Source organism: Megalops cyprinoides, chromosome 15, assembly GCF_013368585.1.
Source record: "Megalops cyprinoides isolate fMegCyp1 chromosome 15, fMegCyp1.pri, whole genome shotgun sequence".
NCBI lineage: Eukaryota > Metazoa > Chordata > Actinopteri > Elopiformes > Megalopidae > Megalops > Megalops cyprinoides.
Window position 1 is genome coordinate 19,266,974 of NC_050597.1, and position 121,896 is coordinate 19,388,869.

At 42.7% G+C, this 121,896-nt stretch overlaps 8 protein-coding genes across 11 annotated transcripts in view; 4 read left to right on the forward strand and 4 right to left on the reverse strand.

Annotated features, from left to right (window-relative positions):
- Positions 1 to 4,642, reverse strand: part of LOC118790375 (cytochrome P450 1B1) — a 5,435-nt gene extending 793 nt beyond the window's left edge. The window contains exons 1-3 of the mRNA XM_036547281.1: positions 4,034 to 4,642; positions 2,695 to 3,702; positions 1 to 23 (exon numbers count right to left, since the gene is read on the reverse strand). The exon at positions 1 to 23 is cut by the window's left edge and continues 793 nt beyond it. Coding sequence (XP_036403174.1) covers positions 1 to 23; positions 2,695 to 3,701 — 1,030 coding nt within the window. The 5' untranslated portion in view covers position 3,702; positions 4,034 to 4,642. The remainder of the gene's footprint in view (positions 24 to 2,694; positions 3,703 to 4,033) is intronic.
- Positions 4,643 to 51,587: 46,945 nt separating this feature from the next.
- LOC118790468 (N-acetylneuraminic acid phosphatase) lies at positions 51,588 to 53,595 on the forward strand. The gene is made up of 2 exons (XM_036547385.1): positions 51,588 to 51,773; positions 52,386 to 53,595. The coding sequence occupies exons 1-2, from the start codon at positions 51,684 to 51,686 to the stop codon at positions 53,022 to 53,024; spliced, it is 729 nt and encodes a 242-aa protein (XP_036403278.1). The 5' UTR covers positions 51,588 to 51,683; the 3' UTR covers positions 53,025 to 53,595.
- A 195-nt stretch (positions 53,596 to 53,790) lies between these two features.
- polr1b (RNA polymerase I subunit B) lies at positions 53,791 to 61,823 on the reverse strand. The gene is made up of 15 exons (XM_036546672.1): positions 61,623 to 61,823; positions 60,877 to 61,044; positions 60,573 to 60,719; positions 60,191 to 60,323; positions 59,945 to 60,081; positions 59,491 to 59,714; positions 59,220 to 59,391; positions 58,778 to 58,949; positions 57,758 to 58,039; positions 57,525 to 57,658; positions 56,801 to 56,971; positions 56,504 to 56,660; positions 55,945 to 56,141; positions 55,484 to 55,734; positions 53,791 to 55,198 (listed from the first exon to the last, which is right to left on the reverse strand). Exons 1-15 carry the CDS (start codon positions 61,797 to 61,799, stop codon positions 54,316 to 54,318), a joined length of 3,405 nt encoding a protein of 1,134 aa, XP_036402565.1. The 5' UTR covers positions 61,800 to 61,823; the 3' UTR covers positions 53,791 to 54,315.
- A 5,094-nt stretch (positions 61,824 to 66,917) lies between these two features.
- On the reverse strand, positions 66,918 to 75,909 carry ttl (tubulin tyrosine ligase). Its single transcript, XM_036546923.1, has 7 exons — positions 75,207 to 75,909; positions 74,286 to 74,364; positions 73,205 to 73,437; positions 72,252 to 72,387; positions 71,290 to 71,559; positions 70,103 to 70,246; positions 66,918 to 68,182 (listed from the first exon to the last, which is right to left on the reverse strand). Exons 1-7 carry the CDS (start codon positions 75,373 to 75,375, stop codon positions 68,026 to 68,028), a joined length of 1,188 nt encoding a protein of 395 aa, XP_036402816.1. The 5' UTR covers positions 75,376 to 75,909; the 3' UTR covers positions 66,918 to 68,025.
- A 1,319-nt stretch (positions 75,910 to 77,228) lies between these two features.
- On the forward strand, positions 77,229 to 79,310 carry LOC118790348 (catenin alpha-like). Its single transcript, XM_036547258.1, has 4 exons — positions 77,229 to 77,431; positions 78,212 to 78,395; positions 78,679 to 79,121; positions 79,277 to 79,310. Exons 1-4 carry the CDS (start codon positions 77,229 to 77,231, stop codon positions 79,308 to 79,310), a joined length of 864 nt encoding a protein of 287 aa, XP_036403151.1.
- Positions 79,311 to 80,585: 1,275 nt separating this feature from the next.
- On the forward strand, positions 80,586 to 86,230 carry LOC118790418. The gene is made up of 5 exons (XM_036547324.1): positions 80,586 to 81,972; positions 82,331 to 82,510; positions 82,771 to 82,943; positions 84,651 to 84,768; positions 85,361 to 86,230. Exons 1-5 carry the CDS (start codon positions 80,641 to 80,643, stop codon positions 85,559 to 85,561), a joined length of 2,004 nt encoding a protein of 667 aa, XP_036403217.1. The 5' UTR covers positions 80,586 to 80,640; the 3' UTR covers positions 85,562 to 86,230.
- Positions 86,231 to 86,447: 217 nt separating this feature from the next.
- Positions 86,448 to 101,992, reverse strand: LOC118790154 (zinc finger CCCH domain-containing protein 6). Of its 3 annotated transcripts, none has more exons than XM_036546999.1 (12): positions 101,565 to 101,992; positions 96,053 to 96,254; positions 95,408 to 95,530; positions 94,784 to 95,033; positions 94,301 to 94,440; positions 93,838 to 93,966; positions 93,294 to 93,408; positions 92,812 to 92,921; positions 92,125 to 92,339; positions 91,245 to 91,702; positions 89,633 to 89,836; positions 86,448 to 88,771 (listed from the first exon to the last, which is right to left on the reverse strand). In XM_036546999.1, exons 1-12 carry the CDS (start codon positions 101,648 to 101,650, stop codon positions 87,246 to 87,248), a joined length of 3,558 nt encoding a protein of 1,185 aa, XP_036402892.1. In that variant the 5' UTR covers positions 101,651 to 101,992; the 3' UTR covers positions 86,448 to 87,245. The 3 variants fall into 3 exon arrangements, with proteins under 3 accessions (XP_036402892.1, XP_036402891.1, XP_036402890.1); XM_036546998.1 differs by having other exon boundaries at positions 89,633 to 89,833; positions 92,767 to 92,921; XM_036546997.1 differs by having other exon boundaries at positions 92,767 to 92,921.
- Positions 101,993 to 106,235: 4,243 nt separating this feature from the next.
- On the forward strand, positions 106,236 to 121,600 carry LOC118790339 (fibulin-7). 2 transcript variants are annotated; one of them, XM_036547248.1, is made up of 8 exons: positions 106,236 to 106,513; positions 108,661 to 108,835; positions 114,244 to 114,420; positions 117,142 to 117,267; positions 117,495 to 117,632; positions 118,394 to 118,531; positions 119,129 to 119,267; positions 120,956 to 121,600. In XM_036547248.1, the coding sequence occupies exons 1-8, from the start codon at positions 106,436 to 106,438 to the stop codon at positions 121,326 to 121,328; spliced, it is 1,344 nt and encodes a 447-aa protein (XP_036403141.1). In that variant the 5' UTR covers positions 106,236 to 106,435; the 3' UTR covers positions 121,329 to 121,600. The 2 variants fall into 2 exon arrangements, with proteins under 2 accessions (XP_036403141.1, XP_036403142.1); XM_036547249.1 differs by having other exon boundaries at positions 108,673 to 108,835.
- Positions 121,601 to 121,896: the final 296 nt, after the last annotated feature.

The following is a 121,896-nucleotide window of genomic DNA, read 5'->3' on the forward strand; positions in this document are numbered from 1 at the left end:
GCTGTCTCTGAATGTCAGGAAACCTGGGGGCAGGGGGACAGAGGCAAAGTGTTGACGATCCTGCGATGTCATTTTTCAGGCCATGAAATAGGTTTGATGTCAAAGTGGAGGGCCACACTGTCACTTCTTGATTGAGGAGGGGGCTAAGGTGTCTAATGCCTCTCTTGCTCTAAAAGTGGGGGGAGTGTTCAAGGATAGATTCTCAACAGGGAAACTATGCCTATGCTCAGAGGTGAAGCGTTCTCAAGAGGGGATCGTCCACTGTCAGAATCAGAACAAGGTAAAACCATGAAGTTCTAGTTCAGGGTGCTTTTCCACTGTCTTCTGAAATAAAACCATGTGATATGGAATCATGAAACTTCAGCCCCATAACAGATATGGTGTTGGTTAACAGGAATAATGGGCGAAGTTGTCATGCCTACAGCCAGGTTACAGGTATCAGGTTAGAGTGTGAGGTTAGCCATCAAACTATCAAATAAATTCAGAAGCGCAAATAACTGCTTTTTGAAAAATGTCTGTCTTTGCTATCAAGTATTATACCTTTTGCTGATCTCCTAATTAGCCAGATCAAAAATATTTCCATAGCTTGTTAGAGTTGTACAGAGTATATTATTGTTTATCAAAGATAAGGGTTTTGTACTATTAGCAATTAAATAGCAGACATTGTTTTCTGTATAAGTAGGTTGTTCAGCATAGTGTATACTGAATTGGACACCTCTCAATCTCCCCTGCTTGGCTGGGGCGGGGAGTAGCCAAAGCAGCTCTGTGACAGAAAATTCAATTGAAACGGCCATGGGGACCCTGCTAGACTTTCAGTTTGTGTCCCAAGTTGTCCCTTTCCCGGGTTCTAAAAGTACGACAGTTGCTTAGGAGACCTCTGTCACCTCCCCACCCCCACCCATCACCACCCTCATCTTCTTCCAGCAGCAGAGATATCCAATACATAAACAAATGCACACACACACACACATGCTGTCACAAAATCTATAAAAGCTGATGATAGTTCTTCATTTGGGGAGAGTCACTGCAATTTGAGAGACTGTGAGAGAGTGAGACATGAAAGTGTGTGTGCGTGTGTGCGTGTGTGTGTGTGTGTGTGTCAGGGGTGCATTCATGTGTAGGCAGGGGGTGCCAACCTCATGACAACCATGAAAAGATATATAGCTCTCTGAATATAGAATCCGTGGCCGTGCTGTAATGCTACAGCAATGTGATGACATCATGCTGGCTTTCTCTTTCACTCTGACAGCTCCTTCCCATGGAGATCACTACCAGCTCACTTCGAGCTGTAATTCATCATGAAGAAGGTCAAAATCAGTAGATCTTGTCGATCACACGCACAGTGTTGTCTAACGAGCAAAACAACAACTTATAAATAACAGAAGTGGTGTCTTAAGTAAACAGCTCGAATTTGCTGTTAATCATAGAAAGCGAAAAAATCGCTGCACAGGTGACACCAGAGGCCACACCGGGGCTCAGCGCACTCCGTCTTACACGGAGATATTTCGATGGTTCAGCATGAGACCTATACAGAAATAGAACCTTTAACTAAACAATGCAGGGAAAGCAGTTTCAGCGTAAAGTACGGACAAGGACACAGTTTGTTATCTTGATTTAATATAGACCAACTTATACCGGCAAATTCCATGTATTACCCTATTGAAAAACTAAATAAACAAAGAAAAAACAGCGTGCTATGACTGAACCCGCTAGACAGACATATTTTCCCATTTATGGGCTACATATTTGGAAGTCCTCTCTGTCTGTGCAGCCCCGTACTTTGATAAACAGCTAGCCCTCATCTTGTCAGCCTGGCTTCCAGTATTTCAGAAGTGTTACGTAACATCCTCTTGCACGCTGTCATTCGCACTTACAAGCGGCTGCAGCCCCAGCGTGTGCTTGAAGTGAGTTTATGATTACGAAAAGCCTCTGCAAGTGGAACTTACTTCGGTATGGACGTACAACTTTAAGTCGCCTTTTGCTCACATCATGCCCGCCCCAACACCCACCCACATCCTGTTTTACACCTTTATTTAGAATATAGACGATGCCAGATCGCTAGTAGTCTCGCATACAAGGAGGGCTATTTTACACAATTATATGGTGTCCTAAAACTTTGGAAGTGTAATACTAACCTCACCAAAACGGCAAATACCTTCCCGAATGTGTACATGATAAATATATGAAGGAGAAAATTCTGAATACAATGGCGTGTTTAAATAAAATAGATTATGTTCAGCAAACGCTGCAGGTAACGATGAACCATTGTTGCTTCACTTTCACCTCACTTCAGTTGCGTCAGATTGAACACTCACTGAAAATGCATTGTATTTTATCTACACGCTTATCAAGAGCCCCTATCCGTCCTCTGTAACTCGGGGCGCTAACAATATTCCAGACTGCAGTCGCGGTTGGAGTTGGTTAGCTTCTTTCTGTGCAGAGTTCTGCTATGCGCACACTCAGGTAGAATATCAGAGTATTGCACGGGCGTCTTGTGGCAAAAATCAGTTCATGTCATAAGATTTGTGCTGGCCAATGTTTCGACCTCACCCTCCTTATTGGAAGATAAAGGTTTCCCTTGAGCGAAAACGATCACGCCGAATACTCCTACTTTGCTATTCAAATGAATACTGCGTATCGATACAGCTGTTAATACATTTCATTGTGCTGAAAATCATTTTGAAGAGATCTTACCTTACAAGTATCAGAATAATCCACTGCAGAGCAGTTGAGAGTGTGTCTTGGCTCGCCCCAAAGATGTCGCTGACCGTAGGTGGCACGTACTCTTTGCCCAGGAACACCCCGGATGAGCCGGTCATGCCCTGGTCAAGCGCTACAATGAACGCATCGGTCATGTCTCTAATGGTACGCGACTGAATTGTTTTTCGGTGCTCTAGGACTTTTTGACTAATAAATTCGTAGAAATCCTTGTTAAGAGCTTTAAAGTTCCCAAATATGGTTTTTATAGGATTGGGGAAGTACTGGAGCCAGGGCATCACGTCCACTATGCTTCCAGCTCCAACCGTTTTGGTGAACTGGTCGTTTCTTCCCACCACCTGCTGAAATTCCGCGTCGTTGTAGGAGTACCTCTTGCCGAAGCACACGGCGCTCATTATGTTTGCAGTGGACACTATCAGATATGTGTGCGGCTGGAAATATTTGCTCTCCTTGGTTTTTTTCATGAAGAGATGCAGCAGTTCTCTGGCTTCGCTCACCACGTGATTCTCGAACGCCTTTTTTGTCTGGACATTACTAGTGGAGAAGGTACGGACAGTGGTCTGTGCAACTTTTCGATGCACTTTCCACCAGTCGTTGTAGTTCCCGAAGGCCATGCTCTTGCCGTTGGAAATAAACCGAAAAGAGGTAAAATCTGGCCTGCCAGCGAAATCCGCTCCCTTTTTGATGAGAGCCGTTCTGATTGCTTCGCCATTAAGCACCACCACGACCCGGCTGCCAAGCTTGATTTGGAATACCTCGCCGTATTTCTTTGCCATGCGAGTGAAATAGATGTGGGGGGCGCTGCCAAGCTGGACGGCGTTCCCGATGACCGGCCAGGGGAAGGGGCCTGGTGGGCTGTCCGTGTTTCTGCATCGCTGGATCCACAGCCACAGGTGCACAGCCACCAGCAAAGACGCTGATGCCAGTAACAGGTTCCGCGGCGATGGCTTGGACATCTCCTCCAATGCCTCCTGAAGCTCCATCCTATGTAATGTGCAATACACATAAGAAAATAATACATTTTGCTACACACCTATTATTTGAAGTGATGCATTTTCGGAGGTGTCTTATAAACCATGGTGAAAGAAAGTAAAATTATTTCATAAATATTTGCCGGGGAAAGAAAGACTTCTCTCAGACTTCTTATGTGAGACGCGCTGGTGAACAATCGGTGAGTTTTCTGAGTGCCCTAAGGTGTAATTTTTTAGGACATGGGGTCCGAAATTATTTGTCAAAGCACGATAAAGATAAAAATTAAAAAAGGTAAAAATTCAATAGACAAGGGCTTATATGAATCACGGCGCGATTTAAGTACCTGTGGAGGAATCTGCACCAGGTTTTCCCCTCCTAAGGACGATTAAACGTTGTCCGAAAAGTCTTGAGAAAGGAGGACCGAAAAAGTTCTTCCAGGTTTGAATGCAGGCAGCGATCTAATGTCGCTTGTCCGGATGCGAAAATCTATATTTTCTCTCCCCACCGAACAGCTGCGGTCCCTCTACCAGCTAATGTAGGCAAGCAGTTACATTTCAGTGGGGTCGCGAGGGATCCAAAAACAGAAATGTGTTGGTGTTCTGTTTAGCGGATTCGATTACGAGAGATATAATGAGAGCTAATGTGAAATTAAAAGTTGTGTAGATATTTTGCGCAGATGTTCGCAAAATACATTTGTCGATACAACTCACTCAGGACAAAATAATAATTAGCCTACCCTTTCGGGTGATTTACATAGCCTGAGTTTATACTTGAGCTCTCCTGTCCGCCGCTTCTGCTTTTCTCAGACAACCTGAGACCCTCAGCATATATAGCTTTGTAAAATCCCAAGTCAAATGATTTATCATAAACCGTAAACTGACAAATAGCATCATAGCTCGTCAGCCGTCTGACTCGTGGTTTGTTGCATTGTTGTTTTTTTTTTTCCTTGCAAAGTGATCTTTCTTCTTGATCTCTCTCCCTCTCTCTCTCTCTCTCTCTCTCTCTCTCTCGCTCTCTCTCTCTCTCTCGGTGGCTCTCTCTCACTTTTTGCACGCTCTCTCTCTCTCTCACACACACACACACACGCACACACTCATTCACCCACTCTGTGTCACACAGACGCACACACAAACACACATACACACACGCACATGCGCGCAAGCGTCCGAAACGCACTTTCTGTCGATTTGCAAATTGAAGGAAAAGTTAGTCACTATCCCCGCCCGTACAGTGAGTTTGGAGTGAGCAGTGCGCGGGCTTGTGAACGGAGGCTGAATGTTCTTGAAATCGCTTACAACAACTTCATAATTAAACCACCTCAATTAACAGCGAGAGGATTAGATTTGGCACATGAAATCAGTAGATGTTAAGGTATAGGCCAAAATTACCGACCTCTCTTCCTATACGTAATTCGTCTGAAAGTATAAAGTACCAATTTACATGTTAGTATTTGCGAAGTTACATCATTGATATGTGTTTTCAGTATTCATCTGCAAATCTATCCGTCATTGTTTGGATGCAGAGACATATGTTGGTAAGCATTTTGACCAATTGTTCAAACTAATATTTACATGCGATTTTATTTATATGTAAAATTATATCCTCAAACACTTGTCCAGATGGTGTTATCGTTCACAGAATTAGAAACACGAGAAGAACACTTATTCGGTACAAAGAAACAAACTTCTTACAAATAAATCATTTGGATGACATGTTATAAAATGATAATAACAGGCATCAGATAATATCCGAGACCTAAAACTCACAAACGAGCACAAGGAAATGAGCAAAATTAATCAGCCAGGTTAAGAAAACAAAAGAATCACAGAGGGAGAATACGGATATTGGATTTTTTTTTTTTTTTTTTTTTTGTGAAAACACAGAGTAATCGATTGACATCAGGCATGTGTTGTTTGAAAGGTGCGCGGAAAGTAGTGTAACAGTTATATTGTTCCTGGATGTTCTGCTCCAAGGTGCAAGAGGGCGAAATATTAAGATCTGGACAAGGGGGTAAAAGCAGATATGATGAATATTGTCAAATAAAACAGGCAATCAATCAACAACTGAATAACTATATTCTTACATTTTTCTTTGGTTATGATTTTGTATGCATTCTGAACTTACCGCGTTTGGGCCTCAAATGTAACGTAGTAAGAAGAACTCTTTGTATTTTATCATTGCTAGACAAATGATTTTAGCACATCTCCACGTATATACTTAAACAGGATTTTCACTTACTTCAAAATGGAATGAATGTAATACTCGCAGTGTAGAATTTATCTTAGCCGCCTTTGCGTTCGCGCTTTTCATGGTGTACAGCCTGCTACTGTGATGAATCAACAATAATTTGGCATTGAAATATTGCCAATCGAATCGAATTTTTGTGCTGAACTCAAAAGTATACATCCCTAATTCCTGAGCTGCAAATATTATTGAAGATATGTTGCTACTCTGTGACATAGTTATCATGTAAGTTTATTACACGTTTACCTCTTTTTATTTGTGTTGACAATGTATTTTAACCCATTTACCGCAAAATGTGGAAGAATCATAATTATAAGGCACCTTGATATCAAATAATCCATCATTTTATTGCATTATCGCTTTTTCATTTTAGTGCAGAAGATGTAGGCTACTATTCTATTTAGCCTATATTAATTGACACTGTGCTTACATGTCTTTATTTTTATTTTAGTCTTTTCATCGGCAGGCAAGTTCCATCACACAAGAAAAAATGTTTACTTTAAGATATCAGATTTGAAACTGAAAATAAAAGATTGTGTGCACCATCTTACCAGAGAATAAGGAAGGCGAGAATATAAGAATATAATACAGAAATGTATTGTACTTTTGTTAATTTAGTTTGTTAATTTTGTTTGAAATAAGGCCTAACGCAAAATAGTTCAAACTGCGAAGTTCGTATATCGCTTACCATTTGAATTCAGGATAATGCATACTTCTGCAAGAGACACACGAAGAACGGGATGGCGTTTTTAGCTTGCAGTGTTGCACACTGCACAATTTCAGATCTCGAAAAATGACGTTTCATCGTCGACTTCTAACCAAATAAGAAGTAAATGCTTCATGTAGTGAATATAACGTGACTTGGTTCGGTGGATGGAAACTACAATGACCCGTCAATAAACGGGTCATTTTAGTTCTCAGTAATTCAATAACATTTTATCAAGTAAAATACCTGCATGTTTTTTTTTTTTTTCAAATTACGCTTCGAATGTCTCAGTAACTAAGTCTCAACGTAAGAAACGCAAAGCATGGAATGCCTTTGAAATATGAGAGTAAAACAATGGAATCGTTAAATTACAATCTGTATTTCTCTAGCCATTTTGTTATTTCATCTTATGGGGGTGGTACTAGCAACATAACATTACGATAAATAACATAGGCTTAATTAATGCGAGAAATCAATGATAACAATAATAATGTTGATATGCACGGTAGTGAAACGTATAGATTATACTGTTACTTGATCAAGCTTTATTTGAAGTTCAGACAGAAGCGCCAATGAAAGAGACGGGACCGGATATACCTGTTATCTTTGTACCATTGAAGTGAATGCTCAGTTGCTGTAAAGCTTAAAGTTATGGTTAAGTTGTCACGCGATGCCTCCTACGGCCCGCTCGAGGCGGATTGAGACAGATCCACGCCTCTGCGCGGGTCACGCCCCGCGCCAGACATCTCCGATTCCGGAATGCAGATTTCCACGAATACATTGGAGTGAATTAAGTTCATGTTTGATTTGATTTAAGTTCATGTTTGATTTATAAACAACGCAGATAAAAATGAGGAGTGCATCGGCCACGCACCAAGTAATGTCGGGAAAGGGACTTATCCATACATAGTCGCATCTGAATGCGTGAAATTAGGAGTCATAATCGAGTTTGTGATCGCCTACTTTTTCCACTTTTTAGAGAAGACATTTAGAATATACGAGGCAAAATACGTTACAAGGGTGGCAAGCACAGAGCGCAGAATCTGAAAATTATAAAACGAAAAATATTGTGCTAAAGAGAAATCATAGCGGCAAAAGAGAGCAGATAGGCGAGAGACAGGAGAGAAAATTACACGTGTACTTCTAATTTTCCCCACTAGGAGGAGACGATATCTGTTATTTTCTATTTCGATTGACTAGACCTGTTGCAGGATTTGTTTGGAATACGTTAATGCCCTTCAACATACACTTAAAGTTAAAGTTAGATACTTTTTAAAACCAAAACAAACAAAAATATAAAATGTCAGCTCGAAGAAAAAGCTATTTACGTTCATTAGTGAGTCCTTGCCTTTCTTGCGCTGGTAGCCCTTTATCTTCACCTACAGCTCGACGCAGCACCATAAGCAACGCCCGATCCTCGAGCGAAATGTGTCCTACTGAGTGGTGTATTCTTAGCTGTCTTAATTTGAACCCCCTTTTTAATAATGATTGGATCATAGACTAACTGGTTCTCAGTTGAGTACGAGATTAATGCAGTCATTGATCATCATGTATGATTTGTATTTGCATTGATTTGTAGGGCAGCGACCCACTTGCGCAAAATTCGACCTGCCACCTAGACGTTTTCCATCAATGAAAGAGCACGAGGAAGACCCTAATGTGTAGCTCAGAGATTTCAGTACCACGGACAGCTCACGAAAGATAGCCTCATGTTCGTTCCCCACCCTTTGTCTACATGAAATCGCAGTGTTAGAACTCTCGTACAAATGGGCTTGAAAAACTAGGAATTTTGAGAATTATGCAAGCATGCACTTACCCTTCGACGTGTCGCGTAGAATAATGCCAACAGATTTACAGTAATTTATGTATGTGCAAAGCCTTATGAGCAAAACCAATAACTCTGTTTAATGTTTGGTGAACTGTAGGCTACGTAGTAATGTATACGCATGTATTTCACTCTATCATATAAACTGTTGCTGTCATAATTATATACATGTTGTCGAGTTGAATAGATATAGGTGTAGCCTATGACTCCTTTCTGTCGCTTTAATATTGTACTGTGACAAAGTTGGCAAGCCTGGAAAGACTGGGACACCAAGCATTAGGGGATAATGGTATAAGCTCTATGTTACAAACCTGGACGTTATCTCTGTTATTGTTCTACTGGCAGTGGTAGCAGCGGTAACCGGCTTGAAGTGAATTGTACCTTTGATTTATTATTGCTCCAAGATGCAATAATCACTGACGTCATCTGTGTGCGATAGGTGTTCTAACTTCAAAGAGCTTTTCTTTTTTGCAGTTTAAGTCAACTTGATTTATTGGCATGACACATTACAATATAGTAATTACAATGTTTGTGCGTTAGATAAATAGTTAATTTATAATTTAGTGAATTAAAGTTTTGTAAATGCTTACCTTGAGCCGCTGGTTTATCTCTCACAAACATGAGATGCGTTTCTGCTTCAATTATCAGATTCTGTCACCAGCTACTCAACTATTTCATTTTGGTTGGCTGATCATTTTCATCAAAATTGTACTTGGTATTGTGTGAGTGATATTACATAATGCTGAGGATCACTGTGCTGATAGCAGCATCATTGAAGGGAATTATAACAAGGCAGCTAGATTCTAGGACGAACAAATTCTTCTGCAGATGTCTTTGGTTACTAAGCTTTTGACTGTATTCGGCAATTCATAGACTTATGCTCAAAATACAAAATGAAAGAAGCAGGCCAGCAAGGAAATTTGCACATCAGTAAAGCCTATAACTTTGGGGTTCTTGCTAATGACTAGATTACTATGTAGTTTAATAATTGTTCGAGGTCCCAAAGGTATAAGGAGTAAGCGAACGGCTCAAAAGACAACGCGGTTTTAGTCTGCTCTCGCGGAACACAAGCGCGTTTTGACATTTTTTCCTCCTGAGTCACGCGATGTCGTCACGCGAACCCATAAATCAGTGAATGCAAACTGTTTACAGTTAATGCTCCTGCTTGCAACTGTTTACAGAGCACAGACGATAGCTGTTGATCATGCAGACAAAATACATTTCATGAGTGCTTCATCTCCACCAACCAAAAACAAGATTATGCATAGGCATGTTTGTAAAGAGTAACTTATTAAAACCTATTACTGTAGAACGAGTGACATGACTTCCAGAAAACATCTTTTTACATTCACAGGAAATCAATTATGGTACACAAATATACCAAGTTTTGGTAAAAATGTCTGCAAGTTTGCTTCTTTAACTAAATTGACCGGAATTCACAGCGCTGAAAATTTCCGGCGTTAGGACCTAGCGGATCTCTTACTCGGGGATTCTGCAACACGAAGGTGATCGCGTGCGAGCTCACTCGACTCCTGCGGTAATGAGAGCCGAGGTGGCAGAGAGAGGGGGATTGAGTGCCGTCCAACCCCCCAACCCATCTCGCCTATCATCTACACAACCTGCACGCAAGTTTATTTAATAGTCCAACTACCGCTCCGCTCTTTCGCAGCTAAAGTGAACACACACCCCTACCCCCCTTTTCAAAAATACAACCATCACCGCAGAAATCCAGGACCCTTGGGGTTGGCGAAAGATGAAAGAGAGTGCTCATCCGCTCTGTTTAACTGTGGATTCCAGCGGCGTTTTCAACACACATTCCTTGCCCCTGTTCACCCCTGAAACGCCGCCTGATGAATTTGCATCTGAGCAATACAAGACTTATAAGAAGCTCAGTTAAACACATGTGGATTAATAAGTCAACTAATGTATGCTGTCCACACAAGAACATTTCTTTTAGTGTATATGGTGTATATTTCTAACAAGGAGAAACTAGGTATTTATGTACCATCATCTACTACAACAGATTAAGCAACAGATTAAGTTGGAAAAAACAGCAGAGGTTCCAGCTGTTTGTACAACAAATAAATGAATAAATAAAGGCACAAGCTATAACATGCTCCAGTGTTATTGTACTGCAGTGTCAAATTCACCAGCACATTTTACAAACCTGTAAATTAAACATAACACAGACACCTAGAGCCCATCCTGCCAAAATTAAACAAATGGACCTATTATAATCTTACATGACATTTATGCAATTACCTGATGGGACATCCTCCCCCTCAGAATTCTTGTATCTTAAATTGCAACAACACAATTTAAATATCTACCATCCTTATCATTATCATAGCTGGCATCGGCAGCAGGCTCTAGGATCAGCATCAGTGCGTCTAGTAGTAGTAGGATTAGCAGTGGTGATTGATGTTTTAGTAAACTAGTAAAATTAGTACTAATTGAAGAGGTAGTACAATTCACGTCCCCAGTATTTGTGTAGATGAAACTAGAACAGTAATAGGTATCATTTAATGTTGAAAAGCAACAGTGAAATTGTATTTGTCATACACACAGCAGCTTTATTCTGAAATAAAGACATTGATCCTTACAGAGTAAATAATGATTGAAATTCCTTTGAGGGGACCCTTCAACAGGTTTTAACATGAATAATGAAAGCATACGTGGGGTTTAACAGGTCACGTGAGACATCAACCTGCTTACTTCCCATGGCTTAAGTATGTGTAGAATGCAATATTCATGGGGACTGAAGAACAACGTCATTTATTCAGAACATATTAGCAAGGAAGTGTGAATTAATTATGAAAACACTATGCGTATGGCACATGATGCACAGGTAAAATGGATGTCAAACAGAGATTTCATAATTTATGACTTACACATTTTCTTATACATACATACATATACTGTATACATACATACGTGTGTGTGTGTGTGTGTGTGTGTGTGTGTGTATGTGTGTGTGTGCGTGCCTTAATATTGAAATACATGAGCAAATACATTTTATCATTAGTGAAGACAGTCCCAGTTTAGCACCTGTACTTTAAAACAGTTAAAATGTCTGTTAGAGTCATATTTATTATAATTTTGTATTTAACATAGATCAGATAATGTCACATTTGACACATCAGTAATTTAAAACCAGATGGGTAAAATTTGTCTGCATTACAGCATTTCATATATTTTTATGACAGAAGTGCTGAAGCTAATTGGATTCTGTTGGGATCAGCTTTCTCACTGTTGCAGCAAAGTTGTCCTGTACAGTTTGCTTGAACTTCCTATAGTGCTAATAAATGTCATGTTTTAAATAAAAACCAACAGTGTTTATTGACAGACATATATAACTGCTATGGCATTTAATTTGTTAGTTAAAAGAGTAAAAATTTAAAGTGTTACATATTTCACTACTTACACATCTGTACAACTTCCAAGGTTACTTAAGTTAATTTAAAATTTATGTCAGCAAATGTAAATGTAATACTAAATTTAAGGTAGTCATGCTGGTTATATTCAAATGGTGTGCAAAAGTACAGAGTTGTGTGTTAGGCAGACAACATTAGGCTACAGGTGTGTTGCTTGGTGCAGTTTTGAACACATTTGCTGTCTCTTATTGTTGTTTCCCCCCAGCAGTAGACATCAAAGCGAAAATGTAAAAAGCAGCCAGGAGAAGGTGTTCATCATCTTGAGCTGGCTAAGATCTGACAAACACATTCAGGAACCTCGGCAGAAATGTGTGGCTTAGTCAAGTTAATGGAGAAAAAAGAGGAAGAATAAGGAGGAGAGAAGTGTGTTGTTTGCAGTGGTGATAAGCTTGGGCATAGGGCCACACACTCTCCTGTGTGATAACGGACATGAACTTAAATGGCAGTGGATGGACCACACATCCTGAAAGTTCCCAGTTGTGAAAAATGAAAGTCAGTTTGGTCAGAGCTGAGGGAAAATATTACAGAGGTGCAGGGCAGACGTTCAGCAGCATGACCCCAGCAATCATGTGGATTGAAGAGAATGCTTCCTCTATTATGCTTCCTCTATTATTCATCTTGCCCTCATTTTTAAATTGCCAGGAGTACTGGAAAAAAATTCTAATATGTGTCATCTGTGAATCTGTGAGTATTATGCAAGCGTGTACTTATGTATGTGTGTGAATGTGTTTCTCCTAGGCATTCATATGTGGTGGTTTTAAGTCTCTTTCTGTGTGTGTGTGTGTGTGTGTGTGTATGTGTGTATGTGTGTGTGTGTGTGCGCGCACGCGTGCGTGCGTGCATACCTGTGTGTGCGTGGTGTGTGCAAGACTGTGCAGTAAATCTCTCAGCTTCTGTTGCACACATTTCCCTGGGTTAATTACACTTGTCTGACTAATACCTTGTCATAAACCACAGGAGATGGTCACCACATGTTTCAGGTAAAAGTACATTCCTAGCATTTCTTTTTCAGTATAAAAGAGAAAAACATAAATATATTAGAAGGCATTTTAAATGTGTTTCCTCCAATTACCTTTTCTCTAATGAAAAGGTGCTCGCATGGCCAGGAAAGAAAAGTGATCAGGTCAGTTTACAGGATTCAATGATACACCCTAACATATTTTGCTTTATTTTTCATTGCATTCATATGTCATCAATAACATTTTTGGATGTGTGAGGAGGAATTCCCCAAGCCGCAATCACTTTTCCACTCTGACCATAGATCCACACTGCTGTCCTTACCACTGCTCCACACTGCAGCTTTGACCACTGCTTCACTGCCTGTACCTCTGGAGAGATCTTGGGTATCTGTAACCACTAAGTGAGCCTTTTCAAACAGCGAACTGACGTTTGAGCAAAGCTGAAGGGTAAACACATAATCAGATCTCTCAAAAGTCAATACAATTTCAATCAGATATATCCTTTACAACTTACTTGTTCTTCACACAGCCACAAAGTATAAGGAAACTTTTCGGGAGAAAAAGACTGTGGCTGTAACTGTAGTATTTCAAAGACACAACAACATAAGTGGAGATGCAAAGAGGTTTAAATTTCACATGAAACATGTCTGAAAAATTATGCATATGCCAATAATTATGCAATAAGCCAATAGAGGAAAAATGGCAATTAAGAATATTTATAATATAACAGACTGATCGTAAGAGCTGAAGACATATAGTTCAGCCCTGTGTTAAGATTTACCACTGCTGAGTCTTCTCCTTGTTTATCTTACCTCTCTTTAATATGACAGCACAATGTTCATATTGTAATGTTTATTAACAAATACTGCTTTTTCACAAGGGCCAAGGCCCATCTACAGATCGCTCAAGAGACCACGGTGTAGGACAGAGTGAAGAAAAGAGTGGCAGGGAGGAAGGGAGAGAAAGGCAAGAGCCAGCATTGTTTGGGTGGGTGCTGTCTCTCGCATTGATTCCTATCCTCTTATGCACCAGAACATTCACCACACATCAGCTAGGGTAGAGACGGGGGGCACTATTCAGCCAATTAACCTGGGGGATTATTAGATGTTCAGAGTGAAGACCTAATTGTGAATTTGGCCAGGAGATCAGTGAATACCCAATATTTTACAATAAAGTCATGGGATGTTTAATGACCACAGTAAGTCAAGACCTTGGCTTAATTCCTTATCTGAAATTTGGCATCTCCTATATCATAGGATCCTCATCATTGTTCTGGGGCATCGGTCGCCTGGTTGGTCCTGAGGGAAGACCTAATATTAGTTTGCTTTGTTTCTTTCAAAATCTACCTGTACCAACCAGAGTGACTCTGACAGGGGCTCAGTTAGGTCTCCTTTCACACAGTTGGACTACCCATAACATCCTTTTCTCCTCACGCACACACATCCAGACCGGAACAGCGACTGAGCCAATGTTTAAACACATATAAAAAAAAAGATCTGGGGGGAGGGATGGTTGCGGTTTTCTCATTATTCATGTATTTAAAAATAATCTAGACTGTTTTAAATCCAAAGATGTTTTAAATCTGGTGTGACACCTGACCGATGAGGAGCGTCACTGTCTATTTTTGTAACTTTGTTCATTAATGTGACAAGGACTCATTCATTTCCACAGATTGAGGTAAAGAGAAATGTCTAATCGCTGTTTAGGTGATGTCTGTGATTGTTTACATAGCAGAAGATAAACTAAAATGACTTTGCTCTCTTATTTTTTTTCAAGTTGAGCATTTTTTTGGTCAACATAATCTGAAAGCCCTACCTATGTGTCACACTGACAAAACAAATACATTCAGATAAGCCATCAGAGATGAGGTGTCCAACCACAGGTTATCAGTGACACAGCTCTTCTGACGCAGGTAGAATACTAGCGTAGATTTATGAGGCAATTCAACTGATGGTAGGGCACATCAAAGCTGTAGCACTGCATTCATGCACATAATGTTGGCCACTCAAAGGTACAGTATGTTTCAGCTAAGTGGGAGTGTAAATACTACGACTTAGTGGTTTTGCAAACAGGAAGCTGCAGGTTCAAGTCCGATGTGGAACACTGTCCATCCTTGAGAAAGGTGCTTAAGATTAATTGCTTTAGAAAGTACCCCACTGCATCATGTTTAAAGTAAAACTGTCAGCTGTGTATGTCACCCCAAAAAGGATGTCTGATAAAATAAATAAATACTGAGCCTCAAATATGCCAACATGCTAAGCTATCATAGCTCTATATGACTCAAGCATGGACTGGCTAAAACCTGAGCTCGAAACAGGGCCTGGATGGTTCATTGACTCTGAGTTCATCCACATCTGAGTTCACACCACCCTCTTGCCCATCCCTCACAGGGCTATTAGCACCATCAGTATCTGAGTATATTTGTGATGCTGTAAATGGCAAGCAGAGGGAAAGGCAATGGATTCCATTTTGGTATGGAAAGATCCCTGCCAGGTTCACTCTAACAATTAGAAAGACAGAGCACAAACTGGATCACACCCTAAGAAATGAATGATTACTCCATGACTATGCGTTCATGAGTCATACACAGTACCGTCTGGGACAGAATCGGGGGGGGGGGGGGGGGGGGGGGGGGGTATGATAATAAGTGATTGCTGTCATTAATTGAACATTTGTTTGGCCTTTCCTCATCTCAGATGTTAAGTTCAGGATGAATTAATAAACTATAAACAAACACAGGGCAAGGGAGTTGAATTAGGTATGGTGCAACTCAGGGTACAACAAGAAAAAATACTCGCTGATTGCATAGCAATGCATTCTAATTAAATACAACCTCCCCTGTGTACGGAGGCAACAGGTTATGGAACTGGTGTCTCAACTCTGAGATGACCCCATCCCCCCAATCACCGTCACCTACCTCAGCTTCTCCTCTTGTGTTAGTGGCACATCTGAGAACGGATTTGTTTTGACATCTTTGAAGTGCAGTCGGCGATTACGGCCCAACTGGCTGCCCCCTTGGTCATGTTTACGGAGGGGGGAGAGGGGCGAGACAGGGGAACTTGCTCTGGGGCAGAGGATCGCGTGTGATCGCACGCTCAGTGCAGGTCAGGGTGAAGGAGGGGCACAGAGGATGGCGTGTGTGTGTGATGGTGATGACAAGTTCTTCGGCTGAACTGTTATTTTAAACATCTCATAATAGTTGTCTAGATGTATTAATAAATCTAAATGAAGCTAGGAGTCCTGTCTAAGGGTACAGTGTAAAAATGAATAAGCGGTATTTCATGTCTGTTTGATGTTCTAAGGAGGCCGACTTCTGATGTCGCCGACTTATCTGGTTATTTGATAAATGACGAGTCGTTTGAACCATACAGTTATGCCTTTAGACAACTGTTCAGAACTGGCTACAGAAACAGCAACAACTGCAGCATACTACTACCATCACTAGTCTGATAAAAGAATTTTAAGAATTTTAAGGAGAGTGATTATTATTATTGTTGTTATTATTATTATTATTATTATTATTATTATTATTATTATAAAACCAACAGTGCACCCATGTAACAACAGTATCTCGGTATTGCATCTAAGATTGTTACTCTAGCTTACACATTGCCACACACACAATAAATCAGGCAAAGAAAATGGTCATTACTTTGATTTATGCAGGTAATTAGTGGAAATACACTCACGTACTCAGAAGAAAAGGTGTGCACTTAGATCTGGCTTATCTTCTTTTCTCAGTCGATACTTGTGAACTTCTAGGGGAAACAGAAGAACAGAGGGAATAGCCGTGGGGCGTTCTTACCGCGCGGAGAAGTCACGCACAGGCACTTCATCATGGAGGTGACCTCACAGGGCAACACAGACAGCCAGAGAGACTGGAAGCTTACGTGTGGTTGGTAAGGACAAAATACAATAGCTCTCTTTCCCGGTTAACAGGGACAGAAAGCAGGATACAGGTTTTTTTTTTTTTTACACAAATAATGTTTTTGAGCTGTGCACAGTGAAAAAGCTATCCTTGTTGCTCCTGATGAGCATAATAATTAAATCATTGCTATTATTAGCTAAGCGTTTTAGAGATAAGAGTAACTATGTAAATATGAGGGAAAAAGCATTGACATTAAGCATTGAAGTTAAAATTTGTTGATAGTAGGTATTACAGATTGACTTAGTTAATTAAATGCACCAGATCTGTCCACATTATCATTGTTTAGTACTGTCCATTGTATGTTTTCTGAATTTCACTATTCTCTTGGAGACTTCTGCAGCAGAGAGAATAATAACTGCCTTATGACTTATGCTTGAATGGTTGAAATTTGTTTCTTAGACAAATATAAATAGTGAAGTTGATGCCTATGCATGAATTTCTTTCCAAAGAAAAAAATTTAATTTTAAAAAATATTTTTGGCTACTTTGAAGAATATAAGATAGTTTTGATTTGTTTAACTCTTTTTTAGTCAAAGCATAATTTCATTTGCTCTATTTCATAGTTTTGATGTCTTTACTATTATTCTAAAATGTGAAATGTTTACTTTTATTCTTTCTTAATATGCAAAGCCTAATTAGGTCACATTTTAACCCGTTGCAACAGAAATGGCTTACAGATATTTTGTTCAGCTGATCTGAAATTTCTCAGTTCTTGTCACATAAAAAGAAAATGTTATGGCACATTTTGGTACATTTGTATTTGCATTACAGTATTCATAGCTGATTTAAGATTATCTTCTGATCTGATGCACCTTGGAGTATCTTGGAGATTTTTGATGCTATTTGAATTTAATGTCTTACATCTAAACGCATAGGGTTTTCAAAAATATTTGGGGCAAAATACGGTTATGTACAGGAAACACTTATGTTAAGTAAGACTGAAGATACAGCAGTCAGATCTCACAGTCAGTAGCATCCTCACAATTTGTTTTGACAATGTTATTTTGGAACAACTAAATGGTAGACTGCAAGAATGTTGTGAGAGCATTCTGTGTCAGCTGTGAATGAATCCTTAACTGCTATGCAGAGTGAAATGGTAAAAATTTATAGCTTAAAAAACACATGTAGTTGACATTGTTGCACGTCTGGTTTGGCAATTATGGGAAACAGTAATACGATAAAAATTAATTTTTAATGAAATGACATACCACTGGCTCTGGACAGGTTGTATAAAATATTAGCATTTTTCATTTTTGCTTTTCAGGCAAATGCTAAAGCTCTAAAATATGCTTCTTTGTTTGCTTAGAAATGCTTTTGCTCCGTCAGAATCCTAGCTTGCAGGAATTTCCCAGCAGATCAGGAAAGGGTCACTATTTCCACTCATTGCTTAGTCGTAATCACCTTCTTTCTTGGAAAACGATTCATTGTAATTGCTAATGATGTGTGTATACACACACACACACACACACACACACACACACACACACACAGGCACACACAAACACATTTATCGAAAGAGCAACCAAATAGGATTTGTCTGTCTGGCTCCATCATGCTAATTGCTCCCCATTAGAAAGGATGAAACCTTGTGTGCCGACTACCACCAATGAGAGAAGCTTGGCCATGAGAAGTCAGAGAAAGTTTAGCACAGAATCGTAGGCTGTTGGCCCGTATGTCGAAAACGCAATCCCCCACTCCTCATTACGGTGGAGTGACCCTGAGACTCGAAATGTCACGCCACCCAACACAGCCGCCTCCCAAACCCACCCACCCCCAACCCCACCCCCACATTTCCCAGGAGGCAATAAATCCGTGTTTTTACAAAAGCTCAGAAAAAAACGTTAAATCGTATGAAAAGGGAGCCATGCTAATGAGCGTGGAGCGAATCGGTTTGAAGTATCCTAATGACCTCGCAGATTAACAGCGCAACGGAGGTACCTTCATCAACCCCGGCCTTTTCTTTCTTTGTTTCTTTTTTTTTGTCTGGCCAACTGTTGCAAAGCCCCTCGCCAAAGCGTAATCAGCAGTCCGTGAAGGCGTCTCCTATCCGTCCTAACACTGAATCCTGAGTAAGCATGCATGTCGGATTTTTGTACGGAGGGAGAACTTTTGTCATGAGACAACGGAGGCCAACACAATCGGACCTGAATCCTCTGGGCAGACTGGGAGCCCTGTACGTCTGTTGGTCTGTACGTGACCAATCGCACGACTGCGCTTTTTGAATATGTGGAACGCAGCCCTGAATTCACTTTTTTCGCCCGTCCTTTCTTTTAACTGTCTTGTGAATTCTTTTTGGACACTTCAATTAAATATATTTAAAAACAAACAAGGAAAAAAGAATGCTAAAATATAAATATACTTTATATGTATGTCTTTTGTCCAAAATTACGTTTGCTGTTAAAAATAGTGGTATGTGAAAATATTAACATCAAATACGTACGTTGATAATAAGTGGAAACAGTTCTGCTTTGATAGATTGCAAAGATTGATTAGAAATATGTATGGTTATTTTTCTCATTTTTAACAGCATGTCTGTTAACTGAATAATGCTTCACAAACTCTGTATAGTTGACTTCCATTGTTGTAAAGCTCTTTAAGACACAAACTTTTGCTGAGCATAACCATAGCTGCACCCTAAATTTCAAAGATTGTCATCTTTGAAACAACCCTAGTTGTACTTGGAGTTGATTTCTTAGAGGAGGAATATGGAATATAAGAGTGGAGTGGGACTGAGGTAATTTATTACAACAGTCATTTATTTATTCAAGGCAATCTATGAGGAATGTTAGCTCAGAGCTGGATGGGTTTTTTTTCTTTCAAATGATTGTTTCCTCAAGGAAGTACTTATGGGCCAAAAAAATTGATTGGCCTTTTTTGGAGAATACTTGGAGGCTAGTTGCATATAGAGGTGCACCTCCTGGAACATGCACATAAAGGTAACTCATTAAAACATTACCCATGTGACACCTTCTCATTCTGAAGGACAGACTCCCAAAAAGTACATCAAGCACACTCAGGGCATCTTCAGTACTAAGCTGTGGAATGAGTGACTTTAGAGAGAGGGCAGGGCCATGCCTGATGAGGCCTGGCCTGATCCGATCTCTGCATGATGACAGCACCGCTATTCTAACCCTAACAGACTCTGTCATTAAAAGTCACTGAAGCTTGCCTTCCTCTCCCTCTGTTTATCAGTCACCCCTGTGATAGGTCAAGGGTCACGCTGCCTCAGAAGGGAAGTTAAGCCCCCCTCCCATGGACCTGTCTCCAGTGTTTTTACAAGCAGGTAATGATGACGGATGCTCACGAGCAATTGGCTGTGACCTGTCATTCGGAAGTCACGCAGAGCCTCCATTTAACTTTTGCATGGTTGTGGGAGAATTTACCGTCTCACTATGTATCTTTCATTGCTGGCCTGAGGGAATCAATTGACATTTCCAGAATTACAGGTAGGTTTCCAGTCCAATCAAAGTAGGAAGAATCTGCCCCAAATCCTCAGAAGTGTGCTTCTCTTTAAATTCATAGGAGTTGGGTTGGTGAGGTGTGTAGAAACCCCAGAATTCCCAGTGGTATCATCTTCCTCTGGAAGGTGCTCTGTCAACATTTGAGCTGATTCACTGAAACTCTGGTTGGCTGAGTAGAAACTCTGTTTGTAAGGTGAAACCATTGATAAAATTCCTGTAGTGGTTATCACTTTATGGCATATGGTGATCCACTGGATACTGTGCATGGTAAAAGAAAAAAATGAAATAGATATATATTTCAAAGATATTATAAAATAGGTCAAAGTGAAGATAAAGTGCACCAGAGAAAGTGCTTGTGCCAAATGCTCATTAATTAAACTTCTAACAACCATTTATGTAATTGTTCCATTCAAACAAACACTTTGTCTGACTTGAAAGATGAAATATTTAGATGTATTTCTTCAGAGCATGAAACAAATATGTAAAAATGACAGCTTTTTGTAACATACCTCTTTCTGGTAATTTTTTGTCTCATGATCTCAAAGCAGATCTTTCACATACTTCTTGCACCCTTTCTCTTGATGAAATGTCTACAGATTTACTTACCAGACTATGAAAATGTCACAAGGACATGCTGACAGGGACAGCACTTGCCCGCTGGCACTTGAAAAGGAAACATTGGAATGGTTGATTTCACTGGAGGTTTTTATCATGGCTAATCATGTGAGAATAAGCACAGTATAAAAGGGCGAGCATGCCAACGCAAGACGGTTTGCATCTTGCGCCAACAGTTGTGACATAAACAACGTTCTTGTTTTTGTCAACATGAGAACTAGTACAAGTGAGAATGTTGTTATCTTCAAGTGGATATATCCATCTCCGGTTTTCACAGGACAACAAGCCCACAATGAACCCAAGGATAATGATCAAATATCAAAAATATGTTTTGGGCGGTTGAGTACCCATCGGAATACCCACAACTGTCTGATGGAATGCAGTCTGCCCTGCAGCTTGAAGGACAGACATGTTGCAGAAGAGATGGTGATGTTTTTAGTCATTGTGATCTGCCTCGTTAGTTACTTTATCTCAGTGCTATATACAGAGGTGACTAATAAGAAGATTGTGAAGGAACAAAAGCCATGCTGACATTGTTGTTGCCATACGGTTTGTCTGGGAACAATTACGAAAATGAATTATTCATCGGTTACAGTGGTTCAAAAATAGTCAAAGCGATCCATGCTTAAGGATGTCATTTTGGGCTTCATCAGAAATTGATCATCACTACTGTGGTACAAGATCTAAAGAGTTAATTTAATTCAGATTTCAGTCTTCAGTCTGTCTTCAGGGGCCAAGAGGAAGGTTAGTTGCTACCAATTTATAAAATGTATGAAAAAATGTTAAAAATGCAGTATAACATATGTTTAAATATACTGTATATTATGAAATATATCCAGACTTTTGGAGAAATGAAGAAATATATTGGCAAAGTAATGTCTTGAGTTGATGCTACTTTCTGAAAAGTGAAGTCAGAGCCATTATGCGGGTAAACTTTGAGATGCCAGTGATTGCATTTGCAAGAGACGTGTAATTTGTCTGTCAGTGTCTTGTATATGCTCAGTAAATAAAGTCTTAAGATCTATAAACTTCTATTGCTATCTTGGAGATAATTTTATCCACTTTTTCTCAGTGTCCCGTCCCCACTCACACACAGTGTTTTAACATCTTTCACGGAGGCCAAGGTTGGCCATGATAGACTGTACGCACTTGGCAGATTCTTTTTGAATGTTGTTGTGAGTGATCTTTGAATCCTCAGATTCACTGTGTTTCTGCATATTGCATTAGTGAAAGGGGGGAAAAGGGGAAGCGAGGCACACTGGAAGTGCAGTGCCGTGGAATTAACACTTTAATTGCTCTCTTTTCACCACAGTGTACCACAGTGCATGTGGGCAGTAGCGGCTTTTCTCTGTGATGCAGAGTGGCAGAGAGCAAAGAGGCAACAGCAAACAGCAAGGTCACAGCACAGTGCTAGTATTTGACATGGGACCTGGCTTGATTTCCTTCTGTCTCCTGTGGGTCAATGTGAACTATAATTAGAACAATCCTGTTCTTCTCGTGTCCAAGAGGAGTAAATGCTCTCAGGTGAGTCACCTGCCTCAGATGTGCCAGTCACTGGCATTGCTTTCGATTCGAGGTCATTGATTTAGCAATAACCTGCAGTAATGCGTGCTTGGGGAGAGGAAAAAATGAATGAATGCGTTACAGTGAATGAGGGAAAACAGCACGTCACTGAGTCACAGTGAAGCACTCTGCAGTGGATTGACATGTGGTAGTTTGTTGAGAAGGAGACGCTTCCTTTTGGCCCGAAACAGTGCTTTTTGATTGACAGGCACAGAGGAGGAGTTGGACTTGAGATGACAGAGTAGTCAGACCAGTGTCTTGGTGTTCTGTACTCTGAAAGGCAAACTGACATTGAGATCTGTCACAAACATCACAGAGAAATATCCAGTGGTTTATGATGGGACCAGAACACATATTAAAAGGTCGTTAAATCAAAGGACAAAGCCTTTTATCCATTTTTTTTTTTTTACAATTTTCACAACTTATTGCAGTGTTGCTTTGTTGTCATAATGTACACAAGATCATCATTGGATTTACCATTAATAACATTAGCAACAGTAATATGAACATCATCGAGACTGTTAGAGGTCACAGGAGAAAAGGAAGTGGAATTCCTGTCTCAACAAGTAAAAAATATCCCAGACGGTAATCTCTGTTAAGGGACTACACATTCATTATGTATTGTTTCAAAAAAAGAATTGTCGTAATTTCCTGTTGGCTTTCAATCTGTTTTAACAGGAGAATGCAGTGTTCAGCAGATAGAAGCCCCTGAAGAGGTTCATTAAGTCAGGCTCTTAAATATAGCCACACACCAAAGAGGCACACTTGAGTCTGTCATGGAGCAGAGGCTGTCAGGAGATGAGGACTCAGGGTAAAATGACCTCATGCAACTGAGTGGGATTGATCAGATATTGGTTGTTGGCGCCACTGGTGGCATTTTTTTGGTAATACTGACAGAGACCAGCAGAGGCAGCAGTGAGGCCTGCTTCAAACTGACTCAGCCTCAATATCAATATCCAATCTTTCCACCGAGAAAGGAAGCAACATGACCTTTGAGCGACGGCGAAAACAATGCCAGGCGATGAGTCCCCAAGAGGCAGGGGCTGAGAAGGAGCATGTTTCTATATCGGGCCAGCAGGCACACCGGCACGGCGCCCAAAACTCCCAGTGTTCGCAGCAAAAACAAGGCATTTCCCCTCCACCCATATCCCCAAGCATGGAGAAAAGGAACATAAGCTGGTCCCGGAGGAGATGAAAAAGGCCCCTAAACAGGGTAATAAACAAGAGAAGTGTGGACACCATGTCGGCAGAGCAGTTGGTGGGGGGGGGGCTTATTTGAGTGTGTATTTTTATAATCACATTCCATTAGTCATGTAAAAAGAACAACTATGTCCTATGTCATTGTCACAAAGAGAAGATTTTGGCCTCATTTGATAAATGTGTTTGTTGACCAGGATGTAGAAGGAGCTTCCATGCATAGTCGCTGAGTAAATATCATTTTAATGCAGATTCCAACCATGTATGGCATCTGAGTACGGTAATGGGTAAGAGTATGTTTCACTGAGGAAGTGCTGTATTTTACAATGTGTTTGAATCTGGAAGCAATTTGTCTAATTAACAGCAATCTGTGAAAGTCATAGTTTGGGTTTGCCTCCATCCACTGGGCACTGAGGTGTATTCATGTTGCTCCAAGGAGTCTATTTGCACTGCATTAATGGAGAAATTTCATCACTTTTAAAGGGTTACATTGTGGAATGAATCTGGGTTTTCTAGGTCACACATACTTTGATACTCTTGTGTTTGTTCTCATGGAGTTTAACATTAGAAGCTGAGATATTAGTCTGACTGGCTGTCATTCGCAGTGTGGTTTAGTGCATGGCTTGACCTGAAAGGTTGCCCGGGACAAACAAATTTCACCAATCATGAGGATTTGGCAACAATTTCATATTGCTTCATTGCCAATCCTGGCAAACAAAAAATATGAAAAAAACAACAAAACTTTTCCTCCCCTTCTCATTACCTTGCAATGACAGCCCACCTTTACAATATCATCTCTCACCATCGCAGAAAAACAGACAGTAAAAATGATCTCCTCTGGTCCTGATTAAATCCGGATAATGTGTATTTTCATCTGAAAGTCCAAAAACTGTGAATCCCATCTGCAATATCATTGTCATAACTACTCAATGAAGCGTGTTTGTAATTCATAGTTCTGCTGCTGCCATTCCATAGCTGAATACTTTGACTGAAGTAACAAGCATAATTCTGATCCTCCCGCTTCTGTGCTGTGTGGGCCTATCACTTGACTCACGCACACACTTGTGTGAGACGCCAGTACGCCGATCAAGTCACCGTTCTCAGCCATGTAATCAAGCTGCTCGATTTACTTTTTTCTGTATACCTTACCGTATCGAGTCTATTTCATCGGAACAGGAGTACTGTGTTGGTCGCATTGCGTTGAAGGTTTTGAGGTTGAGTTGTGCAAGCAAGTGTGCGTACAGTTTGCTGCCTCCCCAAGAGGACGCAGGCAGAAAATTGTGTAGTGCAGTGTTTCCCAGACCTCTCCTGGAGGACCCCTTGTCCTGCATGTATTAGATCTCTCCCTGCTCCAACACAGCTGATTCAAATGATCAACTCGTTATGAACTCCTGAAACTGCTTAATAACAAACTGATCATTTAAATCAGCTGTGTTTGTAGCAGGGAGAGATCTAAAACATGCAGGACAAGGGGTCCTCTGTTTTGTTTTGTTTTTTCTACTGATGTAGGCTAACAGCTAAATACCTAAATATCTAGCATCCCCCTTGTTAATGTAATAGGGAATTGCGACTTGATTTGTGTCGTTCATAACAGGTGATAAAACTACAACCTTCCAGTTTCCTTACCCCAAAACAGTCTCTAGACAATCGGATATTATTATTCTGTAGTTTCTAAAGTGTTATTAGCTCAAAGAGAAGAACCAAAAGGCAACCACACTGAAAAGTATGTGTTGATTACTTAAAGTTAGAGCACTGGACTCCAAGCATTTTGAGTTTATCCTGGTTTTCTTTTTTTTTTCCATTTTCATTGATACAGTGGGACAAGGGGAATGCTAAAAGTTAATATTCATCAGCTGTGAAGAGAAGTGTCTTTACAGTGTTTCCAAGTTCCGTAGGAAATCACATTGTAAAGCATTTAAATAATAAGGAGGGGAACTTTCTCACAAAACGTAGCTGAGCACTCCATGTGAATGGCATGTTTAAGCACTTGTGCCGGCCCTCTGCACTCTGCTGTCGGTCACGGGGGTTTGCGCCAACCCCTGGGTCAGCTAGAGGAGGGTCGCAGCGTGACTCACTCTGTTAAGTGCCTCTAATGAGGGCTCGGCTTCATTGACTCGTAAAGTGTTGTGGGTTAGCGGTCGTACTGCAATGAACTCCACAAAACTAGCCGCATGCACGGAAAGGTAGTCAATTAGCAAACCAACAGGAGCTCACAGCATTGTAAAAGCATCTCTGTAATGTCATGGCTGGGCTGTCCTAATGATACTGATTTGGTAAACATTTTCGGGGCAATACAGGAAACAGCAAAAGTCCCCTCGATTCACACACGGCCACAAGGTTCATGAATGTAAGGTGAATACTAATTGCTAATATGCTCAGAGAATAGCTCACTGAAAAGCATATTAGAATTTTTTTCCATATACATTTATGCATGGGTATTATGCTAAAAACAGATCCTACACCTAAAACACAAATTCATCTCAGCTGTCAGTTATTACCCTTTTCATTTACAAATAGAAAATTGTATCTGGATCGCTCTATTGTCGGCTGTTGAGAATATAGCTGAATGGCTGTAAATTTACTTTTCATGTGGTTGCGCAGTGATTGTAGTGATCTTGCGTGATTTGACAAAATTGTCTAGAATCTGTAGTAACGCTACAAGATGTTCACATGTTTTTTACTAGCGTGACAAGCTGCTGTCCAGAGCCATGACATCGTGTGCTAGCAGTCTTGCGTCGCTGTTATGATCTGTTAAGTAGTGGAATATCGAGGGAAGAAATTACGTTTGTGAGATAGAAGTGCAGCCTGTGAAATGTGGGAAGAAAGTGGTTTGGCAGCTCACGGCACTCTGGCAGGACGTGTTGTCTCCTGTGCACCTGGAATACAATTTATGTACAATTTATGTTATGTTTTTTCAATGTGCGTGATTTGGCATGGTGCAAGAAAAAGATCTTTGTAAAGACGTAGAATGTTTATGGTAATGAAGTACATTCTTTCCAGCACCAAAAGCGAGGCACAATATTTGCCTTTCAAAAAAAAAAAGTCCAAATTGCTAATATGTAGTGGTGTTACCGAGGAACATAATCGGATTGTATAGCTGAGCGTTATCCTTGACTGGGTCCTTAAATTGTAAAGCCTCAGAGAGGAAAAATATGCTCTAATGATTCTCATAGATCCCTGACAGATCTCTAATTAGATTTATAATTTGTTTTGGCACTACATGAATCGTTCCCCCACTTCCCAGTGGAAACAGTGGGGTTCTGAAAGGAAGAGGTGAGGGGAACATAAACACAGCTGCCCTCCGTTGACCCCCACCCCTCTGCAGCTGAGAGAGAACAGAAACACCCCCCCCCCCCCCCTTTAAAAAATACCCAATCAGAAACACACTCCCCTGTGTCAAAACATCCAATCTAGGACACCCACACCTCTCTTTCTAAATAAGCACTCAGCTACACCTCCTTCCCCTTCCTATCTCCTCGGAAACACTTTTATTCACAAAGAGTACAAAACTAGGCTACAGAATTGCACGAGACATCTAAATCATCTAAATGGATACATTTTGTAAGGGTTTGGCTGCACATTTTAAAGTCCTAGTCATGAAAAAACATCTTTTTTTTTTACCTCAGCTGCATTTTAATCCTTTGTTACTTTTGAATAAGGGTATATACATGTACATTTTATCATTTTTACATGTTAATCTACTGATTCTGCATTGTGCACCTCATGACATAAAGACTTGAAACAGTTGAAACAGCAGAATCCACTGCCTCCATGAATTTTAGATTTTGCAGTGAAGAACTCCAAGTGAATGACTTGATTGAAGGTGAAGACAGCAACTCATCATTTCCTGCCTGTAATTCCACACAGTGGAAATTCCCCGCTACAAAAGTGTCCTTGTCTTCCTTCCATCTGACACTAAAACCAATAATGACATAACTAAGTTTTCAAAGGTGCCAACACCTTGCAGTATAAGTATTCTCTTTATGCTGGATCATTATTCTTTTGTTTGATCCTTTGTTCCCAGCATGCTATTAGGGTATACAACTCCATGCTACAGAAAGAAGGCTTTTGTTTCTCTTAGTAGCTACTCTGGGTCATACTGTACTGTCCAACTGAAAGGTTTAGTTCATCAATTTGGATTATACATATCTCCCCTCTGTCTCTGGTGTGCAGAGACAGTGCAAGCCAGTATTAACTTGCCAAGGAACTCAGAATTCCTCACAGTGTTTGGCTTAGATTGTGACTGCAGGAGAGGGGTCAAAGGTCACAGTGGTCAGACGTAGGACAGGAAGTTGATTGGATTCAGGCTTAGTGATTTCTATGCCTGGTTAATAATGAGCTGGAGCTCAAAAGTTGGCCCTCCAGCTAATTACTGATGACAGACCTAGTGTCATTAGTAGATTTTTAACATAATAGCAAGCCGGATCATCAGCACACAGAGTGAAAACCTGTGCTCAGTACGAAGATCTGAAGTTTTTTGTAATGCTCTCTTCATGACAGGTGTAAAACAGCTGGGGTAAACTTCAGTTAATACACCTGTGTGGAACCAAAGCACTGAGGTGTGTCTAATGTCTGGCCTGTTCAATCAAACAGAAGCTTAATAATGAGGTCCATTCAATTCCAACAGTAAAAAACCTGCAAACCAATTGGTTAGTCAGTCAGTCATAGGTTATAGGTCATAGTCACTATTTGAGTGACATACTATGATCATGTTACTGTACATGTACAACAACATTCAGTTACAGATCGATTGTGCTGTCCATTTATTCATTTCAGAGTTGCAAACATGAGTCGAGAATGACTTCCCCTTTTAGGGTGCTCCGTAGTTCAGTAGTCCTTTTTAATTTTCAGCTTGCATTTGCAACTGTGGGTGTCCTTTTACAGTCTGTTTTATTTATTGAATGTACAGCTAAATTTAAAAGATTATTCTTTCCTGACAGACAAGCTTGTTTTAAATCTAACATTTTTATGCCGTCAGGAGTAACAATAGTGATTCACATTCAAAACTGAGCATTAGAGAATAAGGTGGTTCCTTGTGAAAAAAGCCAGTTGGTCCCACAGTAAGATGTAGGTTAAAGAGCACGTGACAAAACAGTTCTCTACATTCAGGTGGATTTATGAATGGTATGGTGGAGTGAGAGAGTGTGTGTTCTTTCCCATTGATAAAAGCTGTGTGTTCCTCTGAATGCCCCAGCGCATTTTTTTTCCACGAGGCACTGGCACATTCTTTGTGGTTTCTTTTCTCTTATATAAGCTGGTAATGGAATATGTGTCAGGCTTAATAGTACACGGCAAACCGGATTGGTAGGGTCTGAGAGGAAGAAACACGCAAAGATTCTGTAATCTCCACGCACTCGCACGCACACACACGTGCACAATCAAACACAGTCACAGGTGCATTTGCATGTGTGTGCGTGTGCAAGCATGTGGGTGTACATATGTGTGTGTTTGTGTGTGCGTGTATGTGTGTCTGCATGGGGGTGTGTGCATGTGTGTGTGCTTCCATGTGCTGCTGCTGTGTCACTACTCCATGGTCTCCTTGTCAGTCGGAGTAGTTATTGTTGCCATAGAGTCTTAGCATGCAGAGGCTCCGCCTTGGCCCTACCCCAGCTTTGCTGCACTGTCACGAAAGCCCCAGAGAGAAGGGGGGGTGAAGGGGTTGGTTGCAGAGAGAGGGCATCATATTATACATTATATTAACTTCATTAGCACTGGAAGAAAAAAACCTTGAACCTGGAGTTTAACTGATGTTGAACTGGCTTCATACTTTATCAGTTCAAAAGAACCCAAACAGAAACATATCCTAGTGGAATCTGTGATTCAGTCACCCCAGCCTGGCATTCCAGCATGCAGAGAAAGCTGAACAGACAGAAGAGGCTGTGGAAGTGTATATTGGGACAGGGCCAGACAAGGGGCTATTTCCTACAGCACTTTTCCCAATGCTCCCAGATAAGGGACAACCAACTGCCTAAGCTATTGAGGTAGGTGAGCCAATGGCGTGACAGACAGCTGGAATTCAATTAATCACCGGAGCTGTGTAAACAGCCATCTTGATGAGCAACAAGCTCTCTCTCTCTCTCTCTCTCTCTATCCCTCTCTCTCTCTCTCTCTCTCTCTCACTCTCTCTCTCTCTCGCTCTCTCTCTCTCTCACTCACTCTCTCCCTCTCACTGACTTACAGGGGCGTGGCCATGTCTCGCGTGCGAACGTCTGCAAACAAGTGCCGGGTGAACAGAGTGCATCTGAGGTAACTAACACACAATGTTCCCATAATGTTGCCGTATCATTGTCACATCGCTGCAGCAACAATTACGAGAGCATGGCCTGTTAGCCGTGCAGACCGTATCATAACCTGTGTCGTGTTCACTCTTACGCCAGTGGCTCAGTCCTCATTGAAAGCTTTACTCTCAAAATGCTAGGGTGGCATCTACTACTGGCTCAGCAGTTTCCAGGTAAATGGAGACAACAGTCATATAAACGTTCACATATGCATATACAAAGGATATATGGGAAGTTTTCTTTTCTTTCTTTGAGAAAAGGAACAGGACTATGTCGTAATAGTGCTGGGCATAAATCCAGTGAGACATGAACAGTGCTTCCAGTTTATCAGATTACAATATTAAAATAATTTACTGTGTGAACAGAGGTGAGAAGGAACATGTTTGTAATTTTAGGCAACATTCAGATAAAAATCTAAATGTTACAATAGAGCTCTAAATGTGGCTTCCTCATTAGTCTGCCAGTCATCACAGTTCAAAGTCCACTATCAGATGGAAACTTGTGTTGTTTTGTTGCTTGTTTGTTTCTTTAATTATGAAGCTAGCAAACAGTGACGGGAGAATGAGGCTTTGTAAACCTTGTAATTGGCCATTTGTGGTCAACCACTGACTTCTTTGTACGAATCCAAAGATTTTGCTCAGCACAGCAAGTATAAAACTGTTATCAGCGAGTCACTGATAAAACATTTTATCTACACTCATTTTAAGATTCATGAATTCTCAGTCTGCTGTCACTACCCACCACATGAAACAAAGGTAAGGTGATGCATGGTTTTGTCTCCTAGTGATACCACAGTGCCAGACTTGCACAGGCTTTTTTAGTGAAGCTAAAGACTATTTTACATGCATGCAATGATGGAATGCCTGAAGGGGTTGGGGGTGTCAATTAAATGTAGTTTAATTCTGATTAATTCTACATGATAAAAGTGAGATTAATTCTGATGGACTCCACCGGCCAAAATTTAAGAGCACATCTGAGCATTGCAGTTGCACTTGCAGTGGAGAATAACATTTTTCTTTTTTTTACGGGCAGTGTCATACTGTACAGAAGGGTGAGAAGGGTGATGTTAAGCATGCTTGTCAATTTTATTTTTAGACAGTGGCAAAATAATAAGCCATGATGGGCTGGATGGCCTATTTTTAATCATTTGAATGTTTTCAAATTCTTAATATGGGCATTGCTGTGCTAATTGCAAACAATGAGCAATGCTTACAAGGTTTAGTAGTGTTTTCTGTCATGTATTTGCAATACTAATTGCAATGCATGATGCGTGGTGTAGGTTTTCCCTATTCTACAGTTAAGAAGCGGAAACAATATCACAACACAGGTTGCATTAAAAACTACCTTTCCCTCTCAACATATGTTATTGAAAAAGACTTTACCATTCAAGACCAGCATTATACACCACGTTTCCCACAAATAATCAACTACCAGTTATGTAAACACAGGTCACACACTCCTCAGCATTGCAGGGAATGTCTTTACCTGTCATGCACTGTGGAAATAAAAATCTCCTCGCGTGACAAAGGCCTGTCTGCCGGTGCTGTTGCGTAACGTCACTTCAGGCATTGGCTATCGCCTGCAGAGGGATGGTGATTGGAAGGCTTGCATCTCTGCAGAGAGAAGAGTTCAAGAGAGTTTAAGGAAGAGAAAATATGCTGACAGACAAAGAATGACACAACACTGATGTTCAGCAAGCCAACACCGGTCCTCTGGGACGCACATACTGTAAGAAAGAATGAGTGCCAAGGATAAAAGATAAGAGATGTCAGACAATGTCTGCTAATTAAAAAGCAATCAGTTCTGTATCAGTTGTATTAATGTCAGAGAGCCATTCTCCTTTTCATCTTGTCTGTTAGTGCCATTATACAAGAGACCAGAGTACATTGTGATATTAAATCCTGTGTGGGTGAACCACATTGGTGGATGTGTATGACAGTTATCCCATCCTGCTGCTCTTCTGGCCAGTAAAATTCTTATTGTCTCAATGTTTCCCCTTCAGCAGACACAACACAGGCAAACAGGCAAACACAGGCTCAGGACAATTAGCAGTTCAAAGGTACGTCTGTATCCTCCCTGATTAAAGGTCTCAAGCCTCCGCTGTCCGTAAACGCCCTGTTTGAGAAAGCAGGGGAAGCAGTTGCACAAACTGTCACTACAGCACGGACCAGACCCACCTGTCTGTGGAGGTATCTGTTTTCCTTGAATAATTCTCTTAGCTGAATGGCCCATCAGCTGCAGACAGTGGCGACAAGGAACTCTCCACTGTTAATCAGCCCCAAGCTGTTTTGCATTGCTTTGCATGGTCAACATGTGTGACAATTTAAAATAAGGCTTTTGATAGCGTTGTTTTTGTGCAGTCCAGTTTGAAAAGGTCAGGGCTGATATCTGTAAAACTCTCCAAAGTCGATTAATGTAATCCAATCTCCTTGTCACAAATTATATGTGAAGTACATTTAAGTGCCTATGCTAAAGCATTGCATGCAATTAATTAATAGATAATGGGTGACCTGTACCTAAATGGTGGTATCCTCTTAATCATGTATATCAATCAAAAACAGATTGATTCTAAGCTCTCTGTCCCCTCTTTTTTTTTTTTTGCTCAGGCCCTGTCTTAGGTGTGGAATACATTTTTATGGACTAAGCATTGTTGACTTCTCTAATACCTGTGTGTTACTCATAAATGACCATAAATACCAGCATGCCTCACAGTAAAAATACTTGTTTTCTGTCCCTGTTGTAAGCTGTTACTGTTGTAATCTGTCAGATCAGGTTTTTCAGACAGTCTCAGTGTAGCTCTGGCCTCTGCACTCCACAGGAAACATGAGTGGAGCGTTCTGTAATTACCTGCTGGTAAATATTCCCTCTGACAGCCTGCCTTTGTAGTGCATGAGCCCTGCTAATCCATCCTCTCATTTGGAGACGCATGATGAATTTAACACTTTTGCAAGACAGACTTAGTGACGGACTTTTTGTTTGTGTTTTGTTTGTGCGTTGCTAATTGTCAATATTGCAAAGCCGCTGTGGCAGGGAGGGGGGTTGGTGTAGTTTTTTTTTTTTTTGGCACATTTGTGAAAGAATGTTATGGTTTTCAACAGGTTCAACCAGCAGGCAACAGACTCTTGACAGTGGAACAGACTTACAGACAGCAACTCCAGAAATAATTTTCAACTTAATGTTTTTATTTCATTTTGTACAAACTTCCGAGCACTGAGGTGTTTTGGCTTATGCTTTCATCAGAGGTGCTCTGTGATTTAAAAATATGAAAGCAAAACTGGACATTGCAAATCATTTTACAGCTGCTTTTTTCACTGTAAGTACATGTGACAATATTTAGCTTTTCCTACATGTGTACAATGGTACTCAAAGTATAGCCATCTTCTCTCACCTCTCTATTTGTGTTCCTGTTTCTATTTTTCAGATTTTTAAAGCTGTTCCTCATTATTCTAGAACATCTTTGAGTTCCCCATATTCTAGAACTAATCAAAATCTTAAATGTGGAGAAAAATACCATCCTGCTATTTCTAGTCACCATTGATGTTGTTTTCACCAATAGAGAACAATAATAACTCCTATTTATATGCATAAGAGCATGTCTTGCCCAGAAATCATCTAATACCATGAATTGTTATATGTCTCACTCATATACGCCCGATACAAACAAACTGATTCCCACGTCCATGAAACTGGAGCTTAACTTGAGCGTATCAGAAAGCCAAGCCATTTTCCACCTCTGTCCATAACCCTTTACCTCAACAAGCACCAAAATGGAACAGTAACTAAATAAAAGCCTACGAACCTCGCCCTATTCCAGCGTGGGATGTATCGGAATACATCTCACACCTGGATAAAAACGTCGGCTTTACAGTGGAAACTGTGAAGTCGCTTCAAATGCAAGAATATGATTCCTGGGCGGGGCAACACTGCTGTAGCCTGGAGCATGGCTCTATAGCTCAGCTGGCGCTCTGTAAAACCAGCTGCATGTCTAGATTACAGAAACATTTCTCAGCTCTTCTTCAAGAGATGTACTGTGCATGCTGGTTTTTCTTTCAGCTGAGTTCTCAGTTAGAGTTCAACAAACCATTTGTTGAACACTGGTGATTGTTTTACATCTTAACATTTAAATTGTTGGTGGAAAAAATACACTGTTGAAGGTGCAAAGCGTTTGTGGTACTAAAAAGGTGCAGATGAAGTTGTTCAATTCAATGTATCTTTCTTAATATTCACCCCTTGATGAAATCTGGCTATCTCAGTTAACCTCAATTAGTTGTTTGAACACTGGTCCCAGGCTAGATTGGTCAACTAATGATTAATTGATTAATTAACTGATTAACTTCTAAGGCTCACACAAATAGAAATAACATACAGAAAAGCATTAATTTATATCTATCTGTTAGGAAAAATATCTAACTAATTAGATCTATCTAACAACTAATTGGATGAAAGAATGTTTTAAATATTTATACATTCTGTGATATCATCTACCTGAATTTGTGTCTTCATTTGTGTTCTGTCGTTTCCTTCAACTTACCTGATGAGCCCCTTATCCACTGTCTCTATGTGAACTCAGAGGAGCTGCAAGATAATGTCTACTTTTTCATTGTCTTTTTCAGGGCATAGTGGGGCCATGAGCGAGGCTAACTGTGCAGGACAGCAGAATGGGGAGGCTCCCTCAGAATCATTTCCAGCCAATAGCGAGTTAGCTAGCTAATGAAATAAAAAAGTGCAAAAAACAAGGGAGCAAAACCAAACACACAGCTAGCTCCAGCTCAACTGTGCTGTCATTAAAGCAAGCTTCTCTATTCTGCTTCTGTTTAACAGAACTGTTTAACTGGGTTTAAGTTCCTGGCTATTGTTCCTGGCCAATAGTTATGGATGTGGAAAAGATGTGGTAAGTTAATCCTGGGAAATTAAAACAAGATGGCTGTAGGTTCACATTAAAAAAACTGCACCATGTTTCCATGGCCATATTTCATTGTGGAGAGGGCCTAGGATGATCTCCCTGGAAATCTACTGGAGTTCCACATGTAAGAAAAGTTTTTTTTATTCTTGTTTGCTTGGCACTTGGCTTGATGACCTTATCTTGAGTTCCAATTTATACAGACAAATTTTTCTATCATATGAAGCAGAGGGTACAAGGGCACCGACACCTCTGGGCTTCACATACAGCCCACAGCCACAAGTTCAAGTGCTCTGGCTATGACTAAACAGTGCTGACAGGAGGTTTACTTCACGTCCACATGTCGGTCGGCTTACTCCACAGGGGTTGGGATAAGCTCGCAAATTAAAATACCCACAACATTCCTCTCACTCTGTACTCACCATCCTGCTCTCGCTGCTGGATTGTGTAAACGTGCTTCAGGACCCCGGGGAACCGATTGGGCTATCCTTTCACCTGCCTGATCAGTTCTGTCCTGTAAGAAATGTTAAGACTTTTTTTTTCCAGAGAGCTTTTTCATGTGTTTATTTGCTTTTGTTGATTTTCTTTTTTATTGGATCAAAAAACGAGAAGAAAGTGCATGTTGGCTGGTGCAGAATACTGGTGCCATTGCGTCTGTCTCCATTCTGAGGGGATTTACTGCTTCCTGGTATTGGGCTGAAGTCAGCTACGTGAAGAGGAAAAGGAAGAAGACCTGTTCTGGTTTTGTTTTCAACGTCTCCAGTATCGTTTCCATCTGAGACATTTCTTCACACGCAAGGTTGATGCCTCTCATAGGTTCACCGAGCAGGGACGGTGGTGGTGGTGGTGGGGGGGGGGGGGGGGGGGTGGTTGCAGAGAAGGGGAAGCACAGACAGACCATGAGTGCAGAGAGACCAAAACAAAAAACATGTAAAGATTGTGTAAATGTGTCCACCATTTTTACATAATAAGGATTTATACTATATAATATTTTATTTTATTTTTGTTTTCCCCCCAAATCCTTTTACAGGCCCTATTGAAGATTTTCAGCTGGACCTCAGTCAGCCACATACCTATCTTTGAAATCCCCTCATGAATAGCTTAGCAAAATATAAATCATTTTATCAGCATGAGCTACTAAAGCATAATTTTATGAAAGGTGTGCCAGAATCGAACAATTATATCAAAAGTCTGATCAAAGTCCTCTAGTTTATCTTCAGAAACATTCGTAGTTTTATGTTTTGAAAATTCAAATATGATTGAGAGATAGGACGTTAATGAGACTCTGTGAACACCTCTTTACTGCTGACACTCATCCACAAATTTGCAATAAACAGGAAAGTTGGCTGCAGTTCAAATGAGGGGTTATTTCTTTGTCTTTGCTTCTTAAGCTGTGAGGTGGAAAACATGAGTGGCACTAAGAAGACAATTCCATGTTGAATAGCTTGTTCCCACTCACGAATTTAAGATTGGGAGTTTCACACTACACCATTGACCTTTCCAAAGTGTGGTTTTGTGATTTGTTGGCAAGGCTGCCCTTAATAAGCACTATCCCAACAAAGCCCCCACTGTTGCTATGCAACTGTTTCCCCCTTGTGTGATCGTCCAGCCCGATGCAATTTCTGTCCTGTGATTTGGCTATTTCCACTCAACTAGTACGGGAATCCATTCAGTAGCTGTGCAGACCAATTCTACATGATTCTGATGCAGAGGTACATTGCGGGAGCATGTACGGCTATCATAGGACATTACAATACATTATTGGCATTTAGCAGATGCTCCAGAACGACTTACATAGGTTACAATTTTTTCATGTTATTCATTTATATAGCTGGATATTTACTGAGGCAAGCGTGGGTTAAGTACCTTGCCCAAGGGTACAGCAGCAGTGCTCCAGTGGGGAATCGAAGTCCTGTTCCTTACCACTATACTATGCTGCTACCGCAGGAAGGGAACAGGTGAACTTTAGTTCGGAGGATATGTGATTTTATTAGTCACTATTCCTCTGAAAGGCAGTTTGTCTTTCTCTCCTTACCACTTCCTGCCACCCACTAACCGTCCCCTCATCCCTGGTGTGGAGACAGCCTGTGAATTAGACAAGTCTGTTGGCTGTGAGTTGATACGGTTGTGATTTTTGATGAAGAATTACTCTGACAGATTCCTTGAGTGTCATTCTGTTGCTGCTATTTTCTTTCTTTCTTGTGTACTACAGAACCTTTTATCTGTCAAATCATCACATCCAAATAAAAATATGTATAAAGCAATATGCCATTTTTCTCAACAGGAAAATCATCAAAACATATTTGTCTCTTTTTTAAATGCTTTATTTGGGTTTCTGAAATACAGCCAGGCCGGAGCTCAGACACACACAATAACAACCCAGACAGTAGTGAGCTATTTCAATACCACCCTGTTAAATAATGGAGTTCTGTATGATCTTATTAAATCACTAATATAAAAACATTTCATTAATCTCTCTTCTTGCTTTGAGCTGTATCTGTCTCATCTGCATACCTGTGGGTATAAGGTAACATGCCATTAATGACATGTTCACCTTAGTCATTATCGTTAGTCATGGAACAAATGCACCTCTGTGTGGACTGATTCACAGAAACACACTGCTCTGGACACTTTGGCTTGTTGTTTGAGATTACGTCATGCTGGCTATGCCACACCCTCTTCCCCAAGTCTCTGATTGGACCAGACGCTAATGTACGTGTCCGTAGGGCCATTACAACACAGATGTTGAGGTGTGAGGTAACCTGCAGTTGTTTTTTCTCACAGCAGTTCCTCAAGTAACAATAGCTCCAGAAACTATTTTTGGTTATTTCGTGATTTATGACATTGTGTTCTTAATTCAGCATCTTAATAGTCATCTGTGGTTCCCTTCCAATGTGCCAGTAACCATACCACCCTGTTGCCTTATCTATCAAAGCTGAACAATATGAGACCTCCCGGGAAATTCAGGTTGCCGGAGGACATGATGTCAGTGTGCCTACAGCAGGCAGTCTCCCCTCTGGATGAAAGAGACACTGATCCCCCTGTGCTGTGATGGGGTACTGAGCTTGCTGTAGGAGGTGTTGTCTCTTGTATGAGGTTCACTGTAGTCATAAAGACTTGTGATGTCCTGTGGTGTCTTTGGCATTTTCCCAGTCTGGCTCAGTTCGATCTGTCTAATCTTACTTGACTTTTTCTGGCTTGATACGGCTCTGCCTTTCCACTGCGGCAATGTAGAGCTGTGGCCTAAAACAGCTACCAGGTGTGGAATGGCTACAGACTGGTGATGAATGAGTGATACTCCTCCCTATGCAGCACTTTGAGATCTTTGAACAGTTTTGTGTGCCATGATTATGAACTACAGCCTCCACATGATCAATGTGCTGGCTGTCTTCATTCCTGAAGGTTCCCCATCCATCCTTGTGATAAAAGTCTGAAAAGCTGACATTTGCTGGATAAGAGACTTTTGTGCATCACTGGGAGGAGCTGACAGTCTAAATGTAGTGCACAACAAACCACAGCTGGAGACTTGTATCAGGTTTTTAGCTTTGATTTTTGTGGGAAGAGTGACTAAATAAAACTGTCTTGCAAAGGGCATGTCAGTAAGATTGATTTTACAATCTTTTATCTTTTTTTTCTTTAAAATGTGAATTGTAAAAGCTTTAAGTGAGCATAATTGCAATCATTTCAAAACTAAGAGGCACATTAAGCAAAATGTCACTGCACACAGCAGTAATCAGGGCTGTTTAGTAACTGGCTTTCCAGCATCGCTCTCATGCAGGGTGGTGTTCATCCATTCTTGACATTTGATTGTTCACTGTAGAGGATGGAAGCACCTCTCTGCAACAATCCATTCAAACGAGCACCCAACATAAATATGGATGCTTGACTGAGTGGAAAAAGCAACCGAACTGCATGGTGTGGTAGCCACACCTCGACCTCACCCTGATAATATCTCTTTCAAGTTCCAGTGAGTGCAGGTCACGTCACGCTAGTGGACACTTGTCAGCTACAAAAACTGGACACCAAATACATGCCTTTTTACTGCTAATTGTCCTGAATCTGTTTCTGTGTCACATGTTTAATAAGCCTAAATAAGGATTTACATACCTGCATTCTTGTGTGGGTATGTGTACGTGCGTCTGTGCATGCATGCATTATCTTGCTTGTATAATAGAAGTTCTGGTGCACTGGTGCTTCAGTAAATAGGTTTTTGCATGAACGTCACCTCAGTGCCAAGGGTGACACACTTAAATGGACGGTTTCTTTTTACTTCACTGCGGGAAATGTTTTTTCCTTATTGTTACTGTTATTAGGAAAATTATATGCAAAGCATTCCACAAATGTCACTGGCCTCTTTGCCAATGATGGAAACAAATTCTATTTTCAACAATGACAATGCCTGCTGATATCAATGAACACAACAAAATTCATCTGTATAGACCTGTTCAGAGCACATGCTCTTTGATTAGCTTGAATAGTCATTGATATCACATGGACTCTCATGGTATTGTCCTCCTCAACAAGATAAGAGGACATGTATTCTACCCTCAGGGCTCCATAGAGAGTTTCAGGTTCATTGCCTGTAGTCTCAGCATTGCAAAAAAAAAGCCTCTTTGTTCACTTGCCCTAGTGCCTCATCATGGGGAGAACAAAGGCTCTGTTGACTACCAGGGGTTGGAGGTCACTCTCCCATCACCCAGGTGAGATAGGAGAGTAGTTCTGACCCTCCTGAGTTCTGATGGATCTGTCGTCGGGCCTTATCAGCACCATGGGGCCCATTTAGGGGGGTTTCCATTTCTGCACCTGGACCCAGGGTCTCGAGGAGAGCTTGGAAAGATTAATGGAATGAGTCTTATTTAGATAAAGAGGCTCTCTCTCGTTCTGCCTCCCTCCCTCTCTTTCTCAAACAGTCTGCCTCTCTTTCTTTCCATTTGTATCTGTCTCTCTCTCTCTGTCTCTCTCCTTGCCGCGCTCTCTCTTTAAGATTCGTCATGCGTTACATGTGTCTGGTTGAAAGTGAAAAACTGAGCATGGGCTAGCCAGAGAGGTCAATGCACATTTTATTCACGTGGTGAGGTGTTTCGTGGAGAGATACAGGAATGCGCTCTCCCCTGAGCTCCTGTCGCAGGTCTTTGTGGGATAGCAGGTGCCAGAGCTATAGTATCAGGTTCCAGCAGTAATGAAAACCCATGGCATTTTGCTGAAAGCAGAAAATATCTTCTATGCTTACAATGGGGGGGAGTGAAAGAGCTCTATTTTAAAATTGGGCGAAAAAAATTTCTGTGTGTTAAATTTTTGGTAGTAAAAAGGTTGGCTTACTTAGTTCATACATACTAGAGGGCTCAGATAGCTGTTGAAGTGGAGGTTTTGCTACCCCGGAGGTTGTTTTATAAAAGCTACCTTCCTGACAGGTAGGTGATCTTCCATGGAGGATCCTTCATGAAATAGTTGCAACAAATAGTACTGCCACAAGGTTTAGCCCAAATAGTCAAAATACATGTGATTTTTGTAATGCGGAAAAATCTCATTTGTTGACTGTACAAGATTACTGAATATGACTGAGACAATAAAAAATGAATGATGAAAATACATTTTTAAAAATATATAAAATAATAAAATAAAAATAAAATAAAGAAAAAGCTTAATGAGTTAAATATGTGCTTTTCTCTTACTTGTTTAGGTTTTGGAATGAAATACAAAAAAAATTGTCTATGGTTACTAATTTAATTTTTATAAATGACAAAGCTGGCTATATAAATCAAACAAGGCATACAGAGATTGATATGGAGTCATGCTCATTGTTGCAGTATTGATGACAATAGTAATTAACCGATTGTTTCCGGAATGCACATTTTATAAAATGACCATAAACAATGTACTTTGCTTTATTGACAAGGAAAAAACTTCATCTATACATTTTTGCTATGATGTGTTTTTATTTATTTATTTTTTTAAATGTAGGTTTGTTAAGTGTTAGTTTTTTCCTAAAAATGTTAGAGCTTTGTAAAGGTCAAGTCTCTCTCTCTCTCTCTCTCAGAAAAAATATGTGCAGATGTGACCCTCTATATTTTAATATATTTTTTGTTTTATGTAATGTTTTAAATTTCTGTATTTATGTCTCTATTTATGTTCATATTGTTATGTATTATGTGTAATTGACCCTAAATAAGCCACAAGACAAATATCATTTTACACAGAGGTTACGGGACAGTAAATCATTATTGATTTGCACAGTAGCAGAAATGGCAGCAATCAGAGACAGTCAGGAACATTAAACTGTTTTTTTTTTGTGGGAGAAGGAGAGCTGTTTGTCAATCCTTCAACAGTAATTGTGGGAAGCCAGACGTGTGAGTAAGCTTTTCCCACTCAGAACGTGCCCGTGCTGCACCGAGGCGGACGCACGCACACAGAGCTCTGGAACTCCTCCGTCCCCATGACCTCACGCATGCTGGCAAACGGGCAGCTGTAGGAGTATTTCACAATTATCCTCCAGCAGATCTTTCCAGCAGTTTGATCCGATTTGCACGAGTGACAGTGACTCAGTGCTTCTATTTCAGTATTGTAGAAAGGCGTTGGTGCGGCGCAGCATCTAAAGAGCTGCGCTTGTAACCAGCGCAAGGTGGGTAAATGTATTCTCCGGTGGGGGCACTGCTGTGGCAGCCATGAGCTGGGTACTTACCCTGAACTACTTAAGCTAATATCCAACTGTATGGCTGGAAACATGGCAAGGAAATGTGTAAGGTAATTGCCCTGGATAAGGGGGCCTTCCAAGTAAATATGCCATATAAACTTGTGTTTCCAGAGCTCTTTCCAGTGAGAGGAGATGCATTCTCTGACATAAATGTGTTTGGCTTGGCTGAGTTGTGCAAAAATGGATTACACCCCGACTCCTATGTGGTGCTCAGCCCATAGAAGTAATGAGAAAGTCATTTTGGGCAGGACAATGTATGAGGATGTTTTAATAACATTTGTTTGCATGTCAGTTCTGAACAGCAGAGATCTGACGCACGGCTGGTATGGTGTCATGTCATGGCATGGCACGAAAGCCACCGAGGAAGCAGATGCTGAGTGACATTAGAAATGCGGTTTGGATTTTTTGATCACTGCCACCACACCTATGTAAACACTGAGTTCTATTTCTGTCGCTTGAAGCAGAGGTGGGTGTTTGCTGCTCTGTGTACTTCAGAGGAGGTATTGCAGCACCTCTTTCCATAATACACATACACACACTCACACGCACTAACTCTCTCTCACACATACCCACACACTCTCACTCTCTCACGCCCTCACAAACACACACACAGACACACACACACACATACAAACGATTGTGTGCGTGTGTGTGTGCGTACATGCGTGCATGTATGTGTGTGTGTGTGTGTGTGTATATATATCTTGTGTGTGTGTCTGTGTGTGTGTATTGTCCTTCTTCTGTTCCAAGGAAAGCTATGATCAGCCTAGCGTGACAAGATGTTCAAGGAGTATGTGTAAGCAGACAGGAAGTGGAAAAGACAGTCCAACCAGAAGTCACTAAGCTGAGGGGGAATCTCTGACGTCACAGCAGAACAGTAACGCTGGGTCGAGACGACAGGGAGTGAGAGTGACAGCAACTGTGTGGTGTCATGTCTGCTCCATGTCTTCTCCAGGTCAAGTTGTTATTCTCCCCCCACCAGGCAACACAACATCAGGCTTGCCCTGAAAATGTTCCCTTCCTTTCTTAATGAGGAAAAACCATTTCATGGGAAAGCAGAGGCATACCCTTTGACTGTCACACCTTCCTCAAAATCCCAGACCCTGCCCAGCTGAGCCCTGAAGCAACCGTCAACATCTTGAAGGAATCAGAGTGTAACTAATAGCGGCTTAACTTTGCATCATTTGTTTTCTCAAGTGTATTTGGTGTAACAAAAAAAAAAAAATCACAGATCTGTTTGACACCAACACATGTTGGCTAGCAACGCAGGGAACATCCGCCCCTCAGCCGCCTGGAAGAAAGAGGTGTCCGTTTCAGTGCCATCACACCTGTCCAAACACGTCCCGTCTCTGTGGTAATTCAGGCAAAGGTGTCTCATTAGGAAAATTGTCTTCCTCAGGTGTGGTGATGTAATCATTGCCCCTCCCCTCTCGGAGTGACCTCTGTAACTTGGCCCAGATCCATATTTGGAGTTCATTCAGAAGTGGGATTGAATAGGGTCTCTAAGTGTCCTCTCTGGATTTAAGGTGTCAGAGAATCAGTTTGCTTCTCATGGGCCATCTAATCCAAAGGGTGCCTGTTATGTGCTGACCAGGCACTTTCCCTGAACCTACTGTTCAAATACCTGTCAATATATCTCAAGACACCTCACAAAAATGGCAGAATATGATCTGTTTAGATTGTGTGTGTTATCGTAGGCCTCCCTTGAAGCTGGGGAAACAGAGTTGTTTATAGTGAGTGATCGTGGATGTCATGTCTCCTTTCTGAACCCTCAGAAAACAAGAGGGTCCCCTGTGTCTGCCTCTGACCTCAGAACTCTTCCACCAAGTCCCAAGGATACACACCACTGATCATAGGAATCTGCGGTCAGGAAAAGCTCACCTCTCCCAGAGACAGACTGCAGTTCAGCAGCCGGTCAACACAGCTGAGCTGGAACGGCCTGGTCAGCAAATGCGCTGTCAGCAGTTCTGGCCAGCTGCCATTCTACACCATAGGCCCCTGACCACCACCCTGTCCTGAAACTCACTGCAAAACACCTCTGCAGATGGGGGTCACAATGGCCTGTTTGTGGGGGGATGAGATGGGATTTTGAAATACATAATAAAGGAGTCACATGGCCAGCTGTCAATGAGACACTCACTCGGTGATGTAGGTTGCAAGTTCCGCTCATCAATAATGCATTCGGTCAAATTAACATGGAAGTTGTAGTATCTCAGATTCAGCTTCAACTAATTACTCTTATTTATTTCAACACTGTCATTCATGCACTTTATGTATAGAAAATGTGATTGGAAAGTACATTGGAAAGTTGTATCCTATTTTTATAAATGGGTAAGGGTTACATTCTGAGCTAATGCTTTGCTAGGTGACTAATATGCCATTATTGTTTCACCTTTGTGTGAAACTATAGAGAAACAGATAGTGAGAAGAAATACAACTCTGTGTGTGTAACACTGTGATTTCTATGTCTGCCATTGTTGAAGTTAAAAGTATTTCTCTGCTCATTAAAAAAAATTCAAGAAGGTGAGTGGTAGAAAACAGAAGATTCATTGCTAGGATGCTAGTGTAGACAGCACCAGAATCTCTCATCAAATGTGCTAAAGGACCGTGAATCTTAATGATTACAAATGTGGTTATGTTGTTTGCAAGTGTTGTAGCATACGTTATGTAACATACTGAGCTGGATAATGCAATCGGAGATGGTCTGTTTTGCAGTTGACCTTACTCTGCCTATTGCCAAGATGAACAATATCTGTCTAGATCATACATTCCTATGCGTTTGATAAAATCATACCTTGGTGTGTGTGTACGTGTGTGTGTGTGCGTGCGTGTGCGTGCGCGCGCGCGTGTGTGTGTGTGTGTGTGTGTGAGTGTGTAATGGAAAAGCTGCCAGGACAAAGCTTTGGCAATGAGAGTTCATGCATTTCACAAATGTTCTACACAACAGCTGATCGTTCATAGAACATACAGGGTGCAAATGGTGACTGCCTCGGCTCTGCACAGGACGGATTCACATCCTATAACTCACCGAGGACCTCTATCTGTCTATATGTCTGTCTGTCTCTGTCTGTGGTGGCAGAAAGTAATCTTTTACTGTTATTTCCCTCTCTGGAAAAGCAGAAATAAAAGAAAAATAATAATAAAAAAACAATCACAAAAAATAAGCAAGCACACTGATGTTCAAACACATGTACACACCTACATGCTGTACATACCAGTCAAAAGTCTGGACACACCTGATTAAGATCATGGGAAACATACATTCAAAGACATATTGATCTAAAGACTTCTTAGACAAATATAAATAGTGGAGTTGATGCCTATGTATGAATTTCTTTCCAAAAAAAAATTATTTTTTAAAAATATTTTTGCCTACTTTGAAGAATCTAAAATATATGATAGCTTTGATTTGTTTGACACTTTTTGGTCATTGCATCATTTCTTTATTATTATTCTAAAATGTGGAAAATAATAAAAATAAAGAAAAAAAAGTTGTGTCCAAAAAACTCTTGACTTGTACTGTATATATTCATGCACATGCAACAATATACACATATCTTGATATCTGATTCAGATTACAGCGGCATTCTCAGCTGCTGGGAGTACCATCTCTCTCGCCCACATTTGCAAATACATAATCAACACAGCACACACACAGAGGCACAAACAGAAACAGCCAAACACACAAGCTGTTGGGCAAGGAGTCAAATCGGTGGATGGGCAGAGGGGGGCTCTCTGAGAAGATGACAAGGAGGTGGGAAGACATTTTGCCCTATCCACAGGCCCTGAGGACACTCTCAGGGTAACTGATGTTACCTGATTGGCTGCTTGTTTTCTGACATGCCATGGCTGCCACCACTAGTCCAGCAGCCCAGTGCTTCTGGACTGCCCTACATCAGTTCCAAGCAGGATTCCCAGCTGCCATTGCAGGAGCGTACATTTACCTGTGCTCTCATGATGCAGCTACAAACCAGACCCATGCTTGACTGGGGACTTGAATTCTGAGACATGGTGCCATCATTAGGGGACTCAAATCAAAGACAGCAAAAACCTGGCGCTTTGTAATTTCTTTCTGGATGCACAGGGGGAAAGAGAGGGGTTATGCAATGTTGAAATGTTTTGGAGATAGCATGGGGGGAGCAGTGATGGCCACCTACAGAGATGAAAGGGGGTTTCACAGTTTCTGTCTGCAGCCTGGGGAAACATGAAAAACCGCCACCCCCTCATCCCTCCACTCACCCAAATCCCCGCACCTCCCCGCTCTCTCCCTGCCTGCTCCTTTCCTCACTCAACCCAAATCCCCTCCCCTACAGCTGAGGCTGGACCTTGTACTCAGCAAAAAGTCTTTGTATGTTTAAAAATTACATCCATGAAAATGATTTGGTTGGATGAATCAAAGTCCTACCTTGTCAACAGGCTTTTAAATGAAATAAGGGCTTGACCTTACCTAGATGGGTGTGTGTGTGTGCGTGCGTGCATGTGCACGCGTACATCTACACATGTGCATATGCGTGTGTGCTTTTAAACATGTACATTGATTTGGGGTGAGGGGAAATGTCATTTTTAATGATTCAGAGAAGAGCACCTGGAATTTTCCTCAGGATGTCAGTCACGTACAGGTGTGTTCATCCTCCATACGCAGCCCTCCTTGCGTAGTTGTTTGAGTTGGCAGATAAAGGCGGGTTAGCGTTTGCATACCATTTCCTGATTCTTAGTTTATATCGGAGAGATTTACCTGAAGGCATCCGATATGAGCAGAATTGTTTACACAGAGCCAGGCATTCTTGCTATGAGCAGTATTCCCATTCGTGAGAATGAGTGCTGTGATTACTGATTGGGCATAGGAGGAGAATAGCATGCATGGACATTTTTGCGTGTGAACCTTTGGCACCCGGCCCACTGTGAGAGCACGCAAGTCACTTACATAACGGCAGAGAAAACTATAAGAATGGGTAACAAAGGTAAAAGTGGGTTCTATTACATTAATTCTGAATTATCACTTCACACGTCACAAGCATCCACAATATTATTACATTTTCTATTTGATAAAACAATTTTCTTTTCAGATCATTTTACCGTCATTACATTTCTTTACATCTTACATAATCTGTGACTCATTCATAAATCTGTTAAGCTTATTGGTTTTACTGGAGTGGTTTAAGTCAAAAACGCTCAGCTGAACAGTATAGGGGTAGAAACAAGGACCCTCTGCTCTACACTGCTGCCCTGATCACTGCTCCACACTGCTGCTCTGACCATTGCTCCACTCTGCTGCTCTGACCACTGCTCCACACTGCTGCTCTGACCACTGCTCCACACTGCTGCTCTGACCACTGCTCCACACTGCTGCTCTGACCACTGCTCTACTCTTTTGCACATCTCCTCACTACATGACACACTCCACACTGGTAGTTTATCATTTTCACCCCAGTATACCTCACTAAGCAGTTATTAGTCCAAACAAAAAGGACCTCACTGTAATAAAAGGGAAACTTTACTGGTTTTGACTTGGTTGGACTTGAATGTGAATAAAGTAATAGAAGCAGGCAAGGAACATAAGATGTGGTCTTTCTGATTCTCATAATTACTGAACCCTTTGACATTTCCACATCACAACAACAGTATTTATCTGGCAGTGTGACACACTTTCACATGTTTGAATAGGAAGCACAAACTGCAAGCTGTTTCAGAGCCCTGCGACACATTGCAAGATTTACCTTTTACCCCTCTGCATCAAGGTCAGCTGTAATATGAGCTGTTGTTTGGACAACTGGAGGCACAGCTGGTTGGCGTATTAAAGTTACAAAGAAAAACACAAGTATACCAAAGTATCCATTAAGTATAGATGGTACATTACCACAGTAATATACAACAAAGTATCATTTCTCAGCTGGAATGACTTCAGCCCACTGTGTTCTGCTCTGACTCCTCCAGCTCAAACATCGGGGCATCCTAGCTTTACTGTTGTGGCTCTGGTACCCTAATCTACAGCAAAGGAAAAGACTACCCCCCCGCCCCCGTAATCGCTGCAATTCATTTGTGTCTGGCAGTAGCACGCCGTTCAAGGAATGATGCGTCAATTTTGAAGACTTTTACATGTAGGTGTTCAGGTTCAGACCCTTAAAGACTCAAATTCAGGGATCAGTTCCCACAAGTAAGGGGTTATCAATCAGATGAACTGACCACAACTCCACATGACTACCCCCTATCACACTCCCTGCTGGAGATGTGCAGGGGGAGCTCTGGACTTTGATAAATCTTTAACGTCAACACATTATTTCCAGCATTTTTTCTATGAACTTCAGGTGAAAGAGGGAGCCGTGTCATGGAAACTGCACAGTTATGCTCAGGGCTGAGTTGCTCCAGGGGAGAGAACACCACTTTGGCAGACACACCAACGCAGTTCAGGAGAACTAAAGTAAGCGCAACTCCGCTGTCTTTGCCAAAAGAAACATTGAAGTCACCAAAGAGGAAAGAGTCCTGAAGACTCAGGTTCACAAAGCAGCAACCGGCACTCTGCAGGGGTACCTCTGAGAACAGTGGGGGAAACCAACCAATGACAGAGCGGTCACACCAGATCTGTCTAACTGGGATCCAGCAGGATGTTAGGACTACTTGTTTGGATGGCAGACTCCCTTTTCCATAGTGACTTATATAGCTCAGATTTTACAAATTATCCATTTATACAGGTGCTGTGTTCCATTCTCCGTGACACATAGCCCAGGATTGCTGTTAGGGACCACATGATTTAAGCAGCCCCAATTAAGCAGTAGTTTCTCTGCAGACAGTCAGAGGGCATTTAGAAAGTTAATTTAAATTTATAGCATCACTCTCAAAACATTCTGCAACTCTGCCCTTCATTTATAGAAATCAAATTTATTTTTTAAAAAAATTCTGTCCTAGATCACTGCCTGAAATTTTTGTTTCCACAAATGAGACACAATAGCTCGCGGTTAGCTGTATTTGTAGATTTAATTTGTTATAATTCTAAACAATAGTTTTGAAAACATCGTTGATTGCACATTTGGCTCTCATTTGTTTGGTTATTCAATCGACGCACCTTTTCCCAATTGACCAGTACAAAGAAAATCGTTAGGACGCTCATGCCCTCTAGCGGCCACTGTTATAAAAAGCATTTTCAAGCATGAGAAGCTTGAAGCGCAATGAGGAAACAAGCTCATCTGACCTCCAGGCTGTGAAAATGACTGCACCCTCATGGTATTTCCATTAGTTACCCATTGTCAGTAAAATAAACAATGCTTTGTGCAATCAATAATAACTTTACCCTTAGTATTCTGCAATTATCCAAATGAGTCATTACAGTGAGTCTGTAACTAAAGATCATTTTTGTGCTGCTTGATGTTCTGAATTGATACCAGTGGGCAGCAGGAAACCAAAGTAAAGTTTAAAAATAAAATGTACTGTCTACATGTTTATTTGACAAACGTGGCCCTGCAGTATGTGATTTCCCTCTTTATTTCATCATATTGACTGCAGTCGGACTTTGGACTAGGATCATTATCGGCAACCTTTTATGTGACAAATATGTACAATGTCCTCATCTATATACTAAACTGGTGTGGGTGTCATATTAAATTTCAGGATTGTGGAGTTCCTGGACTGCAGCATTCCGACCGCATCTGAGTGTTGATCTATTTACTGCGATGGGGAACAATGTGCAGATCTATTTTTAGACCAGGTTTACGTCACCCAGTCTTTATAGGACACAAGAGTCTTTGATACGTTTCGGAAAAATATACCCTTTGATGTGCTGCTTTATTTTTTTAGTCTGCAGGGGTGATGAAGTGTTTAGAAAATTTGCATGAAATTCCCCTTCAAAGAAATTCTAAACCACTTCCTTGTTTGTGGTCGATGAAATGAGAAAATAAAATATTTTTTAAAAAATCCCTGCTTGGAGCAAAATAGGAAACATGAAAAATAGGAAACATATAACACTGGCTGGGCTTTTCTCTATTTGTTATCCCCAAAAATGATCAAACCTTGTACCTATGCCTTTCAATGCACATATAAGGGCAGGTTGTTTTCATAATATAATTATGAAAGAACTAAAGAACTAAAGAGCCTAGTTGACAGTCCATAGAGGTAAACCACAACACTGAAAACAATGACAAAGTGAAATAGGACTGAGGCACAAAGATTATGGTTGCCAAGCACCATTGAGCACCATTCTTCAAATACATCTTTTAAATGCCAATTATGAAGTTATGGCCAGGGGCAGAAAAGAATTTGATTTTGTAATCTTTAGTTTTGTAGGGATCACACCTGTCGGGCAGAGTGATGGCATTATGAAGAAATTTGCGGCAGGACATTTCAGCTTTCTCGCAATTTGGTCATGTTCTGGCAAGTAAGTTGCTGACAACCTTCCTGAAAATCCATGCAAACTGCAGTACAACCAATCTACGGTTTTAAACAAACCTTCTTCTGGTATTGGATTGGACAGCCGGATTAAAAAGCTAGAGTATAATATGCATATGATTGGAATGTTCTTCTCAGAGGCATCTCGGTGAGCTAGAAACAGGAGAGACAGGGATTTTACCTTTGTTTGTGAATTACCCTGAGTCTGTCTTCAACTTTTATATAATGCTAACCAGTCTACCTGTTTAAATAAGCCTCATTGATTAGCCACCAATTCCTTCATATGATTTTATGTGATAGCATCCAATCTCTGGTTTAATAGGAAGTGTTCAAAGGTACTGTCAGCAACATTAAACACAATATAGGCAAACAATAATCAAATCTAACTACACAAGCGAGAATGTTGTTCATAAAAAAGGTTCAGAATAATTATCAATTGAAAGGGAAGTACCCTTCTTCCCTCAGCTCTTTCCCACAGGAAACAAGTGACTGATACCCACATCCACCTTTACAATACAACAGAATGCAAAACTGTTGACCTAGGATTCTGAAAATCAGGAATCAGAACCTTTGACTGACCTTGACAAAGAGTTCCATTGGAAGGCAGTCTTTTACCTGAAAGAAGTACAATAACTGTGTCATTGCAAATATGAAGTACTGTATTTCTGAGGACATATATGGAACTGAGAAAATAACACCCCCATATGCAGTGCTATCTGAGCACAAAGAAAAGGAGTTGTTCCTACTGGGGTTGCAGTGAACCTGTTGACAACATCAGAGGTGACAGAGTTCATATGTTGTACTGCATTAACCTCAGGGGCAGCTGACTGGAAATACCCCTGTAAGATGCAGTGGTATGAGTGTTTTTTATTAATCAGAGACCATCTAATGTAGTCATGGGGGCAGGGTGTGACTCCCGTAGGCAACATGTATTGGAGATGCTGTTCTGAACACGTAGTCTACGCTATGCCAATTATTCAGATCAATATGCGGAATCTTTCAGGAACGTGCTTCATTTTAACTATATCACGTAGATTAGAAGGTCATGGGGGCTATCGTCGTGGTTACCGACACCGGTCTGACGTCAGTCCTCCTCGCCCGCATCCTAGCCTCTGTGACGGACGGACACTGAGGCGGACCTGACTGAGAGGATCGTTGCTGGTGCATGAACATGATGACACCATTTCAGGTGTCTCCAGGTGTTCCCCGTCTACCTTAAAACTTTGCCACACCTCAGCGTGCATGTCTATTCCTGCATTTTTACTAGAGAACAATCTGAACTGGGCACGACAGTTACAGTCTGCTGGTCAAATCCTTCAGTTGCAATCAGAGCCTTTTCAAGAAATCTCTTCTGCTGCAATGAGGTCATTGGCAGGGCAAATGTGAATCATTGGTGTTATTCAGGATTTCGGAAGCTTAAGCTTCTGCAATATAGCAGATGTACCTCTGTACTACAAGCAAACCAGGCTTTAATGCTTATGAAGAAAAAAAATATTTAAAATATATTAAAATACTTTGGCTCTTGGTAATTTGCAATGACATTGTCCTGGTACAAGGTTTTACGTTTTTAAATGATATGTACACATTATCTGACTGTAGGCTGCATTTAAAAATAAAATAAAGACTTACACAACAAATGCTGCTCATGGTATCATACGCAACAAAACTCGTCTTCCCAGAGTGCATCGCAAATCGTAACACGCCACTTCCGATCAGTTTCCGTGTTAGGTCTGTTCAATTTTCAAAGTTAGTCTTCAATGGGATTTGTAACGTTTATGTATTTGTAACGCTCCTACTTTTTGCAGTGCCTTAAAATCATGTGCAGTGACGGTGTAAAAGCGATATTCTTTGATTTGGACAACACACTAATAGACACAGCTGGTGCCAACAGAACAGCAATTCAAAAAGTAAGTATCAAAATGAATGAGTAGTGTGCTAGCCAGAAAGCTGCGGTTTGGATTTTTGACAGGCAGATTGCTTTACCTTCGCCTAGGACTTTGAAATTAAGCTTGCAAACCTGATACATAGTAAACGACAAAATAAACGCTATTTGCTAGTGAGTCGTTGTATAAGTAGGTGTACCAGTTTAAGGTTTTTTAGTTGGCAAACTGACAAAATGATTTCTTTTGAAAACCGGAGGTGAATTACCTGAATCACATGTCCGCAATATTCTTTAAGTAAAATCACATGCTTCCGTTCGTTTTCTGATATGCTGCATTTCCTAGACTGCGAAGGAGGCAGGGAGTAGCTTGTTGACGCAAAGCCTGTTGCGTACGCTTGTTTTGTGGTGAAACAGTGTACAGTAGTGCACAGATTTAAACATTGGAGCAACTTTGCTATGGAAGATGCACATGATTCTTTACCGCTTGCAGTCACCAGCCCTCCATATGCAAATACCACAAATATGAGGTCATTTCTCTGGCAGCTTTAGTCTATATGGACAAAACGTAAGCAACCTTTTCTGTTTACCTCCAAAACATGGTTGCCCAGATCAATGAAACTGTGCGAGCTGTTCACAGGTCCAGGAGTTGCTGGGGACCAGATTCGGCCAGGAAGATATTGGCTCAATCTGTGAAAGGTTCAGGGTGAAGCTCTTGCAGGAGTCATACGAGCCGTCAGAGGACGTAACGATCGATGACGTCAGGGTAACTCACTGGGAGGAGGCCATCCAAGAGGTGGCAGGCAAGGGACCCGACCGTACCCTGGCAGCAGAGTGCTACTCGATGTGGAAGAGCACACGCCTACAGCTCCTGGCCATACCGGGCCCAGTGCGGGCCCTGCTGGAGGACCTGAGGGAGACCCACAAGCTGCTCCTGCTGACCAATGGGGTGGCGCAGACGCAGCGGGAGAAGATCGAGGCGGTGCGCTGCGAAGGGCTCTTCCACGCCGTGGTGGTGGGAGGGGAGCACGCCGAGGAGAAGCCAGCCTCCTCCATCTTCTGCCACTGTTTCCAGCTGCTCGGGGTGGGGCCCCGGGACTGCATGATGGTGGGCGACTCCCTCAACACCGACATCCTGGGCGGAGCCAACGCCGGGGTGCGAGCGACCGTGTGGGTCAACGGCGACGGCAGGACCGCGCCCCCTGAGGCCCCGGTCAGGCCAGACTACACCATCGCAACAGTGCTGGAACTGCCCACAGTCCTCGCAGCCCTACACTAAGGGCGTTTTTTAAGAATGAGGATAAGGCTTCAGGAACTCCATAACAAGCAGAGTTACCATGTGCTGTCAGTCACTGGCTTATATGCCACCTATAGCGAAACAAATCCTATTCGTTTAAATCAGAGTCATTTGTAGCACATAATGGGTCCACTTGTTTTGGAGTTCAGGAAGCCTCATTCTCCCGTCACTTTTTTTAAAACTGTGCACGGGTGTGTTATAGTCTCTTTTCTCATCACTATCCCAATCATTGATTGCTTCACTGCAGCATTTTGTATTAAATCAAATGTCAATTACAACTTAAGACTGATGTATTTTTGTACTGGAGGTAGGCCCAATGTGTATTTTGGGAACTGTATCAATGTAAATTGTATGCAGCTAATGAACTTAATTGGACCGGTGAAGTCCAGGAAACTTGGATGGAACAGCATCCTGTATACAAAAATGCCCCTCCAGGAACCAAGTCTGCAATCTCTGTGAATTTGTTGTATTGTAAAATGAGGTCATAAATAATGGAACCTGTCAGGGGACTGGGTCTATTCTGGATAATTTTCTTTTCTTCCAGTGGATAAAAATGGACTGCAATGTAATGGACAGATTTTTTAATGTTCAGTGTATTGCTCTGTCAGAATTCCTGAAATTAAACTTGCACGTCCATAAAACAAACATGTAATTTGAGTGAAATATGTTGTGTATGATACATGACACAATTTAGAGAGATACTGATTGTGTAACACACAAAGACAACAATCAATTGCCATAAGCTTGCTTTGCAGTTTATTTGCAATCTGGGAAATGTGATTTCTGTGTGATGCGTTTTCCCACATCGTACTCCTCCATCAGTCTACTGTAGTCTCTGCCCATACTGCTCCGTCCATGTGGTGGGGAGCTATAATCCCCATTCACTTATGCTTTGTTTTAAACTGAACAGATGCAGGAAAGGCACGTGATAACTCCCCCACTCAGTGTGGTATTCTGTGTTTCTGTACAGTGAGCTGTGCAGCACAAAGCATCATAATTCACCACAACGGAACACGATTAAAATATATAAAAATAGCAGTCTTCTCTACAAAAGCCTGAGTGACTGAGCCCACATACAGAAGCCCTGGATGGTCTCTTTTGTGTCATCAGCTCTTTCAGGGTTTGGCACCAGCATTAAGTCTTGCTGGTGTCGTGTAAGCCCAGGGTCCTTCAGTGATTTGCGGAAGGGTCAGAAATATCCCCTCCCCAGAGAACATGCAGGTACTTCCTTGCAGGACGCCAGCAGGTGAAGGCTGGCAGACCACGACGGCATCTACTTGACATCCAGTTTGACCTTGATGTTCATGGCGGCGAGCTCGGCGATGAAGTAGCGGAAGACGTAGGGCACAGACACCATGTCGATGGAGTCGCTTTTCCCGCAGAGGGTGCAGACGATCTTCCTATGGCGCGTGGCCGACCAGGAGGGCGGCGGCTTCTCCAGCAGTGGCGACAGCAGGCTGCCGCAGTCCAGGCACACGTGCGCCGCCGAGCGGTCCGAGCAGTTGAAGAGGCGGTCGTGCAGCAGGAAGGACGTCCCGTGGGCCAGCAGGGCGTCCCGTTCCATCTCACCGAAGCGGATGCCGCCCTGGACGTTCCTGCCCCCGACGGGCTGGTTGGTCACCTTGTCCCGCGCCCCCGTGGTCCTCACCTGGAACTTGTCGGAGACCATGTGGCGCAGGCGCTGATAGTACACCACCCCGATGAAGATGTCGGCCTCCAGCTCCAGGCCGCTCAGCCCGCTGTAGAGGCGCTCCGTGCCGTAGTAGTTGTAGCCGGCCGCCCGCAGCATCTCGCCGAAGTGCTCCAGCGCCGGCCGCTCCTCGGAGAAGCGGAAGGGCGTGGCGTCGTGGCACAGGCCGTGGAGCGCGCCCGACTTGCCGGCCATGCTCTCGATGAGCATGCCGATGGTCATGCGGGAGGGGAAGCCGTGCGGGTTGAACAGGATGTCGGGCGTCATGCCGCTCTCCGTGAAGGGCATGTCCTCGGCGGGCCACAGCCGGCTCAGGATACCCTTCTGTCCATGACGGCTGGCAAACTTATCCCCGATGGTGGGGTTGCGCGGCACCCGCACGGTCAGGCAGACGCGCTTGAAGCGGCCGGTGCCGGCGTCGTTGCTGCACACCTTGATGTTGTCCACCACACAGCTTTCCTTGCTCCTGTGTCAGGGACAGACAACAACATGGGAATGAGACCACTACACCCAACAATTTATAAAATACGATAACGTATAATGATTAATCATACAATCGGTACTTTATCAAATACAGTTTCTCACAAATGTTTCCAACACATTTTTGTTTCCTATGGCTCCTCTTTCTAGTCTGATATGGAGGTTTGTCTTGCTACGATTTTCACAGCATTTGACTAGATTAAGCTGTGGTGTGTCCGAATCGGGACAGTCTTTGCTTTGGGCCGCTATGTTACCTCCCCAGGAAACTCACTTGTAGAAGGTGACGAAGCTCTGGCCGGTGTTGAGGTTGATGCAGCTGTAGAAGGGGTCTCCGTACTGCAGTACGGATCCGATGGGAGGAAGCCCATCCGCGTCCAGCTTGTCCATCACCTTGGGGTCACCGGGTTTGACCCCAAACACCAGGCTGTCCTCCCCTTTTACCTTTTCAGCCAGGTCCACCAGCTCGGTCTTGTACACGCAGCCATGAGCAAAGCCTCTCTCCCATGATGCCTTGTTCAGGATCTGAGGGGCATGAAGAAAGTGTAAGAACCCAAGGGCTTTTTTCATTCACTTAATGTCCATCAGACTGCATTTCCCGTTTTCACTCCAGTGTCACTCCAGGTACAACAGCGCAACATGAAACTGACAGCAAATTGTTCAAAAATACAGCAAAGGTGGTGAAATGAAATGGAACAGAAAAAGATGTCTGGGTTCCTGGCGTTCCTCTCTCACCATGGCGTCCTCCATGTCGTACCCCGTGTAGGAGATGACCGCCACGATGGCGTTGGTGCCTATGGGGTAATTGTCCATGTTGTAGTGGTCATACATGTAGGGCCGGACCAGGGGGCTCTGGGGGGTCTGCAGGCGGTAGAGTTTGTTGTCAGAACGCTCCTGGTAGGAGTGCAGCGGGAAGCCCATAGTCTGTTTACCTAGGAAGAAGGGACCAAATGATGTCAGAGAGAGTGTGTCCAGGATAAGGTTATCTGCAAAGCAAACCATGCAATGTGTTCAACTCTCATAAGAACATAATAACTCTCAAACTTCTGATCTACAATCGTGACACAATGTGTAGAAAATTATATATATATATATACACACATACACACTCCACAACTAAGGCTAGCCCACATGATAAGGCTAAGTTTACAAGTTTAACAGATGAAGTTAAAGGGATAAATACACACTGGCTCTCCAGCAATTCAGTGTAACAAGTGTAACAACCCTGTTTTCTCTACACTGAAGTAGGAACCCTCTGGCAGTAATGCTGCTGGCCACAAGGTGGCGCCCTTACCCATCTGGCACTGGTACATGTTTCGGGGACTCTGGTTGTGGTCAGAATATGGGATAAAGCTGGCCACCACGCTCAGCATGCTATGGGGGAACAGCTCCTGATGCGTCGTCACCCCTGGCTGGATCTCTTCCTCGAATATGCCGACATTAATGAAGACCTGAGGGATCAAGTGAGAGAAAGAATTAACTGCACAGAATAGGCCAGAAAGCACTTCAAGTTTAGTTTGGCTGTTCACAACATAAGTACTGCCATGTTGCCCTATAAACCTGCAGGACCACACGCCTCGATGTCCTGTACCTGCTCAAAGGTGCCAATGAGTTCCTGCTGCCCCAGCGCCAGGTTCTGCACAGGCCGCACCATTCGGCAGGGCGTGGTGAAGAGGAGCAGGCCCGGGTAGATGCTGGCCTTTCCTGTGTGAGGAACCAGAACAATCTCGGTCCAAGGTGGGATCCTTTTCTCCTTCAGCACCTACAGGGGGTCACAGTCCCCCAGAGACAGATCAAAGAAGCTGTAATTAAGATGTGGACTACTTCCTTGGCAGGGTCCCAGGTAGGGCATGATAGTACCTGTAGTTCAAGGAACCCAAGCGGCAAAACGACTGGCACAACATTGTTACAGCTGTAGTGTGCAGCAGTAGATGCTCGCAGGGTGTTCAACAGCAATGAGATGGGCAAGCTCTGGCTGTCTACTCCTGTCACCAGTGGAGCAAAGCAAATCTGTTTGACAGCTATGGCAGCCTGATTTATGCCAACAAATGACGCGGTCCGATTTGAACCTGGGACATAAGGGCTCAGCCTACCATCAAATTCAATACCTTCTCAACTGATTCACTCAGGACCCCAAATTGCACACTGTGTTTCTTAACATGGAAAAATGAAACTCCTTAGGCTATTTGTGGATGTAAATGTCTCATAGTCTAAACTGTCTCTAGAACTAGTGACACAGTGGCTAAATAATCCTCCTGAGGGAGGTGTAGCAGACCGATACTTTCCTTGGATGCTATTGCACTAACTCAGCTCACCTTGAACCTCCGGAGGGAGTCGGCGAGCACAGGCGCCAGGTCTCTTTCCACCCAGCCCACCATGGCGCCGTCCAGAACTACGGGGTAGCATTCAGGGTAGGGCTGGCTGGGCGTTCCATCCACGGGGGTCACACCTGGCAGAGCAGACAGAAAGACACAGACAGCCCGTCACACACAGCAGAGGGCACAGCTGGTCCTTTGCTTTCAGAAACCATGAACAAAGTGGCACTGACCGAGCGAGCAGAGCAGGGCGGGCAGGGTGGTGGTGGGGTAGGCGTGGGCCACGATCTCGCAGTGGGCGGTCATGTGGTTCATGAGGCCGCACGGCTCTCCGTCGGGCGTGTGCACGGGGCACAGGAAGCCCCAGGACTCGGGCAGCAGCCGCCGCACTGTCGTGGTCCGCATCTTGGCGAAGGCGGCGCCTCTGTGCACGCAGCGGAAGTGGGACAGGTAGCGGATGAAGTTCAGCTTGTCCGCCACCACGCACAGGCCCGAGTCCTGCAGCATGCCCAGGCCTGAAGGAAACGGATAGGGAGGGGCCAGAGGTGACGGAGGGCAGGAGACATGACACCCATACACAGGCTGGCAGCCAGAGCACCATGCTCTGAATTTTCTGTCTATTTACACCCATCCCACACAGGCTCACTTGTCCCACTTTTAGAGATGGAGTAAGACTTAACAGAAAGAGTAGAGGAGCCCTTCTCCACTGCAGGGCCAGAATCAAGCTTGTTTACTTTGTTTAGTTTCACATAGCTTTCCGTTATCTTTTCAGATGTGCTGACCCATGTCAGCTCAGGCTCCTAGGCTTTCCGATGCAGGCCTACACATGAGCAAACCAATGCAGAAGAAAAGCAATCGTGCTGGAGTAGGTCTGCCAGCTCAGGCTCCAGGCTCCAAATTCTATGGTAGTAAAGGAGTATACAGTGAGAGGGTGATACACTGTGCTGGTAGATTAAATGCAAGCCCTCAAAATGACTTTAGGGAAAAATATTTAACAAATTAACAATAGTGTAACAATAAACCAGAAATACACACCACTAGAATGATCACAGTAACAGTAGACAAAGATGCCCTTTAAGCCAGAGGCACCAATTTCAGGATCTGGTTTGCTGCCTTGTTTAGATACATCACTTTCACTCTTAACTGGTACCTTACCAGCCTTTAAACAAAGACTTCGGGTACTTTGCCTGTGTGAGTACAGGTTATTTTTTTCCATTACCCGTTTCTGAAGGGAGACTGTTCAACTATATTACCTGTCTTGGAGTGGAGGTTGCCCGTGGCCAGCAGGTACTCAAAGGGCTTGGTCAGGTCTGTTCCCAGGTTGAACATTTTCACAAGACTGTCTGCATTTACCCCACTGTTCAGGCGGTTGGCTCGCTTATCGATCGCAAGTTTAACTGAGACTAGCCAGGCCGCCATTTTCTCCTGAAAGCAAAGAAAATAATGAAATAACTTTTCCTTAAATTATAAGAAGAGAAGAGAAAAGAAATTCAGGTTGAGTACCTTAGTCAGTGATACAACGGTACCTCTCAACCTAGGATCTGAGGCAGCATCTTTCTGGTTGCAAGTATATCATAGACTACACCACACCGCTGCCCTTACCCTGATTATAGATGTAAAGCTGACTGCCTGTGTGGCAGGACATTCACTGACCCCAGAAATTTTTTAGTGATATTCAAGTGTGACAGACCTTACCTTGAGAAACATCAGGTAGAGCTGTCCAGGTGTGAGGACTTCCTGAAACATCAGACTGTCAGGGTTCTCCTCCATGCACTCCTGCTTGGCGAAAGTGAACAGCTTCCGGGTCATCAGGCACAGCAGATAGAACTTCTCCACATCTGACTTCAGGTGGATGCAGAGACACTGTCTGTGAGGTACCAAATGTGGAGAGCCAATCAAAACATGGGGATGTGAAAGTGCTACCTGTGTCACATTGATTACACTGTAATGCCAGCTGGACACTCACTCCAAGAGGAAGTTGGCGCATTGCTCGTTGGTGTACCACTCCGGCAGGTTCATCTTGACCCGGAAGCGCTCGCCCAGGTAGTTGAGCACCTTCTTGCGGGTGGTGCAGCCCTCCTCCATGACAATGCGGAGCATCTCCGACACACAGCTCTTGTAAAAGGAGTTCTCCTCACGTCCCTTGATCAGCTCCTGGTAGATCTGGAAGTCTGTGAAGTCCACCAAGGCCTGCACATGAGAAATAGACAGAAATTCACACATCAATCAAAGCTCAAACAGCAACTCTCTTTAACTGTCATTTTACCACAGCAGCCTTGTTCTGGATGTCATCTCATTTTAAATAATACAGCTTGGGCAGATGTAGTTATAGACTGAATTTTGGCTTTCTTTAAGTGGAGCTGCACTGCTAAGACTCAGATATTTTTGGGGCTACAACACACTGAAATGACATGCGTTACCTTAAGCGCAAATCCCAGGGGAAGGAAAAAGAGCTCCTTCTGGTAGATAAAGTTGAGCATCACTGTGCCATTGTCCAAGTAGTGCAGGTTCATGTTGATGGCTGTGTGTTCATCCTTCACACAGTGCATCGAAATACCTGGAGAAGAAAGAAAATGTTCACACCTCCTGCAGAGCAACACAGACTGAAAAAACGTGAAGGGGTATGGCCTCTTTGGTGAGGGTTAGAGATTTAGCCTTGAGCTTACCATACTGTGTGTACCCCTGGCCCCTGTTCTTCCACTTGGGCCGGGCCATGGCGATGGGGAAGTTTCTCCTGGGCATGATCAGCATGCGGATGACCTTCTCGATCCCGTTCACGATAAAGTACCCACCCATTTCCTGTGAAAACAGAGTAAATGTGAGAGTGCATTAAGTTGAGAAAGGCAGATGAGCTGAGGCAGTCACTGAAGGAGTAGAGTTAGCAAGTTGAGTTTAGAGTTGAATTGGGTTTAGTAACTGAGTTAGGAAATTGGTTAGTTGAGTGGACTAAGTGATTTGAATGGAGAAAAGGAGCCAGCAAGCTCACCAAGTGACTCACTGACCAGCTGACCCTCCCACCAACCCCTCCAGTTCTCCCAGACAAGGTACCTCAGCCTCCTCATGGTGCTCAGTGAGCTCTTTGGGGGAGAGTCCATGCAGGTTGCAGAGCTTGGACTTCACCATGATGGGCACCTGGCCCAAAGACTGCTTGATGATGCCTTTGGGAATTCCATTAACGGCCCAGCTCACGTCAGCCTGCAAACCAAGTTCACATACAGGAAGCTAAAAACCAGGGCTATTTGTTAACACCAGCTTTATTCATCATGCACACAACTGTCTATGTGACCTTCAAAAAACACAAGGCCACGCTGAGATTTTTTTATTTGTATTAAATAATTCTGCTGTTTCTTACCACCAGCTTTCCCCTGTAAGAACAGCGGCGCCCTCTGCATTCTGCAGGGAACACCCTCAAGTCTCGGCAAACACTTCCTTTGCTGACGACCGGCTTGTGGATCGCTGCTTCCACAAACGCCAGACTGATTCGGTCATTTCTGAACATAAACTCCAGGGGAGGAATGGCCTATAATAGCAGACATAACCAGTCAGCTTCTCTTTTCAGAACATTTTAGCAAACGCAGGTTTTTTTAAGCACATTCACATAGAGAGTAGCACTTCTAACAAATTGAACCGTAGACACCAAAACAGAACTTGCAATAAAGAACATGATCACTGTTTTACAAGTCTCTGATCTGTATATAAACCACCCACTCTAACGGTGATATTTCGCGTACTTGCAAGATGCTACACAGTAGCGTTCGTTAATGTAATAAAATGTAACTTAGCCATCTACACCTTTAACTACGTTACTTATCCAGTTAGTCAGAAGAAAGCTGAGAGCAATTCAACTAATAAAATAATCTTAATGTTACACATTTTGCACTCATTTAGCTAGCTTGCTAGACACGCTACACATAGCTACATTATCGTCAAAAGAGCTTCCAACATTATAGCTATATCAATTCCTTTTCTATCTAGCTAACTTGTCAATGTCATTGTATGGCGTTTTAGTAAAGCATTCTTTGTCTGACATGCTTCACATGTTTAGAGCCAGACCTGAGCAGCTAACACGTGAACCAGAAGGTTGTATTGAGTACCCACCTGCACAGCGCGACATAATCCATCACTAACCGCTTGATCAAACGATTCGATGTGTGCTTTGACTAACTCCTGTACTGCAGCGTGCTGTTTCTCTTTTGGGATACCGAAACCGGCTTCGGTCAGGCTCTTCAGGCTGGGATTACACAGTAGATTACTCCACTTCGATGTGGAATCCATGCTTGAAGCTTGTTTAGGAACCACATGTGCAGCAGCCGACAGGAAGTAGTAATTGGCTGACGCAGGAAGTAAAATAAGTCCAGGGCGAAGATTGTCTTCTGTGCCAAGATGTTCACCCGCGTCTGGTAAATGATATGCAGCAGTAGTGGCCAGCCTGGAGCCCATTAGAGCTCAATATGTGGCTCCTGAGATTAACATGAAGGGGGAACCCCAAATCCATTAGGACCAAGAATAATGGCATGAGTTAAAATGTTATTGCTAGTGTTGTGAAAAATGTAAAATATGTTCAAACAGTAGGCAAACATGAGGGTGCTCTAGAAGTAGTCCAGTGCTTGAGCAAAATTGTGTTACATATTTTGCAGAATAATCATTCCAGCACCTAACCTTCATACTAAATTTAATATAGGACAAATTTCACATCCAAATGAATATATGGATGGGTCATTAAAAACATTTTAATTGAGGCCCTTTGACAATGGCAGTGCTTTGTCACGTGTGATCTATGGCTTAATAAAAATTAAAGACCAGTGATTTGACCTCAGCACTGAACCCGTGACCAAATCCAAGATCAACTTACACTATAATAACCAGATCATTCTGTGGAAAATGACTAAATTAAGTATCAGTATTTGAGTGCAATACATTGTGATCCAAAGCTTATTCCAAATTATTTAGTAGTATCAGTGCTAACATCTAGTAAGAAGAGTTAGTGATTTTATTTATTCTTCTGAAAGGTAATTCAAGGAATTACTTCCTTCATTTAAACAGGGCATCTCTTTATCTCATTTTCAAGGTAGACCTGGCCAAGACAGCGTCTATACAGTCAGGACAATAACTGAAAACAGAAATGAACAAAACACAACAAAATAACACACCAATTTACAAAGTCATACATAGACAGAGATAAAACAATCAAGGCTGTGTAGAACAATTACAGTCCTCACAAACAGCGTTTTGCACAAAGGTTTTAAAGTGAACAATATACGTACTTCTACTTTTAGAAGTTACTACTTCTAATTTCAGAATGATTTAAGAACATTTTAACATAAAACCATCTTTATGATGACAAGTATTCTCAGTACCAGTACCACATAAGTCACTATGTACAGTGACTCAGAACAGTTCAGCAAGGTATTATAGCTGTACTTTGTGCTTCCTTCGTGTGATGGAAGTATAGGACCACATAAACATGGTACAGTGAGTTACCAAACTGGTTTTACTCTTACAGCTACATGAGTGGCCTACTTACAGTTGTGGTACCATGTCTGGAACAAAATATTCCATTTTAATTGTAAAAGGAAATTTCTGCCCCATGCTAGTCTCTGCAGTATGCATAAAACAATGTCTTCTTTTTATTTCACTTGCAGTAGTGAAGGGATATTGAACAGAATGTTAATGTGAAATTATGTTAATGCAGGATCCCCAGAGATCTGCATTCCATCATCTATTTAATGACTCATGGTGTTCCTCTCTTTGTCATAATTTATTAATCTAGCACACACCCTCTTCTGGGGGTGGGATGTTGATGCTGAGAAACACAAATTTACAGTGTGTGTGCAGTAGTTTCTTCTATGCCTAAATAGCTTCCTGACATAAATATAGCTTAACTTTCCTAATGTGTTTGGGGATAGCTGTCAGGGGACTGAACTTGTAACTTGAAGGCCAAAATCTTGAGTCAATCACTGTTGTTACACCCTTGAATGAGGCTGTTAACAGCATGGACTCCCAGTCATTGTCAAAAAATGACACAGATTCAGCCCTGGGTCTGCACTGTTGGGCTCAGTGCCTTGACCACCTGAGCTACTCAGTTACTCTTTTACACATTCTCAGCATTGCCAAAATGATCATCTTCAGCACACACATCTAATGTAGTTGAGGGTTAAGAAAACACTGCAGACATGCCAGTAAGACATTTCATTTTATTCTTTATGATATATCTCTCAGTACAGTTACAGTCAAGTTTCCATGCAATAGTCTAATAATGAGAGTAACACAGAGAACCAACAGATTGTTCAGACAACAGACACACTGTGATTCAGTAAGGTAATGAGAGCGGTCTTAAGGATTTTTTTTTTTGCCCTAAAATCCCACGTTTAAATGAAAGGACATTTCTTCTTCACAATGATGGCTTCCTGTTTCTTTGTTTCAACAGAAATATAGAAGAGATGCGTTTTATGTTTTGCGCATTGGGTCCAAAGAATAACCTGCCCACACAAGTTTGGAGTGAAAATGGGTAGAAGAATTGCAAAGCCAGGTAATACACCTTTTGCTTTAGTCTTTTCACAATTGCTCTCAAAGAAATCCAGACAAAAACTTCACTTCTGTGTTAAAATACACACATTTCCACACACCATACACTGGTGCTACACACTGAAATGTAGAAATCTCCCTGCATTTTTTTTTGGCCTGAAAGCAGATTTAACTTCAAACCTGTATAGGGATATGGATCTCACACATATAAACCAGAGTCATCTTTGGTCAGGAGGAGCACTGCTTTTTGGAGGTATGGGGGTGGGGAACAAAAAAGTTGGTCCACACCATGAAAACTGAACAAGATGACAGAACACACAATTAGTCACAGACGAAACGACACACAGAGCCAATCACTAGAGGACATTCGCTATTCTTATTCTGATACAACTGACAGAGTAACAAAGAAACAGAACTAGAACAATGGTTCAACATCATTATATGGCTGTAAGATGCATTATTTGTAGTTCACACATCTATAGCCTCACACAAACTTTGCAAACGACGCAATTCCCATTCCCCTAAGGCACCCCTTCCCATGAAGGGAAAAATCATTATTTTTTTATAATATTACACAGGTGATTTCCCTGGAATCCACATTGGTTTCAAATAAATATGTTTTGGATAGAAATGTGTTGACTGACTATTCCATGTAAGAACAATCTGGAAACATATTTTAGTTCTAGTTTTAGTTTTTATTTCATATGATATACATTCTGGTAGCACATTCACACACAAATATGTTTCATTCGTTCACCGAATGCTTCCATCGAGACAGTGCCTGGTAAATATGTTTGTTTGCCTACAATCATCAAAATCAGTGACATCATTTTGGCTTTCACTGTAACACTCATGCTTTTCACTCTGAGGGGGCTACAATTATTATAACTGTACACCACCACTTCATGAAGTTCATTTTTTTTTTTTAAAAATGTCCAAAGCATCCACAACAAGATGTCATGACAGACGAAACAGTTGTAAAAATGTTCCGAGACACAGCCCTTGACAATACAGCTGGGCATAAGAGGAAAAGAATGAAAAACCCTGTGAGGAGAACATAAAAATATGACAATAAGAAGTTGTTAAATGTAGCGTTTCTTTTCCTAAAAATCAGTGGCTTAGGCTTGTGACATTAGACAACTGAACTGCAGGATGGAAACATATATTTGTATGTATTTGTGCAAAACGGTGACAGAAACACCTAGAACCAGGGAGTATGATACACATACATGTCCATACATTCCATTTGCTCTGAAAATGGTAAAAGTCAAAGGAAACGTAATGTAACTAGTCAGCAGTTTGTCAATACTTTTACATCATTTAAAAGAAGCTAACGCAATGGTGTTAGGACTAGTATTTCAAGCCATTCATTTCTGCTATTCAGGAGAGATGGAAGTCAAAAACAATGAAAGTAACACACCATGCATGAGCTGCTATTCAAAATACAAACACAACGGCATTAGTGTGCAAATCTATCTGCCAGTTAAAAGTTTGATTCAGTCATCGATTGATACAAGAAAAATGCAGTAGGCCTACATTACATTAGTGCCAATATGGTGATCCAATATGGAGTCAGAAGGCTAAGCTTAACCTTGTTTTGAAGAACATCAGAGAAGGACATCAATTATTTATGAAGGAAATTGGATATCAAAGGAAAATTAAATATCATAGGGCAGCCCTCTACTGGAAGTGCTCTTAATACTGTCTGGGATTTTAGCTAGGGAAATTGCTGGATGCAAAGACACATATGTAATGGCACACACAATGACACTGTAATCTGGTCTGCGTGCAATCCCTTTCAAACTGCGACTGTCAGATAAAAGAAAAAACTCACTACCTTTCATGCTTGGAACAGAGGCCCAATTTCTCTCACACAGTTGCAGATTAACGCAACCAATTTATTCCATCTACAGAGATTCTTTTGCACAAACAATATATAATTATAGTGTATTGAAACAGTATGATCCCTTCATTTAGATGCGCTCACCCCTGTCCCTCTCCGGCTCTCTCTCCAGTCTGTACTCAACAGCATGGGAAAAAGACAGCATGGCAGTGGGGGCTTCGGAGTCCAACAATACAACCACTTGACCAACACATAAAGCCTGATGTGGCAGCCTGTACAGGGAAGCACATTAGTGCAAGGACTCAACCATGTGAATAGATTCATCTCATGGCCCACTCGAAACCAACCTGGTACCCATGGTCATTCAATTATTACTTGTTCTAGACTATCAGACAGGATCCCTGATATCTCTCATCTTGGACAGCTTGTTAAAAAAAGATGACATATGCCCAACGCACCCTGGAGTTCATTTTTGTTTCTTTTGTTCTAGGCAAAAACACCAGGTGCAACGATATGAAAGAGGCGTAACTATAACCTAAACAAGGTCGAATTCCAGGAGGGGTGCTAGTATTGTTCCATTGATCAATGTACTTTACCTGAATAACTTCCAACTTCCAATAAGTATCCAACTACATATAGATAATATGTAAAATGCAAGCTATGTAATATGCCTATGTCATGTCCATAAGAGTGTCTGGTAAAAACAAATAATAATAATAATAATAATAATATTAATGATTTCATCACAGCACACTCCATCTTCTCTGTCAGAGCATTACAAAAAAACTAAACAAAATGTTGGTCAACAGACCTGCAAGTCGATAAAAAGCCAAAACCACTACTGAATAGCACCCTGCACTATTGGGCACTGACCCAACAAGAGGACTCCCACCCATCAACAAATCACAAACAGCGATAAATGATATACTCATTCTCAACTCCTTCTTCATTTAACAACATTCTTATTCCTGACAATACATGGAAATACATCATGTACACTCAGATCTGTGATGGAGTCATTTGTGGGCTTAGTTTCTATTTCACTGGTCAGTTTAGCATTTAACTCTGGGTGTTCACAGAAGTCCCTGTTTTTGATTTGTGAAATTCTTGACTGAAATTTGGTTTTTATTTTCCAACTCATTTGTAAGTTTTGAGACTTAAGAGTGAAACATCATCCAAGAGGGTAATGTAGGTTTCAGCTAAAGACCTGGGTACACACAAAGTGTGCATCAGATATATAGGCTTACTGTAATGTAACGCATTTAGTAGAAAAACATCAGTGCACTAGACTTACTGGTCTGGGTTTATGTTCCTCTCCACAGGAGTCAAACCCCTACCACTGAGTTACACACATAAATACTGAAATTAAGTTTGTGTTTGGGGTGTCAGCCAAACACCTTTCCTTCAGTCTCCAGAGAAACTGGAGGCACTCATTGAAGGCAAGACACACAGAAGTACAACCCCACTTAGCAGCACTCAGGCTAACACGCCACACATCAGGATGATATTGTAAAATGATGGACAGGTGTTCTATTTTTAGGGGACGGAGGTGAGGAAATGTAAGGCACTAAAGTCACAGGTACTGAATGATACACGGATACATCTCCTCCATCTTTCTGCCCCACTTGCTGTCCATATTCCTCAGGAAAATCCTCGGCAGTGATGTGCATCTTTTCTTTGCAGAAATGGGGGTGGTGTTGGAAAGAAACCCCACCCCCATCCATCCAACCCTCTCACATGCTCCTCCCACACTTTCACAAAGTCTCGCAGCTCAGAATATTCTTCAAACAATCCTTACCCTCATGCAAACAACCTCCCAGAATTCCCAGGGCTTTGGAACACCAGAGGTGCAGCTGAGTAGAACACAACAAATTCAGCCAATCATTGAGAAGGGGGGGAAATTTATGAGGTCACTTCTAATTTTAGGGGTCCCCCGGTTTGCCCTCCATGTCACACGTCTGCGCCACAAGGACACCCACCCATCCTTGCTCACCACTCCACTGTGTCATATGATAAGCAGAGGGATCTCTGGGGCAATTGGTGGGGGGCGGGGGGGTGGCGGTCCGGGCGGAGTGTGAGGTGGGCAGCGGCATGGAAGCTGGAGCTCTAAAGAGGTGGGGGAACATCCTGTGCTTACAGTTTGATGAACGGACCCTGCTGATAGGCCGCTCTTGGTTTGGGGGAGGAACACGAGGAGGAGACAGAGGATGAAGAGGAGTCGTTGTTCAAGGTGAAGACGCTGGATATCGCCACATCCACAATGCCCTGACACAGCTCTGGATAAAGTTTCCTAAAAGAGGGAAAATCATTATATACCATGTGATAAGTGGCCATTCTTATTAGTTTAAGTATACAGTCCCAGAAATGTAAGTAACTGCTTCTGATGTGGAAAAAAGGAACTAATTACATGGTAAAACATCAGCAAGAACAAAACAACAATCTCTCACTAACCGTAAACCAACCCACAGTAACCTTGGGATCATTTATAAAGACACTTTCCCTTGTATTGTACTTGTATTTTTGGTTCAGAGGAATGTTATGATCCAGAAATACATTTTAATTAATTTAAGACTGAGAGGTTATCAAGCCCCCATATGCAGTTAACAATGGGACTATTTTTAATTCAATTATTTCACAGCCCCTCTTGTGGGACACATACAAATGAGCAAAGGAGCACAAACAAAAAGTTGCCTGTGGAGAGTATAACCAGGTCTGAGCAGGACTTTGAACTAATTTTAGTTAATCGGGGGGAAAAATGGAATCAAAGGCTGACACCCTGTTAGTGGAATTTTCAGGGAGGCCTCTTCCCTTTGATCAGTGTGGAAGAAAGAGACAAAGACACAGAGACAAAGCAAGAGACACAGAGAGAGATGGATAAAGAGAAAAAGATGGAGAGATGACGGAATGAAGAGAGGATGAGAATGCAAATCTTGCTCCCCGAAACCCTTACAAACTCACTGGGTCACAGGGGACAATTTAAGAGCAGTGATCACACTGAATGCAATGTGTTTGTAAAAAAAGGTAGATGGAGGACCAGCAGTTTCTGTACATCAGGAGAGTCATGCAGGACTGAATGGAAGCTCTGAAATCCAGGCTACACAGCCCAGCTCTATCTTTCAGCATGGGCCATCTTCACACAGCAGTGCATTTAGGGTCCAGCTCACACCAGTGAATTCCATTCCTCTCACAAGACTTTTTCAATCAGTGACCACTCGTCAAGACAATGTTTCAGTTCATCACCTCTGGCCCTCATTCAGGGGAGCAACAGGAAAAATTTGTGGAGAATCCCTCTATCATAAATTAAACATGCAGCACAATGCAGCCCTCAGGAGTTTATAGCAATTCTTGTGATTCTTGTGATTCTCAGGGGAAGGTCCAAGGGATTACATCGTCTATTCGAAATGATACATTGAAAAGATGAAGTTATACCACAAGTACATAAATAAATGGTACACTTTATTGATCCCTGTGGGGAAATTAGTGTTCTGCATTTGACCCATCCGAAGCAGTGGGCAGCAACGCCCGGGGACCAACCCCAGTTCTTTTGTCAGTGCCTTGGTCAAGGGCACTGACAGGAGTATTAACCCTAACATGCATGTCTTTCTGATGGTGGGAGGAAATCGGAGCACCCCGCAGAAACCCAAGCAAACACGAGGAGAACATGCAAACTCCACACAGAAAGGACCTGGGATGGCCAGGATTCAAACCCAGGACCTTCTTGCTGTGAGGGAACAGTGCTAACCACTGAGCCACCATGCTGCCCAGTGTAGTCTGTACCCCATTTTAAGTAAGAAATAACTGCAGAACAGACAGTTGTATTCCTCAATGACTTAATTCATTGCAATAAGGAAGTCAACAGAACAATGGAATGAAAGCCAGCAGAGGACACAAGGACTAGCCTGCTAGTGTTGTAAATAAAGCTCTTCATACTTTGACCATATGGTCATTGGGAGTCTTGATTCATCCAATTAAGTACTTTGAAGTGTAAATTAGTAAGTGGATCAAAAGGAAACAGGTAAGACAGCAGCCCCTGACGCAACTAAGCAAACCAAGATACAAAGGGAAACCTGTGGTATAGGGGCTGCTGATCTTTTCTCTTCACTTTTCAAAGAATAAGGTCATAATGTAGATATTCTACACAGTTTCATTCTGTGCTTATCAATAAACCCAGCAGTATCATATCAAAGGAGGAGGAAGAGGCGAGACTCACTGAGCACAGGCGGGCGCTCCGTTAATTTCGATGAGCCAGACCTTTAGATTCTCGTCCACCATGAAGTCAAAGCCAAAGAGCTGGAAGCTCTGGTACGACAGGTGCTTTGTGCTAATCGCTGGTTCAATGCAGACCAAGCAGCTTCTGTGACAAGATCAATCAAAGAGACTGAGTCAGAGAGGTGCAGAGTCAGAGACACAGATTTCTAAAGGAAGCCAGCAAAGTGCGTGATCAAAAAAGTAAGATTTACATGTTTTCTTCACCAAGGACCAACAGATGTCATCCATATTGCTCTTATTGATAACATATGACCATGCAATGCAACTAACTGGCTTTGTTCTTTTTCTATCACATTGCTTGGCCATTCCTAACCAAAGATTTATAACCAAAATTTTATATTAATTGCAGAATATAATTCAAGAAAGTTAAATGAAATGCACCCAGGATGGCTACATTAAATTGCATTCCATGTTAATAATCAAATCCTGTGTCATTTTTGCTTTATTTTAACTTAAAAGGACAGAATAGCCAAATAAACAGCATAGCTCCACAATCTAGTGACAAACCAACAGGCTTCTACTTAAATGACATAATCATCATTAACATGGTCACAGCCCTTAATCCCATTATTGCAACTGGAACGCACAGGAACAAAGGCTGATGGTCCACTATGAACTTAAGTATGAAACCTATGAACCCAGGCCCCATCTGATTCCAAAAGAAGAATACTGAACCCTGATGTCACACTTGATTTTACCCCAAACCCCCACACAATAAAAAAAAGTTTGTTGAATTTTTTTTTTGCTTTGTCTCAGAAGCTGGCTGTGAGGATATCATGAAGGAGCTGGACCAAGCACAACAAATGCATCATCTATTGCCTGCACCAACTCAGAGAATGAAATACCTTTCAGCCAAGTGTTAAAAGGCTTCACTTGTTTTCAAACAGTAAATGAGAATTTTTCTGGCACACATGATATTTTAACTTGTGCCAACATGAAAAATGATAAAACATTATACAGTAAAAAACACTTACATGAAAGAGCTTGATTCATTCACTCTGCATGCTTTTTAAACAATAACATACTTTCTTTTTGCTGCAAGTTCATAGTTAGGAACCTCCTCGTAGGTGGTGTCCAGTTAACCTGAAATAATTTAGAATAACATAAGGTCCCCAGGGGGCATTCTACCTTATGATCTGTTTGATCTGAGGTAAGATGGCTGTCTCCAGGGCAACATTGTGGGAGCTCTGCAGGTACTGGCGAAACTCATCAAAGAACATCTCGTTGCCTTCCTCGTATCTGCCATAGTTCTGGGAGTGCTCCTTCTGGATGCAGTGGTTGGTCAGGTGGCTGGTCTTGTCCTGAAAATCTGAGCTGTTGTAGGGCTCTGAGGAGGTCCTCAGCACCCCCTCTTTGTATAGGTAGATGTTGTACTGATGATCCACAAGCACCCAGCTCCTGCAGATAACAGAATATATGCTGCTATGCCAATCACACAAAAAGATTCTCTAAGCAAATGAACAATAAAGGCTGTACTTTCTGTACTTGTGCTGGTTCATTTATAATTCAAGTTTAAACTGGGTTTGGGGTTTGCTATTTAAACAGCTTCCCCACTTTGCATTGTATTCTGCCATTGTATATACCAATGCTCCATAAGCTTGAAAAAGATAAAGGTATCCATACAGATAAAATAAATCAAATAATAAATAATGCAGTGCGGCACACCCTAACCACATTTCTGCTCTCTACTCCAACAGCACAGTCAAGCATGATGAGTCGGCATTTTTTTCTGTGCAAAGTCATACCTCATTGTTTAAGTTTGATAGCATTCATATTCATAGAGAAATTAATAATATTAATTTATTTTGAGCTGGTTCAGCATTCCATTGAGGGGCATAACAGTAGAGCCTGAAATACTAGTGTCCACAAACCAGCATTCTTTATCTTTTAACACATTTACCCACAATCCCACCTGCTCTTTATTTTCATAGGTCATCAATCCCAATGAGAAACAAGTTCTCAGTGACCTCCTTTAGTACATTAAGGCTGAATGAAACATGAAAAAGGTTGAATGAACATTAAAGGCAAATACAACAGTCTTGGAAAGCTAGAAATTTTCACTTGAAAACAGACTGCAATTCTCCCTGTACCTGATGTCAAATTTGCGATGACCCGGTTCTAGCAGAAGTGGCTTCTCCAGGTACTTCTGAATGACATGGACCTGGCCTTGATTATCTATGTACTCCAGCAGTTGATTAGCATCAGAAGATATTAAAATCCCAGCACCTAAAAACAGTCAAATGAGAAGCAACCATTTTACTTACTACAAGTTTTTGTTTCGAGAAACATAAAAAATTACACACAGCCAGCCAACAGCTAGAGGACACAATGGCATTTCTCCATCAAGCACAGTGCAGTGTTACAACAGCATAATTTCTTGGACAAGTTGTCTATTTAAGTGATAACAATACTTTTCATGTTTAAGGGAATGTCAGACCATGAATCAAAAGATTTCATGTACTCCTTCCCCAGTCCTTTATTGATAATGACGCACTTATTAGGCCTATTATTGAACTGAAAAAGTGAATTAGTGATTCAGCTTCCACAAGAAACACAAAGCAGCAGACTTCAGGCAAAGGTCCCATGAAAATGACACAGAGGATTTTGGCAAGGCTTTACATGTGTAGCTTGAGTACTGTGACATGTATTAAACAGAAAAAACAATTTACATTTACATTTATTCATTTAGCAGATGCTTTTTATCCAAAGCGACTTACATAGGTTACAGTTCTTTACAATGTTATCCATTTATACAGCTGGATATTTACTGAGGCAATTGTGGGTTAAGTACCTTGCCCAAGGGTACAGCAGCAGTGTCCCAGTGGGGATCGAACCGGCAACCTTTCGGTTACGAGTCCTGCTCCTTAACCACTATGCTACACTTACAAGCTCCAGCTCAACGCAAACTCACTGCTGGGCTCAGAACCAGGTGAGGAAGTGTTCTTTGTAACCTTGAGCCCTTGTAGCAGTGCAGCACGTCCTCACAGCTCTGTGGTGATGAATTTTTGATGCGTGTGTTTTAGCTTTCTCTGGCGATTCTCACCTTTGGCTCCAGCAGAAGATTTAGCAATCCAAACTGAGCCTTCTCCATTGTCCTTCTTTGTATGATAGGAGGCCAGAAACACTTCCCGTTCATCGGTCTTGGGGTTGCTCTTCATATGACTGATGCCATTCTTGGCCGGTGCCACAGGGGTGTTGAGGTTTGTTGGGTAGATGATATATGATTCTGGGAACCAATTGCAAGAATCGGACAGCTCTGGACTGGTCTTGATTAACCTTATAATGTTTTGAGAAACAACAAAAATTCACACTTAAGATGACACATACATAATTCTATATATTCAAACAAAGTGGCAACAAAGGGACCCAAATAAACAGCTTCATATAGGCAGATTAAAACCTAATGAAATACTGCACTGTGGGGCCACAGTGGAGTATTGTTTTCTTGTCAAAAAACACTTTGTTGAGTTAAGGCCAAGAAGAAGTTTAGCTTGGTAAGTATTAGCTAGTATTCCAATTGGCATTCATTTGGTCCTCTGTCTACCTGATCTTTCACATAGAAGTGCTCCCACACAGTGATATGGTGTCTGTCACTCAGATCATGGATCCCTACTATAGATCCAGGACATTTTCTAACATCTGCGGAGGTTGTGGAGTTGGCTGCCATTGTGATGCCTGGCAATACTTAGGTCCTGTTTGCTTCCCAAAACTCAGGACCAGACCTCACCTTACATTTTAGGCCCTCCTAACTCAAACACAGTTTCTATCACATAGCAAAAAATGTTAAAATGTCTCTTTTTTTTGGAAAAGGGTCCTAACGTCACGATACATTCTTAAACAAAAATGTATTTATAGGGATCTAATTGGAACATTGCATCACTTAATCCACCATGAAACTGGAACAGAAAATTGTCCACTGCCTACTCAGTCCTGGGATTGTGGAGATGCATGCTGGGAAGGATGGATCTCTTATTGATCTGCCCACATCCCCAACTACTGTCACAATGACAAAGGTCACTGGCATTACACCTGCCATCAGGGCACCACCCAGAACACCAGCAATTCCGCAGTGCATAAGAATGGCATGCAAACAAAAACATATTTACACAAGCTGCTGTACTCACTTGACTAAAGATGCTTTACGGCACAACTTGTCAGCACCTCTGTAATAGTTTACCAGCTGCACCAGTCCTGGCTCGTGTCCTGTGAACAAATCAGACATTTTTACAGGATGAGCAGAACAATTGTGACTTCATACTTACTGAGGAATCAGTACCAACGACCACCATATTCACTTTATGTTTTGAAATACAAAATGCGCATTCAAAACCGGGAGCGATTTGTGCTGCATACAAGAAAGAAACCAGATTATCGTCTTAAAATATGTATTGCATTCTCGGATTGCTGCAATCGAGGGAAAAGTACTAGACTCATTAAAGGCCAAGAAGCAAACAATGTCACTGTTAATGAAGTCATGTCAGAAATGCAATTCAATGAAGCACGCAAACGGAACGTGAGGGGAAAGAACCTTAAACTTCAAAAAGTACGAGTTTGACATACTACAGGGAGAAGAGTGCGCCAACTGAACTGCCTCCCGGGAGAACTAAGAGCCGGTCCTGTAACAGCGACTGCATCACGTCACCCCTCTAGCTAACTATCTGGCTAGCTAATGATGCACAAAATACTTTTAAGGAAGACCTCTTTTCGACAACACTTTGCAGTACCCCTGTTACAATAACAATATCATCACGTGCCCCACTGCAACAAGAAAGCTTGCAAGATAATGTTTAATGAATTAATATGGGAATAACGGTAGCTTGTCAAAAAAACATCCGAAAGTAAATGCATTGCCAGTTGATTAGCTATGTCTTTCTAGACAGTTAAAATACAATAAAAGTGTATTACTGTATTACATTTAGCAATTATACCACACATAAATAAAAACACAGCTAACAACAAAACACAGTTTAACGTTAGCTAAACTACCATTAGGTCGAATATATTTGGCTTACACAGTACATGATGAATTAATACATGCTCCTTACCTAACCGTCCAAATGGCAATCTGTTCCTTTCTCCTAACATCAAGTTGAATCTGGGATTATCTCTTTTTAGTCTCTTCCAGTGACCGGTTGAGAGAAGGATTTTGGAAACTTCAGCATAAACGCTACTATTTTCATCACGGGTGACGAATGTATACATCGGCAGACTCATGTTGCGAAATATCACTTGTAAACGCAACCGGTATTTTCACGAAAACCCCCACAAGCGCAGCTAGCTACCCAATTCTAACCAAAGTAGTCGGTGACATGAGTCATTCATATCCAGCGTTAGTTAGCCAGCTAGCTAGCGGCTACATAAAGCATTGCGCTATGTGCTCTCAGCATTGGCTAGATAGCAAGTTAGTTGAAACAGTGTGTCCTCGAATCGCACAACAGTGGCGATTAAAGCGTTACGAGCTTTAAAAACTTAAATGTTCCTAATGCCCCAACAAGATACCTGGCTAAGAAGATAGCTATGGGTGTGACTGATACCGAACCAGCTAGCTCATTCCTCTCGAATGATAAAAGGTTGCTAGCCAGCCAGAGTCCTTTAACGTTACTTAGCTTGCTTAAGTCATCAAGACTGCACCACTCCAAAGCATCTTTACGTTTATTTGTTGTTTTTCAAAACAAAACCAAAAAGTCGCTCTTGGCAAGTTTTAATCGTTCAATGACTTGTGTCGTCTCTGTGATTCCTACGACTCCCGTATCCACCCTAAAACCCCCTCTTCCTCTTTATTCCGAACTGGCTCCAGCTGTCAGCCCCCACCGTCACATGGGTCAGCCTCGCGCAACCATAAACAGTCACCTTACTGGATTGTTGTTATTGTAGTTTGTTTTTGACAAAAATAACGTCGACTGTCCTAACGGGATGGAATTAGAAATTGGAATCATGAAACTGAAAAATGTAATACATACATGAAAATAAAAATGGGGTGATAACATTTTAAACGCCGAAAACGTAAAACTCTTCTAAGCGTGTGGACATGTTTGTACTACATGTCCCAAAAAGCATAGCTGCTGCTTTATAGAGCTCCTTTAGTCATGCAAATTCGATGCACAAATGTGACAGGGCTCACAATACAGTAGTCTAAATTAATTAAATATATCGATTTTACCGAAAGAAAACAGCTGACATATACAGTAATAATTTAATTAATTACAGGGTAGCCGCATTGAAAACAGTGTTGTCTGTTTTTATTTTAATCACATTAGAAACATGAGAAAGCTAGCCATAGTGTGTATGATTAATTCTGTAATGACATCACAAATATATTTGCCATAATAATATGATAATAATGTGATAATGATGAAAGTTTCGCTCTGCAGAAAGGGAGACATGGTCGTATTTTCTAATACATGCATTTTCGTGAGGTCATTGTTTGAGTCAGCTGACACTGGTTGCTATGAGCCACACACAGCAGCCATTGTCACAGTTTCATGCAATGAAATAAATTGTACGATATTTGTATTGACGGCGCAGCGGTAGATCGAGTTTATCGGAACGAACTGTCAACCCACCAGGTAAATGCAATTTTTAGATAGTTTCAATGCATTTTAAGCTGCTCAGATTGTGTGAAACAGCAATGCACACTGCAACAGATATTCAATGCATCCGAGCTTCATTTGACCGTACGTTAATGGTGGCTCCTCAGCTCTGTTGCATTACCTTTGGAGTACCAACGTGTAAAGCTTGAACAATTGAAAATCTCATAGTAAGTGCATCTAACACAGTATCCAGTTGGTAAATACGCATTTCTGCTACATGTTCCAGCACGTCATTTCATTGAATTTATTAATGGCTCTTACAACATTGAGAATTGCTGTGCTTGCAGTTTTTCCACCAATTGTTTGACCTTTTGTCACAATTTAATCAGACAATGCAACTTCTGACTATGAAATCATCATTTTACCACTGAAAATTTGAATGCTGTGCTTGAAAGAGTCCACTACAGGACTACCCACTCCTCCACAGCATACTGGTGGCTACTAGTAACCTCATTCTACACCATTACTTTAACAGGAATGGCATCCTTTTTCGAGCATGGCATACCTGACATGATTAAGACAACCTCCATTGAGAAGGTGGTGGCACCTGTCATCACTCACATGTGTCACCTGGTTCTAATATGTGAGAGCGGGGAGGGGTCTGAGGAATTCTCTGAGCTGGAGGGAGTGGCCGAGGGTGTGGCCAAGGCATCGAAGAACATGGCTGCAGTAGCTTCCAGGTGGGCACATTCAGGAAGGGGCTTTAGTCAGTGTTCTATCAGTGTATGAATTCCCTTAACAGTTGAAACACTCATACAATGCAACTGAAATTTCATTTTCCCTTTTCTTAGTGAAAACACTTGTAAGCAGATGATGAGATATAAGAATGTGAATTGTGTACTATGTATTACAAAGTGATGCAACCAGTTAATGTAAGAACGCTTCCCTTTTCCACCTTACCAAACTGAATAAAAAGCTTACATGAACAATCTCAATAGCAAGTTCTGGATTCAAAACATCCCAATGTTAAGTCAATAACTAAGAACTGTTCCTTAATCCCTCACACAAATTCACTTTAGTAGTCAGTATTTATCCCTTTCCCTATTTTTTCCCCAGATTATCCCCAGTGTTATCTGATGCACATAAGTGAAAGATGGCAGAAGGTAGTGGATTTATGTGAAACATTAGGTCAACACCAGGATAAAGAGAAGAACAAAGCAAATCTCACCCTGGGGGGTTCACCACAAACCTAATGATGCAAGAACAGCACAAAAATGGATTATAAGGATTTGGGTTAAACACGTACCAGCCAACGTTAGGCTGTGAGGCTGTTAGCCTCTGTTCCCTGAACACTTCTTACATTCCAGGTTTTCTGAACATGGCACATTGGTTTTAATTATGATAACCTTTGTATTCTAGATAGAAATGTTGCCCTTCAAATATTCTTGGGAACTGGCAAGTCAGGCATTAATGCAGCGCCTGAAAGCAAGAATCTGTTTTTAGCTGCTGTCTGTTCCCAGGCTTGCGGCAGAGTCGGATGATGACATCATGAGGGAGGAGATGGACCCAGTAGTGGCCTCTATGAAGCTGTCAGGACAGCATGTGCTGCTGACAGCCCAGAAACTCAGTATCCAGCCCCACATAGCTAATCACAGGGAGGAACTTATTACCTCCACTCAAAATGTCCTGCTGGGATTACTCAAGGTAAAGGCAAGCCCTCTTATAATATATTTGCAAGTATTTGTTTACATTATAAGAGTAATGATTTATGTCTGTCTTATTTACATTTTAAGAGCCATGAGTGTGCACTTAATGTATATATGGTGACATGCCAGAAGTATAGAGTAGTACCTGACTTTAGGATCATAGTGGGTTCAAATAAATGGCAAAATAATGCTCATGAAATGGTACAAAACCAGAACAGTAATATAATTTCACCAGAAATAAACAGGATGATTTCGTTTTGTTTGTTTGGTATGATTTCCAGATCCTCTTACTGGAGGACGATGCCACTGTGAGGAAGATAGTCACCGCAGGTCACTGGCTGCAGGATTGCCTTTCCCAGCTGGAGGCAGCCCCGAATATTCCAGCCTTACTGAGGGCATTTCAGGGCTTCTCAGAGGCTCTGTTGTTGCTCAACAACCTGGTAGAGAATCGAGCCAAAGACCTGCGGGATCCTGGGCAGCAAGAAAACTTGAGCCGCTCCCTGGAGACCCTGAAGAAGTGTGTCTCTATGTTACATACAGCCATGTGCACCACCATCAAGCATCCCCAGAGTGAACAGGCTCAAGCTGCTAAGAAGTACATTGTGGAGCAGGTGGACTCCACCATCATGGAGCTGATAACAACTCTAAAGAGCAACTGCCATGGGAGTTTCTTAAGCTCCTCAGGATGCTATATTGACAAGCTACAGGGTTTGCTGCAGCTATTGTCTGTTTCCACATGTTCTTCTATCAGAGAGAGCCACTTTGACAGCCTACTTGGAAGCCTGGTTGTCCATTGTATGGTAGTGGCAAACACTTCCCGTAAAAACAGCCAGTCGACAGTGGTCAACTGTTGCCGACATGTCCTCTGTCTCTGGTCAGAGATAACCCAAAAGGCAAAGCTCACAGGAAGTAACTCTGAGAAGAAAACACAAAAGGACCTGGAGGATGGCTGTGCTTCTTTGTTGCATCAGTTGCAGAAGCTTGACGCAAGCATGATGATGGCCGTGTTGTACCAGGTTTTGGATGTATTTGTCATGCCAATGGCTGCGTTTGATGAGCTACTTAATGCTGCCATGAGGGTATCAGATAGCCTCCAGCCTCTGCTCACTGCCTTTCTCTCTCATGCTGATCGAATGATCCAGGTTGCCAGCTTTGTCTCAGCTGTCTCCACAGATCTCAAGAGCATTGAGAATGTGGAGAACTCAAGGGTATGCCTGACAAGGTTGAAGGGTGCTGTTGGGCCTCTTGTCCAGGAGTTAGACAAAGGCAAAACTCATTCTGTAGCTCTGGATGAACTTCAGGATCTGCACCAGCGATGGGCAGAAGAGACTAGCCAGCTCTCAGACGGTCTCAATGACATTCTTGATGTAAAGGAGCTCACCAGTCTTGCCCTTCAGGAGATAGCAGAAAGCTGCAGTGTGTGCCAGAGGGCATTTAAAGCCCAAAGCCACAGCCAGTTTGCAGAGAATGCTGTCAAACTCATAGGTCATATGAATTATGTCATTCGATCTGTGAGGAGGTATGTGGACAGGAGTGACAACCCAATATTTCGGAATGGGCTCCTAGTGCTGGTCAAGCAGGTGGAAGCCTCCGTAGCTGAAGTCGTCATGTGTGTGGAACAGCTCAGCACAGAACCTGAACTGGACCTGGAATCATTCCCAACATTTTCTCAGAAGGCTTCAAAGGCAATTGAACGATTTAACATTTTAAGGGACGGGTTGGATGGCCTTCAACACCCCCACCTCCTCAGTCCACTGCGAGAAGAAGCCCGTCATTCTTCAGTCTCACCAACATTTCCCCTCTCTGAGAATCCAGAGGGCTTAGTCTTTGATCACGCAGAAGTCCATGAGTTTTCTGCCCCTGATATTGAAAACAGAAACACGCCCACCCCATGTTGCATGAAGCATCTGGAGAAAGATGCAGATGAACCTCCAGCAGAGTATAAGAGCAGTGACAACCCCAAGAAGCCAGCTCTTGTTGATGTAGTGAGGCCTGTCCAAAAACTTCATAATGTCGACTTGTTGCCCCTTTTGTATGACGTTCTCCAGGCAACTAAAGGAAAAGATGTCACAGCTCTCAACACTGCTTGCACAAGAGCTCTCGAGCTCTCAAATTGTTACATACAGGCTGCGAAAGAGGCTGATGCTATTATTGATGCTGTTGAGGCTCAAAGGCTAGAGAACCTGAGGTCAGAGGTAGTAGTGCTCACACCAACATTGGTGCAAATAGCACAGGAGACTGCTATGAGCTCGGTGATGAGCACAGATGGCATATACAAACAAGCTACATTGTTCTCTGACAGGATTGGTGACATTCGGCAGATTCTGCTGCCCATTGCGGGCACCTGGTACCACGCAGTCTATGCCATGTTTCAGAATGAACAACTAAAGATAAATGGCGCACAGCAACTTAGCGAGGTGATGCAAACTTATGCCGATGTTGTACAGCAGGTCATGTCATCAGATGTTGCAGTGAGAGGCGAGCACCACGAGAGCATTGCCACACTGCACAGCAAGCTGAAGAAAGCCCAGACCAACACTAAACGTCTTGCTGAGTTGACTTCATCTGCACTGGACCAGCCTGATAAGCTGGAGGGCCCTTGCATCCTGTGGGCCCTCTCCATCCAGGTCCTGCTGAATTCACTTGATAAGATCTTAGGAGCTGAGGTGCTTAGCAGGCCGGGACAGAGCATCAGGCATCAGGTGACTCCACAGAAAAGGCTGGCAGCAATGTCAGAGAACTCACTGCGGATCCAGGAAGCAGCAAGACTGACCTCCTCACACTGTAAAAACCACATTAATGTTCAGAAAATGACTGCCTTACAGGAGGAGGTGAAGGCTTTCACAGAGGCCTACCTCCAAGCAGCAGATGACCTTGGCACTGTGCCCCTCTCAGGCGTCCATCAGCTTGCAAAGTCTGAAGTCCTACAGAGGCAGCTTCTGATCAAGATGAAAGTGCTGTCTGGTATCATTAGCAAAATTAATAAGGAGTACACCGATAGTCTTCAAAATGTTATCTGCTTAGCTGTTTCAGTTGCCACCATAGACAGTAAGGACCATGAAAAGATGGAGGAAGTACGGGCAAATTTTGAGAGAGATGCTGAATCACTGTTGGGAAATGTGAAAACTGCCACTCAGAGTGTTCAAGACTGCCTCAGTTATGTCAGGGACCCCAGGATTCGAGCCAACTTGAGGTCCATTAATGAGCATCTGTCCTTCCAGATGTCTGATATTTTGAGCAGAGCCAGACAAATGGTAGAAACTCAGGACATTGGTGACATGCCCAATGTGGAGATTCAGACACAGTATTGGTCAGCTAAGGCCCACTTCCTTGTGGCAGAGATTGACAGGATGGAAGGCATTCACTTGGCAACCAAACAAGTGGTCAGACTCAGCCTACAAGGAAAGCATACCAGTAAAACCCAGGACACCATTAGTGAATTTCTGCCCAATCAGAAGGGGGTGATACATCCTGACTCTGCCATAGGTTCTGGTCAGGCGAACCATCCAACAGGTCCAAAAGCCACAGAACAGGACACGCAGAGTCCTCCATTACCCAAGCAGGAGATAAAAATGGTAATATAACTCAGCCGTTTAAAGTTATGTATATAAAACAAATAATATTAATTTAATTTGTACAATACCACATAAGGTCAGAGACGGCACTAAATGTTGAGACAATTTGAAATTCAACCTCAGTTGGATATGGAGATCAAATACAGATAATCTCATGTTCGCATTATCAGTGATCAGAGCTTGGAAATTTAGTACTGATGATAGTGACAAACCCAGGTACTGCATATAGTGTAGCATACAATATACTGTTCCCACAACATTCATATAATGTTCTCCATGTTAGCTGGGAATTCATTTCTAGCTGTGCATAAGGAGGCGCTGTATGTGTGTGACAGTATATCCCTTTCTCTTTCTGCAGGGTGGCCGTGGGATCACCACCAGCAGGGGGGCACCCTCCCTTACTTACACCTCCCTCTTCCTAAAGAGAGAGACTGACAAGTGGGATCCCCAGAACAATCGCATCATACAAGTGACCAGAGACATGGCTGAGAAGATCTACCATATGACCCAATACCTGCGCAAGAAAGGGCCTATACAGGTACAGAGAGAATGGGGTAACCTGGCATCCCCCCAAAACTTTCATGAATCATCTCCCAGTCACTGCTGTGGTTTTTAAGATAGGTTAACTCCATTTTTGCAGTAAACATTCTGGTATATAAATCAGTCATGGAATGTGTGAGATATTTACTATGGATACTATGGATAGTATGTGGGAACAAAATGTAAAAAGCAAAGTGATTCATGTGTACCGTGATGTTAGTGAGCTTTCAAATCTTAACCTCACTCCTTAACATACAGAGCAAAGAGGCTTTTGTGACCACTGCCAAAGACGTGGTCACCAGCTGCAAGTCTGTGACCCAGTTCGTTAGAGTCATCGCTGCCTACTGCCTAGACGAGAGCTGCAGGGAGGACCTCTCCCTCATCGTGGACCAGATTCTCACTGTCACCAACCAGCTGACCATCATCTCCAGGTCTGATGTCATCAGAGCATTGTTCGTGACATAGTACACAATGTGCCTTTCCTCCTGTCCCGTTCCTTGCTTCTACTTCATCCATGGTCTTCTTAGTTATTCCCAAAAACATTTGAAGTGAAACCATAATTAAACTCTGCCACCTCTGCTACAACACTTGTTCCAGAGCTTCAGCTTTGGAACTAGATCAGGTCTCAGTCGTGGATTAGTAAAGATAAGCACATGATCACGATTCAGTAATCAATGACTTAGAGAAAGTGAGATGTGCAAGACTGGATCTCTCTGGGAAAATTTGCTGCCATCCCTGCAGTTCATCATCCCAAAAATGGAGAATAAAAAACAGAAGACCCAGCATCTTGTTTATAAGATTATTTTCCATGTCTGTATCTATTCATTGTTTCCTTTTTGGGTGGTGCAGTAAGAGATGGGCCAAAAGACAGGTCTGTCTCCACTCCCTCACCCAAGGCACAAAAGGCAACTGTAACAGCTCTTGTTTCTGATTATGTGAATGGACACAGACTGTTTCAGTGTGGGCCACGGTCTCAGAACTTACACAGAGCTATGAGAAATGGTCAGCAGAGGTAAAGAGTGAGCCACAAACAGGATAAGTAAATAATCATCCTGTGTGAGTACATATAAGGCTCACCCATCAACAGATGTTTTCATTTGACTGTATCTAATGTGACATCATGACCTGTGCACATTTCACATAAAATCATTTAAGTTATAATGAAAATACAGTAGGGTAAACCTGATGTTGAACGTCTTTGTTAGGATTAGAATGATTTACTGTGAAGTGCAGAACAGCACTATACTGCTGCATCATTACACATGTTAAAGTGAGTGACTGCTCTTGCCAGAATCGGCAACCTTGTTAACCAGGAAATCAATCAGAAACAGGTGGAGGACAATTATCAAGTAAATTGTAATCCTACGCTCATTTTTGTAAATGGGGGGGGGGGGGGCAGGCTGCAGAAGATTCTAAACATGTTACACTTCTGAAAGGTGCTGGAAGACAGAATTGCCCTCAGTGCCTGGGTATGACTGTAGAGCTCTCATTGTACTTCAGGGCCAGGAATCGGTATAGCCTTCCAACATTGGCAGGCCAGCACTATCTAATCTAAAAACACTAATCTGTTTCCCAGTTACCCCTCAGGGAAACTGAAGGGAAAGTGGAACCACTACCCACAACTAAAAAAAGAAAGAGCTGTAATCAAAAGGACACTATCCTGATCATCATCCCCAGACAGCCCTCACAACAGTGACAATTATATGTGGAGAAAACTGATCCCAGTTCAGTTTACAATGACTTACCACAGTCATGCTGCATGTTCACATTTAATAATACTGTTCGGTAGCTAAATAAATGAATCCAAATTTAGATGATACATCTGTGTGACTTGTGTGCCTCTGCAGTGCTTGGCCTATTGGCGTTGAACGGCATTAATTTCCTCGCCTTTGTCACCTTTCTGCTTGGGTTGTGACCAGTCATCAAAGCAATGCTGAGAAAGCACTAAATCTGCGACGGATGTGTTGCCATTTTCTGAGATCACATGATTTGATGGATGCAGCTGCAAATGACAAAGCAAAAGAAAAACCATGCAATGTTTAATAAACATTAGGAATTTTTTTGAGAGGCACAGATAAATGAAGTTCTGTAATGATGCTGGCAGTGAACCCCCTCACCAGTGTTTCCATGTGCCCCAGTGTGAATGCTTTGACCCCCGGGAGTAAATCCTCAGACGAGATCCTGGTGAAAAATGCACAGAACCTGCTCCAGATCGTCCTGCAGGGAGTACGAGCAGCAGAGACTGCCTGCATCAAGGTAACACAAACACCCATACATACGTACATTCATCTGCACTCGACCACACATACAGACAGACACACACATGCAAGTGCACAGTCTTTACAGGGAATGCTAATTCAGGAGTCAGGAGCAGCACACCCAACAGAGCTGTAGGGACTGCTCCCAGGATAAATGCTGCCAACAGTTGTAACTTAACAATGCGTTTGGCGAAAGGGCTGCAAGCAGATAAAGGAGGATAAAAAAATGAAACCGTTAAAAGAGACACACAGACTACCACTCCTGGGGGTGGTCTGGAAATCTGTTGTTTGTTAAAAACCTAAATCAAACTGTTTTATAGCTATTTGCAGGCACTTTTGAAATGTCTTTCAGCTTGGAGCCTGTCCAAATGGAATGTTTGCCAAAGGAGCAGAGTAGCTTAAAGGTTGTTTGTGGCAGGCAAGATTGGTGAAAGCTAACAAGGAGATTCTTGTGCTGCTGATCTTAAGAGGGGTTACACAATGGAATTGACTGGCATTGGTCTAAGCAGTTTAATTTGAATGTTCACGCAACACAGAATTGAAGGCTTGGGAGGAACTGAGGATTCCTCTGCCTTTTTTCATTTCTCCAGGGCTTGCGACAGCCGGAGCCAAACTCAGATGGTGCCGAAGCAGCAGCCATGTGCTTCCAGTGGAAACAGAACCTTATTATCCACCGGGCTCAGCAATACTCCAACCCAGAGACCGATGACCTTGGGCTCCGGAAGACCGCCCTGCACCCAGCAGCACCAAGTCTTGCCCCTCCCATAAAGGTGCAGGACACATTCAAGTGACCAAGGCCTGTAACTGTCACTCCACATGTTAGTTATGTAGCAGTGTGGCAGCAGTATAGGATGGGCAGGGCACTGTTCTTTGGACCAGATGGTATTGGGTCTGAAACCCATGTGAGAAAAATGCAAGACAAAAATATACTCATCGTAGCCTTCACTAACGAAGAGGTCTGTGCAACTCCTTTGAAGTTGTTCTTAAAACATAAAAAAAGACATTTCACTTTGGGATCTGGCCACTGAACTGTATGTTCCTGTTAAGTTGTTGTTGTCTTTAGGAGAGACTTTATATCTGTCTGTAAAACACCCAATGTTTCAAAGGCCCTGAGGGTCGCTCTTTTCATTTCACATGTACAGTATGCAGTATGCAATTAAAGCTTGAAATTATTTTACAGCTCTATGAAAAATACTTGCATTGTAGACCCAAATGAAGACTTTGGTTGGAATGTAATGGGGTACACCAAACAGACCTTGATGTTGCTAACCACATTCGCTCCATGGCCTTGAATTCACTTTATGGCCTGTACATCACCCTCAGTGGTAAAAAATCTGTAGAACAGTGAAACATTGTGTAGTGACTCCATTACTCTGTAGTCTAAAACAATAGTCCCCATTGTGGAGATTCTCCTAAGATGTGTATTGTTAGTTTATTACCATTTGAATTGCAATGATCTTTCTCACCTCATCCGAAGCTATATGTATATAGTAGTGTTTTTTATTGAGGACACTGATAAAAAACTTCAATGCAACACAATTTAGAGTGTTTGAATTTCCTTTCTGATGAGAATAATGTCACTACCATATCAACAACAAACAAAAAAATTGTCAGGTTTGACAAGGTTCATGACAAGCACTGCATTTATATTACAAAAGAAGCCATTTACAACGTGCCTTATTAGGTTAGACTGGAAAAAAGAAAAATGCCACTAAATTTAAACAGAAATAGCACCGTACAGCAACACAGTATTGTACATAACATATGAATTGAACAAATCAGATTTCTTACCGTTGTAACATTCTTCATTGCCATAGTGTGCAATAACCACAAATACAAAAGTGTCATAGTACCTTTGTTGTACAGATGAGAGTGCAGGAAAAAGAGGTGAGACTGCTATTTTTGCTAGATGTTCTGGTAGATTTATAATATCTGCCCAATTACAAGCAAAACACTGTACAATTATATAAAAGTGGCAGTTTCTATACCTTTTTTTACTTGTTCTACACACACAAAAGTTAAAACCATAATACTGTACTTATAATAGCATAAAGCATCTCTTTGATACACAATTACTGACAAAATAAACTTTACTGTAGCCATCACTTACACTATACACCCTTGATAGTTGTACACCAACCAATTCTGAATATGACCAATGCATTAAGTTCTCACAACCTTGCCATATCGTGGTGCGTTGCATCACATACAACATCACATAGGTTGTCAGGTCAACCTGTCTTGGCCAGATGTGTGAACAAATGCACAGCCCTATCTCTATCAATGCACAAACATGTGTAAGCATACCCACTTTATCATACTCCTAACAGTTTCTATGAAACAGGCCTTGCCTCTATATACAGTTGAAATAAATAAATATATAAAGCTCAATAATGTTAATTGGGGGGTGTCAGGTACAGATCATACATACAGAGTCTGTGACGTGTCCATGTTGATTAATCTCATATACGGTCTTTACTGACAGAAAGGTGAGGCTGTGGGGTCAAAGGTCTTGAACACGTCCTTCAGGGGTCGGTCGTCAGGTTCCCCATCAGTGTCTTCATCCTCCTGAGCCCCCGCCGCAGTCTGTCCCAATTGTCTGGCCTGCCGAGGGTCCGCGTAGGGGGGTCGTATCAGCCCCGCCAGTGCCTGTATAGGCAGGTTGTGCACGGCGGGGGCGGTGACTGCTGACGAGGGGGGCGGCGCCTGCGCCGGGGGGGTAGGGGGGCGCGGTGGCTTGGTGTAGCTGCTGTGGCCCCCTCCGCCAGCTTCCGAAGCGTCTGCAGCCGCGCTGTCATGCAGCGCCCCGCCCGCGTGTGCCGGAGGCGGGGCTGGCTGGGCAGTCTGCTTCATAGGCTGCTTCAGGATGCCCGGCTTTTTGGGAGGATCCGCCCCCTCCTCTTTCGGGGGCTGCGCAGTCTGGTTGCGGGGATCGTACAGGCTGATCCCGCCAAGTAATGTGGTGGGGCTCTCGAGCCCCCCGCCGGTGGAGGACAGCCGGGGGGCGTATGGGGGCAGCTTGTCAGGCTCCTGCTTGACGGGTGTGGTGGGCGGGGTGGGCACGGCGGGGGCAGAGGTCTGTGATGAGGACCCCGCGCTGCCCCGCTGGAGCCTAGGATCCAGAGCCCCGCTGCCCGGGCAGGACTCTCTCACTGCGGGCAGCTTGGAGTCCAGGCTCCCGGACCGGCTGATCCTCGGGTCCAGAGGTTTCTCTGCGGAAGGCTTCGGCTCCGAGGTCCTTCCGGCAAGCCCGCCCCCTCTGCTGACGCCCTCCTTCAGACGGGCGGCGGCCAAGCGCGGGTCCAGGGAGGGCGTGGCAAGGGGGGCAGGCTCAGGCAGCACACCCCCTAGACTGCGGTTCATCCGGGCGTCAGCAATGAGAGGCGGCAGTGGCAGGTTGATGGAGGTCTCCTGCTTGGGGATGAGGAGGGGGATCAGGTCCTCCGGGGCCCACACTACTGTCTGGGCGAAGGCAGGGCGGGACAGGATGATGTCCACCCGGATGTGACTGAACTGTTTGATCTGACACCGCGGGTCCTTCAGCGCCACGCCCGGGCGGGGCTCCAGCGGAATAATAACTGCCTTCTCCCTCAGCTCTCTCTCACCCTCCTCATCATCCTCAGCACCCCTGGTCTTGTGGGGGAGAGAGGGGTGCGGCGGGTTGTGGTGGTGGTGATGGCCATCTGGCTTGTGGGCGTTTGGCTCAGGAGGCTTCATTTTTCGAGGGTCCCGTACCAGTCTGGGGTCCGCAGCTGCGTCCGCACCCTTCCGCATCTCGGCTGCACGCTGGCGGGGGTCTACCTTGGTGCGGGGGTCACTAGGTGGGGCCCGGTCTTTATGGAGCCTGGGGTCGCAGAGCCCAGCGGGAGGTGTGGCCTGGTGCATTGTGGGATGTTGCTGCTGCTGCTTCATTGTCTCATTCTGCTTCTTGAGAGACCGGAGGATGGCTGTCATGCTGTTCCCATCCTCATCATCGCTAGAATACCAGTTTGTTGTGTCGTCTGAAACAAAAGCTTCAGAGTGAGAATCTGAGAACACCACCATGAATACGAGTATCATTTACCCTTAACATAAGAGAACAACACATCGTCTTTATAGTCTACTGATAGAAGGCACTGAACACAACACCTAACTGGGCAATAAAGAGGTGTAGTGGTTAAGCAGCTGAACTTGTAACCAGAATGTTATCGTATGGCTCTGCCATGATTTGAACATGTCTGGGGCTCAGTCCACAAACAGTATGAGAAACAGGAGAGCTGGCAAATATGCTTACCTAATCTATTAGAAAGCATGAGAATGTATGTGTGTGTGTGAGTGTGTGTGTGTGTGTGTGTGTGTGTGTATAGCAGGTAAGCCACTGGATAACTGGTTTATTGTTTAATTGGTTAGCTACACCCACCATGTCATAAAAGAGGTGGGTGGGGTGATGAGGGTAAAAAAAGGAAAGAACTAGAACTAGGGAGAGTTGTTTTGACTCCTTGATTTTGTACAATTTAGTACTTGTTTCAACTTTATGCCTTAGACTATGGCCTGTTCCTGTCTTAGCTAACTTTAGCTGTTTACAATCCTTTTGAACACAGTGTGTGCTAATTGTGCAGGATGCTGTAGAAAATCAAAACTTTTTCCATCCAAACCTGCCCTTTCCTAGAAACACTTCAGAGCTTGTCATATATAAACCAGGACTGATTTACTGACTGACTGAATACTTTAATTGTTTTAATGCAATTGATTAATTTATTGATCAAATGGCTGGTTCATTGGTTAGTTGAGTCTGTTTGGTTGAATGAGAGCTGTATTCATTCGAATGCTTGATTCACTAATTAAAAGTGACTGAATGACTGACTGATGGAGATACGTCTTGCCTTTGTCCTTGCTGCCAGTCCTTGGCCTTTTTCCCTCCTCTCCCTGTGCCTCGCCCTCTTGGTGTTTCTGCTTCAGACGCAGGAACAGGGCCTTCTGCACTGCTGGCAGGAAGTCGGGCACCTGGACCGCTCCCTCTGACTCAGCGCTGCCCTGCTGGGACTCCTGCCCGCAGCCGTAAGCCAGCTGGTCCTGGGGAAGGCCTTCTTTGGAGGGAGGGAGAGGAGAGAAAGGAGGACGCGCTGAGATTATACAACAATAGGGAATTTCACAAAGGAAGCTGGGGACACTGTAAAAAATACTGTAGTTCAGAAAACCTGTTATGTTTACAAATTTGTTTATTCACTTGAGGTTTCAGCCATAAACATATGAATTATAACCTGAGGTATGACAAATGTGCAAAATGGACCACAGTACTTTTTCATATTGATGTTAACAGAAAAAAACAGGCACCACCTGCTGGCGGATACATTAATAACCACAAAGTGGGATACAAAAACCACATTTCACCATGACATCGGAAGCCATCAAAGCAGGGTAAAGGGGCACTACACCTCTGGACAACTGTATTTTCATGTTATTCATGGCATGCATCATGCAAATGACGCATGCCCGATAAATGGAGCAAAGAACTCTGTTTGTTTCTCAGTTTGTGCATTACATTTCCTGCTCCAGGAAATGAGAAGGATTCTGAAGAGAGTTCTCACTCCCTGCAGGACATCAGTATTTTTATCATTTCAACAGGATCCCTCAAAGCATATTTAGGTGTCTGTCTTGGACCAATTAATCTATTTATATTTTGCAGGAATGTAATTTCATAAAATTTCAGACGGTGATCTCTTCGACGTTGCTACTCTCTGTCTGTCTCTAGTCATTAGCAGCTGCAGTGAGGTTGTTTGAGCCTCTTCTCTCTATTTGAATGTCAAATCAGTTCTGAAGTTTGTACAAGACTTTTGATTACCATAGAGCTGGTCACAAAATAACTTTTAAATTAGCTAGTTTGATTGTGGATTCCTATTATAGAAAAAGCGAGAAACACCACATACGTATAAAATTACATTGAAAAATATATTTAAAATAGGTTGTGGCTTAGTTGGACAGGTGCTTGTCATAAGGGCAGGCCATCAGAGTTTGATCCTAGCCATGTCATCTGCCAGCAATGGCCAGGGGCAAACTAATGTTTTGGTGGGTGTTGGTAGGGTCTCCTTGTCGCTCTCAGGCAACCTAAGAGTTGCTCAGATGATGTCAGTGAAACTGCCCCTCTCCACATGGCTCCAACTTCAATATGGTGCATAGTCTGATAAATAGCCATCGACTGTGTGGGAGAATATCGGAGGATTATGTTCGTGTCACTTCAGCACTTTTGTACAACTGCAGAGGTTGCTGCAGTAAGATACACCTAATATGCGATTAGCAATTCTCAAACAGGGTCACATCAAGGGGGAAGTATACAGTAAATAAACCTGTTCAATACTATGCTTCAGCCATGTTGTCATACAGCTCTTAAAACTGAAGATAAGCTGAAAAGTTTTTGCAGCATGTGGTCCCCATGCAGACAAAAAAAGCCAAAATAATGATTGTGATCATCTGACATTAGGGAATGCAAAAAAGTACCTCCTGGGCCCACGGCCTGGTTGCCATAGTAATCACTAAAGAACTCTGCAGTGTTCTGCTGCATGGCCTGGTATGACATGTTCTGCTGCGTCTGCAGGTCTGGTGCGGGTGCAAACGGAGGTCCTTGTTGGTTCGGCTGGGGAGGGCGGTTGCCATGGAGGTTCATGTGGAAGGCAGGGGGCTGCCCTGGCGGTGGAGGGTGCATCGGGGTGCCCTGGTGGAAGCCGTGTTGCGGGGGCTGCCCAGGGGGGCTCTGAGGGAGGGGCGGCCCTCCATGGGGAAGAGGGGGACCCCCCATCGATCCTGGGGATCCGGGAGGGGGCACAGGCGGGCCGTTTGAGCCTGGGGACATCATGTTTGTACTCTGCATGTCCTCAGCGCCCCCACCAAACTGAGAAGGGGGCCCATTCCCCTGGAACTGATGGTCAGGGGAAGACGAGCTGTTGTAGAAATTCGGCCTGCAACACAAACACAAACACACTGCCATTCCACATCTGTGGTCTGTACAGAGTCGTGCTCTCCGCAGACACACATTATATACTCATTTCATCCAGAAATCACATAATCACACAGCGTGCAGTGTAACATAGTGGTCAACAAAATCACCTATCAACCTCAATGGGGCAAAATAAAATCCCAGGTAAAGCACTACCATTGAACTGCCTCTGTGAATATCTAGCTGTGTATATAGAAAATGTACACAGTACAAGACTGTATAAGGACATCTGTCACTAAGCACAATTCATTTAGCCCTTCAGGTTTAAACTGAGCAGTAGTCGGAGTATTGAGCTTGTCAGTGATAAGGGAGGACTGCAAAAAAAATCAATAAATAATAACGGTAATAAGTCACAGACTAACACATCAGCCACAGTGCCAGTACCTGAGTCCAATCTTCTGTGCGAGGTCCACAGTGGGCTGCACCACAATCTCGAACAGCGAGGGGATCTTCTTCCCGTCCGGGGGGCTGCTGGGGGCAGGCGTCGGCAGTAGGCCCACTCCAGGGGGCGGTTTGGGCAGGGGGGTGATACCCTGCTTTCTCAGCTCCTCCACCTCCTGCTCGTCTTCATTCATGGGCTCGCCCTCTGTGTTCAGGATCTGCAGGGGGTGAGAGTACATAACGGGGGCTGCAGTACTCTGTGGAGCGCCCACATGTTTCTTATAGTATCTGTGTCATAACCATTTGATTCACAGGAACAATTAAATGTAATTGAAGCGAAACTGAACTTAACTTCAATACTGAATTCAACACACTTTCAATCAACTGTGTAAATCATCATTACTGAGCCAGATACATAATCACCAAAAACGTAAGTAGTTTCAAGGACCAATGCAAACCAAACATGCACAAAAACGGGAGTACAGCCAAGAAGGCACTCGTTATGCACTGTACATTTGTGCTGTATCTCTGTTGTATTTCTCTACTTAAGCTATGCACAGGCTGTATTCATGGTGCACTTGTGTGTATTCACTTTGTATTTATGTGCCAGTGTAGTATTTGTATTTTTTTGTGGTTTCCAAGTACCTCTTTTTGTGCATCTGTTGTTTTAGCATCTATCTTATTTCTGACCTTTTCCAGCAGTTCCCTGGCCACATCGGTCAGCGGCTCATGAGAAAACTTGCACTTGTCTCCCTGAAAGCACTTGGCTCCAGTGTGAAAGAACTTGCAAGGGTATTCACGTGGATTCCGGTGTCAAGGAAACAAACCGAACACCAAATAAAATGGAAACTGCAATGACTTTAAATGTTCATCTTCCTCAGGACCAACCTACTGCAGTAATTCCAGATTAGAATATACATAAAGAAAAACCCACAACATTATTGAATTAATGCCAAACATTTTTCCACCAATATAATTTATAATTATATCTATTTTTCCACAACAATTTAATTTCTTAGACTAAATTTTTACATTCGTATTACTTCCTTTTTTAATATTTTTCCTTTTTTGCATGAAAGCCATGCAATAAAAATTTATTGAATGAACAAAGTATTTTCCTGTGCTGGGGCCAAGAGAAACACACAAAGTGAAAGCACATCTTTGAAGGATATTGTGCATGTAGATGCAGTTCTCTCCCTTGCTGCAGTACCCCTGGATGTAGAATTTGCACAACTCTTTCTTCTTATCAGGAACAACAAGGTCGTGCTCAAACTTGCATTGGTCTCCCTGTGAGGAACCAGACAGAGAGGACACGGACAGGAGGTTTAAACACATGTAGTCTTTTTGCCTTATTCCCCTTCACCAACTTGAATGACCAATATAATAACTCCACTAAAACTTAATTTTTTCTTTAGTTAAATATCTTTAAAAATCCCAGATCCATCTTGGTTTAATTCAGATTGCTGATAATTTACATATAACATACTGATGCACTGCAAAAATTAAATGGGCTTCTTATTCGAAGAATCATAACCCTATGTGACACACAATTTTTCAATTTTTTTTTTTTTTCTTGGATTCGATCATTATCCTTAAATTATCCCCTTTGATTTATTATGGCATTAACAATGAAATGAAAATCAAAACTTATGTGAGAAAATGTGTCATAAGAAAGCAACAACATAACTAACAATACTGGGTCCTGAAAGTACTTACTTTGATGCATCTTCCCTCTAGATAATATTTGCAGATGTATCTTCCGTTGTGTTCGACTGTGTGCTGATTTATGAACTCCTGGGTCATGATTGGCCGTTTTTTCTGGAAGGTGGATGGGCCTTTGCCATCCTGAAAGATAGCAGGAAGCATCCTTTTTGAAAACACTCTAAGCACATCAAACAAAGCTTAACACATTGCCTCATACTGACCACTCCTACACAGCGCCTCCTACTGGCCACTCACACAGTGGTAACATATTGTATTGATCTATTTATATTGACAGTCTATGGTAAAAATGGTTCATTCCCTTCATCTCCTTGCTGTTAAATTCATATTTGTGTGCCACTTATGACATGATGATTAAAAAGAGGAAAATGATTCACTTCATAATGTCTTTCTGATTTATTGGCAGCGTTTATTGATCGTGACATAAAGATGGAAAGCATGTTGAATAGCTCCTCACCTCCTTCATGCTGTCTCCACCCTGGTCACTGCCTCTGCCACGCCCTCGCCCCCAGATCTTGCCTTTCTGCTTCTTGTTTTTGTTCAGCATGCCCCGACCCCGGCCCATGCCCCCCCGTCCTCTCCCCTTCTGTCCGAGGTCTGCAAAACACACCTTTCTCTTTCAGCAAATCAGGTTCAGCAATGCTGCTCCCACATTACTTTACATCACATTATTGTCATTTAGCAGATGCTCTTATCCAGAATGACTTACACAGGTTACAGTTTTTTACATGTTATCCATTTATACAGCCTGATATTTACTAAAGCAATTCTGGGTTAAGGACCTTGCCCAAGCGTACAACAGCAGTGCCCCAGCAAGGAATTCAACCAGAAACCGTTCGGTTACGACGCCCTACACCACTAAACCAACACTGCTGCCCCACAAATAAATCACAAATTACATAAAAATTGAAACTCAGAGAGCTTCCTTTCTGAGTCTTACACTGCTGCTGCTTCTGCACTCCCTTCATGTTCGTCCTCTTCATCTGCTCCTTGGGCGGCCCTCCTTTGCTGTGGCCGGGCGTGGCACCGTCCTTGCCCTGACGATAGTGGCACACTTCCTCAGCGAAGTCGTCGTCCTCGCCCTCATAGTCATACTTCTCCTCGCTGTAGTCACTGAACTTATCATAGTCGTTATTTTTGTGCGATGCCTGCCTCTGGAGTTTGCCGTGGCCCCCACTGGACTGGCCATGCTGGAAATGGTCAAACAAAGAACCTCAAGTCACACGGCTGAAAGGTGACAGTTTGAGAGTTTGTGCTGTTCCCTGGTGCATGTTCTTACTACTGCCATACCTGCCCACCTCCGCACAGAGTACCAACAGCCCATTCATTGTAACAAGCAAATCTCATGAGCCCTGGGGCTGTGGAACAACTACAACAAAATGCATTTTTAAAGATAACTTATTCTTTAATTTCTCCTGATAAAATATTTAAACACAAAATTATAAATTTCTACTGGACAAAAAACATCAAATACTTTTTTCCATTTGGTGTGAGCACTTTTGTCTCCATAAATTCTGTAATGACTTGTGTGTAACTAGTGGGTACATGGCATGGGTGTGCTAACCTGAGAAAAGGAGCCATCGTACTCCCGGTATGAGCCCGTGTTCTTCTTGCTCTTGGGCCTCTCAGAGCGCTCAAGATCCGAATCGTAGCTGTCTGAGCTATCTGAGCTGGAAGGAGAGTGGTTCTAGTGCAACAGAAAAAAGTGAACCATATCAGATATGTCACAATTCACTGCTAGGGTGAGAAACTCTCCAGGACCAGAAGGAATCTACCATCTAATCATGCGTCTGTGTGATGAACAGATAAATATCCTGTCTTAACATCCATGCCTAATTAATTTCACACACTTCTGAAAACTGTTATATTCATCATCTGTTTTTACATTCTACTAATACAATATCCAGTGGTCTCCTAGGATTTTGTGACATATTGCTGCAACACAAAAGGGAAGGTGATAGTACCCAATACAATGTTAATCTGAAGCAGTTCACATTCCTCAGTCAGCCTTTGAGCCAATCATTTCAACACTCTGACACATACATACAACTTTGAGCACACACATCACCTGCAGTAATTTACCACAATAACTTATTTCTGTAATTAGAAGGTCCTAGGGATGCCCACCCCTGAGCTGCACCAAAAAAAGCAGACAGAATAAAAGGGAGTCTGGGTGATACAGGAGATGCTGACAGACAGGCATGCTCACTTTCTGTCGGTCTCTCCTCCGCTTCTTAGACCTCCTCTTTTCCCTCGTTTTCCTATATCTCTTTCTTGAGCGCCTGCGTGATTTGTCATCTCTGTCCTTCTCTTTTTCTTTTTCCTCGTTCTCTTCTTTGATTTCTTTCCCTTCTTCCTCAATTCCGATCCCTTCGTCATCTATTTCCCCATCCTCCAGTTCACCGTCCTCCCTTTTAAGAAAAAATATATATATCAAGATCAGCTCTACTGACATTGAGCAAGATAATCTCAAACTGAAAACGTCTGCAGTTAAACATCAGATGTCACTTCCCATGAGAAAACAAAAAAAGGCATCACCATACAAAGATGAGTGCATAGTAAAAATAATCTGTAAACATCCAACAGATGAAAAAAACAACTATTGCTACTTTTTTAGCCTGAGTCATACCCTGTTCTATGTCATCCCTCATAAATAAAATTGAGAAATTTTAGGAAGTAATATTGCATTTGAAAGTACCTGAAATTTTAAGGTACCACAATACACTGAATGAATATGCACAATGCATTTCACCCACAAGAAACCACCACATTAAAAATATTCTAACAACATCACGAAACAATATTCACAGGATTATGTTCCATTAAAGCTACTTCTGTTTCAGGATCAGTCTATGTTACTGACTGCTGGATGCCATTGTTATGGATTAATCTGGTATTCAACTTCCCTCATGAGCATGTTTGCTTCTGTAACTGTGGAAAAAATAATACTTTGAAAATGTTGGAAGCATGTGGTTTTGTGACCCATGCATAATGTAAGACTCACAAGTGAATTCCACACAGTCTACAAGAGCTATTCATACATATCCCTAAGAGGTCTGTGTGTGTGTGTGTGTGTGTGTGTGTGTGTGTGTGTGTGTGTGTGTGTGTGTGTGTGTGTGTGTGTGTGTGTGTGTGCGTGTGCACGCTGACTACAAGGCCACTAATGCCTCCTTGAACCAGGCTAAGCCATGGCCCACTGGAACTCAGCCAAGCCTGAATAAAATGGCTCACTTCATTTTCCATCATAGTTACACCTGGGCTGTCACTTATTACATTTATTTAAATAGAAACAGCAATATATGTTGTCAAGAGGCTTCTACTCTGGAGCAAATAATTCAAATTCACATAGTTCTCAATATTCTGTTTTCTAAATGGTATGTTAACTAGTCAGACAAGAAAAAATATACAATATCTGAAATATTTTGAATGAGATAATCCTTGTTAGAGGACTAATATATAATTACAGTTACACATGCTGTCTATTATATATACAAATTTGGTGTAGATATTGATATCTATATATCTGACAAACAAATACAATGCCAAAGAACTGAATGTTTGATAGGGACAGACAAGTGCTCAGGGCAATGTGGACAAGCAGGTTAACTGCTAGCTACACTTTACAGAACATCAGCCAAATCCTCCTGTGACATTTCTTCCTTCCCAATAGCCCTGCCACTGACTTCCACAGCATACAAACCAAAGTTACTGTGAAAACTCATTTTTGGTAGCTGGGACTGCTGTACTGGCTCTTGTGCATTTAGGTCAGGCCTGTGGGTTGGCCCATGAGTATTGTACAGATTTATACTGTAATACAGTAGAATCCACCAAGCGTCTCCACAAAAATCAACTGAGATTAGTCGACCACATCGTATGGAGAACATTGTGTGCGGAGAGCTGAGGCAGTGTTGGCAATGGTAAAATACAATTTTAAAAAGATAAAAAGGCAAAAATGACCCATCTGTATGGAAGCCTTTTGAGGCAGATTTCATAAACCCTACCTCACCTTACTTCCTGGTAACACTTTATGCATCTGAGAGGTTGTGAGGCCTGTTTACAGTTGGATCTCATTTAGCTTGAATAACAAAACATGACGGAAATCCAGAGAGTGCTGTACCAGAGCCAGCAAGCCCTGTTATGGTATGATAGTGGAAAATGGGAAGAAACATCATGGTAACACTGAATTGCCAACACGGTAGAGGAGCACCTTGTTCAAAACCAACCTTAGGTTAGCTGTCCACTGATACACTATGCCTAATACTATGAATACAGCCATATAAGACAGCTAATTTTAGCCCAACCTTGGCAGTCAGCAAGACACTTGCCAAAATAATGATCAAAATGAATCCAGTAGTAGTGGTGATGGTGGTGGTAGAGGTGGTGGTGGTAGTGGTGGTTGGAAGGTAGGGCTATGAGAAACAGCCATTTGACTCCTGTCCTTAGAGCAGTGCTTGTTTTGACAAGGAGTTTTCACAATTTCGTATGGGACAGGAAGTACACTCACAGGGCTCATCTCTATTAAGCAAAAAATCCTAAGTTTTGAAATCCCTAACTTCTGATATCTGTGTGAACCCTCTACCCATGAGGCCTCAAACGCTGATAAAATCTGCATGCCTGAAGGGCACCTGTAGAAATCAACAGAGCCCAAGTACACATGGCGGCCAGACTTCCACATTATCCACATTTACTACACCAGACAACAGGACAGAGGACCTGGTCCTTGTTCCCCATTTTTTAAAAACATCTGATTAGAGTGAGCAGTCTAACACGCCTTCCACACTATATAGGCCCATTCCATTGTAATCAAAGGTGCTTTCAACACCTCCTGCACTGTTGACCTGCAACTTTTTCCCTTCTCTGCGACAGTCCAGCTTGGTACTACTTCTGCATTCTCACTTGCCAAATTCTGCCCTACCAGAGCTGGACACAATCAGACGTTTTGCAGAACAAGACACACCAAATCTGCAATTCTAATTTGGTAACACAGTCAAGGCAATTGTAACTGAACTACCATAGGCCAACTTCAGTTTGGGAGACATGCAAGCTATGACTATTTTCTGTACAAACCGGCCAACTGCCTCTCCCATTAATGTGGAGGTTATTGATCCTTACAGCCAATCAGGAGCAGAAATCCAAAAGAGTAATGGGGTGGGTCTACCTAACACTTCTCAAAGGTAGCTTAGGCAGTTACACCTAACAAATGGTACAGCTCTGCTTCATCCACACCCTTGCTGTGTTTGTATGCTCTCTCTTGGGGAGGTGGGGGCAGGAGCTGTTATAAGTGAAAGATTGGTGGCCTCTGTATACCATGGTGCAATTAACAGCTTAAGACAGCCTGTCCTGGCAATGTGCCATTGCCATCACAACAGGATCACAACTCTGCAATACGATCACATTAGCAAGACATAAAACGTGTTGTGTATCTGTCCTTTTCAGTGACATACATTGTGTTATGTGGCACATGGTCCATGCTTACTGAGGGGAGGGGGTGTCAGTATATGCATGAAATGGATGTATGCTAAACTGATGGAGACAGATGAATCTGCACTGAGCTCTTGGTCACATGACCAACAGGGAAAACAGATGAAAGTAACAACAGGGGAAAGGATTAGGACTTTGGATAATTTAACATCATCCTATTTCCTGCTTTTACAACTGGGAAATTACAGCTCCTTATAATAGTGGTGCTTTTCCCTGCAGACAACCCAGTCAGCTTTCAATGTTCACTCAATAATGTCAATAACTGCCAACTGCTCTCTATGTAACTGGCATCACAAGCCTCTTTTTCAAAAACAATAATCTTACATACAAAACTGTTTAGATCTGCATCAGGATTCATAATAGGAAACATTCAGTGTAACTGTGAATTCTGACAGGCTCTCCCTTTCTTTTGGACAAAATCACTTAATTGTTTATAGGACAGAGGTCAAAGGATAAACTGACAGCGATATCTGCCATGCTGTTACAGCTGACAATACAACTGAGGTTTTGCTGTGCAGGAGAAGACAGTGTTATCAGGTCCAACTTAGTCTCTCAAACCCTCTCTGCTATTCCACCCAACAAACATTCCTTACTTCCTTTGCCATATTCTCCATCAACGGTTTCAAGTGCTGCCATTTGTTCATTAGTCTGAAAAGGTGTCCTGTAGCACCCAGCGAAATGCTCACCCTTACGTCAGCCTCTGTCCCAGACCAAAAGTTCAAAATGGAATCTTAAATATTCTGAATGCATTACATCATTTATTTATGCAGCAGACATCCTTCTCCATGAAAACCTTTTTTTTTTCTTTGTGACTGAGCAAAGTCCCTTTCTCAAGTGAATAACTGCCCCGGGATTCAAACAGACAATCACCACATGCAGAGTCCAGTGTTACAACTGTGCTACACTGCTTTATGTTGGGGGAGGGGCAATTACCCATTATGGCATTTTTCCCTTCACTTTGAGAAACAAATTTAAGGACATAAACATCATCACAAGTTCAACATTCAAACACTTTCTGAAATTTGCTACTTATAGTTAAGGACAAGGTGGCATTGTTGTTTGACTGAAAGCCCACATCCATCGCTATAGTTTAGGCGAATGGTGTAGAATACAGCACTATGTCAGTGTCATCTGAAACATCAATCCTGAGTTCAGAGATTACTTGGAAAACTGTCCCAAAGGAGGACTGCAATAACCTAAAGTCATTACTTCCTGCTACCCTCCTGAAAAAGCTTCTACTTCAAAATGTCCTTTTCCTTCAGCCAGTTGCTAGCTTCCAGACAACTGCTAAACCTCCAAGTCAAAAACAAGCAACACTTTGGCTCTAAAGTATATCAAATGTTTGAAAGCATCTAACATTCTGTCCAGGTTCTTGGACTTCTGAAATGCAATCTCACTCCCCATTACATATAATTCTTAGGTAGCTAGATGGCTAACTCTGTAATTACTACCACCATACACTGTGAGGGGACTACGAAAAATCCATTTTAACTATAAACACACACTTCCAAGTCTACACCTGGGTCCACAAATTACACAAAGTTTAATAAAAGTAAAAAAGTTCCAATGGACAAGGGGCGCAGACGGAACTAGAAGCGTGGCAAGGTCATATATCTGCAGAGGGTCAGCACACTTGCGCTGTCTAACTAGCCCATCTGTCGTTGCACAAATGCGCTGAACGCGTTCCGCGCACCGCCTAACCAGCGGCGCTTCCAAGCTGCTCACAAAGGGGATGACATAGCCCGTGATTGTGGGGAGGCTGTACACGTCACCCTCATTTACATAAAAACCCCTGGGCAACATGAAAGCCACAAGACACATTTTCAAAATGGTTGCCTCATTCCTTCCTGTAGCTGGTGCCACAAAAAAATCACCTGCTTGGTGGCTAACTAGCTAGCTGTCTTGCGTTCCACAATACAACGGCGGTTCGACCTAATCTCTTTGGACGCCACAATCTACCATTACAAGTGCATTTGTTGCATGATAAAACTGTTGAGATTTAGCTCGCTAGCTAGCTACCGATAAATAAGAATGAAAAGCATGCAACATAGCTAGCTGGCTGGCTATGTACAAGAGGGATAGCTACCTAGCTAACAGGATGTCCTGACTTCACCCAAAGCCCAAGAAAATCACATCAATATATCCTTCACGCCGAGTCCAGAAAAAGAATACAAGCAGTTACTCTAGGCGCACAAATATTCCTTTTACAGAAGAATTTTCAGATAAGAATGTTACTCGACCTTTCGTCCCCTGCAAGTTCAGAGTCTGTCATGTTTTTGTGAAGAACGGGGTTTGGGGGGTTGGAGGAAAGGCTCGCAAAAGCCATGGAAACGAAATTGCCCTTCTCCCGAAACAAGAGTGAGTTGCATTCAGTCACTCAAGGAGACGTTGGATTGTGAGATGATGAAGGATTGCATTAGTTTGAAAAAACTCACGGTTACACGTCTTTACAGTGAGAGACAGTAAACACAGACTTATCCAGTCTCTTATCAATGATGTTTTAAAACTGTAAACACAGTTTTGATACCCCCGCTTTGCTAATGTCCCGTCGGTTGACTTTTTTCTTGGTGAAATATTGGCGACGGAGGGTGAAACAAACAGAAATGTATTCATTTTCGGTGGTTTCTATTCCTTCACAAAACATGGCGCCCGCAACGCATTCTCAAAATGGCTGCTGTGAGCCTAAGGACAGCGATTGTATCCTTCCGCCTTATAAATCGGACCTATGAGATCAATCTAACTCCCTATCATTACTGGGCAATACTGGTCATAGCGATTGGACAATAGACGCAATATCACCAAGTTTATTGGCTTGAATAACTGTCACTAGACGAAGGCAGGCTTAAACAGTCAAGGTTGGAAGACTGGAAATAAAACTGTCCAATGAAATGTACCGTTACGTCATATCTGTGGAATAATTTGTGCGTCGACGAAGTTGTGCTTTTCCCAGAAGCTATTTTGAGATGTGACAGCTCGCAATATATGGCGTTGAAGTAAAACTAGACCGACAGCGTCAAACACTTGTACTGAGTCTGTGCTTGCTCACGTATGGTCGAGGTTCAATTTAATGTCGCATTCCACTACTGGCATGATAAATACGACAGCTATAAAATGTGGAATGTATACTGAAGAACAACGTGCAAATATCTTTGTTGTGCAATTTGTGGGCACTGAACAGTAGATGGCACTACACCACTGAAGTGAGAGAACACCAGAGACTGTAATTAATAGTTACCTCTTCTCTTGGGTGTCTGTCGTTTTGTTGGGGTAGCCAATTTTTAAATGTTTTCTTGCATATGGTTGTTGAGTTCATAACGACGTTTCAAAGTTTATCGTGACCTGGACAATATTTCTGTCCGCAGACCAAGCTCTATAATTGAATAAATTCCATTTTTTGCTCTGAGACTTGTATTAAGGCTATAATTTGAGAGCACCATGTCCCATTGTGAAATATATTCTTTCTTTGTATACTTAGGCTGAATTAAAAAAATATATTTAACATTATGTTGATGTAAGAACACTACATTCGCTACCTGGCACACACAAAAAAGCAATACCGTAATCAAACAGGTCATCTTTGATGACAAGCATGACTTTCTTGAAGTTGCCTGCAACCTGAGAGCATGCACTGCCACCCTTAATCCGTTTGATCCCTGAATCTTCTGAGACACGAATCCATCAATGTGACATGCTATTATATTGACATAGCATAAACCACAGGGCATGCACTGCATGACACACTTGACTATAATTAACCCTCGAGTCAGTGAGCTTGTGAGCTCTCAGTCCTCACACCTCGTGAGCAGTAAGAGGCCAGAACTAAATTCCATGGTTTTCACCAAGAGAAAATGGCTCTGGCAAATACCATAAGTCACATGATTGACAGCAATAACAAATTGGAGCGCTGTGACATTCAGTGCTGGCATCAGCTAAAGTACAGTACAAAAATAAAGCCTATAATGAATCAACAGTTTCAAAATGAATAAAAATAATGTTAGAATGATCAAAACCACACTAAGCAAGTAACATGGAGAGTGAAATCTTACACAAGCACTACTGTCTAATAGGTCACTGCTGAATACATTGCAGAGAGTGTAGGGTTAAGACACTGATGGTGGAAATATTTAAGCGTTCTATATTCAACACAGACTGAATTTCCTCTGAGTATGGAGGGTTTAAACAAAACACCATTTTGAGCTTTGCACAGCCCTTTTCACCACAAACTCCATTTAATCACAAGACCATGACCTGGACCATAATTTGTCATATCTGAATATCAGACTGAAAGTACACCACATAATAAACTAGAAGCCTGCTGATCCCCCTCCCCCTATCATCATTGTGAAACATAATGGTATAAAGTCTTTAAAGCCCCATCTAACATACACTATATGAACAAAAGTATTCGGATGCCTGACCATTACACCAACAGGGACTGTAATGACATTGTATTCAAATACATATACTTTATATGGAGTTGGTCCCCCTTTTGCAGCTATAACAGCTTCCACTCTTCTTGGAAGGCTTTCCACAAGGTTTTGGTGTGTTTCTGTGGGAATTTGTGCCCATTCATTCTGTAGAGCATTTATGAGGTCAGGCACTGATGTTGGACAAGAAGGCCTGGCTCGCAATCTTCGTTCCAGTTCATCCCAAAGGTGCTTGATGGGGTTGAGGTCAGGGCTCTGTGTGGGCCAGTCAAGTTCTTCCACACCGAACCCATCAAACCATGTCTGTATAGTCCTTGCTTTGTGCACTGGGGCACAGTCATGGTGGAATAGAAAAGGGCCTTCCACAAACTGTTGCCACAAAGTGCATAGCATTGTCCAAAATGTCTTGGTATGCTGAAGCATTAAGATTGCCCTTCACTGGAGATAAGGGGCCTAGCCCAAACCTTGAAAAACAGGTGTGGCCAAATACTTTTGTCCATATAGTGTATTAACCACTCTGTGTACACTGTATCTCCCAGCTGAAAACAACGCCAACAACAGGATGCCGTTTGGGGGACAAAATCCTTGTTTGGAATTTCTTTTTTTAGATCAGTGGTTCAGTTGTTTCACAGATTGACAATGGGCAGATTTTTACTTTGTTCTTCCATTGCAAGTTTGAAATATGTATTTAAGGAAGACAGGTGATCCTAGTCATGACCATCCAAAATTACTCTTGAATCGTGGTCCACATAAATTTAGTCTCACAATAAGTTTATCCTAGACCATTAGAGACACTCCCAGCTGACAATAACATCAATACCCCCCATTTTGTTAGCTGATTCTAGCAGGAGATATAATTAGAAGTTAATACCTGAATCCTTTCTTCCATTGAGGATTTGACTTCTTCCTAAACCTCAGGTCTAAGAGTTCTCTGCTCTGTCTATTCCACCTCTGATTGGTCCTTCAACTGAGTGATCTATATGATTCTTTGTATTAAAGTGAAATAGAATGACACATACTACGTAGTTCTGATCAAAACCATCTGTAGCTCTAACATCTCCCCAAACATGAGAACCTGAGAAAACCTGAGCTTCTACAATTCTAAAATGCTCTCTGTCTGTGATTCTAGAATTAACCTTGAGTCAGCCTATCACTAGCTGTTGCTGATAGTTTTTTTATTTGCCAAATTATTTCACACTTGCAAACAAATGTACTGTTATGGGTAATGTGAATAATATTTCTTGGTAGAATTCTACACTGTACATACCAATCAATTTCTTTTCAAGCATCATTTTGTGTTTTAGTCATGAGGAGAAATAATAGTGCATGCAAGGCTAAGAACTCGATCTTTGCTTTCCAATAGGTATTTTCATTTCTTAAACAGACATTTCATTTCGTTCCTTGTAGCGTTATGCTCCGTTAATTAAGAGAAGATTTATTTCCCATTTAAAAGCGTAGACCTACACCCCTTTTTGTTTAACTTTCCACTCAGCCTTACTGGGAGAAAGTTCGGAATCTTTGACTTTCGTGACAATTTAAGTCGTTATATCATATTTGTGGAAATCACTTGTTTCTTAAAGCTGTCCCATATTACACGACTCTCATTTTCGAGTATGCTCTTACTGATACTGAGTTCAAGGGCATGAGTTTCAGCGCTGTCAATAAAACGAATTACTTGTAAGGAAAACACGGGAAATTTTATATTAGAGCTGCTCAGTTGTAAATTTCACTCATTAGCCTACTGGGTGGTCCTAGAATATGAATTAGCACATCCACATTAGTGAATCTATAGTTTCCTCGCTTTAGAAAAAAGATTGCTGTCAGAAGGAACTTATGTGAAGGGAGCTGTAAACAATTTGCAACACTTTTGTGGTCATTAATGGTGAAACACGTGACAGGCACATCTGTGTAGTGAGAAAAGAAAAAATTAAAACAGAAGGGCTATCCGAGTAATCAAACAGGCTAGCGATCGCTGAATGTAACCTCACACGGGGCACGTTTAAGCAACATCGGACTGAGAGAATGTATTTTGATTTAATAATGCCAGCATTCAAGAATCGACTGCATTTTTCATTTGAGCTATACGTCAGATTCATTGTTTGCGGCTTCAAAATTAATATTTGTTAGCCAAGAAAAAGATGTGAAGAGACGAGATCCCATGACGGCTTTAAATCATGATATAATGCATGCTAAATGCATTAATATTAGTAGATATTAATAAATAAAAACATGTATTGAGGAAAACCAACGCTCCTCTCACTTAATAAGGCGATTGATTCTGCTTTCTGACCTTCCACATGGTTTCTACTGTTTAGACGACGGCATGTTTCCAAGTATAAAGACGATGAAAAAATCTCGGAATTTAGCACTGTGTTGGGGTGTTAGTGGGAGGGATTATTACTTTCATCACTCGTGGGAGTCTGAGGGAATTTAGGTAGCAGCCTCAGCTCTCTTCCTGGCTCCCGGAGCGCACGGACACGAGACTGTATCCCAGCTGTTGCTGCACCAAAGACAGCCGTTGAGCATCACTGATCCAGGGGCAGGCTTGGAACCTACTGCCCAGCTGCAGAGACAGTGTCTTAAATTGCTTTGGAATACATCCCGTTCGATCGTGTTATTCACTCTTGACGATTTTCCTTGCTGTGTCATACATTGCTTAGGACATCTTCACCGGACTTGACAGTATGACTCCAGGAGTACAGTGCAGCTGTTTGCTACTACTGTGTTTGACAGCGATTGATCATTGTCATGGTGGCTCACAGGTTAGTAACAACTTTACCTTGACAAACTGCAAAGAGATGAGCTTTGACAGTAGCATAGCGATGCCTTCGATGTGAATATAACACACTCCTGGTGTATCTGCAGTACAGGGTTGTTCACCTTCCAAAACATGAGGTTTGAGTGTTTCTTATGATATAATATCCACGTTTTTGATAGGATTGATTATTGCGGGTATAAAAATCACGTTTTATAGTCTTTTGTGAGGATCTGAAGAGATGTCGCGCGAGTACATCGATTATTCTTTAAGGTAAAATACCAAACAAAGTTAGTCTGTCTTTCTCCTGAACGATTAGTAGCAGAAAACACATTTTCTTTCATTAAATGGAACAGTGCTTCAAGGTAGATGAGTTTACCCACTAAGGGAGGAAGAGGTAGAAGAGAGGATGTTACTTCATAGCTGGGGTGATCAAGGGTAGAAAGGTAGCGTGCTATCAAAGCCTTTTCTCTTATTTACACTAGGAATGCAAATCTACATGAACATGACAACCATATATATATTTTTTTTCTCGTTGTCCAAAATGATCTAGACTGAAGACCTGCGGGTATGGAAACGCTTTTTATTTCACATAAATCTCCTTTCTGCACTTATACACGTTCAGCTGAGGCGCCATAACGGAACATAATCAAAACTGTTACATCTCAACTTTAGTTGGGGGTCCAGCTGAGTCAATATTAAGTTTAAAAAATGTGTACTATTACACAGCTGACATGCAGGAATGAATGTGATTCTCTCTAAACACAAGATGCATGAAATAACACAAAGCCCAGAAGCCCATGAACAAACAGTTTATTGCACAAACCCTACATCTGAAATATTTCCATGTTCTTTCACTCTGTTCTTGTAAAAAGGAACATACTAAGTATAAAACAGCATACTAAGCAGTTAGCTGCTGAAAGCATCTTGAGAGGAGTATGTAAAAAGGTACCATCTAGGTCTGAGATCATTGCTGTTATTTGCTGGAATGGTCATCCACCTCAGATAATATTAGTAATAATATTAGCTCCAAAATCTAATTTTATCAAAAGGGACATTTACAGCAATTTGTCTCACTTAACCAGGGGTATGTCTGAGAGTGAATTGCATGGATGTTTTTTAGTCTCAAATGCAAGGCAAGAGACAACAGAAATCCTCTCAAAGCATCATGGTTATTTCACTCTCCATGCAAGAATCAGGGGGAAAAAATCACTTTTAATTGGGAAACTACTTTTTATTGTGATCCAGCTGTGGAGAGTACAAAGGCGTGCTTCTTAGGGTTTTTGTCCAACAAGGCTGAGCTCCCTGCCATCTTAAATATACAGGAGACCAGCTCTTTGGATGGAAGTTCTGCAGGCATCTGCTATGCAGCTTTCATACAGCTGCTGTCCTGCCAGACTCTGTTGTGGAGAGAGGGAGGGACAGGGGAAAGCGCTTCCATGTAGCACTGACTCGCCCCAGGAAGAGAAGAGAGCAAATCAAAGATAGCAGTGAGAACTGTGAGAGATCACAGGGCAGTGTATGAAGCTCTCTGGTCAATGTGTGTGTGTTTGTGTGTGTGTGTGTGTGTGTGTGTGTGTGTGTGTGTGTGTGTGTGTGTGTGTGTGTTAGGGGGTTCAACCTGGACAACTCCAGCTTTAAGATACCAGCTGTATAAAGGGTGCCTTGGGTATGCTGGACAAGAACCTGAGGCTGTTCCCTCAATAGGTGCGTTGGCAGACAAAATATAGACAGTAACATTGGCAGAGGAAATATCAACAGTAATAATAACAGGAGTAATAATAACAGGCACCTCCTGCTCGTAAAGTTGCATTCAGTATAGGATTACATCATCCACTACAGCTGTCCAAGATGAGTCACAGCTGACACTAGTGAAATTTTTTTATTTCTGCACAGACCATGTATTTTTTGACTGTCATGTGTCTTTCAAAGCTCATACTGTTTACTTATTATGTCTCTGTTTTGAACAGCTCATATGCTGTGTTATGCTGTACATCTTCATCAGTCACTTTAAATTCTGGGTATGGATGACTGCACTGGACTGTATTGCATATTGATCTCTGCATTATATGAGTGGAAAGTGGACAAGTGGGTTATTTGGATTATGGAATATGAATTGATTGTGCCTTCTTGTTGGTGTTTTTTTTTTGTGAGGTGGGGTTGCAGAGTTGCATGGATAAACACCAGGTTGTGGGTGTGCTGCGACAGATGGAGAAGTTCCTGAAGGGGCAGGAGGTGCGATTTACAGAGGGGCTGCGGATCATGAAGTCCAAACTGGCTGCTTTGCAGAACTCTGTCTCCAAGTTCCCCCAGGCAGATCAATCTATGGGTAAATGCGCCGCGCAGAGCAGGCAGACGGTCACGTCTCACCAACCTCCCAGCAACAGCTAGAGCTACAGCGGCACATTTTACACCGAGGGAATTCTCTGAATAATGCAGGCCTTTGTTTGTGGCACACACTCGTCACTGTATTACTCTCACTGGTTCAGTCACTCTAATACATTTCTAGCAGTGAAACAACAAAGACAAATTTACCCAGGAAAGCAACTGGTATTCATTTGTCATCATGGAAAACAAATTCCCTCATAACTAAGAACCTAAGAACATAGCGTCACCGTTACCGAAAAGTATGTAACTAATGTTGCGAAACATTCTTGCATTATATCTACATCATTATTTATGTCAAGTATAATCCTCATGTGGAAATCTGCTTGAAACTCACTCTTAGATCCACTGAGCAATATAAGAGGCATCATGGAACAGAATATGGTCTAAAGCGTCAGCAAGTGCATTGTTCCTTGGCAGCCATGATAAATTCCACATTTCTGTTCATAATGTGTGTCTGGGGCACACTGGACATATTGCCCTGTTTAGTTTTTTTGAGAATTATTATGCACTTTACCTCCCTTTTCACGCAACTTGTAGTAATTTCCAGTTATGCATGAAGCTTATTACAACCACACAGACAACAGCAAAACTTACATAGGAGTGCGGGGTGAGGCATTCAGTCCTCCATTACATTTTGTACACTTACTGTGACCATATTTCTCACTACAAGTCCCACAGTGCACCAGCAGCAAATGCCATCAGAGGATTGACGCATTCTCCTGATGCTGTCTGAGTAACTCATAGCTATTACCCACTTATAGCATTTACCCACGCGAGTCTCAGGGTGTAGAGAGTGGAGCAACAAGGGGAGCCTGGCCAACCTTCCAACCCCTATCCCCAGCTAAACAAAGCCATTCTGTTCTGCCACGGTGGGCTTCTGCTCAAATGACAGCCAGTTTCGAACTCAAACTGTAAGGCTCATATTACACTAGAAACAAGCACCTTTATCATCTGAGTCACTTGGGAGTCCACTGCCACCTAGTCTGGGTATTGGTAACTACTCGGTAGGATTCATTGGGGATTTCACTAGAAGAAAAACCTGGGTATGTAGTACCAGACCTGCGTATCCCATGTCTGACATAATTGACTTCTATCAGAACGCGCAGGTCTGGTGCAACCACAGTGCCTGTAGTCTCAATCCAGCCCACCATCATGAATCATTCAATAGATTCAATAGGCATCCATCCCAGATAAGTCCGCATAAGTGGTTTGATGCACACCCATCTGCCAAGCAAAAATCCATTTACGCCACTAATTTGCCCAGCTCAGTGCTCTACTTACCCATTGCAATAAAGTGACATAACTTCTTCTATAGTTTACTTTTGTTATTGTCTTTTTCCTGGAATAATTTAGTTGAAAATATGTGGTACAAGACCACTCTGGGGCTTTGAACCCACAATACTCTGCTCTGGTGCCCTGGCCACTGTCTAGCAAGGCTGCCTGTGCCAACCAGCAACCCACTGTGATGTTGTGATAGTGTTATCTGGGTGATGGACTGTGGGGGGTGGAGGAGGGTGTGCATATCTAAATTTGTCCCTCATCTGGTTGTTAGAGACCTACCTGTGCATGTGCCTTCAACTCTAGTGGTGGTTTCCCTGCAAACCTGTTTCAGTATGGGCCCTTCAGTGAGACCACCTGCTTGTAGCTGTATCTGATGGGCCTAATGCAGAACATTTGAAAAACTTCAAATTTCTTATTGATATAAAGATATGGAAGACGTGTAATCTCAGTTTCCTTTCTGACAGGTGTTGCTAAAGTAACTGAGATCGGTCCCATGGTGGTGGACAGCTGGGGGTGAACATAATGGCCTCTTCAAAGGCTTTTACAAAAGATATAAAAGTTGAAGCGCAGCATGAATCAGGATCAGGTTTTACAAGCTTGTCTCTGTTCTGAATTCTCCTCACTGGAGATAGGGAAACATCCAGCCTGGTTTGACCCTGAGGAATGGGAGATGGAGGATGGAAGGGTGGGGAGACACCCTGATAGGAATGGTGAAAGAGTGGTGGGAATCTTGTAAATGACTTACTAAGACAGCTTTGAGCAGCATGATGGGAGTGTTAGGGTATGTTGATTCCAACCTGCAGGGTTATCAGTTCAAATCCTGGGTGGGGCACGTCTGTCTTTCACTTGTCCAGTGTTCCATAGGAGTGGTCCTTCTTTGGGTTGGTTTTCGGAATCTCATCTAAGAAACAGATATTGTGTAATTACAAGCAAGTCACTCTGCTCTACCAACAAATGACTCATTTGAATAATGTAGAATCAGGTATATCTAGCTTGTTACTGGTACTGAGACTGACAAAATATCAGAAATTCATGCACTCACATAGGAGCCCTCAGATTTATAATTAATTTATTTCTGAGATTTGCTGGCATCTGCATTGGCAGAACCCAGAGAGTTTTATTAATCCAAAAGCACAATGAAGACCTGCAGGGAGAGGTGGAGATCGCCTTGGTGCCTGTCTGTGGCCCAGAATCCCACTGTCCTTCCAGGTCCCACTAATGTTTGGAGAAATACAAAGAAAACAGGGGAAATACATACCTTTCTTATGGAGAAGCACACAGGCCATAGATCATTCAATAGCTGTCTACAGGAGAAAACCATGTAAATGAGCCAACCCAAAACAAGGGAACACTAAGGAGGTACAGCCTCACAAAGTTCACTTTTAGAGTCCTGTCTGACGGCATTTTCAATAACATTGCACTTGTGGTTGTGTACTTGCACCCAGAGCCAAATATGGATGTAACATAATGAAATCAGATCAGCTCTGTCTTACACAGGAACCAAAACGTGTTTCTCACGCTACGGTGTGGTAATTAAAATGCTACCGAGCCAAGCTACATGTGCTTGAGTGCAGTACAGTTTTCCACCTCATTACATGTGCTTTGATGTGATCCACATTCCCTCCTGGAGTTATAAATCAACAGAGCGGGAGGACGTGAACCGAATCCTTTGCAAATCTCACCCACCAAACAAGCACGGAATCCCAGGCTTTATATCACCCTCTAAGGGCCTGTAACCTTGAAGGGCATCTTCAGCTGATGTCTGGAAAATGAAAGGCATGGAATGTGTTTGGGTCCAAGCAACAGACATTTATCAACAAAATTTGTAAGGTCCATATACCTTTTCAATGGAATTGGTTTTTAAATCCATACTGAATATTACAATGGGTTTGTACCTGTAATTTCATGTGTAAGTACTATGTAATTACATTAACACACAAGCATAAATGTGTTGGTAGTTTTCTATATAGGTATGTTTATGTACCTCTCATATAGCAGTTACATATGTAATAACACAGCTGCAAGACTACAGTGTTGTTGTTTCCATTTACATGTTTAATGATAATGACAACATAAAGTGCCAGACATTGTTCAGAGATCAACAGGTGCCATTGAAATCCCAGGACTGCAGCACACTAAACCCAGTATACAAATGAGTGCTGTTAATAGCCCTGTTACTGTGGTGATAAGGTGCAGGTCATGCAGGTCGCGATACTACCAGGGTTTGCATAACATAGACGCCTGCATGGAATGTTAAACCAGATCCTGAATACTCAAAGATTGCTGCTGGTCTTACTTGCCCTATTGGCGTATCTGTCTGTATGCACTGTTGCATCAACCTCTAAGGGAAATTGAGTATTTAAGTACTGAGGAAATCCAAGGTTTATATTTGGTTTATGGCAGAGCGACTATGGATAGTGAAAATGTACAATTCCCCTTGTTTGATTATTTTAAAATGGTCATTTCCAGCAGGATGTTGATGGTACTGCCAAACTGATCTGTTTGTGTCTGCAAATCTCCCAGACGTGAAATGAAGTGTGTTTTAGAGTCTTTGGCGACACTAAGGGGAGTTTGGATATCTAAGCAGTTTAATTGTGTAAAACATCAGCTGCTCTAATCAAATCTCAGGTCAAAGTAGGCTGGCCAATGTTATGATAAGGCATTCAAATCCACTTGATGTGTGGTTTGCATCTCTGTCGGTTTATAGTGGAAAAATGACATGTGATGTGAATGTATCTTGAAGTAGATGAATAGGTTGGGACCTCATTACAGCCCTTACAGTGGATGGGGTGCAGTCATTTTTTGAAGAAAAAAAATCAAGTATTGCAGTTGCTGGAGATTACTGTACTTAGGACAGTACAAACACACTCTATATTAAACTCTACACTTAAGATTGCCTGTTGTAAATACTAAAGAGAAGGGAAGGGCTCCAAACTCTGGAAGGAGGAACTTATTTTAAAGGATTGCAGATGACTTCCCCCCTCCAAAGTACATGTCCTGAATCGATCATTAGTGTGAAATTGAAGAGAGTGTGCTCTGTTACACATCTGAGCATCTGAGGGTCCAGAAGTGGAAAAGAATTGTGTTATTTGGCAGAGTAGCCCAAAGCTGTCAGACGTTTGCTCAGCAGGCTGGTGTAACAACACCAAACTCCACTGCCTCATAGACAGCCCTGGACTGAGGAAGAGAAAGGCTGATAAGTTTCCTCTGAGTGGGAAGCCGTATGGACCAAATGGACGAAACAGATTAGACTAAAGGGTCTTCTACTTCAATCTGACATATTTCTGCAGGATTGTTTATGTCTGAGAACATAGAATACCATTGAAAAATCCTTCTTTTTCAGAAATAAAGAGCCATTAGGAGACTGGATGTTGTAGGGCATGTGCTTCAGATTACACCAAAGGTCTTTCATCTATTATTTCTGGTTATGTATATTTATGTTCTGCATATTAGAGGGACAGTTTCCAAGCCCGTTTCAGGAAGACCTTTGCAATAAAAGGGGTGGTTATACCAAAAGCTTTGGGTGTTAGTCAACCCAGGACCAGAAGATTTAGTTAAACCATCCCAGATTTTTTTGAATGCTCCCTGCATACATATACTGTTGGTAGACCAGTGCAAAACGCTAAAGCTTCTATTCACTGTTCAGTTTCTGTGCACATATATACAGATATTCTTAAAGGAATCAAATTCAATGGATCTGGCGGTTTGCAGACCCTGTGATTAAATGGCTGAAGAAAAGGCAATTGTCTTAAATTATCTATTGTATATGTGATTTTTTTCGTGACAAAAATGCAACGTACAAAACACACATATTTCTGCTGTTTCATGTTCTTTAAACTGCTTTAATGTACTCAGTGACCCACTCTTTCTCTCACCCAACACCGCCTCCCTCCCAGGAACATGCCCCTCTTCTAGTAATCTATGGGGATTAAATGAGGCATTTCTAACATCTTTTCCCATGAAGGGTTTCTACTGCTTATAATGACATGCGGATGTCCTCCGGACAGGAGGGGTCATATGTTTTCTCTCCCTCCACCCTGCTCTCACTCCTCCTCCCTGTCCCTGCAGTGCCCTCCACCTGCCCCTCCCTTGAGGCCCCAGCTCACGGGAGGAAGTTCGGCTCCAAGTACCTGGTGGGCCACGAGGTCCACTTCACCTGCAACTCGGGGTATCACCTGCTTGGTCCCGTGACACGCGTGTGCCAGGAAAATGGCACCTGGAGCGGGGTCGACACTGTCTGTAAAGGTAAGCTAACCCATCTTGAACTCTGACCTGTGACCTCTGAAGAGACTGCTTTAGGTCATCTCATTGGTGCAGACTCAGGATCAAGCCATCAACATTATGTGTATGACTGAGTGACAGAGAATAACACTAACAGCATTTTAATGGAATTTGAGCTGGTCGGTGTCAGATGACATATTATGAGGTTAACGGACAGCCCCTGGTCGTATAGCAGAAGAGGAAATTTGTTCTTGTATCTCTCAAACATACACACACACACACACACACACACACGCATGCATGCATGCACACACACTCACACATGTACACACTCACAACAAACCCCAGAATTGCGTAGCTAAATGGTGCTGCTGAGTAGCACTGCAGTCTTGATTTTCTTACGGCTGGTTATGTAACAATGTGAAGTTTGATTTGAAAAGGAGAGGAATGCTGTCAGTCACAGAGTGAAGTGTTTCTCAAAGGATTAAGAAAGACAGGCTGCCGCCCCTTTGAATCGGCAGAATTCCTGAGCCCTGGCTGCAGGGGCTGCCACATTATCCCCCAGCCCTGGGAGAAATCCCCTTAGCCCATTCAGGGTGACCTTGGAGGAACGGCCTGAATGCCAGACTGAAAGAGAGAGTGTTGAGCAGGGAGGGAAACGGGAGACCGTCAGCCAATGAAAAAGGCTCCACACAAGCTCACACGCACACGCAGATAAGGGAGAAGAAAGAAGGCATTCTTCAGGTTGAGGGGTGCTCTAACCCCCCCTCAAATAAAGCTCTCATTAAAGTGCATTAAATATCCTGGGACACAGAAAAACACCTGTACAACATTCTGCCCTGTGAGTGCATTATTCTCCCCCTCCGGGCCTCGGTGCTGGCACAGTCCACTGTAAGACAACCTGCCCCCTCTCACATTTCCTTCCCAGCTCCTACGAACCTGAAACCCAGACTCTTTGTCACAGGTTCCAGTAAGCAGGGGTTAAGTTCATGTACGTTTCATTAAACGGGCCCATGGGCTAATAGTGCGCAAGTATGCAAAGCATGCTATTGATGGCTTCCTTCGCCTGAACCCTTGGCAGTGGCCAGGACATTCCAAGTGGTATAGTGAGGGAGCCTGCAGCAGGGAGGTGAAGGGGGCGGGGGTTTAGAGCCCACGCTGGCTGGGACAATATTATCCCTGTGGAGGTTCAGAGGGGAGCAGCTTGCAAGAGCAAGGCTAAATTCAGAGCGTCACACAAAAGTACCACTGAAGAGGGAGAAAAGTAAAAATATATTGACAGGGTTTAAAAATATCTAGAGGAGTGAGTAAGGAGGTCCTTCACATGTGTGAGGCGTCTGTAGGAGTCTGAGAAGGCAAACAAACAGGAGGGGAATCAGGAACAGCTGCCAAGCATTGCACCCGGATCCCCCCCCCCCATCACAACAGAGATATATTAGGTTCTGTGCCCTTACCTTAACGGCTGGGTTTGGAGTTTTACAGAATGCACTGAACAGGACAGAAACACAATTCACTACAGTGGTAAGACTGCCAGTTCTACATCTCCTGCATGACTCAGCATCTGAGCCAGGCTTTTGCATTGTTTCACAGTTGAAGTTGTTTGCAGCTCTTTAGGAGCGTGCGTTAACCCCTGGACTCTATTCTGGGACTGCTTATGATCGGTTACTTCTTTTAAAGCAGAATTTATAACGTAATACACAAAGTATGCATTACATTATTTTATGAACGTTCTTGAATTCCACACTGAGTGGATCCAGGTTTTTTTTTTTTTTTTCGGGAACTCATAGTCAAATGATAGAACGTCTTTTTATACATGGAACATGTTTGTGTAAGTTCAGGGCATACTGTGAGTTTATCAAAGGGCCCTCAGAGGTGAAGGTGAGCAGAAACTTATAAAGAGTGAACACTTGCAAATGAATGAATGAATCCCAATCCCGGGTAAACTGAGCAAACATGGCCCCTGCTTCTGCACAGCGGCATGTGGTAAATATTTCACTCTGCCCTCAACCCTTCCCCCATGCCCCACCTCCCTGACTGATTAAAGGTGTTTACAGTAGTGCAAGCTGTAGAAGACTGTAGGTGTCAAATGGGTGTCACTGTGGATCCTTACTGCTGGTCCCCACATAATAATGGTTGGAAAAAAACCCATAAATCAGAATGCAGGAAGGATAAGAAAAACATTTTTATAATATTTACTTCCATGGACCTTCTGGTTAGTTTATTTATGCTGTTGGTGAGCTAGTCTGTTTGTTAATTTGAGCGGGTTAGTATATATGAATAATTATAATAAATGAAATCATTATTCTCTTGTTTAGGCTCAGGGGTAAATTCATCACAGGCTGGTTCAGCTTTTTCATTGTGCAGTGTCAGGTGCCTGGCTGATAAAAGCCAGTTGCAGTGCAGTGGCTAGATTTTCCAATAGCTCTTGCATTGTTTATGTGTTTTGCAGATGCACAGGTCAAGGGCTCACATCTTTAGAATGCACGGTTTTATTTCCAAAAGCTGAATCTTCTGTGCGAGTGCTGGTTTTACTTTGATTTCACAGTTGAATTAATCTGTATAATGATCTGGATTTGACATTTGTTGTTAGTTAGAAGTCTTTTATGTCCTTAAATGTGTTGTTGTTTTCCTGCTTGTAAAAATGTCAGTGAAGGCTTTTCCAGCTTATTTCTGTTATTTCTCTAGGTTTTTAATAAAGTGTCTCTGCAGTAGAAACTCACTGACCAGATCCATTTCACCCAACAGACATCAGTGAGTGTGCCAGTAACCCATGTCAGAATGGGGGGACCTGTGTGGAGGGGGTCAACCAGTACAAGTGTACCTGTCCCCAAAACTGGAGTGGGTCCCACTGCCAGCACCAAACACAAACAGGTCAGTATGCACCCATTAGCCCTCCTTTCTTCCACTACGGATGTGAATGGTGTTTGGATGGTGTGTGGATGGCATGGAGACAGTATGTGGAAGGTGCTGTTCACTTAATTGCTTAGCGAGGAGATCTAATCATGTCTGGCTGGTGTTGTCTAGTCTCAGACAGACCCTTATCAGGCCAGAGGGTGAGAGCTGAGCTTCCTCTCTCCCCTTGTTTCTCACGCCTCCAGCACCGCCTGAGTGGAGCGTGATGAACGACCCAGCCTTCAGCAGGAAGCCGCGCTGTGCCAAGGTGGACCAGGCCCAGCACTGCAGCTGTGACGCAGGCTTCCACATGAGCGGCACCTCCGACAACAGCATCTGCCAAGGTGAACACCCTCGCCTGCACAGACTCACACACATGGGGTAGAAACCCTCACCTGACCATTGCACGCCTACGTTTCCAGGGTACCTACCCTCACTTGTACAGACCCACATACCCACAATACACCAATCATTAATGCAGAGCTGCACTGCTCTGTCATGCCTGCTGTGGTGACAGTTACAGGTAATTAATTATACAGAGCGTGTTTACAGGTTAGCTATAAGATAGCAGAGATTTTTTCTTATTGAACTACAAAAGCCAGAATTACACTTTGTGAAATTGCTTAGGTTTAGTGTCAGGATCTGTTTGCCAGACTAATTAATCAGACTTAATATGCAAATGTCTGCAGTAGGCAAACTATTGAAGATTAAAACAGAGAAAATGGACTCCTGGATGTGTAGATCTCTGTACAGGTCTGGATGGTTACCATTAAAGCATTGGTTTTGCTGACAGGCAGTGGCAATACCAGCCTTTTTTCATACATTTATGCATGTTTTGTCAAGGATGTTAAGGTTCCTGACTCTCAATAAGCCATGAAACGGCTGACCTGGGTCCCAGGGAGTCTGCACAGATGATGAAGGAACAGGCACCCTCTCTGTCTGTCTCTTTCTTTCTTTCTGTTTCTATGTATTGCTTTCCCTGTGTCTCCACTGCTTTCCTTGTCTTTCTATCTTTATATCTCGCTTCGTTTTTCAGAGACCCTCTGTGGTTTGTGTGTCTGACCGTGTTGTCTGTGTGCTCTGGGTGCGTGCTCTCTCCACACAGACGTGAACGAGTGTGAGGTGTACAAGATGGACCGGGGGGGCAAGCTCTGCGTCCATGCCTGCGTCAACGTACCAGGGTCATACCACTGCTCCTGCCCCAGCGGCTACAAGCTGCTGCCCGACAGCCGAAGCTGCGAGGGTGAGTGAGTGACAGGGTGGGGGTACCACTCCGCAAGAACAAAGGCTCATTCACGGGCCTGCACATGCACTGCAAAAAGAAGAAGAGGGGCGTGATTTATTTGCCATGGGACTCATGAGGTCACGTGAGTGGGAGGTCCAGGGGTAAATAAATAGGGAACAAGAGAAAGGAGGAGAAAAGGAGAGGAGAATGGGAGCTCAGGGCTTAGTGCTGCCTGCTGATGCTGAGAGAGGGGGCCACGGGGGGTGGGGGTTCGTACAGCTGTATTGGTGGGGTAGCGTGATCAGTCGAGTAGAGCAGAGGGTAGTGGGGTGTTTTGATCAGCTCCCTCCCATCCTGACCACAGCGTATAGTCACACATGCTCACGCTCCACTTGGTGGCAACTGGAACGAATGACCTCACTGTTTTCCCCACTGGAGGAATGTCCAGGATGTGAGGCCTTTGGGAAACTAAATGGGGGAACCAAATAAACAAACCTAAGCCCTGGGCATGCCAGCCGTTGCCAGGAAGTGGCCTGTTGGGTTTTTGGCTGGGCTCTCCCTCTTTCTCTCTGTCAGGGTGTGTCGCTCACATCACGGGCAACTCTTGTGTTCCAGATGTGGACGAGTGCCTCTCCCAGCAGCACAACTGCACCCGTGGTACCACCTGCATCAACACAGGGGGCAGCTTCCACTGCGTCAACCCAGAGTGTCCCCGTTCCCACGGCAACATCAGCTACGTCAAGACATCACCCTTGTGAGTGAACCCTACAGGCAGATTTATGTTGGTCAAGCCCAAATTGGGGGGGGGGGGCAGCAGTGTGTCTGAAGCTTGTTCTGCTGCTCTAGTCCTATAGAGATGCCAGAAATGTTTACTCTAAGCTGGCTACATCACTGCACTTGTCCAAAAATCTTTAGTTAGTTAACACCAATCAAGCCTAATAACACATAAAGCACTCAAGATCATTGATATAATAGCATGGAGCCACTGCTACACAGCTACAGTAGCGGTTCTGTTTTTGTTTTTTTTTTTTGCATTCTTCTCCTTTTTCTCCCCACTTGTTGTAGTTGTCAGCTGGAGTCTTCCCACTGTGACAGCGTCCGAACCAATGTGTATAATGTGGGCTCCCAGTCATGGTCGGCTGGGTTCGAACTGGGGCCGTAGGGCTCAGCCTGTGCTTGGAATAAGCACCTTAACTACATTAGTGTTTAGAGAAGGCTGTGTGTCACCCGGGGCAGAGGGCATCAGATGCCAGATGAGACTGTGTCCCCTGGCCCAGGGTGACAGACGTCTGATACGGTCTCAACTCAGGCATCATGCAGAGGGGAATCAGCTCTGCTGCTGTTTTGTTTCAGCTGGCTTTGCTGGATGCTCAGACCTCCATTGCCAGCCCTGCACACAGCACATCCCCTCATTAAGAACAGTAAACGTATGAAGTCTGGCTGCCCCGTTCCCACCAAAACAACATTGTGAAATTCTAGAAGTCTGCCAGTGAAGTTAGAGGAGAGGAGAGAAGGGGAGTCGGAGCAAGATTTGAGAAGGAAAGATTTCTAAAAACATAGCAATCATTTCTAAAAACATAACTCCACAACATGGGTTTACGATCCTCATTGTGGAAGGGCCAAAGTCTGGCATGCTTCTTTGGTTTTCTTTAAATCACTGACTAAACACAAACTAAAGCCTGGAAAGAGAATTACCGTACATGATTATTTGTCTTCCCTTGTGTAATTTCCCATTGTGCCTCTTACACACACATTGAGTAAACTGTGTATACGGCTGGGCCAAATATGACAATAAGACAATTGGGTAGGCTCTATGAGAAGAAAAAATACATAGGAAATTCATTACCAGGTATTAACAAGCCTGCCTTACGAGGGACATTCATTTACTTGCACTTCCAGCTAACAATTTTTCAGGGCCTTATATTTCAAAACTCATTGATCTGAAAACCATAAAATGTACTGTACCATTTATTTTCAAGCTTTGTTCCAAAATGGATGTGAAAACCAATCGTAAAGTAAACTACTAACAGTGCATTACGGAACAGCCTTTGGTACCCAGGGAGCCGTATGGCAGCAATTTCCCCACTTTGAATTCGGACCCAAGACCCCACAGGACCACCACACCACATTGTTGGCTGGCGTGGGGACCCAAAAATGCCGTTATAAAACAACTGCAATTTGCAAATTGTTCTGATGAAGGGGAAAATGTCAGCCACGTTCACAACAGGGCTCATGCTGGTTTGGGGAAGGGGCAAAGGTATGTTTGGGGGGCGGGGTGGGAGGTGGGTTTTATTGTGTCTGTGATTTGTGTTCAAAGAAGGGATCTCCAACTGAGTGTATTGCACATGCTTGGACATCCGCAGAGTGGAAAGAGCAGATGGAGCGATTGCGGTGTGGCATCAGGCCTCACTCAGCCCTCTGTATGTCCCTCTACCCCCACAGCCAGTGTGAGAGGAACCCGTGCCCCATGGAGAGCCGCTCCTGCCACCTGGCCCCCAAGACTGTGTCCTTCCACTACCTGTCACTGCCCTCCAACCTGCAGACGCCTGCCACCCTGTTCCGCATGGCCACGGCCGCCGCCCCCGGCCGCCCTGGCCCCGACAGCCTGCGCTTTGGCATCGTCGGGGGCAACGGCAAAGGGTTGTTCGTCATGCAGCGGTCAGACCGCCAGACGGGGGAGCTGATCCTGGTCCAGACCCTCCGCGGGCCGCAGGACGTCGCTGTTGACGTGGACATGTCTGAGTACACGGACCGCACCTTCCAGGCCAAGCACGTGGCCAAGGTGCACGTCCTCGTCTCACCCTACGAGTTCTGAGCTTGTCAGTGGAGAAATCAGAGGAAAAAAACACCATCTCATTCATCAATCACCTCCTCCCCAGCCACACACACATACTTTACACACATTCCGTTTCACGACTGTACAACCAAGAGGTCAAGACTAGAAGGTAGGTGTTCTCCTGTGCTGAGCCCAAAGCAGGTGTGAGGGGATACATGTAGTTGGATCTGACAGGCAAGGCAGGGGGAGAGAACATGCTCTGGTTCTGAGGTAACCTGCAGAAGCATGTGCTATGGATTATAAGATAGGGTCAGCACAGAGAAGACAGTGAGATAAAATCACTGGTACAAATAAGTATGAACCATAAATCATAAGATGATGAATGCATTAATGAATGAATGAATGAATAAATGAAAGAATGAATGAAGTTAATATCAACATATATAAATATATATTTTTTGTTCCTAAGAAACATAACTACTTTTCAACTGGTCAGGAATGGGTCGTGAGGTTGCCCTGGTGACCTGAAGTCCCACTCTTGAATGTGCACTGCTGTTTGTAGATCCAAGAGGTTCAGACACCACCCACATACCCTCACACCACATAC

Excerpts from the sequence above, each read along its gene's own strand:
- LOC118790339 (XM_036547248.1), top strand. The coding sequence starts at position 106,436 with ATGACTCCAGGAGTACAGTGCAGCTGTTTGCTACTACTGTGTTTGACA. Across the intron at positions 106,514-108,660 it reads ATTGTCATGGTGGCTCACAG|GTGGGGTTGCAGAGTTGCAT; the intron begins GTTAGTAACAAC and ends TTTTTTTGTGAG. Across the intron at positions 118,532-119,128 it reads CGACAGCCGAAGCTGCGAGG|ATGTGGACGAGTGCCTCTCC; the intron begins GTGAGTGAGTGA and ends CTTGTGTTCCAG.
- polr1b (XM_036546672.1), bottom strand. The coding sequence starts at position 61,799 with ATGGATTCCACATCGAAGTGGAGTAATCTACTGTGTAATCCCAGCCTG. Across the intron at positions 59,715-59,944 it reads CCCTGGGATTTGCGCTTAAG|GCCTTGGTGGACTTCACAGA; the intron begins GTAACGCATGTC and ends TCTCATGTGCAG. Across the intron at positions 59,392-59,490 it reads TGCGCCAACTTCCTCTTGGA|ACAGTGTCTCTGCATCCACC; the intron begins GTGAGTGTCCAG and ends GGTACCTCACAG.
- LOC118790418 (XM_036547324.1), top strand. The coding sequence starts at position 80,641 with ATGAGCTCGGTGATGAGCACAGATGGCATATACAAACAAGCTACATTG. Across the intron at positions 82,511-82,770 it reads GCAAGAAAGGGCCTATACAG|AGCAAAGAGGCTTTTGTGAC; the intron begins GTACAGAGAGAA and ends CTTAACATACAG. Across the intron at positions 82,944-84,650 it reads CAGCTGACCATCATCTCCAG|TGTGAATGCTTTGACCCCCG; the intron begins GTCTGATGTCAT and ends CATGTGCCCCAG.
- LOC118790468 (XM_036547385.1), top strand. The coding sequence starts at position 51,684 with ATGTGCAGTGACGGTGTAAAAGCGATATTCTTTGATTTGGACAACACA. Across the intron at positions 51,774-52,385 it reads ACAGAACAGCAATTCAAAAA|GTCCAGGAGTTGCTGGGGAC; the intron begins GTAAGTATCAAA and ends AGCTGTTCACAG.
- ttl (XM_036546923.1), bottom strand. The coding sequence starts at position 75,375 with ATGAGTCTGCCGATGTATACATTCGTCACCCGTGATGAAAATAGTAGC. Across the intron at positions 73,438-74,285 it reads CGTAAAGCATCTTTAGTCAA|GTTAATCAAGACCAGTCCAG; the intron begins GTGAGTACAGCA and ends AAACATTATAAG. Across the intron at positions 72,388-73,204 it reads ATCTTCTGCTGGAGCCAAAG|GTGCTGGGATTTTAATATCT; the intron begins GTGAGAATCGCC and ends GACTGTTTTTAG.
- LOC118790154 (XM_036546997.1), bottom strand. The coding sequence starts at position 101,650 with ATGGCTTTTGCGAGCCTTTCCTCCAACCCCCCAAACCCCGTTCTTCAC. Across the intron at positions 94,441-94,783 it reads AGTGCAGAAGCAGCAGCAGT|ACCTCGGACAGAAGGGGAGA; the intron begins GTAAGACTCAGA and ends TGTGTTTTGCAG. Across the intron at positions 92,922-93,293 it reads GAACTGCATCTACATGCACA|GTGAATACCCTTGCAAGTTC; the intron begins ATATCCTTCAAA and ends ACCGGAATCCAC.
- LOC118790348 (XM_036547258.1), top strand. The coding sequence starts at position 77,229 with ATGGCATCCTTTTTCGAGCATGGCATACCTGACATGATTAAGACAACC. Across the intron at positions 77,432-78,211 it reads ATGGCTGCAGTAGCTTCCAG|GCTTGCGGCAGAGTCGGATG; the intron begins GTGGGCACATTC and ends GTCTGTTCCCAG. Across the intron at positions 79,122-79,276 it reads CAGGGTTTGCTGCAGCTATT|AGATAACCCAAAAGGCAAAG; the intron begins GTCTGTTTCCAC and ends GTCTCTGGTCAG.